This window comes from Hemicordylus capensis, chromosome 4 (assembly GCF_027244095.1).
Source record: "Hemicordylus capensis ecotype Gifberg chromosome 4, rHemCap1.1.pri, whole genome shotgun sequence".
NCBI lineage: Eukaryota > Metazoa > Chordata > Lepidosauria > Squamata > Cordylidae > Hemicordylus > Hemicordylus capensis.
In genome coordinates, this window is record NC_069660.1 from 277,295,254 (window position 1) to 277,438,176 (window position 142,923).

Here is a 142,923-nt window from a genome sequence, read left to right on the forward strand (position 1 = left end):
GTTCATGGTATTTGCTTTCCTTGAGTCAAGCAAACTATACATTGGAGGAATCTTCTCCCAAGAGCCTTCATCTGCAAATTGCTGTGACTGATTGATCCATTGTCTAGTGAGTGCAGGTATGATAGGTGGCTCTTATTAACGGCCTCATGGCCTTTGTGGTAGTAATATCAAGTTGCAACTTTGCCCTCAGCATCAGCGCTTTTTTGTTGTTATTCCAATATGAAATAAGTTTCCCTACAAACAAAACATGTGGCTTAAATCAACTTTCCCACACAATGTAATTTACACACCTGTTATGGCACAAGAATTGAAGGGTGAAGGCATTACAAGGGTTTTACTGTTGATGGTGGAGGTTGTTAGGAACATTGTATTCTTCCTTATCTGGAGTTTGGACATCTGTGTCTTGGGAGCAGAACAATATGGACTGCTGGTAATCTCTGGGGATCTCTGCAGGTAATCTCAGTGCAGAGATATTGAGAGTTTATCAGCAGCAACCAGTGAGGCAAATTGGGTGAAAACATGGACCAGTGATATGTGGTGATCAAGGTAGGAAATTCCTGGCCTATCACAGCCAGCACCATACAAGCACATCGTAGCTGATTGGATAGTCACTCCTGCTGATGTCACCAGCCTGGACGACCCAAGTGGTCATCAATCCAGCCACCAACTGTACACTTACACAGTCCTGGCTGTGGCACCCCCTGCCTCTAGCACTCTGCCATTGCGGGGCTGTGGTAGCCCCATCCTACCTCTTCTCCAAGCACTGGAAGGTAAGGACAGGAATTCTCACCCCCTTCATTGGCTGCCCAATGACTATATAGCGTTTCAACCCAGCAAAATGCCAAAATGGCCACCATTGGAGTGATTGCTACTAATCTGGTTAAGATTGTTTTCCATCAGATTCAAATTTCTCTTGATGAAGCACTGAGTGCAAACTGAATTGCTTTGGGCTTATTGCCTTTGGAATAAATCTACCACTGCATTTATTGCTGCTGTCAATTGCTTATTTAAAAAAATTAATAGGCAATTAAAATTAAAATTAATTAAATTAAATTTAGATTTAATAGGCAATTAATTCTTTATTTTATTTTTTTTAAAGAATGCCTTGCAAACATGTTTATGAAAGATACACTAGCAAATACTATTGTAGAAAGCAATTTTTAAAAACAACAACAAACAAACCAAACCATTTAATGGCTATGATCAACATTACAGAATCTGAATTATCATGATGAATAATAGTGCATCCTAGTAACACCTTCTTGCAGGTATGCCAGTGAAATTCTCATCTTGAAATCTGTTTCTTAAATCATAAAGACTGAACAGCCAATTTTATGGCACAGAAGCATTAACTATTATTGCTTTCCCGTCCTCTTCCTTCCAGTAAGTATGACCACTGCATTACAAGTAATGATCTAGCTAGTCTATAGAGTGCAATTTTACAGCAGAGGATGTAGAGCTATTGATATGCATTCTTTGTCATGGCTGAAACTAAATTAGGAAGAAAAGATGGAATTACCCATGTACCCTGCGCTTAGACTGTCCATGGCTCACAAAGATGGGGAATCGTTTCCTAGAGCAATAGTGTGAAAGATCACATGGTCTCATGCTATCTGTTCCCTAATCTTACAATAAAGATGATTTTCATTTCTTTGAAAAAGACATAGCCCTGAGAACTTTCTTAGTCTTAGACCTCGGCCTATATGAAGGTATATAACGGCAATTTACTTTGGAGAATGGAGACAGGGCCCTTCCCATCCTCAAGGTGGGAAATATGTGTGGGTTAAGGTACCAAGCTTTTGAACTTTGGTGCTAGAGAAGACTTTTGAGGATACCACAGACATCCAGGAAAACAAACAAATAGATCATAGAACAAATCAATCCAGAATTTTTACTCGAGGCACAAATGACCAGGCTCAAACTATCATACTTCGGACACATTATGCGAAAACTCAACTCCCTTGGGAAGTCCGGAATCCTGGAGAAAGCTGAAGGAAAGAGAAGATGACCAGCAGCAAGGTGGATGGACTTGATTACAACAACAATGAATGCACCACTGAGAGACCTTAAAGGCCGTTGAAGACAGATCATCTTGGAGATAATCTATCCATGAGGTCACTAAGAGTTGACACTGACTTGCCGGCACTTAATCAATCAAGGTACCAAGACAGTCATGAAAGAGAAAGTGTGGGTTTTTTAATTACTGTCTTGTATTGTGAGCTCTTTGGGGACACTGAATCATCTTCTTAGCCTACTTTCCAGTAGGTTTATGAGAACATACAGCAGTGTGAGTGAGTGTGTGTGTGTGTGTGTGTGTGTGTGTGTGTGTGTGTGTGTGTCCCTATCAATTTAGCAATGCCTAGACCAATACCAATATGAACTGAATCGGGTAAAGTTTTAAGGACACATAGGGACACCTCAACGGCATAGTTTGTGATGATGACATCCACCTCAATTCAGGATGGCAGATGCATAAATGTTTCAGCCACAAGTGGGCCAACTTTAACAATTTGTACCAAATTTTGTGACATTGCAGGATGCGACACTCCATAACTCCTACTGCACACGCTCACAGACAGAGGAGGCCCTTCTGCAAGCCTGAGGAGGCCCGCATGCACTGACGCTGCCATGGGGTGAGTGGTGGAGTGGAGCAGGTGAGCGGTGGCGGTGAAGGGGAAATAGCAGAAGAGTATCAGGGCTCATTTGGAGGTCCTCCAGGAGGCAGGAGGCCACAGACACCCGCCCTGTGGTCCATGCCTAAATTTGCCACTGTTCCTTGTTCTTCAGTCAATCTGACTTCCCAGCCTTGACAATGGCTTGTTTGGACTTTGATTCTTGCCTGCTGCTGTGGACACCCAACTCTCTGGCTTCTGACTTTTGCTGGCTGACCTGGCCCAGATAATCTCTTGGGCTAAATATGTCTTTACCATGAGAGCATACTCTGCTGTGTGAAGACTTTAGTGTTTCTCTTCACACCCCTCAACAATTTCTAACGTGCAAAGTGTCTCTAAGGGTCATTAGGTGATGAAGAGAGCTCTGGTCTTCAAATAAATATGCCACAATAAATATGCTAATCTTTAATGTGCTGCAAGACTCTTTTTTGTTTTTGTTTCCACAGACTACCACTAGAAGAAGAAGTTCTGTTACCAGCTGAGTTTATTCTGCCCGCTTCCAGAAATCTCCCTGGTTACAACTGTATCTCCAGGCCTGGAGATTTCACTTTTGTTATGCTCAGGAACTGCACCACAAAGTGAGCTCTCAGTCTATGTTATACATGGGCATAAATTGCTTAGTTGGCAGTGGACTGGTCGCCACCAGATTTGGCTACAAGCATCACAAATTGGAAAGGAGATTAGATTCACACTCCCTCTTTCAATGAGTGGGGCCCAGTTAAGCAGACTCCAGAACTAGCTACTGCGGGTATCTGGTATTCAAGGTCATTTCAGCCTTAGAATGAAATCTAAACTCCCCTCATCCTCTCGCAAGAGAGTTAATGCCTGATACTAACAAAGCAATTAGGCCAGGAAGGGAAAACAGATAAGGACAAGTGCAGCATCAGCCTCCCTTACAATAGGGATGAGTCAGTGATGTAATTTTGAAAAGGTGCACATCGAAACTTTTGACAGAATTATTGGGAGAGTCAGTCCCAGAACAGGATACTCTTTTGGCACACCTGCATACCCTAGTTTTCATTACAATCAGCCTTGCATACAATAGGCCATTCAGAACACCTTCCTACTCAGGAACAAGTCACTTAAACCATAACTCTCAATTTCCTGCTTACTGTCTCGCAATAGCTATATTAAAGTTTTCCTTGCTCCCTCATTATCCACATTTGTATTTAATGCTTCCACATCAAAACTCTCCATATATAATTCACTTTCACTATTCCCCATATTTTGTAATGCGTCCAACATCTGTTTTGTATTACATAAATGAGAAGGAACATATTTTAACAAAGTTGACAAAATTGTCACAATTAACCAGCTTGGATGATCAGCTGGACTATCACACCCATATATAATTGGTCTAACTTCGAGTGAAGATGCCTGAACATTTCCCATCTTATTCCCATCCATCTTATGAGTTTTAACCAGCAGATACTGGTGATATGGGTTGCTGCACAGGTTTGGTTGATTGCTTTCAGTTATTTAGCTGAATCATGGGTGCTTTCCAGGCTAGCGGCTCATCAGCAGCAAAATGCTTCCAATCAGGCACGTCGCATTTGAAACATAAACAGCAGGGGGAGCAGTCTCGCAGCAACTAACAACCCAAAAAAACAGCAACTTTTTCACGCTGGATATACGACATCCTAGCTCTATATTGCAGCGATTGAATTTGAAACAAGGCTTTGGAAATGTGAACAGTACCCTGCTGTCCACGTATGGACTGCGGTGTCATGACACAAAAAGTGCGGAAGCACACTTCCGGGATACGTCCTGACCCCGTTGTAGGGTCTAGTCTGGAAAGCGCCATGGTGTGGAGTTGTATTAAGAACAAGACCTCAGCCTTTGTATAGCACTGAGGCTGATGTCTTACATCGAAACATTTGCTATTTTGCTACATCTGTGGTTTAGTTTTAAAGTTTTTAAAGATTTGAATGTTTTTAAATTTTTGAATGTTTTAAACTTTTAACTTTCCATTGCACATTAAAGGTCATTGAAAAAAGCTTTGAAGTGTGGAAATGCATATCTCATCACCCTTATACCGTCTTATTTGTATTGCTTTTACGTTAGGACCAACTAATAACTTAGTTTATTGCTTTTATTATTTTTCTTTCAAGAAACTCTTTTTTGTTAATTAAAACCTCTCTCTCTCAAGCTGATTTTCTTGAGTTCATATGCTGGCTCAAATTAAAACTGCTCGGAACTGCCTCCCCTTTTGAGCTAAATTCCCCACATTCACCCAAACTGGGGGTGTTGACCAATCATCCCCGAGGCAGTTCCATAAACAGTTCTCCATTGTGCAGTTTATAGTATTTAAATATTTTATTTCCATTTTGCTCATTAATTGCTCCTTTGAGTGCTGTAGTCTTGTTTTAATCAAAGTAATCAAAACTTGCCTAGGGCAGCAAAGTTGGATACACTGCTGGATACACAAATGTAAATCACCTGTGCTCCTTGTTAACATTTCCTTGAACACCCAAGTGATGTGAAGTAATGAGTGCCTACTCTAATGGTGTGTGTGTGTGTGTGTTCTATTGTGACTCCAATGACAGTACAATGTTGATGAGTGTCATCAATCCTGTTGTCTAATAGCAGAGAATGACACTGCATGAACAACCCAGTTTATTATAGAAAGGGCAATCAGAAACGTTCCTGCGCTTCTGTCACTTTCCCCCTTTCTCCCATTGAAACTGAAGGCATATTGCATTTTCTCTAATTGAGTCCATGTATTGTGGGACAGAATCAACTACAAATAAGCATAAGGATTTTCCATTTGAGCAGGGAAAGAACTAAAAGGATGTAGAGAGAAAGGAAGAGAGGAGGAAATAGCCCATGTGAGGAAGGGAGTGGAAAAGGTGACTCTGACAATAGAACCCTCCCAACTTTAGAGAGTCCTTTTGTACCCAGATGTAAAGCTATCTGTGGGGTTAGGGCCATAGATCAGCATCTGATTTGTATGCAGAAGCTCCCAGTTGCAATTCCTGGCATCTCCTGGTAGGGCTAGGAAAGACTCCTTCTTGAAACTTCAGAGAACTGCTGCCAGTCAGTATAGGATGATGACAAATATTTATACACCACTTTCCAACAAAAGTTCTCAAAGCAGTTTACATAGAGAAATAAAACATAAATAAAAATGGATCCCTGTCCCCAAAGTGCTCACAATCTAAAAAAAAAAAAAAAGTATAGACCAGTAATCTTTGCTATTTTTTGTAGTGGGGCCACCAAGATGACTCCTTCCACACAGGTGGGTGGAGGGGAGGGGAGGGGAGAAAGAACAAAGGCAGTGGCCATGGCAGAGGCTGCAGGACAGAAAGAGAGGCAACAGGAACAGGAAAGCAACGGAAGAGTGCATGTTTCCGTAAGTGAAATTCTAATTACCATTGAGTACTTTAGTCAGCAGACTAGTCAATGAAGCAAGGGAATTCAAATATCAGTAAATGCCATCCAAGAATTGGATGAGAGGAGGGTGGGTGTGTTTTTTAAAAGCAGACCAGAAAATTGCCAGCAACTCAGGCACACGCACACAAAGTAGAGAGAAAGAGAGATTAGTTTATGTGTGAAAGATTTCAACAATCCTCTCTAATAAAACGCTTGGTGTCCGTCCGTGGACGGACACCAAGCGTGTGTCTGTGCCTCCCTGCCCTGTTCTGCGCCTGCGCGAAGTGCAGGCGCAGAACAGGGCAAGGGAGACACGACCACCGGCACCCGGTGGCCATCTTGGGCGGCCAGAAGCGGCCGCCCCGAAAAAACGAAGCCTGCAGGCGGCGGTGGACGGCGAGTGGAGGAGGCCGCGGGGGAAAGCCAGGCAAGCGGAGGAGGCGGCGGCGGCGGGCCCGGCCGGAGCCGCCGACTCACCCGGAGAAGGCGGCGGGCCCGGCAGGGGAAAGCCAGGGAAGACGGCGGCCCGGCGAGGCGAGTGGCCGCCCCGAAGAAGCGAAGCCTGCAGGAGGCGGTGGACGGCAAGCGGAAGAGGCGGCGGGGGAAGGCCAGGCGAGCGGAGAAGGCGGCGGCGGGCCCAGCCAGAGCCGTGGACTCACCCGGAGAAGGCGGCGGGCCCAGCAGTGGAAGGCCAGGGAAAACGGCGGCGGGGACCCGGCGAGGCGGCGGGGCCGGCTGGGAGAGGGCGAGGGCGGGGGCAGGGGCTACGGGGAAGGCAGAGACGGCAGCGGGAGGCAGCAAAACTCTCCCCTACTAGCGCCCGTTATTACAACGGGCTAGAAAACACTAGTATCTAATAATTAGTGCAACATCTGTTTTACTCAAACATTTTCCAAGAGAAACAACATTTTCAAGCCCTTCAAAATAGAATAAGAATAGCAAGAAGACAATAAGTGCCTGATGAATGTCCAGGGGGTGGATAGATAGATAGATAGATAGATAGATAGATAGATAGATAGATAGATTTCTCTAAGGTGTACCCTTGGCTAATCTCGCGCATGGCAGCTCTCGTGAGAGTTTGCGAGCAGAAACACCATGGTGATTGGGCAGTGGAGATTCCATATGCAGATGGGGAGAGGAGCCTGTGAGAGCAGAAGCACCATGGTGATTGGGCAGTGGGGATTCCATATCCCCACTGTGATGGTTAAGGTCAGTTGGAATGCAACTGTTACTGATTGGAAGTTCTTGATTATAGAGGAGAGGAATCTAATATACAAAAGGATCGTGGGCAGGAGTCTGCGAAGAGAGGGGTCGTGAGGGAGGAAAGAGCCCCTTCAGGAGAAGAAGGCTGCTGTTGTAAATTAGATGAGGAAACAAGATGAACAAGATCTGTTAACTCAGGAAGGGAGAGAGAGAGAGAGAAGGGGGGGAAGAAGGGAGGGGAAGCAAAACAAAAGGGAAGAGTGAGTGGAGGAGAGAGAAAGAGAGAAAAAGAAGGGAGGGGAAGAGAAAAAGAAGGAAGGGCGAGGGACGGGCCTGAGCCCGAGCCTGTCAGCGGCTTGATGGGAACAAGAGGCCATGGTGGTGCATATTGGCAGTAAGGAAGGTCCCAGTCAACCACTGCTGCTGTTTGGGGCTATGGAGGCCATTGGTGGAGGGAGGCAGGCAGGCAAGGGACGGCCCTGGGCCTGGGCCTGTCAGCGGTCTGAGTGGAATGAGAGGCCATGGTGGAGTCGGCAGCAAGGAAGGGCCCAGTCAACCACTGCTGCTGCTGCTGCTCCTGTGGGGAAGAGCAGGAGCGGGGCTCGGGTGTGGGTGGGGAGGTCTCTGGGAATAGGGGGCTGCAGCTTGGCCAATAGGTGCCAGCAATGCTGCAACCGCAACCAAGAGGGATGAGGGGGATGGAAGTAATGGGATGGAGCAGGAGGAGGAGGAGTGCGGCTCAGGTGAGGGTGGAGAGATCTCTGAGGTGAGGGGGGCTGTGGCAGGGGGTGAGGGGAGCAATCAAGTACTAGCATAGGTGCTCTTTGTGGGTTAAGCTAGCTATTATTGACATACCTCAAACAATAATAAAGGTAAAGTTGTGCCATCGAGTTAGTGTCGATTCCTGGTGACCACAGAGCCAATCATACAAGCCTATTATATTTTCGCTCCCAAATTACAGAATAATGCACTTATTTTTATAGTTGAAATTATTGTGCTATCTCTTGCATTTCTTTGCTTTGCTATATCCAGGGTTGTGCATGTCCTGTGATTCTGGGACTGCACTGCACAAATGCAGAATTTGGTCATGGATTCAAGCTTTCACCAACCTGAGAAGTGTGTGTGTGTGTTTAAAACAAGTTTCTATTCCTTGCAGCTGGTGTGGAAATTTCTGGATGATGCTTGCTGAAAACTTAGAATCTATATGGGGTGGTAAATGAGAGTTCTAGTTTTTATTGGGTGGGACTTCAGTTCCATGACTAGCAGAGGGAGAATAAAGAGAAAAAAATGCATATAGGTTGCAAAATCTGAGTTTTCTTTTGCAGAGTTTTTATTTTTAAAAAGTAGACACAGAATGCACACAACCTTGTTTTAGAATGTTGGAAAACAGTTGTTTGGCCCCTAATATTTGTTTGTTTTGAAATAGTTATATCCACCCACCCACCCAGCACAATGCTCAATCACAAGATCATGGGTTCACAAATCAAGCAGCCCCAGTCTATGCCCAACTGCCTAAAAGGGCATCTGCATGGGATGGTGGAAGTTGGTCCTTAAGACTAGTCCTTCCTTGGATGGGGGTATAATGCACAGCTTATATTAGAAAAACGGCTACATTTTAACAACATTTTTTTAAAAATAGGATTATATCGGGATTTGTTTTACTCATCATTTGAGTTCTTATCACAGAAGTGTATTGCTATATGCCTGCTTCACACATCTCCAAGTGGTGAGAAGCTCCAGGTGTGCATCACTACGTGGATTCTGGCTTCCTTTGGAGGAGAGCTGGTCTTGTGGTAGCAAGCATGAGTTGTCTCCATAGCTAAGCAGGGTCTGCCCTGGTTGCATATAAATGGGAGACTAGATGTGTGAGCTCTGTAAGACATTCCCCTCAGGTGATGGAGCCGCTCTGAGAAGAGCAGAAGGTTTCAGGTTCCCTCCCTGGCAGAATCTCCAAGATAGGGCTGAGACAGATTCCTGCCTGCAACCTTGGAGAAGCCGCTGCCTGACTCAGTATATGGCACCTTCCTATGTTCCTATGAGAGCTCTTTGGTGGTTAATAGTGTCTTTGTAATAGTTGGCGTATTTACAAATAAACAAGTAAGTTAAGATAGAGTCAGAATAGCAGGACATTCCTACAAATCAGCAATGGGTTTTATCAGTTCCCAGAGAGCAAACCCTGTACTCTTGTGTCTTTTCCCTCCCCATCTTCTCAATTCCAGCATTTCCAAAGTCCAGTCTGATGTGTCTCATCCTAACTTAAAACTTGCTGCTTCTTTTCACTGACCAAAAAGCAGACCTGGCTGGGAGTGAGAAGGAAGGAAGGAAGGAGAGTCACTTTACACTCTCATCAACCTCTCCTATCAGGTGGAGGTGACCAATTGCCAACTTGCACATCTCTTAATGGCTTTTCCCTAAGGGTACTGCATAGCTATTAATGCCACATTCTGGAGCATCCTCTGGCCTCTTGGCCTATTAGCCAATGATCTGCCCAACATAAAGAGTAAACCAGCTGACATGCATAATCATAACCTCAAATCCATTGCTATCTATTACTGCTGTGCAACAGTCACGTATGACTGTCAGAATGCACTCTGAGTGCATGTTATTGATCCAAAGTTATCCAGACCAACTGTTCAGTTGGTATTTTAATTGGAACATTGGGGGAAATGTAATTAAAGTGATGTTCTTGGTCTGAATTGAGGTCATTTTTTCTGGCTTCTTAAGCAGTGCACATTCAAATTAAAATTGTGTAGCAACAAATCATATTGATTGGATGGGAAATTATCAAAAAGTAGAAAGCAACTTCTGTTTATGCATTTCTTTCTTCGACACAACTAAAAGATAAAAACTGCATAATTTGCATTTTGTCCTGTTTTTAAGAAATCATTTTATATGTTCTCAAACATTGTCCCATCTTTGAGCTGATCTCTTCCTCCAGAAGAGGTTCCTATGCATGGATAAAACGTGCTGTAAATCTTTATCTGCACAGCTATGAAAGTTCAGTGGAACTTTCTCCCACTTGTTTGTTTTAAGTAGGGTGTAAATAATCCTGAACCAACTTAATTAAGAGTGCAGTTCTGTCAGGTTGCATCAGCTAATGAGAATAAGATAACCACTCTGTTTCTTTGTGCTGGTAAAGATGTGAGAGGTGTGGATTTGATAAAAAGAATTTTTATATCTAAAATAAAGGGGATGTGTATTTAATGTTGGCCGTTGACTGTAATGAATTGAATTGAATTATCTAAAATTAGTTCTGAAGGCAGAACATCCAAATGTGAACTTTTCTTAGTGGGGGTCACCATGTGGTTGCAGAGATGGAACTCAAACTCAAATCTCCTGTTCCCCATTGCTTTGCTCTTTCTCAGTGCAATACCTAACCACTCACAACATCACTTTCTGTCCCCTTGATCATTAGTGTCAATTCTACCTTGTCCCTACAGTCTCTCTACAGGAGAGGAAAGCTGGTCTTGGGATAGCAAGCATGACTTGTCCCTTTAGCTAAACAGGGTCTGCCCTGGTTGCATATGAATGGGAGACTAGAACTGTGAGCACTGTAAGATATTCCCCTTAGGGGATGGAGCCGCTCTGGGAAGAGCAGAAGGTTTCAAGTTCCCTCCCTGGCTTCTCCAAGATAGGGCTGAGAGAGATTCCTGCCTGCAACCTTGGAGAAGCTGTTGCCAGTCTGTGAAGACAATACTGAGCTAGATAGACCAATGGTCTGACTCAGCATATGGCAGCTTCCTATGTTCCTGTGTTCCACAATCCCAACCTCAAGCAGGCCAGGAAACCAAGTAACAGTGGCAGAGGTTATGGACAGGCCCCAGAAACATGCCTGAATCTGACCAATAGGAATTCAAAGTCCCCAAACTGGGACCCTTAGAAACAGTGCCCCCTGAACCACGTTGTCCTAAGGGACCAGCCTCACATGCTCCCCTGCTCATCAATACAACCAACACACGAGGTGGGAACTGACAGAGAGGCAATGTAATGCTTAGCTTCAAGCACCAGAGCTGCCTCCCCAGATAGGCGGGGCAGAAGTAGAACCTTGTTCCTAGCGGCCTCAGAGAAGAGGGTGCAGTTATCATGGCATTCTAGTCATTATCTCATGTTCATTATCTCATGTTCAGTGTGCAGCTAACGTGGGGACATTGTCAGGGAGCACAGTCATAATTGGCTGTTGCAGCCGATTTACCAGGGTCTCTAATAGAGGCTGTTTATTAGCCTTTTTTTTCTGCACATACTGAGTTGGGTTTTTTTCATTAGCTGTTGAGACTAAGAGATTATAGGAGCACAGGAAACTGCTTTATACTGAGACATGCCAACATCGCAACTCATCGTATCATTGGCTGATAGCAGCTTTCCAGGATATCAGATAGGGATCTTTCCAAATCTTACCTAGAGCTGCCAGGGATTGTAACTAAAGCATTCAGGTCTTTTCCAGCCCCAACTGAATTGCAACTACAATAGGTCAGTGCAACCCATGTGTAGCAGCCTCCCGACACAGTGGGACCACAGGATCTGCCCGGCAGGCTGACATTATTACAGAATAAGCTGTAGTAATGAACGCAAGGAGGGTAGGAAGGCCAAGGTCAACAGTCATGGGCTGGTGAAAGCCGGTAATGAATGTTACAACGTGAATCTTGCAATAAATAAACAAAATGATAGGCACCGATGTAGCTCTATTTATTGTGTTGATGTTGAGGTTCTTTTTCCTACTAGGAGCAATAAGCATTACTGCTGAATTTTCTTTTTGCAGTGCTTGAGCCTCCAGGCTAAACGGCAACATGGCAGAATCAACAGAACAGTACTGAGCAGCATATCAATGTGCTTAGGTCTTTTAATATCTAACAGCAAATTGCCTTACTGTTTGGTACAGATCACATTTCTCAAATGTTGAAGTCAAAACTGTGTGTATGTGTGCATGCGCACACATACACACTCTGTCACCTTTAGTAACCACATTATCATTACATTGCAGCATTTCATAAATGTTTACATAGTTGTTCTCCAATTGTCCTGGACACAATCCAGCCTTCCCCCCTCCCCGCCCATGGGAAATGGAGAATACAGGCACTGACTCCACATGCCAGCCCTCACACGTAGCCTAACAGAACTTCCCAACTGCACAGGTGCAGTGGGAAAGTGGCAGGTTTTGACACCTTTCTCTTTCCCAGGAAGCCAGCTGTGCACTCTTTCTTAGCCCCTGTGGGACAGTACATGGGATCCAGTAGGGGCTTTGAAATCATGATCCCTCTTGGTCATTACAGCTTGCTCTAGTCAATCCTCTACATGGTCTGGGCTTACAGGGCCAAAGGCTCTCTGCTTCCTGCTCTATGGCAAGATGTTCAACAGCATTGCACACTTTTTGCACAGGTCCTTGTGTCGTGTGTGTGTGTGTGTGTGTGTGTGTGTGTGTGTGAACCCACCTATATCTGAATGAATAATTCAATGGTTGCTATTTTGGGGGTAGTCCTATTCAAGTCCAAGTAATCCCTGCATAACCTTATAATATATTCAAAGTAAGGACACATCAACTAGAAATTAGTTTCATTTTTTAAAAAAATCTGTCTAATTTTGTCTTTTACGTTTCTGACCTAGGGAATAATTTCTTCATATTTTTATCTGATTTAAAGATCCCTTTATTTTTGGCGATTATTTATTTAATACTGTTTCTATCAGTTAACATATAAGCGACCTCATTTTTCAGGGTAGACATATTAGTGTGGTGCCATCTGCTGGACAGCTTGATAGAGACCATCTCACTACAACTAAATCTGGCATCCCAAACCCAAAACATTTGCCCTAACAAATCTGCTTATAATGCTCTTGTAACATCACTGTAATTCTGGTGTGATCTCATATTTGGTGCAGGGCTTTGACAATATTTTCCTGCTTCATTCTGTCTCCATTTCTTTGTCTCATTCAAAAATAACATCCAGAGCAGAGAGGAGGTCTGTAAGTTTGGCTTTTTCCTTCAGGTGCAAAACATCTAATTTTTATGATATAAAAATAAAGTGTACTGTCGAGTGGGTGTCGACTCCTGGCGACCACAGAGCCCTGTGGCTGTCTTTGATAGAATACAGGAGGGGTTTACCATTGCCATCTCCCGTGCAGTATGAGATGTTTTTCAGCATCTTCCTATATCACTGCTGCCTGATACAAGCGTTTCCCATAGTCTGGGAAACATATCAGCGGGGATTCGAACCAGCAACCTCTGGCTTGCTAGTCAGGTCATTTCCCTGCTGTGCCATTAGGTGGCAATTTTGTGATATAGCATAGGGTAAACAATTTTATCTGGCAGCATCCAAGTTTAGCTTTCTCATGTGAGCCAACAAGTCGCCATTTGTGTTTTTATACTCAATGCACTTAAAAAATAATAATAATCCATAATCTGTTCTTGTCCAGAAATGAGGGCAAATAATCCCAAAGAAGGTGGTTTGCCCAAGGTATGAAAACACTGATGTTTTGTACGCCGCACCTTTGATTCTTGCTCCTTTTGTTATTTTGTTTGATACAGCTCTGTTATGTTATTTTTCTTTATAGTTCTGTGGCTCAACCAGGTTAGCCATACTGCGAACTGTTGCCAGGGAGGTCTACAGAGAAAACCCTGATCTCTTGCACGTGTATATCTGGATTGCAGCCATTAAATTCACTGCATGTGGGATATTTGGATTACACACAGTGGCCAACATCCTGACTACCAAAGCTCTGCGGGGATGCACCAAGAGCCCTAGTGCAGCTCCTGCAGTTCTTCAATGGGCATGCTGTTGGACAAGAGCTTAACACTTTGGGGTGCAGCTCACACTCTGTGCTCTGTAAGATCACAAATACACACCCTCACGTTGCTTCAGAGGTCAGGATGTCAGCCAGTATCATCAGTGTACAGTGCATATTTGCTCATTTAAGACGCTTTTAAAACTGCTTCCCTCCTAAAAGCAAAACAATCTTATGTGGATTTAACTAAGACTTTATTCCAGAAACAACTCCATTTTCTCCTTCTCCTCTCTTCTCTTTTTGACTCCACCTCCCCCCGCCCGCCAGTCCCAACACACAGACTTTACAACAGGGCTGCTCAAATTTGGCCCTCCTGCAGATGTTGGACTACAACTCCCATAATCCCTGGCTATTTATTGAAAGTATTTATACCCTGCCTCTCCAGTACACTACTGCTCGGGGCGGCTGTGGGCCACTATGGCTGGGGATTATGGGAGTTGAAGTCCAAAAACAGCTGGGGGTGGGGGCAAAGTTGAACAGGCCTGCTCTAAAGCATTGCTCTTAGTACCACAATGACCTCTTCTGGCCACTAGAGGCATGTGGAGTATTGTTAATAGGTCTCTCTTAGTCAGTTAAGAGTCAGTTAGAACTATTCAGTAGTTGTTGAAGACTTGTGCCTGTTTGGTTATATTGTTCAATGGCTCTCTATTAGTATGTAATGTTTAGTATCTTAATAAATCTTTATTTGTGTGTTTTTTAACTCAACCTATTGTCTCCAGATAAACTCTTGGGCTAAGTTTCTTTACCACCAGAGCATCCTCTGCTGTGTGAGGACTTTAATGTTTCTCCATACACCCCTCAACAGGGTTATGGGCCCAGAGCTCCGAGAGTGGTGAAGAAAGTGATTCACTTGAATAAGAACGTAATTTGCTTGAATAAGAAAGCAAGGTCTCAAACAGGACAGAGGACAGGTCCAGATTTTGAACTGCGATATTTTAAAATGGAGATGCTCCTAAAAAGCCACAGAACCAGCAGGATCTTACACACAGAGCACCCTGTCAGAAAAGCAATCATCATTTTTGCAGGTGCTGGTCTCGCCGGCCACCTAAGTAAGGCCATGTGCATTTGTTGCCCACCCTCCCAGCCAGCCAATCGCATCCTTCAAAGTCTGCAAGCGCAGCCAGCCACCTTCACCAACCATCACCTGGAGCCAAAGTGTCTGTCTGGTCTGCCTCCCATCCTTTGCTGTCACCTCGCCTGTCGCCTTTAGTCCTCTCAAAGTGAAAGTGGGTTTTTAAAAGGTCACTCACCCTCCTAGAAAGGGGAGTGTTGCAGGGGCTCCAAGTACCGCATGCATCCCACCCAGAGGGCTCTTGGGCGGCACTGCACAGGTTTTGAAGACTGACTCTGTGCAGTTCTACCTAAAGGTTCCATTTTGAGCCCCTGCCTCCACCCCCACCCCCACTAATAAGAGCTGGAGGCTCCAGACACACCACTTGCAGAGTCCATATGTACTGCCTTTGGCCTTTGGCATGGGTTCTGAAAACCTTTTGTGTTTTTAACTCTCCCACAAACATCCAGGGAGACCACCCACTGTCAGCCCTTAGTGGTTAGTTCTGTGCTCCCCAGGCTGGCAGGCGCACGCGGGGGATTCCCAGCCGTCGCCGTGACTCCGAGGAGGTGCATGCCCTGAGTTATAATCCACGCATGGCGTTTCCATCCCCTTCGCTATGCTGGCCTTGGGCCGAAATAAACCAATACATACATACATCCCCTTCGAAGTCCCTGAAAATGCTGAATCAGCTTTGCACCCTCCCCTGTTTGCATCCCTGCCCTTTTTGCCCCTCTGTTCGGCACGTCAAACAGGTAGGGAAAGGCGGGGAGAGAGGGGAAAGAAAGGGAGGGAGGGAGGGAGGGAGGGTTTCGGGCCACTACTTCCAGCACACTGCTTTTTATACAGGTAGGCATCCCGAGTTCCCCGCCGCTGAGGGAAGGAAGACCCTTGGTGTGGGAGGAGGAAACTGGGACGGGGGCGCATTGCTCCCTATGGCACAGTGATTATATTTAATGTGATTAATGTCACACTGCATGATTCCCATTAACGTAGGTGCTTTACAATTCCCACTTTTTTTTGTTGAAAAGTGCTATATAAAAATATTCTTAATGATATTATTTAATAATAATTTATTTCATGGGGAGAAATTGAAATATGTATTTTGGAAATCTTTTGGTCACTATGATTAAGAAAACACTTTTTAAAAATGGTTGTCATTGAAAATGTTAACTCTGCACTTAGGTCATCATTATTACAATTGAGTGCATTTATTAGGTACAATAATAATTGATTTGCCCTTAAAAGACAGTCACTGTTAAATGATCTTCTGATTTTTAGGCAGATGTTTTGTGGAAGACATTTCAAGACTTTTAAAATAATAGTAAAATTATTATAAAATAATTAAAATAATTGTTTAAAAATAATTGTTGAGTTCCTGGCTGAAATGAAATTTGAAGTTCTCCGCTCACACCATTATAATATTCTAGTTCTCCATATCCACATTATAAATATATTGTGTGGTTTGTCAGCACTGTGTTTCCCACACAACTCTTGCAATGCATATCTTTGGTGACAATTCTGCTGTGCTTTTAGGGTGGAGAGAAATGTTGAGAGCCCTTCATTTTTGCCCATAGTAAATTGTTGTCCACTGCACCACTGAGAGACCTTAAAGGCCAAGTTGAAGACAGATCAGCCTGGAGAAAATCTATGTGGTCTGACCTTCCTTTCCCTCATAGCCCCTTCTGTTTTTAAGATGGCTGCTAAATTAAAAGAAAAAAAGATTGCTAAAAATCCTGCTAAATTGTAAGGTTACTACCTTTTAATCAGTTTAATCATATTAATCAACTAAAGCTCTAGCTAGTTTTAATCAGAGATGGGCCAGTTTTATTCAGACAAGGCAAATTTTAATAAGCGAGACAGAATTAAGTGCACACTTGTTTATTTTATTATCTTTTATTACAGTCATAGGAAAAGAAAATATTAATCATGTCTCTTCTGTCTAGCCATCCAAGGTGGCTTTGTTTATTAAAGTGTAAACTATCTTCCATGTCCTTCAGTATCAAAGTGCACCTATACTGAACATTTCATAATATGTGTGTAATTAAATAGAATTTATTGAATGGTTAAAAGCAGACAATTAATCAACTAACTTTCTTAAGTAAGTTGACAGCCTTATTGAATATTGATGATATAATTATTTCTAGTGGGCCCAGGGATTCCTATAGATTCAATATCTCTGTGGGAAAATAAAGGGATTATTTCATGATATTTGGCCTGAAGTACACTGTGAATGTCTAATGAACATATGCATCTACAAAAATCATTAACAGAGCACTTTGAATTGCAAAAGTGTCTAACAGTCTTTGTTATGTTTGCCTCATACCAACCCTTGATTATCATGAGTGAGAAGCACTAGTTTGCCAGATCACATCATAGACCAATTTGCATCAGTGAAAGCAAGGAAAGTGCAGTTATAATTTTTATGTAGTGCCATAATTTGTTAATTAAAAGATTAATGAGCTTGACTTGTATTTTTGAGCTGATATTATGGTAAAGTTATCTGAAAGATGGCTATCAGATGTTTGGACAGGGGCGCAATTTCAGTGCTTGCCCTAGGTGTTATTTTCCGTAGATACGCCTCTGGTAGCTGTACATCTCCACTTTGAAAGATCTTTCTGTGCCTTTGTTTCATAATGAAATCTGCTTCAAGTGGCAGCAGTTCTAAGATGAATATTAGTCGTAAAAACAGCCAGAGAGCCTCTTAAGAGGTCAGGAAAAATAAGGTGACTAATTCCAGGTATTCATTAAAAGCACACTCAGGCACTGCAATCAGTGAGCAAAACTATAAACTGACCTGATTATATATTTATTTTTTAGTGTGCCACCAATATACATGGCACTTTACAGAATAACAGAAGCAAAATTTTAAAAAGCAGGGGTGGTGGAAGGGAGAGGAAGGTCCTTGACCTAAGGCACTACAGTCTAAATGTAGATAGTGGGAGAGATAACTGAGGGAAGGAAGAGGCAAAGGTAACTAAGATGTAAAGTAAGCAAATGCAGCTAGTTAATGTACATGTATTTTGAAATCTAGCCGGTCCTATCATGAAAGCTCAGGGAAGATAGCATTTTGGCCAAAGTAATTAAGACTGCAATCCTGTGCATATTTACTTGGGAATAGCCCTCTCTACTATGAGCTCACTTTGAGGCCACTCCATATGGATATGAGGCCACTCCAACTGTGATATGGTGATAATAATATGTATCTTGCAGAACTGCAATGAATACAGCAAGATAGTTCATGCTTTGGATACTCAGAGTATTTTGAACGTGAAAAAGCTCTTTACAAATGCTAAGTATTATTGGTTAGATTAATCAATAATGCACAATGGTCAGGATCCAGAATAAGTTAGTCATAACGGAGTCCTACTAAAATTAATGAGACTTGTTAGTTATTATTTATTTATTTTTATTTGATTTATTTTATTTATATACTGCCTGACTCCAAAGGCTCTAGGCGGTTCACAAAAACAAACACAAGAAAAACAAAATAAATCAAACTGGAATGTAACTTGCTTCTTTTATTATTTCTTGTTTACACAGTCAGAGAGGTGTTATTGACTTTGTTTTATCTAGACATCGAGTCCTTCCCAAGGACCTGGGATGGCTGAATTTTCTCATCAATACTATTGGTTATTATAGATATCGTATCAAAATATAGGCTGTTCCCAGTAAAGTTGCTTTTTGTAATTGGCTGATGGTGATTTCTGTGGCTCCTGTGGTGTTGAGGTACTCTTCAAGTTGTTTTGGAATTGCACCTAGGGTGCCAATTACCACTGGGATTATTTTGGTCTTTTTCTGCCACAGCCTTTCAATTTCAATTTGTAAATCTTGTATTTTGTGATTTTTTTCTATTTCTTTTTCTTCTATTCTGCTATCCCCTGGTATTGCTATGTCGATTATTTTGACTTGTTTTTCTTTCTTCTCGACTACAGTTATATCTGGTGTATTGTGTGGCAGATGTTTGTCTGTTTGTAGTTGGAAGTCCCATAATATTTTTGCATCTTCATTTTCTACAACCTTTTCAATTTTATGGTCCCACCAATGTTTGGCTACAGGTAGCTTGTATTTTTTTCAGATGTTCCAGTGTATCATCCCTGCTACCTTCTTCTTCTTCTTCTTCTTCTTCTTGTTGTTGTTGTTATTATTATTATTATTATTATTATTTGTTTAGTCCTGACTAACTTAGTCTGCATCCCACCCATTGTTATCAATGAAAAAAGATGCCCTTGATTAATTGGGCAGGAGATTTTCAATGGCCACCGACCTATGAAGCAAGGATGCAAAAGTGCAGTGAGAGAGCAGCCTAACAGAACTTTCCTACTAACTTCACCGGTGCAGTGAGGAAGAGGCAATTTTTGATGCCCTCTCTGTGCTTAAATAGATTTTTAGACTGTGAGCCCTATGGGGACAGGGAGCCATTTCTATTTATTTATATATTTGTTTTTATGTCTCTTTGTAAACCACTTTGGGATGGAACTTTTGTTGAAAAGTAGTGTATAAATATTTGTTGTAGTAGTAGTAGTAAATATGTTTCTAATGGTTGTGTAGCCCTTGGGGACATATGTATGGGTGGCACAGAGGATTTCCTGGGTAAAAGGAGGATATCAAAAATTGCTGCTTCTTTGCTGTACTGGTGCAGTTAGTCACGAAGTTCTGTTAGGCAACTCTCTTGCTGCATCAGTGTCCCTTTGCTCTGTATATCAGCCAATGTGTTTAAATGGTTATTAGTACCAGTATGAATATGACAAATATTTATATACCACTTTCACCACTAGTACATATAAGTACTTTAAGTACTATACTGCAGATAGAAAGCACCATCTTTCTATTTCCTTCTAAATGATACCTGCTACGTATGAATCATCTAAAAGGAAAGGAAGTACAGCATGCTTTTTAAAAGAATACGTGTTTAAGCTGATTTAACTGATCCACTACTCAACTAAACTAAAACTCAGGCAATTCATTGACTTGCAGCCCAGCCTTATACCTATTTACCCAGAAATGTCCCACTGAGTCAAGTATGCTTAGGACTGCAGTCTAAGACTTCTTTAGCCTTCCAAATGATCCAGAAGCTGATGAGAACTGTTATCTAGATAACAGTTCAGAGTGTAAACCTTTGCCCTCACTCAGATTTATCATTAGCAGGTGAAACCTGCAGCAACAACTGCAGATAGCAAGTAATTTTGTCAATAAACTGAAAATGGATTTTGAAATGGACCAAAGGCAGGTATAAGGGAAGACCGGCAAGCATGAAAAGGGATGCATATATGTACTGCACCGTTGGAGACCAGATTACAGGAGCGAGTACTAAGAAGAGTGCTATCGCCACCATGCCAAAGGCAACTGGTAGAAACACCTGCAAAACACAAGCAGAGGTTTGAGAAAGCAAAACTCAGATATATGAACAAGCAGTAAATAAATACAGATGAATAAAACCCTTTTTTTCCTCATGCTTTGAACACAGTATCTTATGTTGTCAGGGATCATTGCTAGATCCAGGGTCCAGGCCCACAGCCCTGCTTTTGATAATTAAACTCATTCATGCCTACCCAGAAATAATTACAGGAATGGAACATTGTAGAACTGAATAAGGTGCAGAAGAGGGCAACCAAGAGGATCAGGGGCCTGGTGCACCTTCCTTATGAGGCAAGGCTACAACACTTGGGGCTCTTTAGTTTGGAAAAGAGGTGGCTGTGGGGAGACATGATAGAAGTGTATAAAATTATACATGGAGTAGAGAGTGGATAGTGAGAAAAATTTCTCCCCCTCTCACAACACTAGAAACAAGGGTCATCCCATGAAACTGAAGGCCAGGAAATTTAGGACCGACAAAAGGAAGTACTTTTTCACACAGCACATAATTAATCTGAGGAATTCTCTGCCATCAGATGTGGTGATGGCCACCAGCTTGGGTGGCTTTAAAAGGGGCATAAGGTAAATTGATCATGGAAGACAGGTCTATCAATAGCTACTAGTCTGGTGGCTATTGGTCACCTCTAGTCTTGGGGCAAGATGCCCAGAGGCACTCTTACCCCTGAACTTCTGGGCCAAAGTCCCGGGCCAACACACTCCCCGGGGGGGGGTCCTTTTGAGTCTGTCCCGGGTGGTGCGGTCAAGTTAAAAATGTGTTAAAAATACTGGGGAGTGGGCTCCAAAAGCCTTTAGGTCCAGGCTCCAGAATTACCTAGTGCACCTCTGAAGATGCCTCTAAATACCAGTTGCAGGAGAATAGAAGCAGGAAAGGGGGCATACACTCGCCTTTTGCCTGTGGGCTTGTCAGAGGCATCTGGTGGGCCACTGTATGAAACAGGATGTTGGACTAGATATGCCTTTGGCCTGATCCAGCAGGGCTGTTCTTATGGGAAACTGGAGGAAACAAGTGCTATATTTCGGACTCAAGTGTTTTTGTTTTTTTTGTCCCCCAGCACAGCAATGAGTCAAGAAGCTATCATTGCTTCTGGAGCAGCCCAGAGACAACTGCTGACTCTCCCCCATTCAAGAAGGATGTGGCTAGTCAGTTTCAGGGCTCTGAGCCACTAACTGGGGGCCCAGGCCCTATGACCACCCCCCCAATGATATCCCTGCTGCCGACAATCTAGTGTTGTTTTTTTAATCACATGAAATGAAACAGGTCCAGGCAGAATCTTTCTCCAGAGCTGCAGGTTTACAATGCCATGCAGGCCATTTTCACAAGACATTCTGAGTTCTGAATGATTACTTTGCAGTCACTACGCCCAATAGTGACTGCAAATCCCTATTTAAAAATTGCTCTGGGTGTGTTTGTTTTTGTGAGCCACCTGGAGCCTTTGGAGTCAGGTGGGATATAAATAAAATTAAATAGATAAATCTAAACTACCATTCAGCCATTTTTCACACGGAAGGCTCAAACTGGCTTTGTTTTAAATTGGTGACTAACACGAGTGTAAAACTTGCACTGGGTGGGTTGCGTTTTCCTTCTACATGCTCTGCCACATCAGCCATTTTAATGCATGGCTTATGACTGCCTGCCACTTTAGTTATAGCCAGCACTTGCCTCTGGTTATGCTGCTGCAGCTGATGAACAAAAACCAGGCTGTCAGTCTACACGGCTGATGTGTTTCATGCAGGAATGGCATTGCCCTTCCACTCATGATTCACTCCTGTACTGCATGCACATTTCTTTTTTCACCATTTGAAGATATGTTGGACTGTCTGTCAGGATGCACAGACAGTTCTTCCATACTTGCCACCCTTTAATTAAATCTACTTTTTTAAAAAAACTGGTTGACATTCTGACTCAACTACTCAATGGAAGTCCCATTGAAATTAACAAGTTAGTCATAAATATCCCTTCACACATACATTTATACACATCTAGGCTCACTTCAGATGTTGAAACAAAGGTCTGTAAACTGGAGACCTATATTGTATATCCATCTCCCTCCCTTCTCCTGAAACCCATTGTTTTCCTGAAAGATTAGATCTAGGAAGCCTAAAAATAATGTGAATCGTGTGCTTGTCACTCTCATATGTTATTTAGAGGTTTCAAAGAATCTTTTCACAGATGAAACAATGACATTTCTCCATGGTCAAGACTGTACTGAAATGCTTGCCAGCCTAACTAAATTGCTTAGCTAACTCATTCTCCACACATAGACCTTTGCCTGTGTAAAGTCACTTCAGATTTTGTGTCAATTGCACACAATTAAGGCTGGATGCCACTCTCACACACCTGCCTTTGTTTTACCAAGAACAAATGTTTCAAAGGGACTTAGAAGAGGTGGACAGAAGCAATAGTGAGACGGGCAGCAAAGAACAGAAGGCACTACTTGATCTGCTCACTTGGCATTGTCCGAATGGCCAGGTCATAGGAACATAGGAAGTTGCCATATACTGAGTCAGACCATTGGTCCATCTAGCTCAGTATTGTCTACACAGACTGGCAGCGGCTTCTCCAAGGTTGCGCTATTTCACAGCCCCATCTTGGAGATGCCAGGAGAGGGAACTTGGAACCTTCTGTATGCAAGCATGCAGGTGCTCTTTCCAGAGGGGCCCCATCCCTAAGGGAAATACCTTACAATGCTTACATGCAGTCTCCCATTCAAATGTAAACCAGGGCAGACCCTGCTTTGCAAAGGGGACAATTCATGCTCGCTACCCACAAAACCAGCTGGGGTTCATTGTGAAGTGTCTCTCTCTGCAGATCTTATTCTACCATAAACGGCAGCAAAAAAATAACTTTCTCCTCTCCACTTTAACAGGCATTTTGGTCGTGTGATTCTGCACTATATGAAAGCAGGGTCTTGCAGTAAGGTTAAATCAGCATTTTCTCCCATGATAGTAGCATGCAGTTTCCTAAGGAAGTTCATTTAATACTTAGAGATCCCATGGTTGATGCAAGCCATACCAGTTAAGCCACTTTAAAATCCAATAGGCATGTAAGTTTGGAGATTGTTGTACGAGAGGCCATCACTCAGTAGAAGAGCACATGTTTGGCATGATGCAGAAGACCTCAGGGAGAATCCATATCTTCTCTTGTTTAAAGGACTGTGTAGTAGGTGATGGGAAAGACCCTTAGAGAGTTGAGAAAGCTACAGCCAGACAGTCTAGATCAGAGATTCTCAACGTTGGGTCTCCAGGTGTTATTGGACCAACTCCCATAATCCCCAACCAAAGGCCACTGGGGCTGGGGATTATGGGAGTTGAAGTCCAAAAACATCTGGGGACCCAACGTTGAGAACTCCTGGCCTAGATCACCCTGACCTAGACAGACCAAGGTCTGACTTAGTATAATGCAGTTTCATAAATTGCATTGGCTGGTCATGTGGTAGCAATCACGAATTGTGTTCTTTGTTAAGCAGGGTCCACCCTGTTTTGCATTTGAATGGGAGACTACATGTGTGAGCCCTGTAAAATACTCCCTTTAGGAGATGGGGCTACTCTGGGAAGAGCACCTGCATGCTTGCTTGTAGAAGGTTCCAAGTTCCCTCCATGGTTTCCCAGTTCCCTCATCTCCAGATAGGGCTGTGAGAGACTCCTGCCTGTAATCGTGGAGCAGCTGCTGCCAGTCTGTGTGAGCATACCATACTGAGCTAGATGGAGAAATGGTCTGACTCAGTATAAGGCAGCTTCCTGTGTTCCTATGATGCAAAGAGGAAAATTACTCAGAGGAGTCCCATTGAAATTAAAAGGACATTCAACTTCAATGAGACTACTCTGAGTAATTTTCCTCATCATATCAGCAATTAAAATCAAATAAGTTAAGTTTGCTCAAGTTAAGTTGTCCGTACAACACAATACCTGCAAGACCCACATGTTATTCATGATACAATGCTATTAGACAACTTAATTACACATTTTGATTTTCTTTCCTTTTACCTTGTAGGGCCTGTGCAGATTAGGCTCTCGGTACCGGAGGACAATCAGGCTAGCACATGTTAATCCTATCATGAGCCATATAGAGAATCCAAAAAAATTGGTTAAAGCAATGAGATCTGTTGGAATAATAAAAATGGATGCAATCACAGTTGAGAAAATCATGGCTGGTACTGGAGTCCAATAGTGGACGTTAAGCATGGATATGATGATGGGCAAGTGTCCAGACTGACTTCCAGCGTAGCTCAGTCGTCCAAGTGTGAACATGCTGCTGTTAAGGGCACCAAATATTGAAACAGCCACAGATAAAGGAATAGTCCAAGCAACTGAAGGGATCACTCTGTCGGCCCAAGTGACTGCTACAGCAACTGGAAGGGAACAATTAGATCATCATTAGAAGACTATTGGTAATATCTGGTTATTGGACTATGGGGAGGTTCAGATTTTATTTATGTATTTTCCATTTCTAGCCCTCTCTTCCTCTAAGGAGCCCAGAGTACATGTTTATGTTTATCCTCACAACAATCCTGTGAGGTAGGTTAGGCTGAGAGATACATGAGTCACCCAGTGAGTTTCATGGCTGAATGGGGATTTGAACTCAGGTTTTCCTGGTCCTAGTCCAGCACTCTAACCACTACTCCACACTGGCTCTCCCCATGAAGCTCCTGGGGTGGCCCTTGGGTCAGTCACCATCTCTTACACAGGTTGCTGTGGAGATAATATGGGCAGAAAAACTATGTCTACTACCTTGAGTTTCATGGAGGAACAGTGGATACACCTAAAGTTTTAGGTGTAAAATTAACCTAAAATGTCCCCTGCTGCGAACCTTCAAGAATGAATAGGGCTCAGCTTCAGACTTCTAAAGCTACTCTGCCCAGGTTTCCTAAATGCAATACAGGACAGTATTTAAATGCACTTTAATAGCTGTATAGAAGAGTGTTTTGAATAGTTCAGCTTCAGTCGTCATAAGACTGCTGTGGAAAAATGCTGCACCTGCCAACATTCAGGAAAGAAAGAAAGAAAGAAAGAAAGAAAGAAAGAAAGAAAGAAAGAAAGAAAGAAAGAAAGAGAGAGCTATCCCGTCATAAATGGGTCCTGATTATGGCCATTTTGGAACTTCAGGCAAACCCAGCACAAGGCTTGAGAGACTATCATGATCTTATAGAATCACTGCAATGATTCTAGCCAGTACTGACTACAGTGTAATACAGCTGGCAAGAAAGCAAACTCAAAATGAATACAATGCTATCTCTGTTGCTTACAAAATTCAACTACAAATATGCACCTATGGTCTTACGTCTTACAACACATCTGGATCAAATACTAATAGCATTCTTGTTTTGTTATTTAAACGTTTTTATTTCCAGAAACACACACTCACATCTATAGCAAAACTACTCTACACTGGCTCTCACATGTTCAACAGCTGGCAATTTTAAAAGTACTTGGAAAAGTGGCCCCAAGAGTCTTTAACTTCAAATACAGCTGTCAATGTAATTCTATTCATGCTTATTCAGAAGTAAGTCCCACTGCGTTCAGTGGGATTTACTCTGGAGTATACCTATTTGGAGTTGCAGTATGGCAACAGCCTTTGGAACAGTGGCTCACATACATCACGTGGCCCCTCTCAATAGAAGAGTGGAGTTCCATAGTGATCCAAACATTGTCTTTGCTTCTACCAAGCTCACAGAGCCTTCACAGTTCTTAAAAATTGCGTCACCGCTGCAGTGACACTGCTCCAGTTATTCCCAATGGGAAAAGGGTCACTGAAGCTCTGATGCAATTCTTAGGAGAAACGGCAGTTCTGCAAGCTCAGTAGAAGCAAAGATACAAGGCCCATTCACACTTTATGTTCACACTTGTACAATGAGTGTACAATATACACAGGTACAGATCTGTACACAGGTAAGGTCATTTGCATGTTATCTTGAATGCAGAAACAGCCGTACACTTCCATGCATTTGAAGGGCTCCTATCCAGGTCCAGAGAGAAGAGGAGAGCCGGTCTTGTGGTAGCTAAGCAGGGTCTGCCCTGGTTGCATAAGAATGGGAGACTTGATATGTGAGCACTGTAAGATATTCCCCTTAGGGGATGGAGCCACTCTGGGAAGAGCAGAAGGTTCCAAGTTCCCTCCCTGGTATCTCCAAGATAGGGCTGAGAGAGATTCCTGACTGCAACCTTGGAGAAGCCGCTCTCAGTCTGTGTAGAGTCGACAAGACTGAGCTAGATGGACCTATGGTCTGACTCAGTATATGGCAGCTTCCTATGTTCCACTTTTAAAATGAGCACAGGTACAGTCATTCACACAAACACATGAGTGTACAGACATCTGTACACTCGTACAATATTATGTCTGAATCAGGCTACCGCTTAGACTCACACAGAGCCAGGGGTGTGTGCCCTGTTCTTCCATGAGTAGGGTGTTGCACTTTATATAACCCTCCCATACTGAAGACTGGGATGTAAATCTTCTCACTCAGTCAGTAAGCCCCATTGAACACAGTGGGGCTGACATATGCATAGGGTTATACTGCATCTCTGTCTTCTTCAACTGAATTCTCAACCACGTGCATTATAATGAATGTATTTTCTTACTGTCAAAGTCTCTGCTACAGTTTGCTGAAGACTCAAGTTTGCTCAAGCTTGTCTAGAGAATTCTGTGCTGTACATATTGTATATATGAGCAATCCTTTTGTGAATCAAGAAAACCAATAATTGTACCTGAAGAGACAATTTCCTTAGGTGTGAGAACGGTCAGGTATGAAACATTTACTAACAGGTAAAACACAGTTACTAAAGGAAGTGCTGTCATCACAGTCCAAGGAATATTTCTGCTGGGGTTTTTCATCTCTTCTGAAAAAGACAATTTGGAAGTCACTTCCAGCATTGAATTGTAATGAGTGAAAATATACACATGATTACTATAATTAATGTAATAATTAATTACTAGTAAATACTAATTACTAATTACTAGTAATTACTCATTCATTACTAGTATTTAATTAGCAATTAGGCAGCAATTAGGCTATTTTCCTTCTGTGATTTTCCATGAATTGAATCGGATACCTTGCAGTGAAGCCCAGCTTTTTACTTAGTCACAGCGCATTTCTAACCATCATGACTGCAGATATTTGTGCCAAATGTCCAGTAGTTTCTGCAAAAAGCTGAACTGAAGCTACCAGTAGGCTTTCTACTTATGCCCGTTTATTCATACTTTCTTCACTGGGTTATAATCCTCCTGCAGTCTCATTAATTGTTGTCAATTTTTCCCCATTCTATAAAACTAAATAAGGGGAAATGGTTGATAAGTAGTCATTAGTAAAAATATAAATGTCTTCTGTATACACTCCAAATTAGCTGATCTGGGGTCAGTGTGGAGATCTGATACAAATGTGACGGGCATCCTGGAATGTTCTATATTTTTATGTTTTTCCTGAAATTAGATAGAATAGGTTTAGCCCTTGCTTCAGCAGAGCTCAGTGTGTGTGTTGCAGCTTGGTACAAGCTTAAATCACAACCTCTGCATTTTTACTGACGGAATTTGCAGTGACTACACTATCATTTAGTCAGATTTTTCCTCAGTGTTGTTCTCACTGGTCAAATGAACACTCCTCAAGAAGGTACTCCATGATCCAAATTCAGTCTTGAAGATGTAGAGCAAGTACAATAATCTAACATAATCACTCTGTATATATAGTTTCCTCTATTTTACTAGATTTGATCAACATTCCACAGCAATAGCTCTCACCAAGTGTAAACCAAAAAAAGGTTTCACCACCACTTTGCAATGTTCTAGAGTACATGTTGACCCTTTCCTTATCTTCACTTCTGTTCTTGGCATGAAAACACATTCTTTGCACAGCCCTGAGAGAGGTGCTTAAGAACAAGTAGAGTTCTATAACCAAGTTCTGTAGCTAACAGTGGTTCAAGATTATATGGCCAGTAGGGATGTGCATTTCGATTTGGGTACAAAACGTTTTGTGTCCGAAAATGGTACTTTCAGATGTTTTGTACACCTGCCAAAAATAAAAAAATATCTCAACAAAGATTTTTGTACCCGAATCAAAATGATCCCATTTCAGAAATGAAGATTTGTATTTAAGATAAAATTTTGGACCCCTAGCAGTCTCGCAAGAGTCTCCCTAGTTGTTCTTCTCTGATGCCTGTTTGAAATTCCTGCCCTTCAGGACTACTGATTGGCAGCCGAAAGCAAGGCCGGATGCGGCCGGGAGGAGTTTCTGAAGCGGCAGGGACAGGGACTCAGGGAACTTGCCAGCCCAAGAGCTCCTTGCTTGTGTGGGCAGCCATGGTGGGCATGGCCACAGCTGTTGCGTAGGAGACAGATGGATAGTGGGGTGAGGAGCCATGGGCCCTAGCAGAGGAGGGAAGGAGGGAGCCCAGCGCTGGGGAGAGAAAGCATGGCAGAGGAGGCGGATGGACGTTGGGGTGAAAGCCATGTGCCCGAGCAGAGGCAGCAGGTGGGCGGGCAAAAATGGTGGGGAGGGAAGAAGGGAGCCCAGCACCGGGGAGAGAAAGTGTGGCAGAGGAGGCAGACAGACAGCAGGGTGAGAGCCATGGGCCCTGGCAGAGAAGGCGGGTGGGCAAAAATGGCGGGGAGGGAAGGAGGGAGCCCGGCGCCGGGGAGAGAAAGCGCTGCCAGTGGTGGGAGGAGGACGTCGGGGACGGACTGGGGATGGAGAACAGAAGGCGGGGAACAGACTGTGGAAGGAGAACAGAGGGAACACTGCTGGGGACCTATGCTTATGTCTGCAATTCGGTTTCGGATTCGGAGCAAATCAGCTCCAAAACCAAAAACTGGGGATTTCGGAGGTGTGTGTGTGTGCATTTCAGACCCTGGCCGAATTGGGAGGGGTGGGGGTCGTATTCGGCTGAAAACAAAATGAAAAAAATCCAAAATGCACATCCCTAATGGCCAACCTCTGGGATAGCTGTCTAAAAGAAGTCAACCAGGGATATATGCCACCATCTTGTGTTTACTTCTAATAGTGCCAACAATAAATGCCAAAAGAAAACAAAAAACAAAAACAAAAAAACCCAGCCTAGGAAAGATTTTATCTGAAGTGAAATAAATCATCTCTTTTTCTCTACTGTTTACAGGCATATAATTCAGCCTCCAGGTTTATTAGGAGTAGCTTTGCAGCACAGTGAATAATTAGAACTGTTTCAATGAAAAGGGAAAGTATAAGTTACAAGCCACAAGATATTTTTATGTGGCCCAGCTTTACTCCAAAATGGCCTGACTTTCAACTGCTACAGAGGCCAGGTTCAGATGTAACAAGAAACTGGAGGTCCTTTTACCTCCAGCTTCACTAGCCGAACATCTGAATGAGGAGAACTGCAGTTAAAGAAAAAAATGGACCCACAGTTTCCCTCCCCAAACTCCATTTGTCACCTTCAGTTATCTCTAAGTTTCCTCATCCCAGCCTCCATTTTGGCAGTGCCAGTGTTACATCTGAATGCACGGGTATATTCGTGTATGCATGAATACTAGGGGTGTGCACAGAACTGGCTGGCCAAGTTCTGTTCAAGTTCAAACTGGACCCGAACTGGACCAGGCCAGTTCAGTCCAGCACCCCTCAAACCAGTCCCCCCAGTTTGGTCCAGTCCAGGGAGGTTCAGGGGCTTCTAAGAAGTGGGAGGGTCCCCACAGAGATTCCCTTTTCACCCACCAGCCTTCATTCTCTCAAAAACAGCCCCATTCGGGCATTCTTTGGCCAGTTTGGGCCTTTCCCCTGGTGCAGTGGCCATTTTGGAGGCCCCCGCACCTGCACAATTTTGCCTCTGCATGGCCTGGGACAGGCACACAGAGGCCCATTGTGTAGGTGTGGCAGCCTCCATAATGGCCATCATTCTGGAGGAAAATCCTGAATAGGGTCATTTTGGGGAGAAGGCCGGTGGGGGAGAGGGAAATCCATGAAACTCATCCACCCACCCGCCTCGGAGAAGGCCGGTGGGGGAGGGGGAACTCTGTGAAACCCCCCTACCTCAGAGAAGCCCCCAGAGGGAATAAGTTTTTTAAAAAAACTTAATTAAAAGGTCTGCGAACTCCCCGAACAGGCCAGGAGGGTTCAGTCCAGGATTGAGCTGAAATGGGGGTGGTTCGGCTTGACCCCAAGTCTTCTAACCGAACTAGTTCGACTTCAATCCGGTTCTGTTCCCAACCTGCTCGCACATCCTTAGCTGGCACCACTGTTAGCCTTCTCTGAAACCGGAGTTGAGGGAGGAAGGTCCTCCCTTACTCTGGCTGCTATTGGCTGTGTGGGCTGTCCTTCAGGAAAGAAGGAAGCCCACACAACCAGATCGTCCACCTCTCTGCAGTCTTGCTGACTACAGAGACGCCCCTCTCACCAATGCCCAAATGCAGATGGGAGAACAGGGGGGGGGGAGGTGTGCAGAACCACTGGTCCATTGGACCCGCAGTTCTGTAAGTCTGAATGTGGCCTAACTGTGCAATAAATGCATTCATTAACTGTGTTATAAAGCCAAAAAGAGAAGCTGGTGACTCTGTTTCAGCAGGGTTCTGACAACTGAGGTTGTACTCTGTGTGAATCAGAAATGCTAGAATTGAATGCAGTGGGGGGAGAGAGACAAATGTCCCTGGGCCCCTGAAGTAACCCCTACCTGAGCTGCCACTCAGCTGGTGGGACCCCAATGTCCCTGGGCCCCTGAGCTGTTGCTCAGCTGGCAGGAAACCCCTCTGCCTCAGGGGGGGCTGCCAGCTGAGCAACAGCTGGGGGTCTCAGCTTTCCCCCTCCTGTCTCTCCAAAGAAGACAGCTGGGAGATGAGCAGGAGGGACCCATCTTCATTTTGTTGGAGCTAGGACCCTGGCAGCATCAGCTCTCAACTGAAATGTCTCATAGTGACCACTGGGGATTTTTTAGGGTCATAGATAAAAATGCTGGACTCTCCCCTCTTTGTTCTTCCAGTGTTAGTCTCCATTTTGTCTCTCCAAAGTTGGCTGTTTGTTTTGGTCTCTCTCTTCAGCCATGAGCTACAGCTGAAATAAGCTGCAGGCTCTTTCACATTTGTTTGGAACCCTTTCTTTAAATAAATCCTTGTAGTTCTTCAATACGAAAGAACTGTTTCAAGACCTCTTGCTTGGCTGCTTTCTCCCCCAACTGGTTTTGCTCTGCTATTTGGGGACTGAACTGCCATTCTTCCCCTACACATTTTTTGTCCCAAGGCCCACTCCAACCTTGCTACACCCTTGGTGTGATGTACATGGCTGCTGGATTATATTCCAGCACAGTGAATTAACTCTCCTGTCCCCTTACACAGCTCCAGTCTCTCCCTTCCATTCTTCTCATGGCCTGGGGTGGGTGGGAATCATGTTGCAGGCCTGTATTAAGATCTCTTCCAAAAACTGCATAGAATTCTGTTTAAAAAACCAAAACATTAAGTTACCAAAACATGTGTGGAGCCTGAATTCTGTAGCTGAGGTTCAGCAGACAACAAAACTGCCTACAGACAGAAAATGAGAGGTATACCTGCCATATAATTGAGGTTCCACCAGCCACCATAGGCATACAGCCCTTGGAAAAAGGCTTCTGCAATCTGCACAGCGTCAGGAATCTCTGAACTGAAAGCATGCTCAAATCTTGCTGTATTCTCTTTCCTTCCTCTTATCAGCAGGGCAATCCCTCCAATCGCAATGACAGACAGAGCCAGCATCTTCAGTACGGTAAAAACAGTCTGCAACCAAGCAGCCATCTTGACACTTCGAGCATTGAGGATCCCAAGACACCAGAGAACAGCCAAAGCCAAGCATTTCTTTAACAGTTCTGGAGGCAAGCACTCACCGTAGAATGGCTGAGTAGCATATTCAGCAAAGAGCAAGGCCCGAGCGGCATTTGAGGCCGGTTTATTGAACATTGCTGTCCACATGAAGACGAAAGCAAGTGGGGATCCAAGAGCTCTCTTGATGTGGCTGTATTCTCCTCCTGAAAAGGGTAGTGCTGTGCCTAGCTCTGCGTAACAGAGGGCGCCCATCAGAGATATGATGCCACAAGCCGTCCAGATGATCAATGCAACGCCAACATTGAGTAAAGAATATTTCAGCACTCCTGTAGGGGAGATGAAGATCCCTGCCCCGACAATCGTCCCAATTATAAAGCTAACTCCTTCAAAATATCCTATGGTTCTTTGGAGCTTCATCTGGCCATTTTCACTCTCATTGGGTTCTTTGACCTGGGCACACTTCTCTTTCCGCATGTTTGCTGTTTCAGCTGACAACAATTAGTAGAGTGAAAAACTTAATTTCTTTTCTGGCTTGCCAGAGTAGTTAAGTGTTTATATGAGCTTTTGGCTAGGCCATTAGAAACAGACTATCTTCTAAGTTTAACAAGCAAAATGCTGATGATTAACCAAGCACTTGCAAGGAATTTGGCCAAGTCAAAAACACAGTTCATGTGTTCTCAAATTACAAGCTCACTGAAGCTCTTGCAACCCGAGGCGCTCTCCTTATGCTATACATGCTTACAGCATACATGTGAAGCTGGTTGATATGTAGACAACAACTTTTGAATTCCCAAGGCAAAACTCGGGAATCTTCTTAAAACACAGAAAAAATGTATTTAGAATAAACATATATTTAGACGTGTAAGAAACTTTAAATGCAATTTTGTAGAGTCTCCTAACTTAGGTGAGAATGCCGAGACTAAGGTAAGACATATGAGTGCAGGGCTGTCTCCAGGTTTCATGGGTCCCTCAACAAACTACACTCCATGGATCCCCACACATACCTGGGTGGGCTCCAAGAGAGCCACTCTGCCATCACCACATGAAGACTAGGGGCTGCCCATTGGTGCCAATCCTTGATATTGGCTCTGCATGGCTAATAGCTAATTGGAATCTGTCCTTCCTCCTGGAAATATTTGCATATATTACACATAGGATGTGAGAGCTTAACCAAAGTGCTAATGACTTGGATCTGTGGCAGACTGCTCAACTTTGGCCCTGTTGTTTTTGGACTACAACTCCCATAATCTCATCACAGTGGCCAATAGCCAGGCATTATTATTATTGTTGTTATTTTTTACATTTTATATCCCGCTCTTCCTCCAAGGAGCCCAGAGCGGTGTACTACATACTTGAGTTTCTCTTTCACAACAACCCTGTGAAGTAGGTTAGGCTGAGAGAGAAGTGACTGGCCCAGAGTCACCCAGCAAGTCTCATGGCAGAATGGGGATTTGAACTGATGTTCAAGCTGGTTTCAGAAAAGACCGAGAAACAAGAGACATCATTGCTGATGCATGCTAGATAATTGAGAAAGCCAAAGAATACCAAAAAGAAGTCAATATGTGCTTTATTGTCTACAGAAAAGCCTTCAATTGTGTGAACCATGTCAAGTTATGGAACATCCTTAGGAAAATGGACATTCTAGAACATCTCATTGTTCTCATGAGAAACATATTCACAGGACAGGAAGGAACCTATATACAGTCCAGATGGAACACAGTGAAACAGACTGGTTCTAGATAGGCAAAGGAGTAAGACAAGGCTGCACACTTTCTCTGTATTTATTCAACTTATATGCTAAACATATACTGAGAGAAGCTGGACTGGAAGAAGATGAGCATGGTTTTAAAGTTGGAGGAAGATGTTGGGGGTTGTTAATTTTACCCCCAGTAGGTAAACAGCAGAGCACTAAGGAAGAGAGCAGGTAGTGGAGGATAGTTTAGTTGTTGCAGCTATTTAGAGAAAACACACTAAGTATTTATTGGTTAAGTACACTTGGATAGGAAAGACCTAATCCTAATCGAAAGGAAAGAGAGAGAGAGATGTTTCCATCTGCTCTCTAAGAGGGAAGGAAGGATTGTGAATCAGCAAGTGCTGAAGAGTCAGATCAGGGATCATAGAGTAGGGATAGATAAGGAGACTCTTATTCACAGTCTCTACTCCCAATACTCCTAGTGGTCATTAGGATAGTTAGTGCAAAAGGTCAATGCACTGGAACTCCATATCCAACAGAAGAAACTTCAATAACTTGCGCTACACTGATGATACTACGCTGACAGCTGAGAATGCAGATGATCTGCAAGGTCTAGTAATGAAAGTCAAGGAACACAGTGAAAAAATGGGACTATGACGAAATATAAAGAAGACTAAATTAATGACAACAGGTATAGCAACCAGCCTCAGAACTGATAATTCCACCATTGAAGTGGTGGGTAGCTTCTGCCTTTTACGCTCAACCATCAACAGTAAAGGATCCAGCAGTCAAGAAACACGCCACAGACTAGCACTTGGTAGGGTGGCAATGGAGGCCTTGGAAATATTTAGATGCCGTAACGTGTCTATACCCACAAAGGTGGATGTGAAAGCTAGACTTTGAAGAAGCAAGATAGAAAAAGTATTGATGCTTTGGAACTTTGGTGCTGGAGAAGACTTTTGAGGATACCATGGACAGCCAGGAAAACAAACAAATGGATCAGAGAACAAATCAATCCAGAATTTTCACTCGAGGCACAAATTAACAGGCTCAAAATATCATACTTCGGACACATTATGCGAAGACCCAGCTGCCTCAAGAAGTCCATAATGCTGGGGAAAGTTGAAGGAAAGAGAAGAAGAGGACAACCAGCAAGGTGGATGGACTCGATTACGACAACAATGAATGCATCACTGAGAGACCTTAAAGGCCAAGTTGAAGACAGATCATCCTGGAGAGAATCTATCTATGTGGTCGCTAAGAGTCGACACTGACTTGACAGCACTTAATCAGTCAATCAATCAGGCACACTGGAATAAATAAAGCACAAAACTGCAGATAAAATATATTTTATCCAAACCATGCCAGGAAGTCCTAAATATCTGATGAATAACATTATTTGCTTCCTATTATTCTCCCCCAATTATTCATTACAAGAGCCATATGGTTATAAAACTTTATCATGTCCTTCTCACTGAATCTCAGCACTTCAAATATCCTTTTTGCAAAAACAAACAAAGATGCATACAAATGCCATCTGCTATGTTATGCTGCTCGGTGTATTCACAAGCTGTTTTCTTTAGAATTTGGGGTGTGTGTGTTTTGAATATGTTTGCACCCAGAACATGGCAGTATAATCAAAAGCAAGAGAGAGACTAAAAACCACACGTGCCACCTGGAAAGGGTGCTTTATTTATTTGATAGTGTGTCACACAGACTGTTTAGCTTTTGAACCCGCTGATGACAAATCCTACCTCACAGGATCACTGTCTCATAGTTCCTTAACTCCAATCTACTTGTCTGAATTGTGGAGTAGACAGGCATATGTTTCATTCACCCATAGAAATATTTCACTTCAGATAATTGCCTGAACTGATGCAAATTATGTATTGCATTATTATAATATGATGAAATTAAATGCGATATTGATAGATTTTTAAAATTCAACTTAACATTCAAAAACCCTGTTCAAAAGACGCTTCCGGATGCAGCAAAGATAAATCGAGTTAAGTTGACTCCTCGCAAAACCTCTTCCATCCAAGTTCCAACGCAAAGGAGAAGCTCAGTTCCCAAAGGAATAGAAAATACCAGATCCAAAAGCCACAATCTAGTACTACCTTCTTTAGGACCTACCAAATGACACCAGATCTTGAGCAGCGAACTTTGCGAGTGGCATGTTGGTTGCTCCCAATGAAGGTATCACTAGATGGTGGTTTTTGGATCCCCCCCCCCCGTAGACCACTAACAAAGTTGGAGTTACACAGAGCCCTCACTTCAGGATTCTCTCTGCACTCCACCACACGCGGTGGGCAAGCATATATATATAACAACGAAGGAGCTGCTCTAATTCCTCCTCCCCAATCTCTGTGATCCCTCGTCCAGAGAAACGACCCTCTACGCCTGTGTCATAGGGAGAGCCGGAAGTGTGATATGGTTGTACCGAGTCAGTGACCCTTTGCCCTATCCCAGTCGCTCCCCTCCAACTTCCTCCTTCCCCCGAGCACCTTTTGCGACTATAGCGCTCTCTCTGGGATTCCAGTGGGTAGCAGCAGACGTAAAGCAGCGAGTTCCTCCCGTCATGCCTAGCGGTGCCGTTGGCCCAGGGCAGAATGAGAAGGGATTTAAAGTGGACGGCGGCAGATTCCGCGGCTTTGAGCGGAGTGAGAAGAAGCGCTGCAAGGTGCGGAATGGCGGAGCCTGGTGCAAACTCGGGGGAGCTCAGCCTTATGGACAAAGGCATAAAAAGGTGAGGGGCTGCGGGGAGGAAACTAGAAACGTAGCGGGGGCGCGATGATGAGGTCCTACAAGCTCCTGTCAAGCAAGTGGGACGTCTGCCAGTTTCCGTTTAGACCTGGGATTCTCAAACTTGGGTCCCCAGATATTGTTGCACTACAACTCTCACCATCCCAAGCCTCAATGGCCAGAGGCTGGAGATGGTGGGAGTTGTAGTCCAGCAACATCTGGGGACCCAAGATTGAGAGCCCTGGTTCTATCTAGACAGTAGCAATGCTATTCACATGTCCCGTTCTACACGTGCAATCGATTGCTACTACGAATATTTGCATGCTGCTTTTCAACAAAAGTACCCAAAGTGGTTTGCACAGGGAAATAAATAAACAAAATGGTTTCTGGTCCCCAAAGGGGAAATATAAGATAGACACCAGCAACAGATGCTGGGCTGGTTTTGGATAGGGACACTTGCTCTTCCCACCCACCCCAATCTTTGTTCCATTTTATACCACCTTTCATAAGGCATCCCAAGGTAGTTTACAAAAGTATAAATACAATAAAACTCCAAAAAATCACATTTAAAACCTTAAAATCAGTTAAACAATGAAAACCATATAATATATATAGTGAAAGATTTGCCACTTTGAATGGTGACTCATTGATCAGTTGGTAGGGGAATCTGTGTACAGTGTGTGCCTCTACAGACCTGTATGCATGTAGTGGTGTTAACACTTAAACCCTGTTCAGATATTAAGTGTAATGTGCAAACATGTGTCAGTACACATGTACAGTCATTCACACAGAAACATGTATGTTTGTTTGTTTAAAAAATGAACCTGGGTATAGGCTCCCTCACATGCAGGATATAGATAGGAAATATACTATTGTACATGTTGTACATAATGACGAGTTCATACAAGCACCAGCTAGCACACACAATCAGAACTGGGTCATGCGGAGAGTGTGCCTCTCCTGATGACACTGCAGGATGTCTTAATGTGCTGTTGTGGTGTCCTTTAATTGCCTGCAGAGGAGTGATTCAGATGAACACCTTCCTTGTGTGATTTAAGGACACCTTGACGGTGTGTTAGAACAGTGATTCTCAAACTTGGGTCCTCAGGTGTTATTGGACTTGAACTCCCATAATCCCCAACCAAAGGCCACTGAGGCTGGGGATTATGGGAGTTGAAGTCCAATAACACCTGAGGACACAAGTTTGAGAATCACTGTGTTAGAATGTCCTATGGTAACATCACCGTGTGCATGCTCTTGGCACAACCCAATCCTGATTGTATGTTCTGGTCAGTGCTCATGTGAGTATTATGAAAATGACTAATATGTATATATTGCTTTTCAACAAAGTTCCCAAAGCGGTTTACATAGATATAGATAAATAAATAAAATGGCTCCCTGTCCCTAAAAGGCTTGCAGTCTAAAAAAGAAACATAAGATAGACAACAGCAACAGCCACTGGAGGGATGCTGTGCTGGGGGTGGATAGGGCCAGTTGCTCTTCCCCTGCTAAATAAAGAGCATCACCACTTTTAAAAGGTGCCTCTTTGCTCAGTTAGGGGATATGTGAACCATCTCGATGTATGAATATCTGTATGTGTGTATAATTCTGTACATGTGTATATTGTATACAAATTGTACCATGTGTCGCATGTAATGTGTGAACAGGACTACTATGTTCAATGCAGGTACCCTGCATTTGAACAGACCTGTACTCAAGTTCACTTTTGAAATGAAAGTATGTGTAGTAATTCACATGAAAACTTGTACATCTGTATTCATGTACAACATAATGTATTGCGCTAGTGTCAATAATGACACATAAGTAAACACATGAAAGAGGTCTGTAACATACCTCAAGCACAGGGCTTAATTTTTGACAGAGCTAGAGCTCAGCTCTGAAATCTGAATTCTGAGTAGTGCTTAAATCAAGATTTAGTGTCATTCTTGTTATGTACTAAAGTGCCTAAAGTTTTATAGGAACTGTACATAGATTAAAACAACAAAATTAGTGATTATTATTATTACATTTATATCCCACTCTTCATCCAAGGAGCCCAGAGCGGTGTACTACATACTTGAGTTTCTCTTTCACAACAACCCTGTGAAGAAGCTTAGGCTGAGAGAGAAGTGACTGGCCCAGAGTCACCCAGCTAGTTTCATGGCTGAATTGGGATTTGAACTCAGGTCTCCCCGGTCCTAGTCCAGCACTAACCACTACACCACACTGGCTGTGCTCACAGTAGTCTAATAGACATGGTACAAAAGGAAAAAGGAATGAAGAGGGAATTGCAAAACAGACTTCAAGTACAGTGTGACCAGGTAGAATGCTTTCTGAAGATCCCCACTCAACCATGGACTTTGGACTACACAGCCTAAACTACCTGACATGTTTCTTTGAGGATAAAATGGTAGGGGGCAACCCTGTGCATCTGGGAGGAAGGGCAGGATAAGAATGCAATACATACACCTGAGTGATTCCGTTTTATTCTCCTGATAGGTAGGTTAGGCTGGGAGAGAAAGTTATGCATGGCAATCCAGGACATTTCACAGCTGAACAGGGATTAGAGTCCCCCTGGTCCAAGGTTATTGCTATCCAGTGCGCTACACTGGCTCTCATTATCAAGCAGATGCAGCCTATCCCCTCATGCCTAGTACTAGGAAGTGGGCAGATGTTTTACTATGTAGGCAGACGTGAGCCCTGGAAGCTTCTTTCTCTTCTTTTCTAAATGTGAACTTCCTTAAACTCTGAATAATTATGACCTACCTTTAGCTGGTGTAAGCTATGCGTTCTTTGGGCCAGTGACTTATCCCTTAGTCTCACCTACTTCACATGGTGGTTGTGATGATAAACCATATATCCTCTGAAGAAGAGTGGGATATAAATGTAAAAATAAATGTTTTTGTCTTTGTGATTCTTGAGTTTTTAAAATAATTGCTACCCTAATACGATGTGTTCCTTATTTGTAGTTTGGAGGAAATACCGTTAAGTTCAGAACTTCACACACTCAACTTGCACTGTAACCAGATCTCCAGGATCGAAAGGCTTGACCACGTGTTGAACTTGCAGCATTTAGATCTATCATCCAATCACATACATCGGATTGAGGGCCTAAGTGCTCTGGTTAATCTTCGCACCTTAAACCTGTCTTGTAATTTGATTACAAAAGTTGAAGGTTAGTCCTTAGCAGGTGGCCGTTGGGGTGGGTGGGGTGTTTATTGCTGCAGTTAATGTCTCTTCAACTTCTTTAAGCTTAATTCAGGGAGCTTATTTTAAGGACCAGCTTTCTCCATGTGTGCCTGCCTAGCCTGGCCTTGAAGGCCCTGCTCTCGATACCACTGCTAACAAATAGTTGTTTGACTTCAGGAGACAGGGCCTTTCAGGGTCGGTGCTACCACTGCGTAATGTCCTGAAACGAAGATTTGTTGGGCCCCTTCCTGATTGCCTCTACATGGATAGTCAAACATTCTTATTCCCACAAAGTTTGTAGTAACTTTTTATTTTGAGTAGCTGGGGTGGGGGAGAGAATTGGTTGGTTGTGTGTTTAGTGCTGTTTTATGTACCTTTTACATTGTTTTAAGTGCTGTTTGGTTTTACTGTATTCTAACTTTTTGTTGGCCTTCTTGAACTATTGAATGAAAAGGCAGGATATAAATTCAAAAAATAAATGAACATACAGCTTTATTTTATATTTAATTATATGGCATCATTTGTTGGCAACTTGGACTTAGTTCTGTTGCTGCACTCTACATATTAACAGCATAGAGCACTCTGTGCCTGTTCTGAAGTTCGGTTTGTTGCAGCGTTCCATTACACTTTCTTTATCTGTTGTTCTATGTAATTGGCAAGCCTTTATCTTTGTTTTCTTTTCATTCAGGGCTGGAAAAGCTATTGAACTTAACTAAACTGAATTTGTCTTATAACCGCATACATGATCTTACAGGTAAGAGAAAATGGCAGAAAATTCCAACAGCTTTACTATTGTGCTGAAGTTTTTCCTGGGAGCTACATCTTGATTTCTGTTTGCTATAAAGAAACAATTAAACTTGTAATTTTTAATTAAAATAATGATGGGGCTTAGTGAAATACTTGCATGACTTAATTCACCAAGAGTTATATTGCATATAATCTGGTATAAAGTGTTTTCCTTAATGGTTGACATCCTGACTAACACAGCACTTGTGCTGTATGAGCAGTGCCGATGTTGCTGAAGAGCTCAAAACTAAAGCAGCATGGGTGCTCATGACAGTGAGGGGGATTTTGCTGATTTCCCCTTCCCTGGATGCACTCACTGCTACATGGCTCTCAGGGACACATTTTTGAGGGGTACAGGGTGCTCCCTGGGAAAAGGAAGGTCAGTGAAATGCAGGCACGCACACATGTGCGCACACACACACAAACTCTTCCTGGCTGCATGATAATCACTGCTGAGTTAATTGAACCCATCAGTAGTGTGTGCACATCTTGCATAGTGCTGCATTAGTCAGGATGTCGGCCAGTATGCCTGTTCTATTGTATTAACCTCTGATTTCAGCAGACAAGCTTGGATTTGAATAGAAAGCACTTCCAGAGGTGGGGGGTGGGGTTTTTGCTGCACAGGTGATGCAAGATGTTTTGGTGCTTCAGGCAGAAAATTCCAACAGCATTCTTCTTTCTCTTTCCCCTAGCTATACCTCCCACATATGATGGTAAAAATGTAATAATGAGCCAAATAAAGGACAACTTGCTGTTCTTTAATGATACCCCAGGCTGATGCTTAGCCTCCCCTGCTTAATGTTAAAATTGTTCTTGCTTTACACTAATTGTTGCTGCTGTAGAAGAACAGTTAACACTGCCAATAAAATGAATTTGGGGCGTTGTACAAAGGAAATGGAAAAGCGAATCTATTCTGAATTATTTTACAGGTTGACAAAATCATGTTTCAGAGTGCAACGTTAGATCCATTTTGCAAATGTTGTTGACAACTTCTGCCTGTTTTTCTTCTTCTTCCCCTTCCAGGACTTCTGTATCTTCGTGGAGCCAATTGTAAAATTAGTCACATTGAGCTTCACAGCAATTGTATCAGTAATATTAACCATTTACTCCAGTGCCTGTCTGGATTAGAGTACTTGACCAATCTCACTTTAGAGAAGAATGGAAAAACTAATCCAGTATGTAACAAAACAGGTATGAATTGTGTAGACGAGATAGTTCCCCAAATTTTGGCTGACTTTATAGCTAAGCCAAAATCTGTAGTCACCAGGACCCTGCCCTCTCCTTCAGCACATCCCTAGCCATGTTCCTTTGGAAGTAAGCCCCACTCTGTTCAGTAAGGTTTACCCCAAGGTGAAAGTGCATAGAGTTACAGCCAGCAGGGATTGTCCCCATGCTACAGATGGCCTTGAGAGCCCAGCACAACTGTGTGAAATTCCCACCCCCACCAACCCTAGAGACGGAGGGCAAGGCTGGAGGACATTTTTTAAAATGGTGGGCAGTAGCATTGCCCCAAGTGGTGCTGTAACCCACTGCCAAAAAGCCAGCACCAGCCTTGCTCTTCATGGTCATAGGAAAAAGCTATGGTGCTCCAAGCACTACTCTTGCTCTCCACCAAAACAATCTCTGTCTTAATCACCACTTGGAATTGGTTTTCTGCCTTACCTGTGTGCAGATGATACCCTCCTTCTTCCCAGTTTCCAACTGGAAAAAAAGCTAGGACTCCACTGGTTGCCCACACCAGAGGACAGTGGGGCATTGGCCATGCTGTGTGGGATTGTGAAACCTGACAGACTATATTTGTGGTGTGCTCTACTTACCTTCCAAAGATATGTGCTTCTGATGTTACACAGCACCATAATTTTGTCCAGTGAGTGATGTTTACAGATAATGGAATGTTGAAGATAGGTCACACTGAAATAAATATGTGGCACTTTTAGTGATCTTTCATATATAGCATGGAAATTAAAATATTCTCTGCTGTTTAAGGATACAGAGAGGTCATCCTTCAGGCCTTACCCCAACTAACTATCCTAGATGGAAGGAATATGTTTGGCGAACCAGTAAACACCATGGAAGCAAATGCATCGGATCTGAAGTGCTTAGAAGGTCTCTTGGATTGCTTGGCTTCATCTAGTTCTCCTATAGATGAAGAAGAGGTGCTGTAACTTTTATTTATTGCTTGAAAGCATAAACTTATTGTATGTTTCCCCTATACTGTCTATAATTTGTTTCTTCTAAATAGGCTTGTGTTGATTTGCCAGTGATAACACCCCGTATTGATCAGGTGTTGGCTCAGTTTCGCCAGCGGGCTGTTATACCAATCACTAGCTCTTCCACTGAGATTATCTCCTCTTCAGAGCCAGAAAGAATTAAATTCGAGAGTAACATGAGAATAAAAAAACTAGAGGATCAAATATCACATCTGCTGGAAAAGGTAATACATTTTGATGTGTGTGTTTTTCGGCTCATGAGAAACATGAGAATGTTTCTGTGTTACATCTGACACACTTGCACTGTGCGACCATAAAACCAGGCTTGCAGAACACAGTTAAAAGCAAGCGGAGGTAGAAAGCATTAAAAAAATGTAACTTTTGGACAGGTAGTCCTATGCTGCAGTATAATGTGCTTCTTTTTATTTTCTCCTTTGCCTTATGGCTTCCTGGGCAGAATTTGTAATGTGGGCATAGCATTAAAAGTGCCCTCCACCGCATCCCCCAAATAATGGCAAATGGCACTTTTCTCAGCCGATCCCATACTTTCTTCCTATCTCACTTTTTAAGGATCTGTCTCTGGGAGCCTGTGGCTTAGTCCAGTGGCTTTCCAATTGTGTTCTAGGCACCCTCTGGTCTTCCTTGGGATCTTACGAGAAGTTCCCCAGTCAGAAGATGAATAATGACGGATAAGTTTCTTGACTGACTTCTTCATGTACTGATCCTTCTTGGCAATATGCAACTGCTGCTCTTGCCAAGTTCACACTGTGCAGTGGTGAAGCCCAGCAGTGTGAATTGCATGTGGATTCTACAATTTGTACCCCAAGAATTATCTTCACTGGATAGGGATTTCATGGCAATCATTCAGGAAGTTCTTGCAGACAAATTGTTGTGAAATGTTTGAAAATCACTGATCCTGAAATACAGTATGCTTCTCTGATTCCACTGAGTTCATCCAGGAGAGCATTAATTCTTAAGAATAGATCTGGGAATTCTGTCCAGTTAACTAGCCTACAGTGAAGGAAGATGGTATAAGCTCTTCAGTAATATATTCTTTGTTGCTCATCTTTGTGTCTTTGGTAGTTCTTTCAGATATTGTATGTTCTTTTATCTGTTTCAAACTGAAATTGAGAGAAAGATGGGCTAGATCTTCTCTACTTCTGATGGCAAAGTCGGATTTATTTCTTTTATCTGCCATGTTTATAAGCTGCTTTCTCATGCCTAAAAGTAGTTAACAATGCACATCAAAACTTGAAGATATTTAATAAATTGTTCATCTTTGATGTAAAGACTTACAGTAGGGATGGGGCTGTAGCTCAATGGTATAGAATCTGCTTTGCAAGCCGAAGGTCCCCAGTTCAATCCCTGGTATCTCCAGATAGGGCTAAGAAAGACCCCTGCCTGAAACCTTGGAGAGCCATTGCCAGTCAGAGCAGACAGTACTGAGCTAGATGGACCAGGAGTCTGACTTGGTATAAGGCAGCTTGCTATGCTCCTATAACTGTGCCATAAGAATTCCAGTCCACGTACCTGAAACAACTTGTTCCTTTTGTTCTGACTCTGAATAAGTTGCTGTCAGAACAAACTGTGATCAGGCTGACCACTGATCCACAGTCCACTTGAGCTGGCATAGTTCTGTTTAATAAAAAATCAGCAGTCTTTAGTCTGCAGTCTGAATGATGTACTGAACATATAAGATGGCACTATTCAGAGTCAAAAGGTATTGGAGCTCGCAGCTTGACTCAGTGTGTTATGAACTTAAGGGGAGTATCTCGCTCAGCTGCTGCTTGAGGCACTGATAAACACCTCTTACTTTGGAGTTAATACAGTTTCACAAATTTTCTGTGTTAAGTGGCTTCTAATGTACCGTAATCAACCTCTTTGAACTAGGAACTGTTCAGACTCTGAAGCTGACAGGGTTGAAAATCAAGAAGGATAAGACTGTACCCTGAAACATACTTTTTATTTTTAGGTCACTAATGCTTCATCATTTAGTACTGCTTCAAATGTTCTCAAAGCAAAAAGAGACACAGATCTCACTTCCGAGAGTGATGGCGAGAGTGGAAAAGAAAATAACAGAAAGGTGGCTAAAAGAAGCAAGTTCCCTAACTATCGAAAAGCAACCTTTTCTACTAAATGTCGTTCTCAGAGGGAGAAAATCTTAAACAGGTATCTTCAGTTCAGTACCCCTTTCCCCGTCCAATTCATATTGATTGTTCCTGAGCTTCTTTTTTTATGTCATCTAAACAGTATGGTGCCCACATGGCAGCCAGCCCTAAGCATATTGACTTTCATAAGTAAAGTTATTTGCTTGAAATTTTTGTTAAAATTGGGATCTAAGTGTAGAGTTAAGTGGCCGTCTGTCACTTTTCTGATGACTCTCGAGATAAGCAAGCTAGAATTTAAGTGTTAAAAGTAAAATAGTAGATAATTACGTTAATATGCTTGTTATGATAATTGAACTGAAGTCTGCTGCTCCTAATTAAAGGAGCAACAGACCTCTCAGTACAATTATCTGTATTCTATAATTATAATATAATTAGAATCTGTATTCACTAAGCATTTAAAAGGAATTTCATAAATTAAATCATGCAGCTGGTAAAATATCTTGTTCTCAGTTGCTGAGGCCAGGGACATCTCATGGGTTATCCTCTCTCAGGAGCTCCAGGCAGGACAGAAAGTAAATAGTTAAAAAACTAAGCCACATCCACTAGAGCCTGAGGGGGATCACCCCACTCCAGTTCTTTCTGTCCTCAGCAAGCTCCAAGGCAGTGTTTTTCTAGCTCTCTCTATTTGCTGCTGCTATTACTTCTCTAGTTGACTTCCTAACTACAGTATTCCGTTCTCCAAATCCGTTTTTCTGTCCCTGATTATTATTACTTGCTATTACCAAGAAAATGAAAGAAAGAAAAACACCCTTCTTTCGTCCGTTTCTCTCCCCCACCCAAGTTCTTTCCCCCTCATCTTCTCTTTCCTCTCCGTTGCTTGGAGCCAAGCAGAGAGGTACAGAGCAATTTCTCCAACAAGGGGAAGAGATTGAATGTTTTCAGCCTGGGAGGCTTCAGGGCCATTTCTAGGCCCCATTGTCACAGGCTGCTGCAAGCTCTGCATAGCAAGGCCGCTTTTCCGACCTCCCAAAAACCACCCGAAAAATTTGCGAGTAGTGAGGTGATGGTCCGTAATCGGCCGTCTTTCATCTACTGGCCACGGAGTCCCCCCTGGAAGGGCTTAATTTTCCCACGTCAGTGACAGCCGCTCTCGAGCCGCCCATCCCAATTGTCGAAGGGGCGGCATCGAGTCTCCAGCCCTCGGGCCGTGAGACTCGCACTACCGCAGTCCAGCGCACCACGCTGCTGCAGGCAGCTTCAAGTGGCTGTGAAGAGCGCTTTCAGAGGCTCCCTATTGCCAACGCCCCACCAACCTCTGAAGAGATTAGGTGGATTGGCGAGCTGGCTAGCAACCTGACCGGCAGGGCAGCAAGGTCATCACAGTCATCTTCTGTTCCTAAGATGGCGACGGTTGCGAAGAATTCCTCCATTTTACCTAAAGGAGCAGGTAATGTAAAAGTGAGACCGTCTCTAAAACTGATGTCCAGAATTATTAATACAATTGGACTGAAATCAGAGGCTGGGCAGAGTTCTGACTCTTCCGCCAAAGGGGACTTGGTCTTTCAAGAGCACACTCCAAGGACATGCTGATGCCCATGCCAGAGTTGTTTATGGATGTAGTCAAACAGGAATGGTTGGCACCAGCTTCCAACCGCAAGGCCATGTCCATGGCTAACAAATTTTATTCTTTTCAGCAAACCACTACATATATGTTGAGGACACCAGATGTGGATGCCCAGATTTTGCAATTGGTGTCGGGTTCCCTGGTACCTCGAGAGGGTGAGGTTTCTCTAAAAGACATAGCTGACAAGAAGGCCGAGCTGTCATTTAATCGTGTCATGAGAACGCGTCCCTGGTGATCCGCGCAACAGCAGCAGCATCCATGGCAGCCCGCGCCTCCTTATTATGGGTGGTCAGTCTTCTGAGTGATCCTCCAGGGGACCCAGTTAAGATGAGAGAGCAACTATTAAAGATCCAGAAAGCGCAGGCCTTTATGGCCAATGCCACTTTTGATACGATTAGATTCTCAGCGCAAGTGGCGGCTTCGTCAGTTGTTGGCAGACGCCACTTGTGGCTCAAAACTGAACAGTTGATTCTACCTCTAGGCTTAATCTCGCCACCGTCCCTTACAACGGCAAGAAGCTTTTTTCCCCCCTGCCCTACAAGACATTCTTGTAGAGTCGTCTGATAAGCGAAAGATGCCTTCAACCAATAAAAAGACTGATAAACAGCCTTCCAAAAGGCCCTTCCAATACAATCGGCCCTTTCATAGCTTCCGGCCCTTCCAGGGCCAGGACAGAGATACAAAATTCCAGAGGGGATCTTGGAATCGTCAGAGAGCACCCTTTAGAGGATTCGGTACCTACAAACAGCAAGTTGCTCAGTCAAAGCAGCAAAAGCCACAACTATGACTTGAAGCATGTCAGGCTTGGAGGGTGTTTGTCTCACCTCGCCCCAGCCTGGGAAGATTCAGCCTCAGACAACTGGGTTCTGCAGCTGATCTATCACAGCTACAGGATAGAGTTTCACTCCTCTCCCCCCTGCCGCTTTATCCCCACTCCAAGGTCAAAAGCATTCGCTGATGGTCCAGGTGATCCAACACCTCCTGGACATCGGGGCAGTGGAGCCAGTGCCTCTGGCACAGGAGGGAGAGGGAGTTTACTCTATGCTGTTTACCATCCCAAAAAGAGACGGCCCAAGGAGAGAGCTGTTTTAGACTTAAAATTTTTGAACAGATGGGTCCGCAGAACTCATTTCCAGATGGAAACTCTAAGAGCAGTTTCAGAGGCACTCTCTCATCTGGATGTGCTGGCGTCCATAGATTTGAGAGGCCTACCTGCATCTTCCTATACACTTGGAAAGCAGGCAGTACCTTTGGTTTAAATATGCTGGAAGGCATTTTCAATACAGCAGCCCCTCACATCTTCACACAGTTGTTGGCACCGCTGGTGGCGCAACTCCGTCAGAAAGGGATTCATCTGTTTGCATAAATAGACATTTTGTTGCTGCAAGCGAGAACTCTCCCAGAGGCAGAACGGGACTTTGCCCTTACTATCACAACACTCAAGAACCATGGTTTCATCATAAATGGAGAAAAGAGTCAGTTGACGCCATGCCACAGGCAGCACCATTTGAGGGTAATCATAGTTACCTTAGTGGACTGCCTCTTGCCTCCACCGGACAGGTTACAGACTATCCAGACAGAAGTTCACCTGGTCCTAGTGAGTCCAAGAGTTCCTCTGGCTTCCTTGTCAAGACAGCTGAGCTTGATAGTGGCCGCTCCGGACTTGGTTCCGTGGGCTTGACTTCATCTGCATGACCTCCAATGGCTTCTCCTACCCCACCAGAAGGCAATCGCAAGGAAGCGTAGACTGCTTCTGAAGTTGTCACCAGACCTATGTCGTTCTCTCCACTGGTGGATCGACTCTAACAACTTGAATCGGGGAAAGACCTTCTTGGACCCACGGAAGTTCATCATAACAACAGACGCAAGCGACAGGGGCTGGGGAGCCCCCTGCCTCAACCAGTTGGCGCAGGGGCTATGGAACAAGGATGAGTGTTCTCACAGCATAAATTGGAGGGAACTCCACGCAATTTGCCTAGCGCTACTAGCATTCTAAGAGATCATCCGAGGCACCGACGTATTAGCAAAGACCAACAATACAATGGCAAAGGTGTATGTAAACAAGCAAGGGGGAACCAGGTCCAGGTCACTTCACCAGGAGGCCGTCCTTCTGCTGTCCTGGGCAGAGAGTGACCTTCCTTCCCTGATGGCACACCACATCAAGGGAGAGCTGAACTTGGTTGCAGACTGGTTAAGCTGGGCTGACATCCAACCGGGGGAGTGGGCTCTAAATCCATCAGTTTTCACCCAGATAACAGAGAAGATGAGCATGCTCGGGGTAGACCATTCCTAAGAATGCGCAGTTATCAGCGTTTATGACTAGATTTCCATGCAGGGAGGCGATGGCAGTGGATGCCCTATCCAGTCCATGGCAAGACGCTCTCCTTTATGCATATCCCCCAACACCTCTGTTGGCCAGAGCCCTGCAATGGGTGTGTCTTCTTCGAGCAAGAGTACTCTTAGTGGCACCATTCTGGCCCAAGAGACTCAGGTTTCCAGAGCTCCTCCATCTGGCGGTGAAGCCACCTTGGGAGTTGCCTCAGGACCCGGACCTGCTCCATCAGGGTCCAGTTTTTACACCCGGATCCATATTGGTTTCGGCTCACCATTTGGAAACTGAGCGGCGAGTCTTGAGCCAACATGGCTACTCGGAGGGAGTTCTCAGTACTATGCTGGCATCGCGAAATCCATCCACAGAGAGAATTTATCAATATACATGGCGAGCACTCCTTTGCTGGATGTCACGCAACTCTGTTCTGAATGGCACAGCTAAGTTATGTCATCTCCTGCTCTTCTTACAAGAAGGGTTAGAGAAGGGACTATGTCTGAATACCCTGAAACGGCCGTCGTTGTCGTTGGTGGAGTTGCTCTCAGCAGAAAAGGACAAGATATCTCAGTCACATCCTCACCTGCATAGGTTCTTATGAGGCGCCTCGCTGATGTCACCTCCAACAATGCACAGGTTCCCATCTTGGGAACTACATACTGTCCTCAAGGCATTGCAAGCTCCCCCATTTGAACCTTTGGCAGCTATTCCAATCTTATCGTTTAAATTGGCCTTTTTGGTGGCCATCACTTCTGCAAGGCTCATCTCGGAGCTGCAGGCGCTGTCTGTAAAACAAGTCATATTGTATATTTCAGAAAGAGGCCGTCAGGCTCACTCCGGACCCCTTCATGAGGCCAAAGGTGGCGTCCCCCTTCCACCTATCGCAAGATGTGTTCCTACCTTCATTCTGCCCCAAACCCATCCATCCTATGGAGCGGAAATGGCATAAGTTGGACGTTAGGCGATGTCTTAAGGTCTATATTAGATGCTCAGCCTCATTCAGATTGTCAGACGCTATGTTTGTATCATTCAACCCGCGTTCCATGGGTCCCTGTATCATCAACCACTATTGCAACATGGATTATAGCGTGTATATCGATGGCCTACGAGGTTCAGAAGCTGAGCCTGCCAACGCATCTCTCTGCACATTCTACTAGAGCAGCAGCAACGTCGGTAGTGTTTTCCACTAATAAACCGGTTGAAGAGATCTGCAAGGCGGCCACCTGGGACGCTATGTTTGTATCATTCAACCCGCGTTCCATGGGTCCTTGTATCATCAACCACTATTGCAACGTGGATTATAGCATGTATATCGATGGCCTACGAGGTTCAGAAGCTGAGCCTGCCAACACATCTCTCTGCACATTCTACTAGAGCAGCAGCAACATCGGTAGTGTTTTCCACTAATGAACCGGTTGAAGAGATCTGCAAGGTGGCCATCTGGGCGTCACCCTCCACTTTCACCAAACATTACAAGATCGATGATTTATCGTCTGCCCGGGCGACCTTTGGCAGACGGGTCTTTCAACAAGTTCTTCCTCGCTAGTAGACCAGAGTACTCCCACCTGAGTTGGACACTGTGGTATGTCCCATGAGATGTCCCTGGCCTCAGCAACCGAGAACAGAGCATTGGTTTCACTTACCGTGAAGGCTTCTTCTGGTTGCTGGGGCCAGGGACATCTCGGCCCACCCATTTGCAGTTTTGCGCTCTGGTCTACTTCTGTTGAAACGGTGGAGACTGACATTTAGTTCTACAGCTGGTTGCTACACTCTGTTATTCTGGAATGTTTAAACCTATTTATTCTGACCATGAGATGTCCCTGGCCCCAGCAACCACAAGAAGCCTTCACTGTAAGTGAAACCAATGCTCCGTTCTGCAAGATATTGATCTGATGTGAAGTATTTGACTATGTCAATTTGTGTGTCATTTTAGGGGAGAAGAGTTGAGTTCCATAAAGTCAAAAAATCTAGGAACTCCATTTAAAGAGGAAGAATGTTCAAGTTCAGCTATGGAAGTACCAAGATATGAAAAAATGGGGAAATCACCCAAGACATTAATGGATAAACAGAAAGGTCAAATGAAAAAAACAAGCAGCCTCGATTCTATTACTCAAGAAGAGTCCACCTATAGGGTGTGTGTTTGCTTTATTTATTTATAGTGCTTGCTTTTCAAATAGAAGGTAAACAAGAGGCAAAGCTGTAGACTTTTTCTCCTTGTGGAATGTTCTTGCTGGATTCTTGATTCAGTTGGTGGAAAGCAATTCCAGGCTCTAGCATCTCAGTTCTTAAACTCTTACTCTGGAGTAGCAGCTTGCAATGGTGAAGCAATAGTTATAAACCTGTCACCATATCTTGGGAGTGGGATGGAAGGATACAGAAGGGGTATTTGCCGTGCCCCTCCCCTCCCACCATCACACACATTTCCTCTTAACACCAAATCAAACAAGCAAGCAATACTTGTACCTTCACCTTGAAGTGTCAGAATATGGTATTTCCCTTTCCAGGCACTAATTCAAGAACTGGATCAGGAGAAAGAGAGGAGATGGAAAGCTGAACAAGCTGAAAAGAAACTGAGAGATAATATCAAAGAGCTACAGAGCCAAGCAAAAGAAGAAAAGGATATTCAGAGTATGGCTGTGTATACTACAGACAGGTATGGAACAAACTTGTTAAACTTACTTTTTGAAAAAAGCTCTTGAGTTCAGCAGGAGTTACAGCTACAATATCTGTATAGCAATATTGAGGCTTTAAAAAGTCACATGATGGGGGTCAGGGGGAAAGAGATGGTGTATATAGGGGAGATAGTCTCTAGAATGAATAAACCCTGGAATTAAGTATTTAGAATCCTGTTTCCTGAACTTTGAGTGTTCTCATTGCCTTCTGACAAGGTTTTTATTCTTAAACACTTTGATTCTATTAATTTGTTAATACGGTTTGTTGCTAGGAATGGGAAAATGATAAATGATTTAATAGTTTAATCATGCCATCTTCTAACAATAGATCAATTCAGACATCCTGCCAAATCAAAGTTAAGGAAGCTTGCTTTGACAAACTATAATTAAGGGCTTTCAAAGGTTGCTGTAGCATGGAAATGTGAGTGAACTTAAGAAGCCAAGTGCTGTGGGAGGATTAACGCCAAAAACAAGCCCACAGGTACAAACCATGGTTTGCCTGTGTGTATGTTCTGGAAACCCAAACCATGGTTTAGGTTCTAAACTGGCATGATGGTTAGATCATAGCATGATGTCTAGGTTGAGCAATAGAGCATCCAAAATTACTGTATAAAGTTTTTTGTTTTGAATTTCTTCATACATAGAACTAGGATACCCCAAAGTCTCTCTTTAATTAAGAGCTAAAGATTTTGAATGCTCTGTCTCCATATATTGCTTTTCAGGCTAAAAGAGTTGGTATTGAGAGAGCGAAATGCAAAGACAAAACTTCAGGTTGATATGCAGCAACTGAAAGAGGAAGCTGAAAGACTTGTCAAAGAACTAAATCGGTCAAAACTTAAAGAGGAGGATCAACAAAAGACACTACAGACTTTAGAAGAAACTTTGTCCAAGATGGAGAGACAAAGGGTACAGCAGCAATCTTCTGAGGTACAATTTTTGGTTCTTATTGAAGTTTATTGGTTTTCCAATATGTGTCAAAGAGAAATCCCATTCACATGACCATTTTGGGGTGGCTTGGAGAGCTCCTACCCCATTGGCAGCACACGACTGCAACATCTGTTTGGGTCAGTGAGCCCAGGAAATGCACAATTAAGCGAGGTGCGGCGTCCATTGTTAAAATTGGGAGCTGCAAGCCCTACCTGTTCATGGGAAGTCCTCTGAGGCTTTCCATGCCTTCCCAGCATGCTTTGTGCTGTCATCAGCCTGGAAAGCTTCATGACATCATTGGCCACTGCGCTCTAACTGATCACAAGAAGCACAAGTTGGACCCAACCCTATTGAAGCTGCTCTAGTTTCAAGATCATAGAGGGTGCTACAGGGGCTGCATATCCATGGATGGCAGCCCCTGTAGCCACAGCAATCTATTGTTTCCATGTGAAGGAGGGCCTCCTGGGTCTCGGTGGCTGGGTAGAAGAGGCAAGTGGGTTCACATGACCAGAGAATCAATGTAGGAGAGCTTTCGTTCCCTCCTACCTTGGTGGAACAGAGTAGGAAAGCTGGGTTACCCTGCTTTAAGCATCCTGGCCAAGAGGGGTTTTTGTGAGTTCACAATCAGGCAAGCCAGGATAGCCTGCCTCCTACCCTGATTTTGATTATTGTATTAACCAGGCCAGAATGTTGATAGATTCATTTCATCATGCAGAGGTGATAAAAGCTGCACTTGACAGGTAAAGTAGCCCTGTTCTTTCTTGCATCTGGTTAACCTATTTGCAAATATAATTTTCTGGAGCTGTGAGTGTCTGTGTTGGCACTAGAACTAAGCAACTAAAATAGTTCCTTCTTTGCATCTCCTGCAGAGAGGAACATTAGCATAGACTGCCTGGATATGTATTTATAGTGCGGGTGTTTCTTGTAATCTTGGCAGCTCAACAAAGTGGTGCCATGATCACTGCTATGTTCTTGTGCAATCCAATTCCTACTATGATTCCTTGCAAAACTGTAAAGATGCGCAGTTGTTCCAGTGTAGGCGGGATTTGACTGAATTATTATTTAGGTTGAACATGGCTACATCAAATCAAAACAATGAAATACAGTCATCCCTTGCCAACCACAGGTTTCCCAATCGTGGTTTTAAGTCTTAGTGACTGGGAAATTGTGGCAAGTCTTGCCAGTCGTGACCCGAGTATCCGTGGTTTGGTGAGAGTTTATAGATATATAGCGGGGAGGTTTGCTATTTACAGAGGCTGGGGAGACTTTTTTTCTATTTTAAACTGTATTTTTCTGTCTTTTCACATCCGCAATTACCCTAACCCATTGGTTTTAATGCCTCGCCGACCGCGAGGTTTTCCTGGAACAGAACTCTCACATTTGGCAAGGGATGACTGTGCATGATTTGTGGGCGAAATGTAATATTCTACCACAAGGAATAAAGGGTATTTATATAAGAATTAAATATTACACTGGAACTGTAATTTAGTACAGAAGGGTTGCGGGGGGGTTTCCGTTCCCCACTTTAACTGCTGATATAAAAACCACAAACATTGAGTCATTGGAGCTATGGGATGCGGTGGGGTGGGGGGGAGGTTAGCTTCCTGGTCATTGGGAAAATAACCCAAAATCAGCTAAATGTGGGGGTGGAGGGTAAGAGACCTGCCTACCATGCTTTGCTGGTCCTGTTGAGTTGTGCCCCCGAATGGCCAAAAATCAGCCCCAAATGGTGGTGTTTTTTTAAAAAAAAAAATTTAACAGAGCCATTTTGAGGCTCCCAAACACAAAATGGTGGCTAGAAATGAACTCCGAATCATCCCCAACCCGCTAATACGTGGAATTACCCCCTTATTTTCTGATCCCTGCCTCGCGCATATAACGAGGTCGGGTGTTAATTACCCAGCCACAGACATGCAAATCCACATTTGTAGAGTCCCTGGATATCGAGGTTCTACTGTAATTCACTAAAATCAAAATCATAAATGTCCCTTCAGTTATAATAGCACTTCATACACCAGTATGATTAACATTAAACAGTTTCTATAGTCTGTCTGATAAATCATGACAAACGAGCATCTCAAGCAAGGATTTTTTATTCTTGCAATACCAACTATTATTTTAATGGCTGTGATTGTGTTTCCTATATCTGGATTTCTCACAGATGAAACAACTTCGAGCTGCAGAACTTAAAGCTTCAGCAGCTGAGAGAGAAGTGCAGTTACTTCAGATATCTCTTCGGCAACAAAAAGAGAAGGTGGAACAAGTCCATGAGATGCTTGTGTTGAGGGAGCAGGAGCACAGGTATGTGTTTCCTGGCAATTCAGGAGATGAATATCTAGTTGTGCCTCTTGAAAATGCTACTATGAGTGAGCAAAAATAGGTAACATACCCATTTTACTGAACCACCTTCTTGTTGAAAGATTTGCATGTTTTTAAAGATGCATTTATTTGGCTCAGTATAACAGAGCAGAGTTGGTCTCTCCACCTGCAGCTAGTTGTGTCAGTAGTCTAGGCACAACGTGTTTTATAAACAGGTAGCTGACAACGAAGCACTGGTGCTATGGGAGAAGCACTGTTGTAGCACCAGTGCTTCTGAGGAGTTCCAGACTAATGCTGCACTAGTGTGTGTGGGTGCAAATTTTGATGACCGTCTCTTTGCCCAGAAGCCCTCTGTCCCACCTGAAAATATGTGGGTGGCTGTGTGGCCCTTGGGAATATAGCGAGGCAAGTCTCATGATCAGTGAGACTTGCCAGGTTAGGTGGAGAGAGCGGACTTAGCCCACTCTCCCCGCAGACGAGCAAGCCTGCAGCCCTGGGTGGCCAGATTGGCTGCCCACACGACTGCTGGCTCCGTCGTGGAGTCGGCGGGGGCTGCAGGAATCGGGGACCATGTGGCCCCTGGAAGTTCCAGGATGCCCTGCGCAAGTTCGTGGGGCATCCTGGAGAGACCCCCAAGCCCGGGAGGCTGTTTGCATATATGGTGGCTGCTTGCAGCCTCCCGGTCGGGGATCTACTCGTGTGTTGCTGCACTCCACAGTGACACACGAGCAGAACACCAAGGTTAACGGAGTGCTCGCTCAGTTAACCTCGGCTAAGCAGAGGAGTCGTTTGGGTGGTTTGCTGCCGGGAGCCGCGCAGTTCCCTTGGCAGTGCGCGGTCGGCAAAAAGCGGGCTAGGCTCCCTTAGCCCACTTCTTGGCGATCGTGAGAATCACCTCATTGTTAGGTAGCACAGAACACTTCATGGGGAAAGGGAGGTTATCGAAATTTGCCGCCACCACTGAGCTAGCAGTGGAGCCAAGTTAATTGAACTTTTCAGAAGCACTGGAGCTTTGTTAGTCAAGATGCCAGCCATTGTTCTATATGTATCATAGGAGTGATATTGTCAAATAAAAAGATTGCTGCTTTTCTTCTTCTTCTTCTTTTTTTTAAATAACAAACATGTTTGGGAACATACATACATAGCTTATTTCAACTAGATTAATTGGCAGATATTCCTTAAAGACAGTGTGCAAGCTATTTAAGAGGATGCCTTCTTCATTATGAACCCCATCTCCTATTAAGATTTTCAGAGCAACGTGGTCTCAGGGTGCTGCCAACTCGTCCGGTGATAACTCAGAGGCGAGCCTTCTCTGTAGTTGCCCCAGAGCTGTGGAACGCACTTCTGCTGAGATTAGAGCTGCTCTATCCCTGTTGATTTTTAGAAAACTGAAGACAAGCTCCTTTTTTTTTAGCTATTCAGTGGTTTTTAGCTTTTAAAATTTGAACTTTTATATGTTTTAAATTGTTTTATAATTTCTGGGTTTGTTTTAATGTTGTAAACTGCCTAGAAACTTTGGTAGTAGGTGATATACAAATATGCTAGATACAATAATAAATAAATAATGCAAGTCTTCTTTTGGAAGAAGGTAGAAAAGAAATTGCCCCATTGATGAAGCAATGTCCAATTAGATTTGCATCTAAATTGATTTGCAATCTGGAGCGCTGTTTGTACCTCAACTCCACATGCAGGCAGCTTAGAAGCTCACAAGTGCTCTGCTTACAGTACTCTGCTTACATATGAGCAATTGTCACTTGGTGTGTGTTAATTTCTTACCCATGTGCTCACAATATCAGGAAGGAACTTGAAACTAGAGTTACCTTAAATGGTTTGGAATTCCAAGAAGCTGTGTCAAAAGAAGTGGCAAGAGAGCAACAGAGGCATGAACACCATATTAAAAACTTGCAGGAAAAAATGAATCTGTTAAACCACAATTATAAGGATCTAGAAGACGAATTTCGTATTGCATTAACTATAGAAGCCAAAAGATTTACAGAGGTAAGAGATGGAGAATATGTCGGGAGAGAAAACTTAGAGGGGGGTGAATGTGTGTTTGCATTTGCTGCTACTACAAAATATTTTTTTCTTTTAAGTCTCATTTGTGCTGTGGCAGCTGTTGCTAACTGTTGAGATTAAACATCCTTGCTACTTAACTTTGGAATGGATATTACACAACCATGTTCTTAAAATGCAATACTAATATTGAATGTTCAGTGACATACATTTTCGAATTATCTTCTTGCCATGCACCAGAATTATAAACATTGTAAATGTTCATTATGTAAATGTGTGGCTTGATGTATTTAAGTTTTTTGTGAACCGCTTTGAGAGGTTTGCCTGAAAAGTGGTATATAAATGCTAAATAAATAAAAAAAATAAAAAAATATATTACATTGCAGTTTTTTCCCAAAGATATGACCCAGTGGAGGTAACTTTAAAAAAAAAGAAATCATCTGTCTTTTTTTGTTTTGTTTTCTTGATCCAATAGGTTAAAGAGGCTTTTGACAACATTGCTGCTGAGTTGGCAGAACACAAACATCTTCTTGTTCAGTCTCAACAAAACGAGAAGCACTCAGCGACGCTAATTCAGGAGCTGACGTCCATGGTGAAGGAACAAAAAGCTAAGATCACGGAAGTAGTCAAATCAAAACAAGAAACAACATATAACTTGAAAGTATGCATGTTCGTTGAGGGGCCTTCTTGGCTGTCTTGTATTCATTTGCTTGTATACACTGAGCTCTTAAATGTAAACCTTTGGGCTATCCTAAGGGTGGAGGGGGTGTGAGCGAAGTACATAGGTACTTGCAAGTGCCTCCGGTGGTGGTGGCCGTGGTGGGGCAGTGGCAGCTCCCCCCCCAATCCCATTTGGGTGACCTCCTCACTTGCTTATAAACCTTATATGGTTTATGCCTTAGGGCTTAATACTTAAATTTAAGTATTAGGTTTAAGTACCTTAGGTTTATACTTAAGTAAAATGCTTTTATTCTGAACTCTTTTGTTCTGTATGATAGTCTAGGAACACTTCACGTCACTAGGTATGTGTGCACAGAGGTTCGTGCAAAGGTTCAGCACTCAGAGGCACTGCCAGAGTGGCAAGCAGCACCTGTAAAAGCGAGTACAGGTGCCGCTTCATGCTCCCCCACTCCCCGTGGCACCTTTGCATGAACCTCTTTCCTGTGTTGCCATAGTGTCAGTTAGTTTGCTTCATAAACTTTCAATGCCACTTTTATCAGTCTATATAGAATATAGTCAAAGACAATAAAAACACTACTTCACAAATGACGTGTATTGTGTGTGGCCCCTAGGGATGTGTGAGCCAGCTCTGTTTGAGCTGCGCTCGGCTCGATAGGTTTGGAGTCTACCTAGACTGGCCTTAGCCAGTCCAAGTCCGAACCAAACCATTCCTGGTTTGAACTGAGCCGGCTCAGTACTCTACTGGTAAAGGGGTATCTGGTGAGGATTCCCCATTAGCAGTAATGGGGGCTTTGCTAAGGGTAGAGGGGCTGTGAGGAAAGTACATAGGTACTTGCAAGTGCCTCCGGTGGTGGGGCGGCAGCTCCCCCCCCATTTTGGTGACTTCTGTGCATGCACAGAGGCCATTTGCATGACCATGCAATTTGTGTCATCACACAAATGGTCTCTGCGTATGCACGGAGGTCACCAAAATGGCCTCCACACGTGCAGAGGTCCAAACCGGGCTGAGAAAGCCCGGTCCTGCCTACTCTGGGGGAGGTTGGTGCGGGTGGGGAGTCCCAGCAGTACTTGTAAGTTCGTACCTACTTACTTCCCTCCCACCCCCTCTACCCTTAGGACAGCCCCCTTGCCCCTTTATTGATAAAGAGGAATCCTCACCAGATTCCCCTTTACCAGTAGAGCTCTGAGCTGGTTGAACCAGCTCGGTTTGAACTCAAACCAAGTCTGGTTCAACCGGGAACAAAACCGAAGCAGGCCAGGTCAGCTCGAGCCTTGCCCAGATTCGAGCCAAACTGGCAAAACTGGCTTTGTGCACATCCCTAATGACCACTACCTAAGCTATGCAGCTAACTGGCTGCCCTGAAACTTAATTTTACATTTTAAAAACACCTTTGCGTAAAAGCAACAAAGTTCTGGAAGAGGAAGACAGCTTAGCTCTTTTCAGACATTATGTTGTATCTGTGTTCAGCTGTCTGTATACACTTGTGGACTGTACCTACATTCATTGTAAAAAGTAACTTGGGTACAATCCTCTCAAGTGCGTGATAGAGATAGGAAGTGCACGGGTGTACCTGCATTCAGCATAACGTGTGATGGTTAGCTTCAGGCTGTCAATCATGGGCGTGCCTTACATCATGGTTATGGCACTTTCCTCTGCAGACATATGTTACCATTTCCATGAACAGCATGATGAGGGAGGTGAGTGGTGTGTTGGGGTGGGACTTCTGACCCACATTCAGCAGTGTTCTTTTGAACTCCTGAATGGGATTAGATTTTACATGTGTTGAACATAATGTGTTAATAGGGCTCTTCTGTCACGATACATTGGTTAGTCTTTCAGGTGCTATACCAGTCTCTATGATTACTGCAACAGACTACTGTTTGGGTGTGGCTGGTTGCTTTAAATCTGCAAACTTCTGGGTTTTTTTTCCCCCCTTGGGCAAATGTACCTCTATTCTTCCTGTTTCCTTTCTTGTTCCGGATTTTTCCTGTCATTTGTTTCCTGCACCACTCCTCTTCTTGTTCTTCTTGACTCCTCACCCTGCTTTCTTTGTCCAGTTGATTTTTTGGGTCCCTGTTCCATCCTTTGTTGGGATTCTGACTGCTTTACTCTGAAGGCTAGAGGAGCTCAGCCAACAGCAGTAAGCTCTTTTGCCCGCCACATTTCTCTGTTACACTAGGACAGCTCAGAGACTCATTACTAGCTTCAACAATACACATTTCTGTGCTACAGTACATATTCCGATTGGATTAACTTTTCAGAGTGCCAAGACTTATTAAATTTCTCTCTGTGCTTTGTAGAGTCAAATCCGATCACTTGAAAACATGGTGGAGGAAGATAAACAAAAGACAATACAACTTGAGCTTCTTAAACAGGAAAAGTCAAAATTTATTTCACAGATAACGGCCCAGGAGTCTGTAATTGATGGATTAAAAGCAGAAAGAAAAATATGGGGACAGGAGCTGGCACAACAGGGTAAATGTTTAGACTTTTTCTGTTTCGGGTCTGGTAGGACAACCGGAATGTATGCCTGGCAAAATGTTTTTGTAAGAGCACAAAATATTGTCCTGCTAAGGGGATGGTAGAATGAGCCATATTGGTAGCAAGCTTGCATTTATTTTAGGAGTAGGTCTCAGTGGATTGCCGCTTATATTTGCCATACAGTTAGTCACATCTCCCCTGTCCAGCCTCTCCTTATTGGGAAGAGGAGCTCTCGCAGAGCTGCTTCTCTTTCATTCTCAAGTGTCTAGATGTCTGTTCAGCAATACTCTTAAGAACACTGGCTGACATCCAAACTAATGAAGCACTTGCATAGCAAGCAGAGCTGCACAAGTACAAAAAATTGCACACTCACAAAATGGGGATTTTTGGAATTGCGCTCTTGTGGGGGAAAAATCTCTTTAAAGCACATTGTGCATGCCACCGGTTGCACAACTGTTCTGCAAGCATGCTTGCAGTAGTGCCATACTAGTCTGGAACACAAGCTCCAGACTTGGTGCATCTGGCGAATACAACGGCTTTGCACTAGTGCAACATCCTCCTGCAAGCACTTCATTAGGATGTCCGCCACTGGGCATTGTGCCATTCAACTTTTTTTTTTAATGACTTGGATAAGGGATTATAGGAGATGCTTTATCACAAGACATGGAGCCTTAAAAGCCAACCAAGTTCAAAATTGTCTAGACAGGCTCAAATATTGGGCCAGAACCAACAAGATGAAGTTCAGCAAAGACAAAAGTAAAATCTTGCATCTTAAGTAAGAAAAACTAAATGCACAAACCCGGCTTGGCAGCAGTATACGTGAAAAAGATCTAGATGTCTTAGTGGAGTGCAAGTTTAGCATGAGCCAGCAGTATGACCCAGCTGCTAAAAAAGCTAATGCAGTCTTCATTGCATTAATAGAGTCCTAGAAGTAGTAGTTCCATTCAGTGTTTCCTCCAAGGCATGTGTGTGTGCACACAAGGTTTTCAATGTCTGCTCAGTTAATTTTAGGTCCCGTTCAGGTTGAATCAAGAAGGCCCCACTCTGAATGCACGTGCACACACATAGCTTTGAGACCTCCACCCAGAACAAAACTCATTCTGTACCCGCATGGAAAAAGTTAGAGGGAGCACTGGTCCCACTCTGTTTTGCACTGGTCATACCTTGCTTGGAAAATTGTCTTGTCTGAGCACTATCTGTTATGAAGGACATTGATAAACTGGAATGGATTCAGAGGAGGACAGGAAAGATGGTGAGGGGTCTGGAAGCAAAGTACTTTGAGGAAGGGTTAAATGAGCCTAGAGAATGGGGGATGTGATTACCATCTTCCACTATTGGAAGGGTAGTCACATAGAAGAAACAGCAGACTTGTACTCTGTTTGCTCCTGAAGACAGAACTAGAACCAATGAATTGAAATTGAAAGGAAGCGAGTCTGGCTGTAGGAAGAAGTTCCTAATTTTAAAAGCTGTTGGACAGTGGAGCAATCTGCCTTGTAAAGTGCTGGGCTCTCGCTTGCTAGAGGATTTCCAGGCTAGATGACCAACTGTCAGTGATGCAGTAACAGATTCTTGTACAAGCAGGTGTTAGACTAGAAGACCTCCAAGGTTCCCCTCAATTCTAAATTCTATAATCTTGACTCTTAATTATTGACAGATACAAGACAGTCTTGTTGACAAGATGGGGCATGCTTTCCCCTCTCTTATCTCAGTAGTCTAATAATTCTCAACTATTTTCTATATAGAGATATATTCTAGAACGCATCCACTCCTTTCTCTTCTTCTCTTGCCTGCTGCAAAGTCATCAACTGCTGGTAGCTTGTGTTCTAGGCAGGGCCGAGCCAAGCCAGTCCCAGCGAGGCCAATAGAAGGGGCCCAGCTGTCTGTCCCTCTTCTGCTGTCAGTCTTGCGCTTGCTAGAATGCTTTTGAGAGAAGGAAGGGGAGGGATGAAATGTTGGTAGGCTTGCTTGCTTTACAATCTCTTGATCTGACGCACACCTGCAGTTCTGGAAGAACTCCAGTTAATTTTGGATATTGCTCCCAGGAGCTTCTCTTGCTCAAGATCGAGGAAAATTGGAAGCCAAAATAGAAGTTCTAACTAGTGAGGCTGAGGCTCTGAAAAAACAGAATGAACGGAGCAGTGATGCACTGAAGATCCAGTCAAAAATAGTGGAAGATCAAACTGAAACCATTCGAAAGTTAAAAGAAGTAAGAGCTCTCTGTTTTTATTTATTTATTTTACTAACACATCTTATACTGCCCAGAACTTGTGTCTGGGATAGGCGTGTGTCCGAACCGGTCCGGCGGCCATTCTATAGAATGGCCGAACTGCCGGACCAGTTCTGCCCTGGTTGGTCCGGGTCCGGGTGGGGGGGGTATTGCTTTAAGGGCGGGAGGGCTTGTTTACCCCTCCCGCGCCTCTTTGCCCCCGCCAGTGGCCGTAATCTACTGTAAAATTGGGGCGCTGGAAACCAGCCGCCGCCGCCGCTTCCGCCGCGCCCCCCCCGCGAGCAAATTAGAGATAAAAAAGGCTACTGCCTACAAGGAAAGGCTACTGCCGCCCTGCCGCCCCGCCACCCGCCACCCCCCCACGAGTGCTCACCAAGTTAGAAGAACTTAGAGAGGAGCTCGCGAACAGAGCTCCTCTCTTATCGAAGCCTCCGGCCCAACTGGGGCCTTGGGCGCGTGCGCACGCGCACTAGAGCTCTTTATCCTATAGAGCTTTTGCCGGAGGCCCGGTCTACCCGCCGGGAAGAAGCCGGGTAGACCGGGCCTCCGGCGATCGGAGGCCCGGTCTACCCGCCGGGAGGAAGCCAGGTAGACCGGGCCTCCGGCGATCGGAGGCCCGGTCTACCCGGCTTCCTCCCGGCAGGTAGACCGGGCCTCCGATCGCCGGAGGCCCGGTCTACCCGGCTTCTTCCCGGCGGGTAGACCGGGCCTCCGGCAAAAGTTCTATAGGATAAAGAGCTCTAGTGCGCGTGCGCACGCGCCCAAGGCCCCAGTTGGGCCGGAGGCTTCGATAAGAGAGGAGCTCTGTTCGCGAGCTCCTCTCTAAGTTCTTCTAACTTGGTGAGCACTCGTGGGGGGGTGGCGGGTGGGGGGGCGGCAGGGCGGCAGTAGCCTTTCCTTGTAGGCAGTAGCCTTTTTTATCTCTAATTTGCTCGCGGGGGGGGGGGGCGCGGCGGCAGCTGGGGCAGCTGGTTTCCAGCGCCCCAATTTTACAGTAGATTACGGCCACTGGCGGGGGCAAAGAGGCGCGGGAGGGGTAAACAAGCCCTCCCCACCCTAAAAGATAGGCTCCCCTTTGGTGCTGGTCCGGACTGCTCCGGACCATGCACATCACTAGTCTGGGAGGTTTACAATAAAACAATACAAATGACAACAAAAAAAGTTAAAACATTACAATTTAAAATTTTGAAACAATGTGTAAAACTAAACTAAACAGTATTTAATTAAAAGTTTGGGTGAACAGATGCATCTCTAAGGACTCTTTAAAAGCTGTCAGAAATGGGGAGGCTCTTATTTCAACAGGGAGTGCATTCCAAAGTTTTAGGGCAGCAGCAGAAAAGACCCGTCTCCGAGGAGCCACCAGACAAGCCGGTGTCAACTGCAGACAGACCTCTCCTGATGATCTTAATGGGCAGTGAGGTTCATAATGAAGAAGACATTCTCTTAAATAACCAGGGCCTAAGCCGTTTAGGGCTTTATGGGTTATAACCAGCACCTTGTATTCTGCCTGGAAACTTAGCGGCAGCCAGTGTAACTCTTTGAATATGGGAGTAATATGGTCTCTCCGAGATGACCCAGAGAACAACCTGGCTGCTGCATTCTGGACCAACTGCAGTTTCCGGACTAGGTACAAAGGCAGCGCCACATAGAGTGCATTGCAGTAGTCAAGTCTGGAGGAGACGAGCAGATGTACCATTGTAATGAGGTTGTTAATTTCAAGAAACTGTTGCAGCTGGCATATTAGTCGAAGCTGATAGAAGGCACTTCTCTCTTAAACTGTCCTGAACAATTGTTTGACGGAAGGTCATTGTAGTGATTTATTTTTGTATTATTATTATTGTTAAATTTATACCCCACCTTTCATTAAGAAAATCCCAAGGCAGCTCACAATAAAATTTAAAAACAAGATTATAAAAAGACACATTAAAATATTGAGCTAATATATATATATATATATATAAACAAATCTGATTTTAAAAACATTAAATTAAAACACTAGCATAAAAACAGTACAAAATACAAGAAGCAGCAGTGGAGACAATCATATAAAAGCCTGGGTAAAAAGCCATGACTTAACACGCTTTCTAAAAACTGTGATGGAGACTGAGGAGCAGATACCCACCGGGAGAGCATTCCAGAGTCTGGGGGCAGTAACAGAGAAGGCCCTGTCCCGAGTACACGACAACCTAGCTTCCCTCATTGTTGACACCCGGAGCAGAGCCCCCTCAGATGACCTCGTCAAGTGGGCAGCAACCCTTGGGAGCAGGCAGTCCCTCAGGTATCCCGGGCCCAAACCATTAAGGGCTTTAAAGGTCAAAACCAGCACCTTGAATTGGACCCGGAAATGAACTGGCAGCCAGTGATGTATGTGTGGCCCAGGAAATTATGGCATGATTACTGTGTGTGGGTCTACTTCCCGATGCTGTTTGCCCATGTTGGGAATCCAGTGATCACAAACAAGTGGCTGCAGGGAAAAGGGAGGATTGCTGAAAATTGCAACCATCACCCACGTGATGGGAAATCCTGGCATGATTTCCTGGCATGTCTGCCAGCGTTCCCTCTAACTGGGAATCCCAGATATTGTTGACTACAACTCCCAGAATCCCCAGATGCAATGGCTTTTGCTTGGGGATTATGGGAGCTGTAGTCAACAACATCTGGGAATCCCTGTTAGAGAGAACACTGATATCTGTGCAGGGTTAGTCTAGGAGTCAGCCAGTATCTTGAAGTAACCTGTTAGATCTGGCTCTCCTATTCTTGACATTCTAAAAAATAATGTAAAAATAAATATTGCATACCGTTGCTGCACCTCTTCTCCCACCTACATGCAGGGGCTTTACTGTGGAAGGAAGTTGAGATGTGTTAGGACAAGCGTATATAAAACACATATAAGTGTAAATAAGCATAAATCACAGTAAATTGGATCCATTCACATTGCTGCCTTCACCTTCCCCTCTTCTACCTTCTGCCCCCACTGCCTGCCTCACGCTAGCTCTGCCAGTGAGTGAAAGATGGGTTGTTTTCTCTCATGCACGAGCAAGAGAAGAAGCAACCTGTGCACCCTCCTGCCAGCAACAGCCAACGGAATGGTGATGTGCTAAGTTCTTATTCTGTTTCTGTGTTCTCTCGTGGCACATGCCTTTTTGTTCTGCAGCCATTGAATGAGCCTTATCATGGAGTTACAATGGCTATCTTTGCTTCTTGAACAATATGACCAGCAGAAACCTCATGGGCCAAATAAAGTGCTGCTGCAATTGAATATTTGTCTGTGTTCTCTTGGTACAAGCTATAATTAAGACCCAACTAATTCTAGTCAAAGAATCGTGAGATAAAATAAGTAACCTATTCCTATTTAGTAGCTTTATAGTCTTTGTTGGAATGGAAGCAATAAGAATTCTTAGCGGAAGTCTGTCTTCATTCATTCAAATTATATACTGATACTGATTATGATTGTCTTCAAGTTCTTACAGGAACGAGACGAACAATTAAGAAAGCATCGTGAAGAAAGTACTGAAATCCAGAAGAGGCTTGGGGTACAATTAGAGGAAAGAGATACACAGTTGGATGAACTAATGGAAAAGTTAGGACGGCAAAATGAGAGGAAAGAGGAACTAAAACAACAGTTGCAAGAAAAAGATGCAGAGCTTGAAGATATCAAGAAAACTTATAGGTGCTTAAAACTAGTAACCACTTATACACATGCTGGAAAGTTAAGGACCATCCCGAGATTGGATGTTAAGGCTTTTGAAGGGGCTGTAGTTCAGTGGTGGAGCATCTGCTTTGCATGCAGAAGGTCCCAGGTTCAATTCTTGACATCTCTGGGTAGAGCCAGGAAAGACTCCTGCCTGGGACTTTGGAAAAGCCACTGCCAGTCAGTGTCAACAGTACTGGGCTAGGTGGACCAATGGTCTAACTTGCTATAAGGCAGCTTCTCCTGTGTTCTTAACCTGGTTAATTCAAAGGTCTTTTTTCCCTTCCCCACTTCTAATGCTTGAAAAGTAGAACATGATCATCCCTACTGTATGTAGTAGCCATTTTGAATATGTCCATTTAATTTCAGTGTAATGAATAAGAAGTGGCAAGATAAAGGAGGGCTATTGAGCAAGCTGGAAGCGCAAGTTAAGCAAATGAAAGAAAACTTTGATACAAAGGAGAAGCAGCTGATTGAGGAGAGAGACAGAAGTCTTCAAGCTCAAAAGTGAAGTAAAATATATTGTGTTTTGCCTTTAAGAATGTGTATTCCTTTCAAGATAAAGAATCTGGGGCATACTGTATTCCATAGGGCAAGGTCTTACTGAATCAGGTGTGCTTTTGATGCTTTGGAGACAGGAATCTCTTTTACGGCTGCAGAGTAGCTGCAGTTTTGGAAGGTCTTCCAACTTGCAATATGAGGAGTGTTTTTTAAACTTGCATTTATGTATTGATGAAAATGCCAACCGTCTTTAAAATTGGCTAGCTATAAGCTAAATATATGAAACATAGTCAATGGGGACAATTGCTTCCTCATTTTAATTGGGTTGCAATTCTTTAGCACACTGTAAAGAACTCTAGAGAATGTCATTGGCTGGTATCCGGACTAGTTAGTCAGGACTACACACTGTTGAAATCAATAAGATGTTAGTTATGACTAGCTTGTCCCTTTAATTTCAGTTGGACTTAATCATGACTAATTAATCTGGATGCTGTCCATTGTCTGAATAGATATGCTTTAGTGTTTTTCTATAATGAGATATGATATGAGAATTTGATATACTGTATTTCTGCTGTTGTGTTTGGGAGATGAGGTGGGATTGGGGGTTTTATGGTCCAGCAGCATTTAGATCATATGCCAATCGCATAAACACATTTTAAAGGGAAAACAATCTTATACTATCTTTTCCCTCTACGGTTGTTACTGCTATCCTTTACTGTTGTAACGGATTCATGTTTTCCCTTTCTCACATTTCTCCTAACTTACATTGAGAGACGTATAACTGGCAATCTCTTCAAATGGTTTGTGTTTTTTTTAAAGCAAGGCAGAGAGTGCAGCCATAAGCCTTGCAAACAAAATGCTAGTAGAATATGACATACTAGCTGGGCTGGGTGCAGAGCATATGCGCCTCTAGTTCTCTCCACTCCTTCCCACCCGCCTGCTGCTGCTGCTGCCACTGTTTTCTTACTTGCTCGCCTGCTGCCATTTTCTTGCCCGCCCGCCGTCTTTCCTGCCTCGCCCACAAGCCTGTCTACCAGTGCCACCACTTTTATCTCCCTCTGCTGGCAGCTCAGATGCCAACTCTCGCGAGAGCTGCCACACATGGGATTAGTGATGGGTACACCTTGGATGGATGGATGGATGGATGGATGGAGGCTGTTCACACAGGAAGCCCTACCCAGGCTTGGGCAGCCCTACCAGGTAGGACTGCTTGTGTGAAGCACCAGGATCGAGGCCAATCCCGGCACTGCCTCTCCGGGTAGTCTGGGTTTTTTTTACTCTGGCAAGCTGCATTTTCCTTGCCTTCAGAACTTGAGAGCAGTGCGGATTGTGTGGGTGTACGAGCTGCACCTCCCACACATGGATCGGAATTGTCAGGGGGGAAGGTAAGCTCGATCTTGCCTTCTCTCCCCATCCACCAAAAATGGTTGTGAGAACGACCATATTGGTTATTACTGGGATGTTCTCCGTGAAGAATATTATTCTTGACTTTAGGCAAGGAGTTGTGCACTATATGCTTATCTCAGTTATAGTGATATAACATTGCTGGTGTTTGAGAGATGTAAGTGTTCATCTTGTGTTTAGGGCCTCGATGGAAAAACTTCGTTCTATGGATGATGCTTTCAGAAGACAACTTGAATCGACACTAGCAGCTCATCAAGCAGAATTGCTTCAGCTAGCAAATGAAAAGCAGCGACAAATTGTTGTAGCAAATGAAAAGGTGACAGATAATGCTAATAGCATCCAACTGTGCAGTTTCACTTGTTATATGTTAAGTAAATAATTCTGCTAGAGTTTTAGCTTGCTGCCGACTTTGTTGCTGACTTGAGCTTTGCTCATTACTTTCTTGGGCTGTCTGGGAAGAATGTTCAAAGGTTTTCAAAGTCCGGAATGTGGGCACCCACTTAGAGCACACAAGAGAGAATGAGAACATAAGCCAGTGTTTTGGAAAATGCACTAGCTACCATTCACTTCCACGCCCAATTCAAAGTGATGGCATTTACTTCCAAAGCCTTCTTTGGTCTGGTTTCTGTATTCTGTGGGGAGTGCTCCACATGGCCCTGAAGGTTAGCTGGGCATATCTTAGTGGCACACAGTGTAAAATCTGGAAAGGCTGATGGCGTAGGTTCTCAGTAATAGCCCCAAGATTGTGGGACTCACGTTCAGGAAAGGCCTGCCACTATTTCCTCATTAGGGAAGTGTATGAAGGTTTGAGTAAAACAGTTCTGTGGTGAACATGTTGATATTGGGTGTTTTTTTAATTGTTCCTGCCTTTCTTTGGGGATAATATAATAAGGAGGCTTTCAACAGAGATGGGATATTATTATTATATTATGTTTACATTTATATCCTGCTCTTCCTCCAAGCAGCCCAGAGCAGTGTACATGGATCTGGATAGTGATCCGTTGCATTCATAAAGAATGGGTTCTGCGCCTGCGCAGGGACCTCGCGGACCGATTGACTAGCTCCTCGCGACGCCACCAACCGCCCTGCACGTGATCGTGCCTTCGTCAAAACAGGCAGTTGGGGCGTGTCTTCCTCAGTTTCTTTTAGACCGCCATTGCGTCTAAACCTCGGAACGATTGCTCCTCGGATACTTGATTGATTTTCACGGTACGACTGGAACGGAATTGGATCATTGCTTGGTTTTGGATTTGGACTGTTTTTCGACTACGCGTTTGGATTTTCCCGCAAGTTAATTGATTTGGACATTATTCTTGGCCATAGCGCCCATTATTCTTGGGCGCTATGGCGTCTAAAGCGGCAGTTAAAACAACTTTCAAACGCTGTACTAACTGTAAAGCGAAATTGCCGACTACTGATACGCATGACGCCTGTCTACTTTGTCTGGGTGAGCAGCACAACCCGGGAAATTGCAAAATCTGTTGCTCTTTTTCGAAACAAACTTTGAAAAATCGAGCGCTGCGATTGAGAGCGGCACTTTATGAAGACGCTCTTCGACCCCCGACACCGAGGCCGGTATCGGGGCCTTCGACGTCGAAGTCGGTGTCGAGCGCTGTGGCATCGGATGCAGTTCCTCCTGTTGTGGACTCTGCCTCTTCGCAGTCTAAAGCCACAGTGGATCAGGAGTTTAAGACACCGGGTAGTGTGGAGAAGAAGAAGCGTTGCAAACATAAGAAAGCACGTTATTCCTCCACTGACGAGGATTGCACATCCTCGCCGCCGAGAAAGAGATCCAAGAAAACACGGATCCATAGTAAGACTCCTTCGCCTACAAGTTTGCAAGGTGATTTGGAGGAGTGGGATACTACTCTGAAGGTCACTCCGTCGCCCTGGGTGCTGCAGAGTTCCTCTTCATCAGAGGGCTCTCCTTCGACGTCGAGATCGGCGTCGAGGAGGACACATGCTTCGGTACCGCAGAAGGAGAAGACATTGATGGTGTCGAGAATGACCCAGTCGATGTCGACGGGACCGTCGGTATCGACAACGGTGTTCGACTCGATGCCGGCTGTACCGGACTTGCCGACCTCAGCGGCACAAGAAGCGATGATTGCGGCAACTGGACAGTGTACTTCGACACCGAGTGCATTCCAGACTGCGGTTCGACGTCGAGTTGCGACTGACTTAGCACCGGCCCCGACGCCGATTCATTCCCCGGCAACGCCAAGAGGCGGTTATCGACCGGAGGACTATTTGGACTTTGGTGAAACCGGGATGGAAGAGCAGCCTGCATTACCAAGGGCGAGGACTTCATTGCTGGCTTTATTGGACTCTAGTGAAGGCACACCGTCGGCCTCCACTTTTCATGGTTTTGCTGGGGATCAGCTGACGGCAACTGAGGTTCCTAGGACTCCGTCCGCTTCTCCGTTAAGAGCGCCTGTTCACCCTCAAGAGACTGCACAACTTATATCAGCAGCCACAAGTCCAATTAGGCAACTGATGACTCCTGTGATGGAGCAGCAGAATTTACCTCGGCCGGTGCCGGTTCTGGCACGTTCAACTGATGCATCTACAGCAACGTCATTGGATGTAAACCGCATTACCCATACTTGTGGTTTCCGGCACAACCCTGAAGTGATTTACCCACCAGATTATGCTGAGTATAAGATTTGGAAGGCTCAACAGTCCCTTGCACAGCAACGTACATTGGTTTCCAGGTTACCCCCAAGGGAACCGGCATTGACAAATCGTCCAGAAACTATACATCCTCAGGAGGCGATGTCAGCAGCGCGTTCTGGCGTTGTTCCTAATGCTAGTTGTGTTTCGGCCCATGAGGCTGTAAGCAGCAGAAACAGTGATACAGACACTTCGTACTTATCTGACACTGATGGGGGTAGTTTGCATGAGCCCAGGGAGCCAGACCCACCTGAGGAGGTGGCTCCGGGGACTTCGATCTCTCCCTCGGAAGAACTCAAGGCTTACCATGCGCAGCTACGCGAGATGGCAGAGGCTTTGGGCCTAGAAGTTAAGTTGCCGATATTGGATCTAAAAGATCCTGTATATAATATGATGGCAAAGGCTAAAATTACTCACCCTGTATCTTTGCCTATGATTCCGGCGATTTCAAAGGCCGCACAATCAGCGTGGGGAGTTTTGAGGACTTCGACGGCCACTTCGAGAAAACTGGAAAGTTTATATAGAGTCCAAGAGGACGATAACACATACCTGGTGAAGCATCCAGACCCTAATTCCTTAGTAGTAGAGTGTGCATCATCAAGGGGCGCTCAGCGCCACACTACTCCTGCTGATAAGGAGGGGAGAAAACTTGATGTCCTTGGGCGTAGGGTGTACTCCACTTCAAGTTTAGCAGTGAAGATTGCAAATTATGCTGCGTGTATGACGCGCTATGCCCACCATTTATGGGACACTTTTTTCCAGGACTCGTCCTCTATGTCCACTGGGGACCTGCAGAGGGCATTAGCGCAGACCTATGAGAAGTCTACTGTGGTCACCAGGCAGCTGTTGAGCACATACAAGCATCTGGCGGAGACGGAGTCGAGGGCAATGGCTACTGCTATTACATTGCGGCGCCATGCTTGGCTTCGGTCTACGAACTTGCAGCCGGAAATGAAGGATAAGATAGAATATTTACCCTTTGACGGGAATGGACTGTTTGCAGACTCGACAGATGACACGATGGAATCGTGGAAGAAGATGAAGTTCACAGCTAAAACATTCATGGCATCCACGTCCTCTGCTAGTCAACAGTCTCGAAGTCGTTCCTACGGGAGACAGCAAAATCGGTACTCAGGAAGACAAGATAGAAGGGATTTCAGGAGGCAAAACAGGCCTTATCAGAAGAGTAGACCCTATTATCAAAAGCCCAAGGGTCAGAGGTCTGCGAAGGACCAGACAAAGCAGTCTCTTTGAAGTGCGGGTCCATCCACTGCAACTGCACGTGGCAACACCAAGAACTGTACCCGGGACTCCCAACACCGGTCTCGTGTTAGCCAATGTATCCATCAAATTGGCACACCATGCCAACGCGTGGCACAACATAACAGATCAGTGGGTACTAAAGATTATATCTTATGGCTACGCGATAGAGTTCAAAACTTTGCCACCTTTTCAGGGTGTGAAGTACACCAAGTCATCGCAAGTGCTTCGGGACGAAGTGAAGGTGTTGCTGGAAAAACAGGCGATAGTGCAAGTGCCGTGGATGGACAGACCGAGGGGGTTCTATTCCAGATATTTTCAAATCCCCAAAAAAGATGGGGGAGTAAGAGCGATAATGGATTTGAGGGATCTAAACTGCTATGTCGATACGAGAAAATTCAGAATGATCACTTTACAGGGTATTCTGCCTCTCTTGGTGGAGGAAGAGTGGGCGATCACCCTGGATCTGAAAGACGCCTATTTTCACGTGGGGATCCGCGAGAGACACCGGAGATTCCTTCGATTCACAGTAGGCGATATAGCGTACCAATACACAGTTTTGCCTTTCGGACTCTCTACTGCCCCGCGTGTGTTTACAAAGGTGATGGCTGCGGTGGTGGCATTCTTAAGAACAAGAGGGGTGAGGCTGTATCCTTACCTAGACGACTGGCTTATGGTGAACAGAGACAAAGAAGAGTTACTTTCTCAGACTCGCTTCGTCTTACGCCTACTTCACACGCTGGGGATCAATGTAAATTGGAAAAAATCCAAATTGGAACCGCAGAAACAAGTAGACTTCATAGGCTCCATACTGAATTTTGTGGACAAGAGAGCTTATCTGCCGGAGTCAAGATACCTACAGATCAAGGGTCTGGTTCATCTGTTCGAGAAGTCGACGCAGCAGCCAGCAGAAACCATTCAGAGGCTTCTAGGACTGATGGCATCCTGCAACTCTACTGTAGCTTGTACCCGCCTGAACATGCGCGTGCTTCAGTTGTGGTACCTGCACAATTTTCGACCGAATGTGGACGACCAGAGAAAGACGTTGCTCATCCCGGTCCATGTACGGAAATCTCTGCAATGGTGGGTCCAACGCAGCAATCTAATGTAAGGGGTGCTGTTCCAGCCCCGGACGCCATCCTGTTGGGTGACAACAGATGCTTCCCTATGGGGTTGGGGGGCACACTGTTGCCATTGTCAGGTTCAGGGCCGGTGGACTCCGGGACAAAGAGAGAAGCATATAAATTATCTGGCGCTTCTGGCGGTGTTTTTGGCATTGAAGGCTTTCAGACCACGCTTGCAGGGAAAAACTGTGCAAGTGAACCTGGACAATACAACCGCCGTAGCTTATCTGAACAAGCAGGGGGGGACGGTGTCCCGGTCCCTGTGTCATCTGAGCCAGCGTCTATGGACGTGGTGTATTGCACATTCCATATTCCCCGTGGCATTGCATATCAAGGGGGTGGACAATGTCCAGGCAGACAAACTGAGCAGGTCACCTCAGCTGAACCAGCAGCACGAGTGGGAGCTGGGGGAGTGTTACATTCAGCCGTTATTCAAGAAATGGGGCCTGCCGAGAATAGATTTGTTTGCCACTGCTGTGAACAAAAAATGTCAGAGCTATTGCTCTCGTGCAGGGCATGGAGAGAACTCGCTGGGCGACGCATTCCAGCTTCTCTGGACAAGGGGTCCGTATTATCTATTTCCCCCACAACCACTTATTTTGAGGGTTTTAGCACAGATCATCCGAGACGGGACAAGGGGGATTCTGATAGCACCTTGGTGGCCCAGACAGCCATGGTTCGCACTACTACTGAAACTTTCGCGAGGACAGTACCATCGGTTTCCAGATTACCCGGACTTGCTAAGTCGGGAAGAGGGGATGATATTGCACCCACAACTCCACACGCTGCAGCTGACGGCGTGGCACATAGACTGATGAATAAAATCCTACTTAATTGTAGGAAACTTTCCACCAGACGAAATTACAAGAGTAAATGGATGAGGTTCCGGATCTATGCGAAAGAGAAGGGGTTCTTCCCTAGGAGTGCATCGGTCAAACAAGTACTACTGTATATGACCACCTTGAAAATGACGGGCTTGGCGAACTCGTCTCTCCGTGTACACCTAGCAGCAATATCAGCGGAACATAAAGGTTGGGGGACTACCACGGTGTTTTCGCATCCAGATAGTAAGAAATTTCTGAAAGGAGTGAATAACCTGTACCCTCCGGTTCGACGTCCTGTACGACAGTGGGACTTGACACTAGTTCTGAATGCATTGACTGCAGCGCCATTTGAGCCCTTGGGGACTGCTGCGCTGAAAACACTGACGTTGAAGACAGTGTTTCTGGTGGCTGTGACGTCTGCACGTAGAGTAAGTGAGCTGGCTGCGATGCGGGCTGATCGGCCGTTTACCCAATTTTATCCACAAAAGGTGGTACTACGCCTGGATCCGAAATTCAGACCCAAGGTAGTCACAGATTTTCATATAAACAAAGATATTGTGTTACCAGCATTCTTCAGAGACCCACAAACGCAGTTAGAAAAGAGAATGCATGCACTAGATGTCAGAAGGGCCCTGTTACATTATATGAAAGCTACGGGACCAATTTGGAAGACTAATAAGTTGTTTGTGCTGTTTCGTGGGAAAGCGAAGGGCTCGTCGGTCACGCGCCAACGTCTTTCGCAATGGATTGTAAAGGCAATAAGGCTGGCATATAGTTCTCAAGGGATCACGCCGCCTGGTTCTATTAGGGCGCATTCAACAAGAGCTTATGCAGTGTCGGCTGCAAATTTGGCAGGAGTGCCAATGCAGGAGATTTGTAAGGCAGCCACATGGCTGTCAGGACACCTGTTTGTCAAGCATTACGCATTGGACATTAGGCAGACAAAGGACGCGGAGTTTGGTCGGAGTGTCCTGAAAAGAGTGCTACCTTGATGACCCACCGCCATAAGCGGGAAGCTGGCTAGTCACCCATTCTTTATGAATGCAACGGATCACTATCCAGATAAACAGGTTGCTCACCTGTAACAGATGATCTGGAGGTGATCCGTTGTATTCATAATACCCACCCAGCCTCCCCACGTCATCAAGATAGAACGTTGAGGGATTGAAAGGGATCATCAGTGTGAACAATTGTACTGGCGGTCCAAAGAAACTGAGGAAGACACGCCCCAACTGCCTGTTTTGACGAAGGCACGATCACGTGCAGGGCGGTTGGTGGCGTCGCGAGGAGCTAGTCAATCGGTCCGCGAGGTCCCTGCGCAGGCGCAGAACCCATTCTTTATGAATACAACGGATCACCTCCAGATCATCTGTTACAGGTGAGCAACCTGTTTTTATGTTTCTCATCACAACACCCCTGTGAGGTTGGTTAGGCTGAGAGATATGTGACTGGCCCAGAGGCACTCAGTGAGTTTCATGGATTTGAACTCAAGTCTCCCTGGTCCTTGTCCAACACTCTAACCACTACTGTCTCTTGCCTGCTGTTGAAGAAAACTGCCATATTTTTGTACCTTTGCAAGTGTAGCTACTTCAGCTGATCTTGGACCTCTGCCTACTTTTCCATAGCATTTCAGAAGACATTGTTTTTGTAAATTCACAGAATGAACAAAAACGCAGCAAAATGTTACTACTGAACACAGATTGTTATAAATCGCTTTCCTTTTAGTTATAAACTCATCAGATTATTTTATTTCAGGTTTACCAGGTTGAAGAAGAAATGCGTCAGTTGCTGCAGGAGACTGCAAACAATAAAAAGGCCATGGAAGAGAAAATAAAACGACTTACATTTGCTTTGAGTGACATTCAGCAAGAGCTCTGAACTGTCAGATTTCTAAATATTTCAGTCAGCTGACAATATACTTGACTGTAGCAATGTGTTTGGCAAAATTCTTCATATTGGCTTGACATGTTTGCACTTCATGTACAATATTTTCAAAATAAATTGTTGTTAAACTGTCTGTGGTAGTGATTTTTATTTACCAGAATAAAATTAATTCATTTTAAAAGAGAAGAGCAATGATTGGGGTGACAATGACTGAGGAATTTTTGTTCTTGAATCTTGTACAAGTGTTTAGATTTATGAAATTATCGTGACCTTCTGTCCTCCAGAATGAGTATTACGTCCTCCAGAAGAGTATTTCTGTCCTCCAGAATGAGTATTAAACACAATAGCTCTTGAATATCTGCAGCTCAAAAAGTTTGTATTAGAAGCAGTTCAATTTTGTGTTTTCTCTCTCTCCCCCATTTATCTGGCTGCTACATCATATGCATACTATTTAATAAGGATCTTTAGCTTTGTGAAATAACTTGTAGTACTTTTTTTCTATATTTTAATCCTTAGGACATTCATAAGCCTGGGTTAGGATCCTACACGTGGAACGCCTTTTGTTTAGTTCCTTTCTGACCGCCAAAGAGTTCAGCCCGTCAGCTAGAGCTCCTCAGTTGGACTTGATTCTACCTACACACACACACACACACACACACACACGTGTTTTTGACTTAGTGCTAGACTACTCATTGCTAAATGGACTTGGTTTTGTTAACTGATTTGGTCTGTTTTCCCAGTTTGACATGGCTTGGTTTTAGTTTCTGATTTCTGAATGGACACTGGTGGGGGGTTGAATTTAAGGAGTGCAAGGATTGTGGAGGAAAGTTGCCCTCGACAGATCAGCATGACTCTTGTTTGTTCTGTTAAGCTGAGGATCATAATACAAGGACCTACAGAACTTACACATCCTTCTCTCATCGAATTTTTAAAAACCGGGGACTTGGGTTCAGGGCAGCTCTGTATGAGCAAGCACTTCATCCCCTGACACAGCCGCATTCCCTGCTGCCACCTTTGTCAGTACCAACCTCTATGTCAACACTGATTAAACTATCAACGTCTACTTCAGCTTCGAGATAAACATTGGGGGAGCATATATTGAAACGCCCAGTGGAGATCTCAAAAGATTCTGCCTCTGGGAAACCATAGGAAACAAGGAAAAGATTCTCAGATTGAGGAACGGCTTTGAGTCGCCATCAGAAGTGAAGACTCCACAAGTTGATGGATGCCTTGGCATTGAAGTCCATTGAACACTGTCCCTGTTGGGTTCCAACAACGGTGGTGCAGGCATCTCCACTGGCGATGCTGAAGACTTGATTCAGATTTTCTGGGAGAAGCCAGTTCAGCGGGTACATCAGATTCAAAGGTTACTGGGGCTTATGGCCTCATGAAATGTCAATGTTCAATATGCCCATCTAAGGATGCATTCTCTTCCATTATGGTTTCTCTCCATTTTCAGACCCAATATAGATAGTCAACAGATGAACTTGGATATCCCTATGGGAGTTTTGGAGAAAGGTTAAAATTTTGTTTAAAATCACCTGATTGCCCATTTCTCTTGCGGGTAGGGTGGTAGGTACCACACAACCCACTTTGGTGGCCCTAGGAGCTAATAATGGGGTGTTTTAAGTTCCCCCGTTGCTCACTATGGCTGAAACAAGTGAAGCAAGCACTGCCATAAGCTCGACCAGAGCAAGTTCAGCCCCATTTTGACTGGGTGCACCTTGAAATGCAGAGCAGAGATTGAAGAGCAGAGCAGTGAGTGAAGCACAAGTCTGTCTCAAGGCCAGACCTGGAACTCATTACAGCAATCACCAAGAAATATTAAAAATATACACACTGTCCATTTCTTGCCACAGTACTATCAAACCAAAAAAACTACACCTCAAGGAAGCAGTCACCCAAGTTCTGCCTTTGCCAATCTGAGATCCAGTAAAACCAGATAGTTATAGCAGTAAAAGCACAGCATATTATACTTAGTGCTGAGAAAAGAAAACCACAAAATCAAACCTACCTTCCTCCTCCCCTGATGTATCCTCTTCAAGAGAGGCATACAGATTTTCTCTGCCTCCCAGTCCCTTTTGAATACATTTTGAAATTCCCTGTTTAGGCTCCCCCCACCACCACCCATGGGGGCACAGTTGCCCATGACAACACTTGATTTGTATGATGATAAGCCAACCGAGAAGCAAGGACATTAAAATTCAATCGGGAGCCAGTGCCAGAAAACTAATTGGCAAGGGAGAAACAGCCCTCAAAAACGGCACTCGAAACGTCAAAACATTTTGATTGAAATGGGGTGGTTTTGTTCCAAGCTCGAAACAGGCCCTTTAGTTGGAGGGTGTCATGTTCCAAGTTCAAAACACTTGAAACAGCTTGTTTCAAGCTGAAACATTTCAATAGCAATTTGTTTTGCACACCCCTACTCCAGAGCAAGTCCAGGAAAACATTCAATGGGGGATGCATTCCAGTGGAGTTGGAGGAACAGACTACTGTATATGTTTCCTCCCTAACCTCTGCAAGGTAGAGTAGTGGCTAAAGCTCTCCAAGAGAATGTGTCCTGCATTTTTCTGACCCCCTGGTGGCCGTGCCAGGCATGGTTTCCATTTGTGTTCAGATGGTCAGCATACAGGTACTGGCATCTACCTCAATGTCCAGACCTGCTGTCCTAGGATGCGGGTCAAATTCTACATCCCAGTCTAAGGACACTAAAGCTGACAGCTTGGAAGTCAGTTTCTAGATAGAATACTTTTAAAGGAAGAAAAGGTCTCCACTAGGAGGTATAATTATGCTTACAAACTGAAGAGATTTAAGTTGTATGCAGGTGTACAGAGTTTTACTCCTGAAGATATGACTATTACACAAATACTTTTATATTAGTTTAAAAAGCAGTGGTTTGGCTAATGTTTCTCTGAAGGTCCACTTGGCACCAATATCTTCTAAACATAAGGGGAGTCTTGAAGAGAATTTTGCAACAGCTTACTGCTTCCTCCTCCTGGTATTACTACATACGGTATAAATACAATATCTGCCAGCTCTTTGTGGCCCCACTACTGGTACTTCTGGTGTGAAAAGTTATTGTTTGTTTCTTATAAAACACTGAACTAGAGAAGAGTGGATTTTTGTTGTTGTTGTTGACTGTTCTGAACTTGGTGTAACGCAATCGCTGTTGTTGACTCAGAAACGCCTCCCTGAATTCAAGAGTGCGTACTTTCAGGTGTGTATGCACCCCGGATCAAAGCCGTGATCCGAGGTGCAGATCCATCAAAGTGTGGTGCGTGGTTACTCGGAAGTAAGTAAAGAAAACTGACTTCCTAGGAAATGGACGGAGTGCGGTTTGCAGACCTTAAAGATCTTGCTGCTGCTGCTGCTGCTATTAGAGGGGACCCCCGGACAGAGAAATCTTCCAGAAAGTAAATTTCCCTCCACCTTGTCCTCTCTCGCATTGTCTGGAGTACTGAGGGAGAAGGAAGAACTACCCTGCTGCTGCTCCTCCTCCCTGAATATAACTATTTGTGTTCTTTTCACCCCCCTCTTCTTCCCTCTATAAAACTTTGTCTCCCAGCAACTGCGTGGGCAGCGTCACTTCCTCTCCTTCTCTGGCCAGCCGCCGGGAAAGAGGGCTGGAGGCTGCTCCGCCGAGGGCCCAGCTGCTTCCCTGCGGAGGAAGGCAAGGCAGTCCGGGAGGGCCACGTGGGGCCGCTGCCGGGGAAACCCCACTGCCGAGCGTGGGGGGTAGGGGGCGGGGATGCAGCATGGCCGCGGCGCTGGCAGCAGAGTCGGTTTCCAGCGGCTGCGGCAGCGTGCAAGGCGCTATGGGCGCCGGGGGCGCAAACTGTAGCAGCAGCCGGCACGAGAAGAGCTTGGGGCTGCTCGCCACCAAGTTCGTGTCCCTCCTGCAAGAGGCCAAGGACGGCGTGCTCGATCTGAAAGCGGTGCGTGCGTGGGGGGGAGATGGTGGGCTTGTCCTGGAGGGCTCCGGGAGGGCAGGGAAGATCCCCGTGCGGTGGGAGCGGGGAGGAAGACCGCTTCAGAGGGGCTTTATGAGCGGAGAGCTCAACCTTTGAAATGGGGTCTGGTAGCGGGAAAGAGGGGGACCTTGAATTCTGCTTATGCTTTTATTCTGCCCGTTCTCCTAAGACAGGACATCCTGCGGTGGCTTTTTTGTTCTATTCCTCTTCTCCGTTTTCTTCATAACAGCCTTGTAAGGTAGGCCAAGCTTGGGGGTAGGGCTTGCCAGATCCTCCAGAACTGGCCCGGAGACTCTGGCTGAGTGTTGAAAACAGCCCTGGAAACTTTAATGGCTTGATATTGTGAAAAATATTGGAGGGGTGGGAGTCTTCCTCTATATATTCAGTCAAGACTTGACAACCCTACTTAGTGGTCATCCACATGGAGCTTCATCATTGAAGGGATTTGAACCAGGAGCTGCCTGATGCTATACCTCACTGGTATTCCTGTGAACACTCATCCCATCTCATGTATGCCTTTTATGAACATCCTTCATTTATGTAACTCTTTAAAAGTGTATAAAGGCACTTCTTTGCTTCATTTCTGAGCTCCTGCAGCCTCTTTGTATTAGTTGAGGTGTCTTTAGGGTGTGTGTGTGTGATTGTGTGTGTGTGTGTGTGTGTGTGTGTGTGTTAAAAAGGGATGAGAGAAAAGAGGTGTTGCTCTGTAGGAATAAAGTGTGCTAAGAAGCAAGCAAGCATTGTGGGTCGAGAAAGAAGCAGCATCTGAAAGGAACATAGCTGAATTTGTGAGCTGCTGGGTGGCATCATGCTGCCTTCTCATCTCTTATAGTACTTCTTATTTTGTATAATGGTTTGGAATCTGAAGTAGCTTGTTGCTATTCCCCTTTGACTGAATGGAAGACTGAGAGTGGTTTGTGCATGGCCTTGAGCCCTGCCACATGTTATGTTCAACACTTGCAGGAGTGCTCAGTGTACCAACTGTACACAGGTGCAGTTATTCACATGTTATGCTGAATGCAGGTACAGAAGTACACTTCCTAGCGGTACCTTGCATTTTAAGGGCCTGTACACAGTTTCACTTTTAAAATGGATTCTGATACAGTCATCCAAACAGACATATTATGGACATCTGTACACTCATACAGCATAATGTCTGAATAGGGCTATAGTGTGAATCCATTGCTGAGGTCTTCCCAAGTTTCACTGCCTTTCTGTTTATTTATTAATTCAATTTCTACACCACCCTTCCAAAAATGGCTCAGGGTGGTTTACACAGAGAAACAACAAATAAATAAGATGGATCCCTGTCCCCAAAGGGCTCACGATCTAAAAAGAAACAAGATAGACACCAGCAACAGGTGCTGGGGGTGGATAGGGCAACTTACTCTCCCCCTGCTAAATAAAGAGAATCACCAAGTTAAATAGGTGCCTCTTTGCCAGTTAGCAGGGGTTTATTGAATAATTGAATTATTAACTATTGAATAATTCTTGCTTTCAAATGCATGGGGTGGGGCACATGCTACTGTGTCATAAGGGCATGATAAGCTGTTTGCCCAGAAGGAATTGTTACCTGTCCTGAATAAGTTCAAATAATGTTTCTGCAATGGATTCAGACTATAATGTTGGTATATGGGAAAGGGTGAAGCTCTAGATCACAAGATCCTGTATAAAGGACATCCTTATGTTGGGTTTGTAGGGGGAAGTTTCTAGCAGTATGGAACTGAAACAGTTAAGGGAGCAGAGGTGAGATGAATTGTGATCAAGTGTCTACAGTGCTGGAATTAGACACAGATTCAGACCTCTGCTTTGTTCTGCATTCATTTGGTGACCCAGGGCAAGCTGCCATCTGTCACCAACTGTTTCTCACCTGTAAAATTAGATTGTAAACAACCTACTTCCCAAAGCTGTTGTGTGTACATACAGTGTAAAGGCTGCAAAACTATCAATTATCTCCCCTAGTGACCTGAGTTTCCGTAAGCTGTGTCTTGGTTTCAGGGAAAGCCTGTGATAGGCAGCCAGAGTTCCTAATCGCAGAGAGAAACTCTCCCGCTCTTCAGTGCTTTTCTTTGCAGATAAATGCTGAAGACAGCTAATCTGGGATGGTGGTTAGCAGCATGCTCCAGTTTTCCCTCTCCCAGTGTTCAGTGAATGTGAGAGGAACATTTGTGAAGAGGGCCAGGGTTGCAGTTCCCTCCCCAAGCATTTGAGAAGTCTCCCCCCCCCCCATTCTACTGAACTCTTCCCAAAAGCATATTTTCTCTTTCCTTCCTTCCTTCCTCAAAATTTGAGTTGCTCCTCAAGTTTTCCCTCTGTCTGCACCCTTTAAAAATAAGTTTTATCTTCTCACCAAATAAAGATATTTCTTGTTAGCTTAGCATGCAGTAGCTATGTGTGTTGATGTTACTGTATCCTTATCCTTTGATTGGAGTTCCCAGAGCTTTTGTCTCCAAATCATCCTGAGTGAACTATGTAGGGCTGTGTACTTAATGAGAAGCACTGTCCCTGTTACTGGTTTTAAGCTCAGTCGGATTTACTTCTGTATTTTAAGACCCTGGACTAACATTATGATTAAGATGCATTAAAATAATGTATGTGTGTTTTAAAGTTAGGAAGAGTGAGAGAAGAGTTTTGTTTTTCCTTTCTAAATTTTATATACTGCTTTTTGTCTTAAGACCTTAAGATGGTTAAACTGTATTGTACATAGGAATCTTCCATATACTGAGTCAGACCATAGGTCCATCTAGCTCAGCATTGTCTGCACAGACTGGCAGCGGCTTCTCCAAAGTTTCAGGCAAGAATCTCTCTCAGCCCTATCTGGGAGATGCCAGGGAGGGAACTTGGAACCTTTGCTCTTCCCAGAGCAGCTTCATCCCCTGGGGGGAATATTTTACAGTGCTCACACATCAAGTCTCCCATTCATATGCAACCAGGGCAAACCCTACTTAGCTAAGCGGCAAAGTCATGCTTGCTACCACGAGACCAGCTCTCCTCTGTATAAAAATACAATTAAAATAAGCAATGCTAAAGACAGCATGCAGATGCCAGCAGCAATAAAAGAAACTCTACAGTGAAATAAGCACTTTGTTCCCCTGCCCAGTTTGTCCCAAAGGCAAAAGGAGGAAAAAGCAGATCTTTGACAGCTATCTAAGGGCTGGAAGAGGGAGGGTGTTGCAACACCCGGGGTCTGCCATGGAGGAGAATCTGGCCTACATACTCAGCTGCTGAGCTCGGCAGACGTTTGGTGCGCAGAGCAGAGTCCCTCAAGAACAACTAGTTTGGAGCATAGAATCACATGAGAACAGTCAGTCCATGAGATACCCACGGGCCAAACTATGAATTTTCAGGTTGGAATGGGAGGAATAATGTGTTATGTCAGTGGTTCTTGAACTTGAATCCCCAGATATTGTTGGACTACAACTTTGTGGCTGGGCATGATAGGAGTTTTAGTCCAACAACATCTCGGGACCCAAGTTCAAGAACCCGTGATGTGTTGATTTGTATACTTTCTAGGGGTGTGTGTGTGTCCCCATTACAGTCTTAATTCAAGGATGTACATTCTAGGTATGTATTATAACAAACTATTTTTTTTAATGCAGCATCTATAGCCTTGAGAACAAATCTCAGGGGTGAAGAAACAAAGGTTGAAAATTGTTTTATGTTGTCCACAACTGCCTCTTTTTTTTTTTTTTTTGGTGGGGCTTGAATAAGCAAAAAGAAGTCTTCCATACTGCATCATAAACAATATTAACAAGAAATGTGTTTTGTCTCTAGTGAACAAAAACAACAAACACAATGCAGTCTGATCCTCCAAAGGTTTACATTGGCGTGGACCCAGGCCTCTTGCCAACCTAAAAAATTAAGGCTCAGAGCTTAGACTGCTGATCACGTTGGCTGTTACTTGCAGGTTGAACTTTACTCTTCCTTCTGCAGTAGCTTCCAGCATCACAGGGTGCTCTTCCCCCTGCCCGCCCCCCTTCAGCTGACTCATGCATGGCTAACTCTGAAAGAAATCATTCTCCCATATACCATCTTCTAAGCATATTTTGAGAAGGTTGTCTTCCAGGCATTTTGTATGAAGTTAATTGTCCTGCTCTCACATCAGGGAGAGGGACAGTGGTCCAAGACATCTAATTGCATATCTCTGTCTAAAAAATGTGCCCTTTTAGACTTGATTAATATTCCCCAGAAGGCTTGTCCACTTCTACAAGAGCAGTCTAAAGGGCTCTCCCATTTGCACTTCATCTCCCTTTATTGTCCTTTATCTCCTCTCTCCCACCAGGCTGCTGATACACTTGCTGTAAGACAAAAAAGGCGGATCTATGACATCACCAATGTTTTGGAAGGGATAGATCTCATTGAAAAAAAGTCAAAAAACAGCATCCAGTGGAAGTAAGAGAACAGTTTTCCACCCCGTCCTCCTCTCAAAGAATGAATGTTATAACTGTTCCGTGTTTTTGAATTGATGATATATGTCAGAGGTGGCCAACTTTTGAACTCCTTGCAACCAATCTAATCTTCAGACAGTGGTCTAGTCAGGAACAGAAATATATTTTGCCCCAGTAGAATAAAGGCTTCACAGTTATAACCAGAGCACCGCGTATGAAACTTGGGTTGGAATACTTGCTGAACCAGAACTTCAGCACTAAGCACAAAAGTGGTCATGGTATGTGGTGAGCCATTAAGCAATATTGGGACTTTATGCATGTGTACAACTTGTGCTTGCACAAGGACCAGTGTTTCCTCTAACAGGGATTCCCATATGCTAACTTGGCAAAGAGGCACCTTTTAACGTGGTGATTCTCTTTATTTGGCAGGGGGAGAGTAACTGGCCCTATCCACCCCCAGCACAGTACCTCCAGTGACTGTTGCTGGTGTCTGTCTTGTGTTTCTTTTTGGATTGTGAGCCCTTTGGGGACAGGGATCCATCTTATTTATTTGTTGTTTCTCTGTGTAAACCACCCTGAGCCATTTTTGGAAGGGCGGTATAGAAATCGAATAAATAAATACATTAAATATGTTGTTGACTACAACTCCCATAATCCCCAAGCAAAAGCCATTGCAGCTGAGGATTTTGGGAGTTGTAGTCAACAACACTGTTAGAGGGAACACTGATAAGGGCCCTTTCATCTCACAGACTCCTTGCATAAGTAAGGAGGAGAGCTGGTCTTATGGTAATGACATGGATTGTCTCTTTGCTAAGCAGGGACCTTATGCATATACCTTGGTTTGCAGTTGGTTGGGTGACTACATGTGAGTGCTCTAAGATACTCCCCTTAAGGGGGATGGGTCCATAGCTGTGGTAGAGCATCTGCATGCATATATGCATAAGGTCTCAGGTTCACTCCTTTGCCTCTGCAGGTACAGTTGGGAGAGACTGCCACCTGTAATCTTGGAGAGCCACTGCCAGTCAGTGTAGACAGTACTGAACTGGATGGACCAACTGATTTTTCAAAAAAGGGATCTGGGGGGATCTGGGAAATTACAAGCCGGTTAGCTTAATATCTATGCAGGCTAAATTGATGGAATGCATTCTCAAAGATAAAAGTGTTAAGCATATAGAAGAGTAGGCCCTGCTGAAGGAGAATCAGCATGGCTTCTGTAAAGGTAAATCTTGCCTCACCAACCTTTTGGAGTTATTTGAGAGTGTCAGCAGGAGTGTAGATCAAGGCCTGATCCTGCAGGGCTCTTCTTAAGTCCTAACAATCTGACTTGATGTAAGGGAGCTTCCAATGTAAGTCTCCATGAGCAGAGGAGCTTCTGAAAAATGGAGTAGCACTCTGAAAAATGATAGGATACAAGCCATAGTCAGAAACCCTGTTGCTATGATTTTTTAAACTGCTTTTGCCTGCATGTTGTCTACTTTTCTTCATTTTTAAGAGGTGTAGGTGCTGGCTGCAATACAAAGGAAGTTGTAGATAGACTGAAATATCTTGAAGCTGAAATTGAAGATCTGGAACTCAAAGAAAAGGAGCTGGATCAGCAGAAATTGTGGCTACAGCAAAGCATCAAAAATGTTAAGGAAGACTCCTCAAACAAAAGATATCCTTTAAATGTATGCTATATAATTATTCCAAGTAGGATTTTTTCAAGGATCAATAGGGAGATTGGAGTGCACATTTTAAAGTGATGAGTGATTTATATCTCGGTGGCTGCAGATTTCACTAATGGCTCATAGGAGTGGATTGCTAGGCTGTTTTACAAAAAAATAAATAAATCTCAAAGCAGTTCACATAAGAGGCCCACAGTATTTAAAAAAAAAACACAAAAAACACCTTGGGGAGACACCAGCAATCACCATAGTTGAATTTGTTCTCTGCCTGCTTAAGTATAAGAGAGGGACTTCAAAAGCTGCCTCTTCTGCCAGTTGAATTTATTGGAAATGAGTGTTGGGGACAGAGTTGCCTAGTAGGATCTGAGGAAGTTGAAGGTCTGGAGGCAAGATGACATGCCGGGTCCAAAATAGGACAATCTTCTATATAATTAATTCTCGTAGACAGGATGCGTGGGGATGTGGCAGAAAGGAGGCGATTGGCTGACAGAGGGGGAGACACACACAAGAGTTCCATCCACACATCCCGAGAGCACCGGCAACTGTTGCCGGCCTGAGAAGGAGAACTGGCGGCGAGCGAAGTCCTGCTGGCCTGAGAAGGACGACAGGTGTGGGTGAAGCCCCGCTGCCCTGAGGAGGACTACGAGCGGCAGGAGGAGGAGGGCTGTGCAGGAAGGAGCCGGCTGAATGGGGGAGACATGGGAGCCTTCAGGCAGAGGAGAGAATGAGAGAAAGAAAGAAACAGGAGAGAGGGAGCTGGGCTGGGGGCGGGGGAGACATGGGGCTAGGGGGTGGGCACAGGAGCCTTCAGCAAAGTGTCCCACTCAGAGCCTTCATGGTAAGCTAGTATTACATTAATAGCTATCCACTGACTTAGTCTCAATCAAAATCAGCTATAAGATGGGAGGGAACTCCACTTCAAATCATGGAAAGACATTTTCAAGGTTAACTGTAAGATATAGTAAGCTGTAGCCATTGCACTGTAGAAATTCTTTAAACCCTTCAGTTTCATTCACTGCTCTAGCATATGCCAGACAAAATATTAGCCCAAACACTCACAAACTTCTTAAACCTTCTTTGAAAAAGTTGCCAGTCTCAAGTTTTCATCTTATCCTTGTATTTGGAATTTTTCCTTGACGCAGACCACTTTTTCATATATTACCCATGAAGATATTTGTGACTGCTTCAATGGTAAGTTTGTGGGAAACTTGGTCCACTTATAAATGGGATGGGGGCAAAGGGAATATGGTGGTGTTCCTTATGTGGTCCATAGGCAGTACAGGAGGCCCTCTTTATTATCAGGGGTTCAATTTCCCACCTATTTCCAGGGTAACAACACTGCGAATAAAGAGACCTTAACCCTGTGAGGTTGGGGGTGTGTGTGTACGCGCTAGGTTCCTCAGCATACTTCAGTGTTCTTAAAATCACAAGAAAAAGGGGGGAGGAGAAATAAGCACAGCACCTCCAGCAACCTATAATCAGCTCTCCAGTAATGCCCACAAAACATCCAAATCCTCCAATGTCCTCTTTAAAAACAGCATTTGGGGGCGGATGGGTTGTAGAGAAGAGCCACAGAATGGCTTAGCACGACAAAATGGTTGCAGGAAATGACATCAGACGTCATTTCCAGGCACTCAAGAACCATAGATAGGCGGAAGTAGCCCTATTTTAACCCCGTGAATAAAGAAACTGGGTCCCTATGACCCAACCCCAGATATGCGAAACCACAGGTGTTGGGATCATGGATAGTGAGGGCCACCTGTACAGTCAATGGCTGGCATCCTGAGCAATGAATTGATCAGGTAATGAGGAACTGCAGGGATATAACTGAGGTTTATGTTCAGTTCCCCCAGTCCCTCTGCACATGCACTGCTGAACAAGCGGGTAGAATGTCCCTCTTCTGCCTGCACAGAGCACTTCTAGAATATAGGCAGATCCCAGACATTTCTCCCACTTGTCCCACAGCACACATGTAGAGGGACTGGGGGAATTGTGTCCAAGCTCCAGACACATTCCCACAGCCACTCATCACCCATGTGCTTTGACAGGATATCAGCCAGAGCCATTAGTTTAAACAGAATCTTTGAGCTAATGTTCCCTCTCCCTCCCCCCCTCTCCCTCCCCTTTCCCCCCCCTCTCTATTGATTTTGATTTTCAAAGATAAGAGGAGACCTGTCTTGCCTTAAGAAATCCTCAGGACCTTAGCAGAGGATGAGTTTCTCCCACTCAGAATATAGCATGCTGACACTTATTTTATAAGGCTGACTTGTATAAGGAGAGCTGTTCTTGTGGTAACAAGCATGACTTGTCCCCTTAGCTAAGCAGGGTCTGCCCTGGTTACATGTGAATGGGAGACTGGAAGTGTGAGCACTATAAGATATTCCCCTCAGGGGATGAAGCCACTGCTCTGGGAAGAGCAGAAGGTTGCAAGTTCCCTCCCTGGCATCTCCAAGACAGGGCTGAGAGAGATTCCTACCTACAACCTTGGAGAAGCCGCTGCCAGTCTGTGTAGACAATATTGAGCTAGATGGACCAATGGTCTGACTCAATATATGGCAGCTTCCTATGTTCCTGTGTAAATAGAAGAGCTAGACTCAGTAGCTGTGCTGCTGCACTGTGCTATAGAAGCATTGAGTTGGGAGAAGAATGTCTAGCTGGCAGAATACAGGGAAGTGAAATTGCCGTTTTAGGATAATATAGGGCTAAATATTAAAGGTACGTCTTTGGGGTAGTGAAATCCAAAACTGATTGTGAGGAGCTCCAAAAGGGTCTCTCCAAACTGGGTGAGTGGGCAACAAAGTGGCAAATGCAGTTCAATGTTGGCAAGTGTAAAGTGATGCACATTGGGACAAAAAACCCCAACTTCAGGTATACTGATGGGACCTGAGCTGTCGGTGACTGACCACGAGAGGGATCTTGGGGTCGTGGTGGATAACTCGTTTAAATTGTCAACTCAATGTGCAGCAGTTGTGAAAAGGGCCAATTCCATGCTAGGGATCATTAGGCAGGGGATTGAAAATAAAACAGCTAATATTATAATGCCCTTACACAGAACTATGATGTGGCCACACCTGGAGTACTGCGTACAATTCTGGTCACCACATCTTTAAAAAGGACATTGTAGAACTGGAAAAGGTGCAGAAGAGGGCAACCAAGATGATCAGGGGCCTAGAGCACCTTTCTTATGAGGCAAGGCTACAACACCTGGGGCTTTTTAGTTTAGAAAAAAGACGACTGCGGGGAGACATGATAGAAATCTATAAAATCATGCATGGTGTGGAGGAAGTAGATAGAGAGAAATTCTTCTCCCTCTCACATAACACTAGAACCAGGGGTAATCCCATGAAATTGATTGCCAGGAGGTCTAGGACCAACAAATGGAAGTACTTTTTCACACAATGCATAATCAACTTGTGGAATTCCCTGCCACGAGATGTGGTGACAGCCAACAACTCTGATGGCTTTAAGAGGAGTTTGGATAACTTCATGGAAGAGAGGTCTATTGACGGCTACTAGTCAGAGGGCTACAGGCCACCTCCAGCCTCAAAAGCAGGATGCCTCTGAGTTCTAGTTGCAGGGGAGTAACAGCAAGAGAGAGGGCATGCCCTCAACTCCTGCCTGTGGCTTCCAGCGGCATCTGGCAGGCCACTGTGCAAAACAGGATGCTGGACTAGATGGGCCTTGGGCCTGATCCAGCAGAGCTGTTCTTATGTCCTTATTGTACTTACGGACACATGCTTTTCTGTTTGTAGTAGATTTTTTAAAAATGTTTGGGCTTTTAAGCTGATTATACAGTGCTGTACAAATATGTTGAATTGAGTATATACTATGCAGGAAATCATGTTGAATTGAGTGTATAACATGCAGGAATGCACATTAATGTATTCAGTTAATATAATACTTGACAATTATTTCATGACAGGGGACACACTACTAGCAATTCAGGCACCCTCTGGTACACAATTAGAAGTTCCTGTACCCCACGTGGTACGTATAAACAGCTTTTTAATCTGTTTAACGGTTATAAAAAATGATGATGTTGGCTCCAAGCAGTGCCTGTGTTCTAATTTGGAGACTCTGCTTGGAAATTGGAATTTGCTTAATTATCATGGGAGAATATAGTGGTTTGTTTGTGTTTTACCATCTTTAGGGAGGCATCCAGACTATAGTGCAGAATTATTGCATAAAGAAATTCACCTCCATTCCAGATTATCCAATATATCTCTTCACTCCAGCCCCACCCCACACAGATTCAGGGACATGGAAAGAGCTTGTTTCCAACAAGAGGGACAATTCTGTCAGTCATGCATTGTCGCTTCCCTCTAAGCAGTTTCTCATATGTAGGGAGTGAATCTGATGGTGTGAAAGAAAATTTTCTCTTTCCAAAATCATCTGCCTCTCTCTTAATTGCCCCCCACTGCTCCCTGAGCTATTTCCCAGCAAACATTTAACTTTATTTCTCAGGCATTTCTTTAACTTTATCCTTCACTTTTTAAAATCCATGGAGAGGATTAAAACAGGATACAAAGTGGCAAAAATGGTGGTAGTGGATGGGAATTCAGTCTGATGGTTTTCAAAAGTATACAGGCAATATACTTTATTTTTAGCCTTTCTGAAGGCTAAACCTTTCTGAAGAGAAGGCAGCTTATGAGGGGTGTGTGTGTATTTCTGGCTCTCTAATAATTTTGGCACCTGACAGTTGGATACAAGGCAAGTTCACAGCTTGTATGGGAGGATGGCATAGGAGACCCTGACAGCAGGGGTATGTCCCCCCCCACCTTCCCAAACCAGCATGTTCTTTCATGATGGCGGCCACTCAGCGTATAGGCAACACCCCATTGTAACCCATGTGCAAACAATCAGATACAGACCAAATTCACACCACATGTGAGGGGGTCCTAGATAATGGTCACCACATCAAAGGACACAAAGTAGGCTCCATTTATTCTACTTAGAACTACTTGTTAGCTGCTGTTTCTGTGTACTATGTCAACCCAGCAATGGAAGTTTTGATTGGTTTGTCTTTCTCATTAATTCCATAAAATGATTGTGGTATGATGCTCATTAGAATAGGATATACTTGCTTGTGTTGCAAGCTAGTATAAGCTTTGTGTTTGCAGTGCTAAAGAATTGCCTCCATTGAGGTTCATTGTTTGAAACTGGATTCAGCTGTGATATCATAACTACTGCACGCAGTCAAGACCATTATGGGGGTATGCCTTAAAGACACTAGTGATGTTCATGGGAATTCTGCAGTTCCTAAGCAGGCATGAGTTTGGTGTACACAGCTACGTCCAGAGAACTCATTCTTCAATATCTTACAATGGCCATGTGTAATATGATGGGTTTGTTCCTGGTTACATAGGAGAAGCAGTAGTGAAGGTATATACTTCTGCACCTGTATTGTCTGTTTTCTTCTATAAACATGAAGATCTCGGCTTAGAAAGAGATCAGGGTACACTTTTCACCAAACAAGATTCTCTGCTGGTACAGAACAGCTTTTACCTACATGTTTTACCTGCAGTCCTGTTTAGCTTTACTGCTGATTCTACATCCATAAGGGATTTTAACTTTACCTCTTAAATGTGCTGTCTTTTTAAAGGGACAAAAGAAATACCAGATCAATCTCAAGAGTCATTCAGGGCCTATCCATGTGCTGCTCATTAATAAAGAATCCAGTTCATCCAAGCCAGTGGTTTTTCCAGTTCCTCCACCTGATGACCTCCTGCAACCTCCATCTCAAGCTGCAGCTTCATTGCCTTCCTCTAAACATGCAGGTCCTCAGAACTTTCAAGAGTCCAAAGACCTGAGTCAGGGGGAGCCCCTTCCACAGACACCAGTCACAGATATGCCAACAGGTAGGTGCAAAGAACCCTTTTCCCTCACAGGGAGTGGCTGGGAAACTAGAGTACGCAGCAGTGAGCATCATTGTTCCCAGTATCTAAACCCTATAACCTTTTGTGCCCACTAGGTATGGGGGAATTCTGAGCCTGTTCAGCAATATGTCAAAGTCTGCTTCTAGTGCATAAGAGTGTCCATGCTAGCATGTCTGTTGGAGACAGGACACAGCAAAAAAGCCTGCTGCTATTATGCTGCACTCTTATCATACATCCAGATTAACCTCCTGCGGACATGCCAGGTTTTTCTATGCATTGACAGGGAAGGGCTCTGGGTTGGTGCCAGGATCAAGGTAGCCCTTGGCTAAGGGCTTTGGTGGACCTCCCAGACTCACGGGGGAGGCTTACCACAAGTGCAAAGGCAGCCACTTGGCAGCTGTCTTTTAAAACTAAGAGTTCAGTCCCCTCATCCCATTGCTGCATCACTGGCAATGAGCAGAGGTGGTTTAAAAAAGATGGCCACTAAGGTTGACTGGGCCACTGCCCTGCCCTGGCAAAGGGGACAACTTCCCAAAGGGAGTGATTCCAGATATCCTCCCCATTAATGAACAAGCTTCCTCCATCTCAGGAGCTGTTGCGGGGGGGAGTCCTTGGAAGAGATTATAACAGGGTAACTCACTCCTCCATCTTCCTGCTCTCTCCATCTACAAATGGGAGCTTTCTTTCTCAGAGAATGCTCTCATCTGCAGAGGGGAGAATCGGAGAGAGCTGTGATGGAGCGACTCTCCCATCCACAAGAGTCATGCTTTTGCTGCATGGGCAGGGCTCAGCCAGGGGCCTTTCAGTGTACCATACCAGTGCCCAAGTTGGTTGACACCAGGCCTAAAGAGAGCACACCCTACAGCCAGAAGGTGTGTGCTTGAAGAATATCTGTCTGATTGCAATAATATAGCCGTTCTGTTTCTAACACACACTTTCCCTCTGCTAATAGACACCAGCTTGCAAGAGAGCCCAGCTCCTGAAACCCTCTATACCAGCATTCCAGATTCGGAGCTGTATGACAGTCTTGTAACAGAAACCACGCCTAGCTCAAATACCTGTCAGTCGTTCCTTTCACTGGATGTTAACAGTATTCTCAAGCCCAACACATTCGACATAGCAAAGATGGACGAGTCTGGAGGTAAAGAAAATCTTTCTTTTGAGGTTTGTTTTTTTAGGAGCTGGGGGAGAGGTGAAGGTTGCTAGGGACTGGAAACAGAAAGCTGCTTTAATTTATCATTTTAATTATTAAAACATAATGTATATGCAATCCAAAGAATAATGCTAACTAAAGTAATCCCCCATTCTTAAGGCAGCTGTTCATGGTGGATCACGTGATGCACAAGGGTAACAGAGCCAGAAGACATTGCTGCTGTGTACATGGGAGCAGCAGTGCTACTGTCCTGATGGACATCCCCCCAGTCTCTCCCACTGTGGCAAATGAGAGCTTGTGCTGCTGCTTCCGTATAGACAGCAGCGACTGTGCCAGTGTCTTCTGACTCCGTTGCCCTTGCACATCATGTCAGCCATTATCCGGAGGCCAAAAATGATGCTGTTCTTTCAGTGCCATCCACCCATGAAAATAATATTACATATGCTTAACATTAGCATAACACATCTGATTCAACAGAGCTTACATTCAAGACCTCCTGCCTTAGGGTTTCATAAAAGATCTTGCTTCTTCTAGTGTTGAATAATTGATGCCAGATGTTGTCAAGACACTCAGGCTTCCTTACCTGCTTTGCACCAGTTCACTAGCCCTGCCAGCAACTGCTTTGGTTCTGTTACAAAACAGAAACAGCACCACATACCCATCATATTTGACTACGTGGCGTTGTCCCTGAAGATAGACAAAGCTCCCCCACATTGCTCTTATTCTTAGACAGGAAATGCCCTTTGGCTGACTTGTGCTCTCGTGGTGGCTTCATTGTGCACTAGGGCAATGTAGCAAGAAATTGGTCCAGTTGCTTTAGCAACAGATTGATGTCATCTTCTCTTCACCAAGAAATCGTCCTATGGGGGCTCTTTCTGGTGAGGGCACACAAATGTTTTCAAAAATCAGATCCCCTCCTCATTTCAGGTGGGCTCTAACTTATCACATACAGAACATTGCAAGTGAGCATAGCAATCTCAAGACAGCCAGATTGCACTTAGCATTCCACTGTAATTAATGAAACAGGCATATAAAGTTGAGGGTCCTTGGCTATTTGAAGCTTTTTGCAAGAATAGGCACATTAATTAAATTAAATTAAATGCTTCAAAACAGGGTTTAAACTATGGTTCATTTGAGGCACTTATGCTTTGAAACCTTGTTTTGTGGAACAAGAACAGAGAAAGTGGATGCTGCAAAATAATATCTCCTTCTGAAAGTTGTTCCACTTCTGGAATGCAGACTAATTTGTGCAATTTTTGTGTGTGAGAAAGCAATGAAAGTGCTACTGTAAATCTGGAGCCATTTGACACTTTGTATTCAGCTGCAGATATGGCACTGTGTCAGCTGTGAAGAGCCCCATTTGTGCATGATTTCACTGCCTACTCCAGTTCAAACCTTGCCTCCAGTTCAAATTTGCTAGGTGTCTGTAGACAAGCCACTATCTTCATCTGTTCCACTTTTGGAATGCAGACTAATTTTTAGTCAACCCCACCAGATAATCATCTTCAGTGTGGGAATAATGGCCTATTCTGGTTACATTACTAATAACGGGAAGCATTTTGCACGTTCAAAAGCACTATAGAAATGTGATATAGAGGTTAGGAGACAACTTAATAACTGTCTCCTTACTGCCCCTTCATGGTGCCTTAAAGGACTGATGGGGCTAATTGCACACAAAACATTTTTTATAACTGAACTGGTGCACATGCACACACCTTAGAGCAGTGGTTCTTAATATGGGGTGTGCCTGATGTTTCTGAACTGCAACTCTCAGCACCCCCAGTCATTGTGGCTGGGGATGCTGGGAGTTGTAGTTCAGCAACATCTGGCACACCTCACGTTTAGAACCACTGCCTTAGAGGGAACGATGAACTGAACCTCCTTTCTTGTATGTGGATACCTGTAATATGAGACCAAAATGTCAAGCACAAAGTAGATTTTTGTTTCACTGTGGTATTTATTCACTTTCATGACATGTTGGAAGCCCAGGATACCATTACAAATAATGTAAATAACTTTAACTAGGTTACCTGTTTACTTGACAAACTGCCAGTGCTAGTTAGAAGAATGAGAGCCTTGTAACGCTGTTCCAGTTGGTAGCTGACAATGTAATTACTTAGGCAAATAGTCACAAGTGTTTTTGTGTTCTTAGGCATAATTAACAGTGATATCATTGATGAATTGATGTCCTCTGATGGTAAGCTTCTCATATTTCTGTTGTTTTGAAGATGTGTACTATCTTGGGTTCACATGTTACAATTACAGACAAGTAGCAGTCTAATAGCAACCCCAGAATCCTTTCCAGCCATCCATTCCTTCGTTACTGCTTTGGATGGTAATTCAATTGGCAAGATTTCATGCTTTTCCTGGTTGATTAGGAGGTGGGCGTTTCTTGCCATTTCTATTCTATGCTTTCCTAATCTCAGAGAAAAAGTAACATCCTCCCCACCCCCCCACCGACATTCATTGAAAACAATACTGGGGGGTGGGGGACCAGTGTTCCTTCCAAGAGAGATTCCCAGATGTGGTTGACTACAACTCCCACAATCTCCAATCAAAAGCCATTTCAGCTGGGGATTCTGGGAGTTGTGGTCAACATCTGAGAATCTCTCTTAGAGGGAACAGTGGGGGGATGCCAGCTAGAAAGGACTGAAGGTGAAGGAATTGTGTGAGGGTCATATGTTGGAAATAGCTATTTTATTTACTTTTGTGTAAGACTCTTGGGAAACAACAAACAAGGGAGTGGTAGACACGGAAATCTCGTGCAAGCTTTTCACACATCACCACAGTTTTAACCAAGACCCAGTAGAGTCCAAACTGCTTTTGTATATACTGTGGCCCCATCTCCCTTAAGATCTGCCAAACTGTGTGTGTGTGTGTCCCGTCTTACAATGGTGGTTGCTGTAGTATTACTATGACTTGATGCTGGAACTACCTGCTGTACAAATAACAGCATGTAATACTATTCAGAAGCAATAAGATATACATTTATTTACATAGGTGCAGGATTGTATTCTAATTTAGTAAAGAATGGAAGCAGAAAACAGATTAGCCAACTAAAAGTACCCCTAATGCAATACAAGCAACCACCTATAGCATCCAAATTTAAGTATTGGTTTCACACTCTCTGGGCATAGACTCTTCTTCTCCGCCACCCCTTCAGATATTGAATCAGTAGTGGGGAAGGGGGTGAATTTTGACACCCTTGCCCCAGAAGTGCAGTCTCAATGGAAAATATGTCCCTGAGGATTGCACAATCCTCAGGGACATATTTTCTGGTGACAAGACAACTTCCAGGAGGTGTGCATGTGCGCACACACACCCCTGTGCTGCAGAAGTCTAGAACTTCATCTCACCCAGCACCAGCGCTTTGTTAGGATGTTTGGCCACTGAAGTTGGTTTCGGGTTTCCATTTTCTTATTCACTCCAGCTGCATTAAGCAACCTGAATAAGGAACTGAAGCTTGCACACCTACGCATCCTGAAACAAGCTTTGAGCTACCTCAGCCAGTCTCCTAATGGCAGGAGTGTATGTCCACAATGAGATGCCGTAGTACAGTGTCTGATCCAGAGCTTTGTTTTTGTGCAATATGGTGCTCCTAAATCAACACACAATCTCTGCCAAACTCTGCCAAATCATATACTGCTGCCACTAAAAGACTCTCCCTTAAGATATGTGCTATCATCAAGTCTGGCTCAAAGCTATCTCTTTAGTGGAAGCTGCTATCGGAAATGACTCTCCCCAACCAGTATGTACATTCACATGGATCTGGAAGATCTGCACCCTAAAATAAGCCACCCTAGATTATATTTATTTATTTAAAATATTTCTATACCACCCAAAACTTGCATCTCTGGGCGGTTTACAATTAAAATCATTCAAAACATTAAATCAATTAACAATTAAAATCATTTAAAAGATTAAAAACATTTAAAACCCAGTATATAGTGCCACCACCAAGAAACGATGCTGTAGTATGATTTCCAGCCCAAAGCTTCACTTTCATATTCACAAGCATGATGCTCCCATCTGAATAAGGCTCTTGTAATTATTTGGTCTTATAATAATTCAGTTATGATTAAGAAGCAGAAGGTAATCAATGGAGTGTCCTGCCAAAAGCAGATTGCCTGGCCCTTCACTGCTTGCCTTTTGATAAACATCCGAAATATTTCCCAGCAGACTTCTTTAGGCATCGTTATGTTAACTTGATCTCTGACTGCTGCTGATTTGTAATCTCTTAATGTATTGTGTTAAATATTTGTTTGCTGTGTGTGTGTGTTAGAAAGGTAGGATATAAATGCTGAAGATAAAGGTTCTATTTATGTTCCTTCTCATGCCTATTGAGTGGAATCCTGATCAAGGGAATCAAAGTTGATCTTACAGAACAGCACTCTCAAACTATTTTATTTGCTAAATGCGTATCTCCTTGCATTTGTTTTAACAAAGCAACCAAGAATATAACTGTTTTTACATTGTGGATTACCCGATATAAAATTCATTCACTGTGGCTTCATTCAGTATACCTGCTTCTACCTTTCTAGTACACACAATACAACATGCTGCAGCCCAATCCTGTGCATGTTTACTCAGAAGTCAGTTTCACTATGTTCAGTGGGCTTTCTTCCTAGTAAGTGTGCATAGGATTGCAGTCCAGATATTATTTTTCAGGATGGAGAACAGGTTTGGTCCTTTAATGGGCACAGCTACAATACAGATGGAGTCAGACTAGTGCCCTGTCAGAGGAAACTTCTTAAGTGAACAGAAGGTGCTTTGGGCTCACCAAAGACCTCTTCACAGTGCTTGTGGAAGGGGTTCCTGGTTCTGCAGATGGAGCACTGCTTTGCAAAAGGTGTGGATACTGCCCAGTCTTGGTCATCATTTCTTAGAACACTTCCTCTGTTGCATTAAGCTTGCCTCATCTTGTGGTGTTCCCCAATTCCATCATAGAATCTGGATTTCATTTTTATGAGATTGTGGAAACAAACTGGCTTCCAGTGCTGTAAGCTTTCTTTCTCCCACTTTGTACCTGGAAAAAGAAATTACAAGTAACATTTTTTTATGCCTGGAGCAGAAGTATGGACATTGTGTTAAAAACCCATTCCTCTTGTAAACGTAAAACAAAAACCTACCAGGATTAGATAACCTATTGAATGAATTTAACTGCGAGGATTGAACTGTATTGCCACAGTGCCTTAGTAATACCATCAGTTTTTCTGAGCTAAAGAAGAAGAAGATATAACTAACAGTCCCAAACAAAACCTACTTCAATAAATAACTTGGGTTCACCAACCAAACAATTACACCAGCTGCTGTAATTTGTTCTTTTCAAGGTAGCAAAACTAGCTATGGGGTCTAGTATCTATCCCTTTCACCAGTCCTTTCATGTGTCAGACCAGCCTTCCAGAAAGGATGATGGAATGTGGCAGCAATGGCTCTGGTGTAGCTAGTACCAGAAGGAATGAGGCAGACTATTCCAAGTGCATTCAAATCTACTGCCCAACAGCCTGTGTACCTTATTTTCCTGGATCAAAGACTAGGCCCCCCCCCCAAGTTCTTGGATGTTGGTATTCAGTGGGGGGATAGTCTTAATTTCAGAGTCCTTTTTCTTTGGGGTAAATAAAGGTATAACCCTGTATTTTTAAAGGGGTAGTCTTAAAAACTCATAATTTAAGACTACTCCCTTAACAATGATTAAAACAATTTTTAACTAAAATTCTATTTTGGTAAATACAGTACTTATGTTAATTGCAAGGCCATGCCCTCTACTAATAGGATGTCAGTTCCGCATAAACTAAGATGCTCTTTGCTCTACAGTTTTTCCTCTCTTACGGCTTTCCCCTACTCCTGGTGATGACTACAGCTTCAACCTGGACGACAATGAAGGAGTCTGTGATCTCTTTGATGTGCAGATACTGAACTACTAGATTTGATGCAGCCAGATTGCCTCATCTACCTCTAACTATATATTTGTAGACTTAATTTCATAATGCAAGTATATTTAAATAATGAATGTAAAATGTGTGTAGTTCACAATGCTGGGTGTGCATTTGTTTGTTACTTTGAACAGTTTCTAAAGTCAAACTGAAGTGCATTTTTAATGCTGTGCAGGGGGCTGGTACTCTCAAACATACAATAGCTTAGTACAGTTAACTGAAAGCCCCGGTTCATTATTTGTTCCATAGGAACCAAAGTTTAATAGTGCCCCTACTTGCTTCCAGTAAAGTTATCTAGACTTGCCACTTGAAACAGATTACACATTCTATTTAGATCTGGCCACCTGTAAGTCCAACATTCATTGTAAAAATGTGTCCCAAGTCTTAACAGCATCACTGCCAATTGTAATATGATGGGCATTGCCTAAGGGATGCCATGTTGTTTCAGTGAGCACATTTTTTGCGGAGTGCCTTCTTTATTAGCACTTTAAGTTTCTCTCCCCGCCCCCCCCCCCTTTTTAAAAACTTCTGACATTCCATATTCCTAGATCTAGGAAAGTACTATTTGTAGTTCGTATTAAAGAGTGCCAATGCTTGTACATTAACAAGATTTTTTAAAAATAAACTATATAAAGAGTTGCTGTTTATTGATATACCAGGAGCTACGACGCTGGCACGTAGGCATATGTGTTGCACTACAACTGTGATAGCAGGTTGGCAGCAGCATCCACGTTAGCTGGTTCACCTTCCAGGGGCTTTGGAATCTGAACAAAAAACACATACATGTATATTGTGAAGGAGTATTCTAGATGCTAAAGATTTCTCCTGCTAGAAATATCAGCTCTATGCAGAGTCTTGTTCCTCAAAACTCTTAATACAGTTATTTCATTGCACATTGAAGCCTAGAAGTAGCAGACACTGAGCAATCTTTCTTTGCTAGAATTCAGCAGCTGAAAATGGAACACCTTAAGCCTTATTCACTAGTGATGTGCCCGGACCAGTCCGGAGGCCATTCTAAAGGCCTCAAGATCGGTCCGGACCTGGGCGGTTCAGGGTTCGGGTGGGGGGTTGCTTTAAGAGCGGGGGGAGGGTTTACTTACCCCTCCCGCTGCTTTCCCCCTCTGGCGCCCATAGTCCCATCCTGCAGCCCCTTCCCCCGTTACACTGCTCAAGGCTCCCAGAACCCAGAAGTCTTCTGCGCATGCACACATCGCGCGCACGCAACTATCTCCTAAGGCGGGGGGGGGATGTTGCGGCATAATACCTAAGGAGGTATTGCGGTGGCGGCAGTAATTGGGGTGGCAGGATACCTCCCTGCCGCCCCTTTCCCCCATTCCACTTCTAAAGGCTCAGAGCCTTAGGCTCCCAGGACCCAGAAGTCTTCTGTGCGCGCTTCATGTCTCAGTGACTTGCGCACATGCAGAAGACTTCTGGGTCCTGGGAGCCTAAGGCTCTGAGCCTTTACAAGTGAAATGGGGGAAAGGGGCAGCAGGGAAGTATCCTGCCACCCCAATTACTGCCGCCGCCATCGCAATACCTCCTTAGGTATTATGCCGCAACACCACCACCACCCCGCCTTAGGAGAGAGTTTTAAAAACGTGAAGCGTGCACGTGTAGAAGACTTCTGGGTCCTGGGAGCCTTGAGCAGTGGAACGGGGGAAGGGGTGGCAGGGAGGTATCCTGCCGCCCCAATTCTAAAGGAACTATGGGTGCCGGAGGGGGAAACCCTCCCCCCGCTCTTAAAACAACCCCCCACCCCAGTGCCGGACCGCAGTTCAGCGGTTCCATGCACACCCCTATTATTCACACTTTGTTCACCTTGTAATCTGTTTACAGTGAACCTGTACACAGTTACTCAAATTATGCTGAATGGCGGTACAGTAGTACATTCTCTAGTGATACTCTGCATTTGAAAGAGGCAGGGCCCAAATTTGTTTTTAAAATGAATGCAGGTACATAGGAGCCCTCTTCAGATGTTATTGAAGGGGGGGGGACACCTGCGGGCAGCATCCCTAGAACATGCCGGCTAATGCCAACCCAGTCATAAGCCTCACCGCCACAATGCAGGAACAAGAGCTGTAAGTGTGAAGAGATTCTCCCTGTGATCAGAAGGCTGGTGTGCCCAATAGGAGGTATGTATGTGCAGACATCTGTACACATGTACAGTGTCTGAATAAGGCTTTATCACTGCAAAAGAGATGCATTGCTAGTGGCACTATATATGTGGGCCCTACTAGAAAACCTCTAATGGAAAAGTTACTTCAAATACAATCACAAAGCTTGAAGTTTCAGGATGCAAGAGTCAACTAGCCATTCTTCCTGTGCCAATTTTGTTCTGGAATGCAATTCGCAGTTAGGAAGTCTTCTAGCCAAAGGCCCCTGTGTGTTAGGAAAACCACGAGGACCCTTTTTCTTCCTCCACAGGAGAACAGTAGATGCAATAGTATTATAACATAGTATTACTGATTAATACTTAGCATTATTACTGACTAAGAAAAGGGTTTCAGACCGCTACATAGCTAAAGGATGTATCAGAGACAGAAGCAATATTGCATTTTGCTTGGGTCAAGAATTCAAAAGGCAGATGTGAATCTGTTTTTAATACAAATTAATGATAATTACCGGGCAGTTCTTTGGAGAATCTAATGAAGGGGCTTTGGACAATTGCTGGACTTCTTTCTGTACTTCTGTAAATACCTTATTCACCAGATTAACTTTTTCAGCATTCACAATGTTGATCTATCAAAAAGAAAAAACACACATGTACCAATCAACCTCTTTATTTCAGTCAGTGACCAGCATGAGATTAAAACAAACGTAAAAGAGAGGACAATCAAACTTCAATTGCAAACAATAACACCAGATAAATTTTTAAAAGTCATCCTCAGCATAGATCAGGATACTAAAAATACTACTAAAATAATTGGAGATAAAAGAGGCAGCAGTATTTCCTACTTATGAGGCTATTACACAAAATCAAAACTCAACCAGTTGCCTTCTCGACTCCTAAATTTGAGGGGGGGACACATGTACAAGACTTCTGTATTTCAACATGAACCACAAGTCTTCAGCATCTAACAGCTCAAAATACACAATATGTAATACTCTCAAATTATTTTGAAGGGAGAACATGCTTAATTTGAGTTTCACTAAAACATATCAAAAGTTTCGTAAATAATTTGATAGACAAAGCTATAAGTTACCAGGAGTAGCAGTTGTACATAATGGCTCTGCTTGTTGCTTATGGTAAGGAAGGAGGTCTCTTCCAGAAACGTGGGAGATAGAACATTCAATTTTGGGGAGCAATTTATAGCATGATGATTTTGTTTCTGAAGAGAAAGGTTTCTCCTATTAATCTCCCTCATCTACAATAGGGGGTGAGAGATGAAAATCCTGCATGTACAATGTACTACGTAACTTAATCTGACACAAGCAGTCACCTTTTCAGGTAGGTAGGTGGTGGAGTAAGTAAGAAAAGCCTCATATGTTCTAAGAAAATACCCTACATTTATGTTTAAGAAAAAGCTATTGATAACCACAAGTCTGAAATAGAAGCAAACTTGGTGAAAAAGGAAGGAACTGGGTTTCCATTGTCTTGCTATTTCCATTGTCTTGCTATTTCTAGGCCAGTGTATTTTTTTAAAAAAAGTTTACTTTTATATCCTCCTCTTCCTCCAAGGAGACCAGATGGTTATGTTTCTCCTCACAACAACCCTGTGAGGTAGGCTAGGCTGAGAGCTACATGACTGGGCCAGAACATATGCCCTAGCTAGGTTTGGTTGCTATGAAGCACAGTGCAAGCTACATATTAAGATGTTCCCAATCAGTGTTCCCTAAGGCATGTGCACACTCACAAGTTTTTTGATGTCAGCTCAGTTAATTTTAGATCCTGCTCAGGTTGAATTAGGCTCAGGTTGAATCAGGAAGCCCCCCTTTTGAACACACATGCTCACATACTGTCTTAATACTGCCGCTCAGAACAAAATGAAGAATTTGAAGCAATATCAAGACAACTGTTTCCATACCAACCTTTTTAAGACTGGTTGTCACTGGCTTTGCTTTATGTTTAATCTTCATGATTTTTTTGTTGGCCACCTGAAAGACATTCTTCTGCTTTTGACCTTTTGCCTTGTTCTTGCCCATTGCCTAAATTATATACAAAAACATTTGTTTTGCCAGTCTGTTACTGCTCCCTTTCAGCAATTCAGTAACATGGTTGTCCTGCTACAATAAGGTCCAGGCAGATGCTTGACTCTCTGGGGCAAATAAGGCTGCAGTCCTAAGCATGCTTATTTGGGAGCAAGTCCAATTCGGGTATCATATCGGGTATGTACACAAGATCGTACAGCCGCAGCATCTGTCTGGACCTTCGGATAAAAGGTGCGCAGACGGGGGCAGAGGTAACACTCCAGCGCTGCCCACGTTCACTTCTACATGTATGAAAGCGTGAACAGGGTGTCTACCATTCAAGCAAAGTTCTAGGACCACGAAGGAATCCGGTATACTACCCACGAGATTCTAGAGCAGCGCGTCTTACCCTTGGTTGCCCAGATATTGGACTACATCTCCCATCATCCCCAGCCACAAAGGCCATGGCTGGGGATAATGGGAGTAGCTGCAGTCCAACAACATCTGGGGGCCCAAGGCGAAGAAACCCTGCTCTAGAGAAACGTATCACCCCAACAGGCTTGCAGATAGGCTTGCCAACCCTCACGGGGCCTCCAGGAATCGGCAGCCGTCTGCAGGTAACGACTGAAAGCAATCCTGGATATTCTATATTGCGGGGAGAAGATCTCCAGGAACAGCTTCAGTCGGAGTGGGTAACTGCTTGCAGAGATTGGGCACCAGCCCACCCCCAGCCACGAACTGGAGCAAAACACTGTCCGTCGAGGCCATGTCTTCGCCTTAAAATCCCCGTGCCCATGGCTAGTTTTACCTTTCTCTCCCCCTCTCCGTACGCGGAGTTTGGCCAACCTCCCACGCACAGCCACGCTCCCAAACTCACAACCTGGCGCTCGAAGCAGCTGCTTCCTGCTCGGCTCCACGTGCGTCTGTCTGCGCCTCTGCGCGAGCGCTCCTTCGTCATTGCAGCGCGCCAGGGATTCTAGGTCAAAGCGCGCGGGAGGGCACGCCTCCTGAGCGACGCCCCGCCCCTGCTCCTCTAAACTTTGCCCCGCTGGAAAGCTTTGCTTGCAAGGTGGTGGCTTCTGCCTTTTGCTGTTTAGAGGCTGTGCAAACTCGGCGCGGGATTAGCGGAAGTGGTGCGGAGTTGCTGCTGCTAGAAATCCTCGACTCGGTCTTCTAATAAAGTTGCAGTTTCAAACTACACACTTACTAGGGAGCAAGTCCCATTGAGCAGCACCGGGGAACTGACTTCCGAATAAGCCATGCTTAGGCTAGCAGCCCTCCGCACTGAACAGCCAGACAATGGGCCGTCATGGAAACAGGCAGAGGATTTCGGCCTTTTAAAAGGGCTTCCAGCAACGTCGACTGGCTCGCAGCTTACTGGAAACGTATCTCCTCCGAGTCCCGCTTTCCAGTTAAGGAGTGGTGCTAATAGAGCATTAGATGTGCCCTTACTTCTGAAGGAAGGTGTGATTCGTTCCTTAAAGCAGGGTTTCTTAACCTTTGGGTTCCCAGACTACAACCCCCATCATCCCCAGTCACAAAGGCCATGGCTAGGGATGATGGGAGTTGTAGCCCAACAACATCTGGGGACCCAAGGTTAAGAAACCCTGGCCTAAAACAAGTCTCTGGAGGGATGAACCGAACATAAGAAAGGTCCTGCTGGATCAGGTCCAAGGCCTGTCTAGTCCAGCATCCTGTTTCACACAGTGTCCCACCCGATGCCTCTAGGAAGCCCACAGGCAAGAGCTGAGGGCATGCCCTCTCTTCTACTGCAACTCGCCTGCAACTGGTATTTAGAGGGTAGAGTACCTAGTTCAGAGTAGAGTACTAAATGGCTCAGAGTACAACAGGGCTTTAATTTATTTTGCATTAGGGCTCAGCTCAGCCCAGCTACCCCACCCCTGTGGAAAAGGTAGACACTGAACGTGTGTGAAGACGTAAATCAGGAACAGAGTTCACAGGAAGGGACAGGAGATGAGAGCTCAAGGTCCATGGCTTATAAGGGGACTGAAGACAAATTCATGGAAGACGGGTCTACCAGTGGCTACTAGTCTGGTGGCTATAGGCCACCTCCAGCCTCAGAGGCAAGATGCCGCTAAATATCCATTGCAGGGAGCACCAGCAGGAGAGAGGGCATGCCCTCACCTCTTGCCTGTGGGCTTCCCAGAGGCATCTGGTGGGCCACTGTGGGAAACAGGATGTTGAAATGGATGGGCCTTGGGTCTGATCCAGCAGGGCTGTTCTTATTGGTGTTTTCTGTCAACAATGCTGAACTAGGTAGACCTTGACTTCAGGCTGGTCTTTCAACAAGGCCTCAACTAGTGAGAAGCTTCAGTAGAGCTTCCACTGCATCACCTGCCTCTCTCTAACATGCACCTACCCACTCACCATTAGAGCAGCAACTGTTGTGGAGTTCCACAGAATTCAACTGTCTGCATGTGTGTAAGTATTGGTCAGGTTGTCAATACTGTTTAAGAAGTGTGCTTGACAAATAAGATTAGAGAGTTGAATAAGGGTTATCTTTGCATAATAGTCCTGGCAGGCCTGATTTTAAAGCATCTGTGTGTTGAGCACTCTGCCCGTGGAACATTGGGATCAAAATCCAGCCTAGGTGTCAGCACCAAACTGCAGGTGGCAGTGTCCCCATACATATAAGAACATGAGGAGGCCTCCTGGATCAAGCCAAAAGTCCACCCAGTTCAACATCCTGCTTCCACAGAGAGTGGCCAAATGTGCCCAGGGCCCATAGCTCCCCAGCAAATTGAATTCAATGGGGCCCTGCTGCTGAATATGGAGGCAGCTATTATAGCTATCATGGTTAGTTGGAACTGGAGTCCAATGTTTGCTCTCAGGTTAGAATGAGACTTGGGCCACATATTCATTTTGTAAGTTGAAGTCCATGGCTCTTTGTATGTGTAGTGTCATATTTATTGCCTTTCTGTACCCTACCTCATACTTTCTAAAGGATGGAGAAAGAGACCCCAGTTTTTTGTTTTTTGTTTTAAAAAGGGGAGAAAATGGTTTTAGGGTGGGCTATGGGGTTGAGACAGCTTTAGTCAGCCTGGTAGATGACCTTCACCAGGGAGCTGACAGAGTGTGGCTCTGCTGGTTCTTTTGGATCTCTCAGTAACTTTAGATGCCATCAACCATGGCATCCTTCTGGATTGCCTGAAGGATTTGGGGATAGGAGACACTGTTATACAGTGGTCCCACTCCTATGTCTTGAATAGTTTTCAGATGGTAGCGCCTGGTGACAGTTGCTCTTCTAAACGGAAGCTACTATATGGAGTCCCTCAGGGCTCCATTCTGTCACCAATGTTTTTTAACATCTACTTGAAATCACTGGGTGAAGTACTGGAGGATTTGGTGCTAGATCTGATGACACCCAGATCTATTTCTCCTTGTCATCAATATCAATAAATGCCATTAGCCCCTTAAATGCCTGCCTACAGGCAGTAATGGACTGGATGGGGGATAATAAACTGGAGCTGAATCCAAGCAAGATGGAGGTACTCATTGTTGGGGATCATAATCTGTGAGACGGGATAAAACTTCCTGTTCTAGATGAGTTTGCACTCCCTCAGAAAGAACAGGTTCGTAGCTTGGGAGCATTCTTGGGCCTGGGTCTCGCTCTGGTGCCTTAGGCTGAGGCTGTGGCCAGGAGCTTTTCCCCCCAGCTGTGATTGATTCAACAACTCTGCCCATTCCTTGAGGAGAATGACTTGAAAACAGTGGTGTGCCAGCTGGTAACCTCCAGGTTGGACTACTGCAATGTGCTCTATGTAAGGCTGCCTCTGTACATAGTTAGGAAACTTCAGTTAATTCAAAATGTGGCATTCAGATTGATCTCTGGGGTATCCCAGAGAGATCACATTATGCCTGTTCTTGCACTGGCTGCTGATATGTTTCTGGGCAAAGGGCAAAGTGCTGGTTATTACCTTTAAAGCCCTGATGGCTTAGGTTACCTGAGAAAGCGACTTTCTCTACAAGATCCCCACTGCTTATTAAGATCATTAGGAGGGGTCCGTCTTTGGGTGCCACCAGTTCATCTGGTGGCAACCTGGAATTGAGCCTTCTTAGTTGTCGCCCTTAGGTTCTGGAATGTGCTCCCTGTGAATGTTAAAAAAATATAAGAGGATTATCTTCCTGGGAGGCCTTCAGGAGAACCTTAAAGACCCATCTTTTTAGCCTGGCTTTTCGTGATATCTAGTTTTAATGTTAATTTTAACCAGGTTAAAATCCAGCCCATCATGACTTCTAAACCATGGCTCAGAACCTCCTCTGCCTCCCTGGGATCAGATGACATAGTGAGACAGAGCTGGGTATTATCTGCATATTGTTGACACCGAAGCCCAGATCTCTTGATGACCTCCCCCAGTGGTTTCACGTAGATGTTAATCAACAGGGGGAGACAAAATTGAGCCTTGTGGGACCCCACAGACCAATGGCCATGGGGCTGAGCAACAGTCCCCCATAACAGTCCCCCATCCGGACCTTACCCTCCAGGTAAGGAAGCAGTCCAAGACTGACCAACTCAGAGCGGTGGACCAGAAGGATACCATGGTTGATGGTATCAAAAGCCACTGAGAGGTCCAGCAGAACAAACATGGACACACTCCCCTTGTCCATTTCCCAGGGTAGATCATCCACCAGGACAACCAATGAATTCCATGTAATGCCAACATCTTTAGCCCCATTGGCATGGCATGTTATGTTCAATGCATGTACAATATAGCCCTATCCAGACATCATGTTGTATGTGTGTACAGATATCTGTACGCATGTACATGTTTACCTAGGTACATACCCTTCAAATGCAGTGTACTACTGTACCTGCATTGAACATAATGCGTGGATAACTACATATGCATGCATTTCTCAGCGTGCGTACACTGCACAAATAGTGGTTGCACTGAACATAATGTGTGAATAGGGCTTCGGTGTATGGCGTATACATGCACAGATCTGTACACATGTGCAGTTATTCACACATTACATTCAGTGCACACACACTACATTTTTTCTATCTGTTTCCTGCATGAGAGTGGCCAGTAAGCCAGGTCCACTTTTTAAATGAACATATGCACAGTCATTCACACAAAAACACGTACGTGTACACAGACACCTGTATGCACATACAGTGTAATAATTAAATACCACCACCACCCCAAAGAAGAAGCTTGGGGGGGGAAGGTAATTTGGTTTAGAGCTGAGGAAATGGAGAAAATCAATCCCTCACACACAACCACCCTGCCAAACTGCTGTTAACTGCAGAGGGGGAAACTTGCAGGTACAATTATGTGTCCATAGGTCCCGTCCCCCCCCCCCCCCCGGTGGCTAATAGCATTTAGACCCCCTTCCTCCCACAACTTACCCTGATCCATATCATGCTCCCCAAATCTGCCTTTTGAAAAAGAAAATGTAAACAGGGTTTTTGTTTCTGTGCATTAGAGTGTAATCCGATCAACTTCGAGTTCGCAGTAAAGCCTCCCCTTAAACTCACGGTAAAACCTGCTGAGCGTAAAGGCTCCAGGAGAGCTGAGAAATCTGGCAGCTCCTAAGGGGTCAAAGCCTGAACAAGTAAAGACGTCTTTAGTTGCCTTTTAAAAGCAGCCACAGACGTTAAAAAGCGGGCATTCAATGGGAGAACATTCCAGAGCCTGGGCCAACAACAGAGAAGTCCCTGTCCTGCGTGCATGACAAATTAGCCACTCTCAATGTCTGTATGCGGAGCAAAGCCCCTCTAATGAGCTTGTTGGGCAGGCAGAAACTTTGTTTACAAAATGGTTAAAGAACCACAGACAGGATAGAAGTACAGAAGAGGACAAGTGGTTTGAAACACCAGAGAGGAGTTTCAATTTGCCTGAGGCTCTACACGATCACATACGATTTAACCATAAGAGTTAACTCAGCCCAGGATTCTCTCCAGATGTTTGGCCCCAGACTGTGACAGGCACAAGAGCTTTGCAGTTCACTTTCCGTTATGTAAAGGCTTCGTGCTATTCTGTTAGAACTTACACCTGCATTCAGCAATCATTGGTTATATATTTATTTGGCCAAAGTATTTCATTCCTGCTAATCATCATTGCCACTACAGTGCCAAAAGCCAGTTACAGCTGGGCCTGGGTGGACCTCTCTGCTGCCCCACTTCATGTGGGGCAGCAGGAGAGCTGGTCTTGTGCTAGCAAGTATGAATGGTCCCCTTTGCTAAGCAGGGTCAACCCTGGTTTGCATTTGAATGGCAGACTACATGTATGGGCACTGTAAGATATTCCCCTATGGGGATGGGGGGCACTCTGGAAAGGGCCTCTAGGTTCCAGGTTCTCTCCCTGGCATCTCTAAGACAGGGCTGAGAGAGAGTCCTGCCTGCAACCTTGGAGAAGCCGCTGCCAGTTTGTGTAGAGTACTGAGCTAGATGGACCAATGGTCTGACTCGGTATAAGGCCGTTTCCTAGGTTCTCAACAAAGTGCCCCAAACACACCCAATACTTCTGTAAATTGCAGGTTAAGATTGGTAGTGAGGAACAAGCTGCCTTTCAGGGAAGCTTGTCCTTTATTGCTGATATTTGCGGCAGAAAACCTGATGGTTCTTAGGAAGAACAGATTAGCCACTTGAATAGACTAGAATTGCCACTAACCAGAACATAGGAAGCTCCCTTATACTGACTCAGACCCTTTCTCCATCTAGCTCAGTATTGTCTACACAGACTGTCAGTGGCTTCTCCAAGGGTCCTCACAGGACTCTCTCTCAGCCCTATCTTTGGAGAAGCCAGGGAGGGAGTGCTCACATGTGTGGTCTCCCATTCAAATGCAAACCACGGTGGAACCTGCTTAGCAAAGGGGGCAATTCATGCTTGCTACCACAAGACCATCCCTCTCCCCAAAACCTTAGCAGTCCTTGTGCACTCAAGTTGTGTGTGTGTGTGGTGGGGGGTCCTCCTGTGGGATGCCAAAACTGTTGATTACAGCTCAGTGACTTCTGTAAAGCGAACGGTCTCTTCGCATCTTGAGCAATGTGAACCTGCTTGTCGCTTCTGGCGTCTTGCGGTTTGGATTGACCGATCTGTTTGGGTTAGAGAGGCGGGAAGTTTTGTCATCTCTTTGGTCTCTTACGACTTTTATCCTTAAAAGTTTAGCGGGGGGGGGGGGGTGGCGCCAAAAAGTAGGGGGGAACTTCTTTGGCCCCCATCCGTCTTAAGTGGGGAAAAAACGTTTGTAAAAGCGGGGGAGGGGGCAGAGAACAGGAATGGCATCCCCCGCCCTGGCTAAGAGTCCACGTACCACACCACTCGTTTGCACACTTCTAGAAACAGAATGCACGACTTTTGATACAATCTGCCAGGGCTATTTGGGGGGGGGGGGCGGCGGGGCGGCTTCATTCCTATCCTTCTCTGTAGGAAACAAATCCCATTGAATCCAGTGGGATTTACTTCTGAGTCAAACTCCTGGGGATCGAGCCTCAAGCGGGCTCTTTGCGAGTTGAGGGGGGAAAGGAGCCCAAGACGCGACGTGAACGGCGAGGAGGAACAGAGCCGCCTGCTTGCCGAACTTATGACTCTTCTTAAATTGCGCTCCCCAGAAGGGGCGCTGCGGGGCCACTGGTGGAGCGACCCCTGGAGGCCAAGTGCGGTGACTGCAGAGTGCGGCGTGCATAAGAAGGCGCTGCAGGGGCAGTCCCGGGCGCGATCGGTCCCTGCCTCGTGGAGCGCCTGGTCGTCTCTCCTGTACAGAGCCGTGCACACGCCTCTCTGTCCGACACCGCAGCATCAACATCGCAACCACCACCGGTGCTTCTCATCCAGTTAGGGGAGTAGTCATGCTGCACTGGGGATACGATGAGCACAACGGTGAGCGGGGAGAGCCCCTGTTGGCTCTCTGGTGAAATAGGAAGGGGGCTGGGGCAGTAGAAGAAGGCTGGGCTGGGCGGGAGGTGATCTTTGCTGGACTTTCCCACTCACTTCTTTGGGCCGGGATCGAGGCTGAGTGGGAGGCGATCTCCAAAGTTCTGGCTTCAGACTAGGAGGAAGACAGACACCACATTTTCACTTGTGTGGTGGGAGTGTTTTTGGAGCCACGCTTGCGTTCATTTTCGGAGCAGCAAAATTGTATGCTCCAGTCACTTCCACCACACCTGCAGCGCCATCCTCTACTGTTTGTCCCAAAGCAAGGCTCAGTGAGATCAGTGGCGGGTTGTTGTTGTTTTTTACTCGCAGCCGGTAAAGGTGCAGAGATCGGATTGCAGCTTAATGTATATATTGATTGTTAAGAGTTTTATACCGCCTTTCATTAAAACAACCTCAAGACGGTTTGGAACGTTGCATCTTTTTTTTCGAAACTTGCGCAACTTTTACACACACGCCCTTTACTAACTTTATTGGATCCGTCTTACTTAGAAAGTAGACTCGAATATGATTAAAACTCACCCTATGGAACATGATTATTATACCAAACATTACTGATCCAGCTAGAGCAAATCTTATATTTTCTGTCGTTTTTTAATGTTTTGTTTTTGAAGAGGAGGGATTGATCCCTAGTGGTAGTGAATCAGAAGATATGTGCTGAGTGTGCTTCTAAATGGAATTTAAAGCAGGCTGATTTTAGCACTAGAGCTAAAATTTCCACTTCTAGGAGATAAAAAGGAACTTTTTACTGTGCTAACTAAAGTTCCCAAGCTAGGAACACCAGTTGCTCTTCATATGCTAGTGAATTGACAAATTTTTTTGCGGTCAAGTTAGTGAATTTTATTTTAATTTATGGGGGAGATTAATACAGACAGACAACACACACTGGTTACTACATTGGGCACAATGTTAGAGCAATTCAACATACCTTGTTTCATTTTTCTTTGTTTTGTATTATGCATTAATATTTTCATAATATTATATTCTGCAGTGTGTTCTCGTTCTCCCCCCCCCCCACTTTTCTCCTTGACTCCATAGCTTTCTAAAGCCTTCTAAATTGTTTCCATGGGAAGGCAAACATCTTTTGCAACACTTAGACCATTTTCACAGGTACCAGTCAAAAGCCTATGTTACTCTCATGTTCTTTGTGTCCAATGTAAATTTGTCAGTGCATGGAATATGGAAGAGAAATAAAATGTGTACTCTAGTCAAGATTGGATTTACAGCCACATTACAAACTGACTTAAGCACACACCTGCATGAAGCAGTCGCTGGGAATGGAACGTCAAAGTAATTTTTGGCAATGATATATATACTGTAGGATAGCATGCAGGATTTTAAAGATGTGATTCTATCTTAAAGATACTGCATGCTTTTTAAATAAGCAAGATTTGGCTAAAGTTTCTGAGATTAGTGATTTAAAACAAAGTTGCACATACTCTTGCTAAGCGACAGCTGTTAAGTGACAGTCAGCCTCATGGTTTTAATGGCACCTCCACATAGTCACCCCAGTCTTTTACTGTATTCCATGTGTAGAAACAAGGGATAGGGAAAGATGCTCAAGGATCAGGAGAACTCTGCACACTGCAGTACACAGCCTAACGGATGTTTTGTGCAGTCAAGTGTTGGATGGAGCTGGGGGAACAGAGGCAACGGGATTCAGTCTTAGCAATCCATTGTCCTAGCAGAACTTCCTTTTGGAGCCCTGACTGCATATTGCAGAGGTCATGGAAGCTCTCTGGAACCTTCTGCTGCACTGATGAATATTTGGATCAGGGCTCATGTATTTAAATCTCTATGCTAAATAACTTTTACATCTTTCCCCCTTTCCCTCTCCCATATATGTGTGTGTGTGTGTGTGTGTGTGTGTGATGTTTATATATTGATATGAATATGACATTTATATACTGCTTTTCAATAAAAGTCCCCAAAGAGGTTTACATAGATATACGTATGTACATACATACATTCATACAATGGCTCCATGTTCCCCAAAGCCTCACAATCTAAAAGAGAAACACATTAGACACCAGCAACAGCCACTGGAGGGATGCTGTGCTGGGGATGGATAGGGCCAGTTGCTCTCCCCCCTGCTCATGAAAGAGAATCACCACTTTAAAAAGGTGTCTCTTTGCTCAGTTAGCAATTATTGATGTGATTTATATAACTCAACCCAGGCCCAAACGCCCCTGCAGTGTGATGTGTCCTGTGATAGCCCCAGCTCTTTGGGATCAGGGATCTCAAACAGTTGCCCTCCAGCGCTTTTTAGATTACAACTCCCATCATCCCAATCGCCAGGGATGATGGGAGTTGTAGACCAATACCTGCAAGAGGGTTGCAGTTTGAGGCCCCTGCTTTGGATTCTCCTTTATCTATAAGCTTCTGAGGGTTAGGCTGATGAGCTTGGAGATGGGGACCACTCTCAGACAGACAGGACAATAACATTGCTAAGAATGTATTTGAAACCACCAGTCCACACTTAGTGCTTTTAGTCCACTTTTACGTAGCAAAACAGGGTATAGCTTAGCAATTGAGACACTTCAGCATTAGCCTCAAGTTGTACATGACGTTGCAGTAGCCTAATCTTGATGCTGCAGCAGTCGGAGTGACGTCTGTTTAGTAAACCATGGATCAAAAATAAAATTACAGAGCTCTAGAGAGGAGCACCACACGTATTACTGAATTTCTAATTAATTGAATCTAAGAGCTTAATAAGACCATTCTGGTGACACACAGAGCTCTCCTGTACATATAGATGTTGCATTAGCAGCAGAGTAATTGCTTCCCTGTCAGGAGAAACTTTACACACAGAATGGGTTCTAATGTCACTGGAGTCCCTGGTTATGAGAAACTTTGTAAAGCTTGGGGTTGTGGATATCCACTGGCTTGACACGATTTCAGTTGTGTATATCAGAAATTCCACATAACTGGAATGGTCTTTATTAGTTCAAACAGTGCCTTCCTATTTTAAGATAACAATTGGCCCTTACAGATCATTTTAGGACATATTCTTGTGTAATTCTAAAACAACAAAGAGTCTTGTGGCACCTTCAAGACTTGGAAATTTATTATAGTATCAGCTTTTGTGGACTACAATCACTTTAAGTATTATCCTTATCTGGCAGGTCTGTGTGAATCTATCTATCTATCTATCTATCTATCTATCTATCTATCTATCTATCTATCATATAGCCAGGCTTAAAAGGAGGAAACACACACACACACACACACATCTGTACTTGTGTGAAAAAATCCTCCTTACCACTTAGCAGGATAATACAGGGATAAGATAAGAGGTTTTAATTCAAGGAAATAGTTGAATTCAGTGAAGAGTTTAATTTAAGGAATGAGTTGAAGGAAAGATATATGAGTTTTTAATTCAAGAAAAGATTAAATTTTCCTTGAATTAAAAAAATCTGGGAAATGTAGACCACACACTACTTCAGCAGGCTTCAATATACAACTTTCTTAGCTGTCGTGAAAAAATTATTTTGTATATATCTGTGCAGGTTGAAGGCTGCACTCTCAACAGCACTTAATTGAGAGCAAATTTTATTTAATTAAGTGGGAATTACTTTCAAGTTGACATGCATAGGATTGCACTATACATAGGATATGAACTACACAGTTTGATTACTTTTTTCAGTTATAAGAACATTATTTGGATAGTGAGTATCATAGTCCAAAAATAATTCGGTAAATAGGACAGACCTTTCGTGCATATGCCATTATAGCAGTCACATTTTAGGACTATAATTTATGTGTAGTATGAAATATAGTTTGAAAGATAATCTTGGTGGAACAGAGGCTAGATTGACGTAAAACAAACTGTGCATCCCAGATAACACAACGAGAGACTGTGCTGTATTTTCACAGCATTAGAGACAGGGAGGGGGTCAAGGCATTAACTTGTCACAAGCTATTTGACTACTGGTCTGGCGTCCTTACTGTGAGATGGGAAGATTCTGGTTCAAATCTCATCTCATCTACTAGTTTACTAGGTTTGCAATCCTGTGCACAGTTACTTGGGAATAAAGCCCACTGAATGCAATTGGACTGACTTCTGAGTAAATATACAAAAGATTGCAGTGCATGTGCCCTTCAGCAAATCATTATTCTTATTGTCCTGTGTCTGCAATCGGGATCATAATAACGACATCCAGACTTCAGTTACTCAATAATACTCCTCTAAAAGATTAATTTCAATAGGGCTACTCAGGAGTAATTTGGTCCAGAGAAGGTCAGTCACAGTTATAAAGATTGTGTATATGAAACTCTTTGAACTATTAAAATGTGCTTGATATATATTAATTATGATGTTTCATCTTTTTATTAGATCAGATTGTTAATAAAAGTCCTGCTGGCAAAGAGAGTTTTAAAATGCGAATGCCAGTGCAGATGTGACCTTAATTGTATGGTTCTTTGTATGTGTTCATATGCAGGTGGCTGAATGGTTCAGTTTCCCGAACAAATGTAAGAAACAGTGTGGTCTGTGAAGGGTTTCATAATTTGAACTAATTTCATAAGCTGAACTAAAATTTAGTTGATTCTACTGCAGAAGGGGATTTTTCTTGATGTATCAAAGGGTACATAATTTTGGTTATAGTCACATAAACATAGACTGGAAAGAACCTGATGAGTTTTCTGCTGTACAATCCTTCTCCCTCCCAGAAATAAATCCAGAATATGCTGTGATCTTTATTCTTGAAGCCTATTTAATCTTTCGCCAAAAACCTAAAAAAAAAAAAAGTCCACATTCTCCCTAGACAATTTATCACATTGCTGAATTGCATTTTAATAGGGTGCAATCCTGCTTCTAAAAACAACTCCCATTGATTTTAATACAGCAGGATTGCAGCTAGTTAAAAAACGTAGCCTATTTCCCCATTTCTTCTGTTTGAGAAGATTCTTCTACATATTTGAGAATAAACTGTTCAGTGTGTTGCTCTGATCTTTGTTGCCTCTGAAGTTGCTGTTTGTGTTTGCTAGTTCCATCCAGATTAAACGTATTTGTAGTACTGCTAAAGAGAAATGAAAAAAAAAACAGCTTCCTTTCTGTTGTTCTTGCTTGACCTTTTAATTATTATTATTTTGTATAACATTTGAAGAATGGAATTATTTGGTGGGCATTGGAATGGTAAGGGAACACTTTGCTGAGAGAATCTATAAAACTTCAGCATAGATCTGCAGAGAATCAATTATAGCCCCAGTTATATTGATCTTGAGACTGTAGGAACAGAAAAGAATGGGTACCTAATTAATGGAATAATAGCAGAAGAGTTGTAAGCCCACAGCAATGAGACGGGGAGCCACATAATGAAGAGTTCTTACATAGAAGGAACAAGATATCCATTTTCCTTATAAAGCTAGAATTCCCAGTTATCCCAAGTAGCCATCCCAGCTGGTATTTCTGTCTATTCGCTTTTTATTTTATGAGTTTGTGTGTGTGAGGCCAGAAGAATTCCAAATGCTGGTCATCAAAACCATTAAAAAGTAGCCCTAGTGCCTAAGGGTATATCCACAAACTTATTTTCTCTCTCCAGGGATAGGAGCTATGGGAAGGATAGTTCTATAAGGTTGGGTAGCGATCTCTAACAGATTTCTGACACTTGTACCAATCTCAATCTCAAGATTCTCTGAAGACAACTAGTACAGTTGTAAAACTTGTATAGGATAGTAGTGGAGATATGCCAACATTTTTTTTCTTTTTCCTTTTGATCCTGATCAGGGGTTGACATCTGTAACTTTGATGCTGGCTCCTAAAAAATTAGGTTCTAGATCCTAGTACCTAGGAAATGTTTTATCAGCCCTGTCAATGAGACCATATAAATGTGCCTGTGTTACAAGACCAACAAATGACTAACAGATCAAGACTGAGGCTTAGTCACAGGCTTGCTCAACTTAGGCCCCCAGCTGTTTTTGGACTACAACTCCCACAATCCCCAGCCACAGTGGTCAATCATCAGGGATGATGGGAGTTGTAGGCCAACATCTGCAGGAAGGCTGAAGTTGAGCAGCAAAATGAGGTGATAAGAGTTCTGAGGTGATAACATGTAATCTACATGTTGGGGGGATCACTTTTTTATTGCTATCCTCTATGGACATACTCCTTGGATGTAAAACTCTAGCATAGCAGGAGAGAGCTGGACTAGAAAACCTTTCTCCATGGAGAAAAGTGCTAGTTTTTTTACTTGCAGAAAATGTTTGCTATGGGGATCTTCAAAACTAGCATGGCCCCCCTATAGATTGAAGTAATACAGTCTGCTCTGCCACCTCAGTATTCACTACCCCATTCTGAAGCATGGGTGTACCAGGGCTTAGGGCTATTCTATGAGGCCACAGCTTTCTCTTTATATCATGATAGTGCTGTTAAGACTTTAGCTGCTATGAAGTCTCCACAGGAGGCAAGCCTTAATTCTCAACAAGGGCCCACACCCAATAGCTCTTCTTGAGCTGTATCTTTGGGGTACCTCTGAATCAACACAAGATTTGACAAAGTGTTGGATGAACATACTTCAACCCAGTAAGATGCTGAACCAGAATGAAGCATTTTAGATGTGTGGATTACCACATTAATCAGCTGATGGGTAAATGTTCTCTGAATCTGTTGCATGTGTGTTAATTTCAGGTGCCTGCTGCATTCCTTATGACCAGAATGCCTGGAAATAGGCAGAAAATGACCAAGCCTAGTGTTTTAACCCGCATCCTTGGGTATTTAATTTATTAGAATTAAGACTTATTTGTAGAGAGAGCTGACTAATAGCTCACCAATTGGATGGTATACAGTCCATCCCTTTAAATCCAACTTAAAAAAATAATTTCTGAATAAAATATGTTTTTAAAGAAAAATAAGAAAATCCAGGTAGGTTTTTGTGATTATTTTCTCCTATGACAATTCCTTGGTTTCTCTGTCCATGCAGAATGTATATTAATGAACAATGTTTCTACTGTAATACCTTTTAGGACCTTCTCACTGGAAGGAAGTTTTTCCCCTCGCTAATGGAGACCGTCAATCTCCCATTGATATCCAAACTAAGGAGACCAAATATGACCCCACTCTGCCTCCTCTCAACCCCAACTATGACCCTACCTCTGCTAAAGTCATACTCAATAACGGACACTCCACCAGTGTGGAATTTGATGACACTGAAAATAAATCAGGTTTGTACTGAAACAGATTTCATTCTGTTTTCACTGTACTCTTTTCTTTGGGCCAGTGTTCAATCCTACCTGAGCTGACATTACATTCTATGAATTGAAACACTACCATTCTCCAGAGAAGAATCTTTTGTCTTCCCTTTTGTGTGTCACCATTTGAAATTACTTTACTCATAACTTTATAAACAACTCCTATTAAAAGATATTGGAGTTCAGATGTACTGCCTGCATTCTGCTTGAAGGTGACCAGTCTCATCCACTAAAGACAGCTGACAAGATGCCCAAAAGCCTCTTGAACTGGCTTTTCAAACACAGTGTTCTCTCTCTGCCACATAGTTAGAGCCTTTGTTTCTTACTCTAGGTCTGATTTCATATGAACAGTTCAGATTTCTTGTTTCCTTTTTGTTTCTAGTCACGGAGTGATTTATGTCCCATCCCTAAGTTTATTTTTTTCAGAATCAGATGATTAAGGAAAAAATGAAACAGTAAGTCCAGTGATTACTCTGTACCTGTTAATACCTGCCCCCCTCTAGGTTTTATACAATTTTGCAAATTCAGAGATTGTTGTTGGAGGTCTCAGTGGCTGACATCCAGACTAAGTTGCTCCTGAGCAGTCCTATTTAAATTCCTTTAGACTACTCCCTGAATAGTACTATTCAGTAAGTTAGTCTGGATGTCAGCCACAGTGTTTCAAAATATTTCATAACAGCATTTGCTTGTAAATAAAGTTCTTTTGGAATTATGAGAGAGAGAAAAGATTCAGTACACATAAGAATTGTTGTAAACTACCCAGAGACGTAAGTTTTGGGTGGTATAAAAATATGTAAAATAAAATAAAATAAATTGCCTTGCTAGATTAGACCAAAAATCCATCTAATCCAGTACTCTTCAACAGAGGTTAGACCAGTGCCTTAGAGAAACACTGGCCCACATATGTAGGAGGGTGGAAGAAGGGCTGCACCCTTGGAAGGCAGCTGTAGAGAAGGCTTCTTTCACAGCTGAGTACGCTCAGAGTGGGGAGTGACTTTCACTGCTCTCTTCTCCCTCCAGAAGTCCTTTTGCCTTCCAGAAACAGGTCCCTGAAGGTCACACAGCAGGCACTGGAGCTCTGATTTCTTTTGGAGCAGCAGGACTAGGGGACAGGAGCAGGGGAATTAACCTTCTCGTCATGCCATTTTCCTAGTCTAAATACTGCTTCCTGGAGCTGGTCTTGTGGTAGCAAGCATGACTTGTCCCCTTAACTAAGCAGGGTCTGCCCTGGTTGCATTGGAGTGGGAGACTATATGTGAGCACTGTAAGATATTCTCCTCAGGGGATGGAGCTGCTCTGGGAAGAGCATCTAGGTTCCAAGTTCCCTCTCTCACATCTCCAAGATAGGGCTGAGAGAGATTCCTGCCTGCAACCTTGGAGAAGTTGCTGCCAGTCTGTGTAGACAATACTGAGCTAGATAATGGTCTGACTCGGTATATGGCAGCTTCCTATGTTCCTATGAGCTATTATCCCTACTACTTGGGGGCGTATACAGATACCTTATGGATACTAGGAGGAGGTGTTCAATTCTGAGAACATGTGAGGAAAGAGATAGAACCTGTCCCTCTACTATGTTGCTTCTCTGATAAAAATTGAAGCCCCTAGGGACTTCTTTAAAGTTGAAACCAAAAAGCTGGAGGATCTGACATGCAGACTAAGTTATTCCTGAGTAGTTCTATTGACATTAAGTAGTCCATTAGACTCCCTGAGAAGTACTATTTAGGAAGTTAGTCTGGATGTCAGCCACTCTCAAAATATTTCATAGCAGCAGTTGCTAGTAAAGACAGTTCTCTTAGAATTATTATGAGAGAGAAAAAGAGATACACATAAGAAATGCTTTGCTGGAGCAGACTTATGAATCATATCTTCTTAGGTCTTCAAATAGTACAAAGAAATGTGGGGTTAAAAAAAAGCGCTAGCTTTTCCAAGAGTTCCTAACACACTAACAGTGCTACTTTATGTTTTATATTTTTAGTGCTGAGTGGAGGTCCACTCCTTGGAAATTACAGGCTGAGGCAAATTCACTTCCATTGGGGGCCTAGTGATGACCTTGGTTCTGAACATGCAGTGGATGGAACAAAATTCGCAGCAGAGGTAAAGCACTCCACTGAACTATATAGAAGTCGTCGTGATTTGCTTTAGCTACATTTCTAAAGCCACCTTTTGACAAGCAGTCCTGTTTAAAAATGGTTGCTTTCAGTAACAGAAGTATTGATCATTTACAGTGGTGGATTTCATTATGATTAACTGAGTGCTGCAGAAAGCGTGCTACTTAAGACGAATTTGATGAAATATGTTTGTGTGCCAGTGGGTAGTTAGGTTCTGTGGTGTGTTCCGCTGTGTTGTCATTTTGTCTTGAGATCACTGCACTGCACATTTAAGTCTCTAATAAGTATGCTCACCAATGAAGCGGAGTATAAATAGTAGTAATAGTAAGGGCCACTTCACACTGCCAGTATGTTTTCTCTGTTTGCCACAACACTGCAGTGTTTGAAAGAAGTTTAAGTAAACACGTGCAGACAACATTTGGCTGCAGTTTCTCATCGTGTGTTTACCTCCTTTCTATAGATGGCCATCTCTCCTTAAAATGTCCCAGTGTCCATTTTATAGACATGAAGCAAAATGACAAAATATCTGCTGTATAAAGTACAGTGGCCCTGAGATGGTCAATCATTTTGTATGTTCAGAATTGAGTGCTACAGAGAGAAAAGAACAAATTTATTAGTTCTCCGGGAATTAATTCATTGTTAAAACAATAGGCACTTGAATTCCTCTGCATATTAGAGAAAGATATAACATTCTACTAAGGAGGAAAGGCTATGGGAACATAGGAAGCTGCCTTATATCGAGTCAGACCATTGGTCCATCTAGCTCAGTATTCTATACACAGTCTGGCAGCAGCTTCTCCAGGAGTCTCTCTCAGCCCTTTCTTGGAGATGCTTTAAGACAATATGAGCAGAATCCAGTCCAACCCAGGCAAAGCACCTGTGTGCAAAACACTCCTGTAGGCTCAGTGGATCCCTGTTTAAATCCCTCTATTGTCTATGCACCACAGGCAGTACAAGAGGATGGCAGGGCACATTTCGTATCTCCAATTGGGAATATGGAAGAGCAGTCCTTAACAATGCCTGTGTGCATAGGCAGGTGGGAGGGTGGAAAACAGGAACCTATTCAGCCTATGGGAGTCCTCCACATTTGAGTGCTGTGCCTGCAGTATTTGCCCTCCATGTATTGTACAATACATACGGTAGAGATAGAGAGAGGTTTTCCTGGGTAAAAAGATACTAGAAAATGTTCACTAGCAAATTCTGTTCCTAAATTTCAGAAAAACAAGTTATATTATATGCTGTATTGGTATATAAAATAACTTGGTATTGATTTATTGGTATAGATTTATACCATGATTCACATATAAAAGTATATGCTGATATACAAAGTGATCTCCTCCATGCATTGGGTACCCAGTTCAAAGGAATGTGCACTTGGACCTGCTTCCTTCATTGAGATGAGTGAGGGAGTGCTTACAGGGTCTCACCGGAACTTCCATGCTGTAAGAATTCTCTGGATCAGGACTTTCCCCATATTTTTGCATTCTTTGACAATTTGTTTCAATATTTTTGCAGTATTGAAATAGAATGTCAACATTCCATTTGCAAAAACTATTGTCCATACATTAACAATTCAAAACATTGTTTGTTTTCCTCCTCTTTAAAAGTATATATGGCTCCCAGTTAGCTAAATTAAGGTGGAAAGTTTTCAATATAATGAGAAAGTAAGTTATTCTGAAATGGCAGTACATGCTAAACAGCACTTTAATGCAAGTGCTGAAGACTGACAGAGAAGAAGTGTCCTTAGTATAATAGAGGAAAATGAAAAAAATGTTGAATGACTAAAATCAGTGGGGGGAATCAGTTGGGGGGGAAATGCCATTTGCAGTGTTTAAAGACTTATGTTTTCCACAGGAACCAGGTGAGATGGAATATAACGAATTAATAAGAGGTGCTTAGAAAACAATATGTTCCAAAACAAATGTATAGCTGAAACAAATAAGCTCCATCTAAGAAACCAAATGGAAGGAGAAAATATCTAGGAATTTCTAGTTAGTCTAAAAAGGTTTCCACTCTGGTTATAAACATCTACACGGACCCACTAGGAACCTTTCTGATTTTGGAAAAAGCACCCTAGAACTGAGAGAGTCAGGCTGGCCATATAGATATAGATGAAAAAACTTCCAATGGATCTGTAGCTAGGTTTTTAGTACTTAGCTGCACAAAGAAAAAGGCTCTTTGACTCAAGAATGCACCTCTGCCAAACTGGCACATGCAAGAAGAAAGAGCTACTCTGCAGCCAAAGAAGACAACATGCTTCCCCTGGCAGATGTTCTCAACAGGCCAATGGATTCAAGGTCCCACTAAGCTGGGACACCCTATCCACTGGACCCAGGTTTCTCCGACAGGCTGCCGTACAGGAATCTGATGATGATGATGCACAAAAGAAACAGGCCTTAAAAGATTTCTCCTACAAGCTGTGGTGCAGAAGCGGTGGTAAGACAAGATACATACATCCTTTAAAAGAGAAGTCACAAGCCATTGGGAATGGGTCTACTCCATTGTGGTTCAGAGCTCCTTTTTGTGTGGCCTACTTAGCAGGATGACTGGGGAGGAGGAGTGTGGCTAATTTAGCTCTGGTGATTTTACTTGTGTCCTTTCTTCTTTTGTTGTTTTTTCCTTTAATCTACAATAAAAGTCATTCCTACTGAAAGCATTTGTTTCCTTTTTTGTAACATTCGTAATATTTTAACAGTTATACAGTCCAGCTTTTAAGTGAAACTAAAATTGCAAGTGTGGACACCTTATGTTCCAGAATACAGAATGATTTAGTGAACTCACCAGTCAGAACTGACTCATAATAATAATATTTTACACATACAGAGCAGCTTTCCTGCAAGGACCTTTTAAGCCCTCAATCCAGTGTACCTGAGGAAACCTGACAAGGGAAAAATGGGTGTGGAGGCATGTCCTAGCGGGAGGGATGGGCCTGCAAATGGGCCAGAGACGATGTCATTATCTTTATAAACATGGTCAATACTAGGACTGGCTAAAATGGATCTCCGGAGTTTTGGACCAACGTGCATGGAGCTTCAAAAGGACTTCATTCATCAAGATGGCTTTGGGCTACTTGCCGACAATTAAACTAGCCCCAAAGATTCCTCAGTAGATGTAGCACAGAGTTGTCTGACTTCAGTAAGGTGATGATTAACTGTACTTGTGATCTTGCTTTTCAGCTTCATGTGGTGCATTGGAATGCAGACAAATATGCCAATTTTGTTGAGGCTGCTCACCAGCCAGATGGATTAGCAGTAATGGCTGTTTTCTTAAAGGTAACAAAAAAACCTCTCTTTCCTTTCACAGCAATATTCAATGAGCAAGAAAACAATAATTAATCGATTGCTGTTTGTATTTCTGTTTTCATATAATTATTTATGTTTTTAAGCATTCTATACTGCTTTGAGCATTTTGATGAGAAAGCAGTAAATAAATTTCAAGAATAAATACAATGAAATTTAAGAAGCAAACATGGAACAAAATTCTCCTCTTCCACAAGCAGCTCAGTGCCTCTGCTAATTTTTTGAGAATCCCTCTTCCCTTGCATGAACATCCCACTATGTTCAGGAGGAGGCAGGGAGCTAGTTGAATGGAGAGGAAAGGGAAGTTTCCTTGTAGTGACTTGCTTCTTCTGTAAGCTTCCCTGAGCAAAGCAAACCCTCTGTCATTTTTATTTACAGGTGGGTGACTGTAATTCACAACTGAAGAAAATCACAGACTATTTGGATATAATTAAAATCAAGGTACAGTATCTTCTTTAATATTTCCATAGCCTTGTTGTGGATTGTCCCAATCTTGAACATTCTTCTAGGTATAGGGCTCCAAAGTGCACATGGAAGTTTCTTTCTATTAACAACCTAGAGCTGCTTTCTTGCCCTTTCCAACAGAGGACACAGACTTGGGTGTGCATTCCTTGGTTCACAAAGTTCTGCTTTCTCCATTTGAATAAATAGGGCAGCCCATATTATGGAATGTGCAACAGAATGACCATGGCCTTTTGGATCAGGATGCTACATATGCATGTTTCTTTATTTTTTCCCTTCAAGCAGCTTTAACATGCTGTGTGGCAATCTGTCCATAAATATTCAAGTTAGTGTGATTCAAGATAACAATCTTGCACCTCTTGACTCATCTGAAAAAAATGTGTAGAAAAGGAAGGACAACTTGACAAACACAGAATTAGGAAATAATAATAAGTAGCACCATCATTCAGCAGGCCCTGGGAAAGCATACATAAATATTGCCTTTGTTTTTGTTCTCCAGAATTTTGCTCTCCAGTTCTTACAGAATTGTCTGTAGTGATAGCTCTGGAAACAATCAGTGTTCTCTCGCAGTAGCAGCTGGTGGGCATTGGAACAGGGAGGGCAGGCGAGAACGTGGTCAGAGGCAGATGCCTACCTGCCCCCCCCCCGGCGATGGACACGCGTGCCACAATGGGCGCATGCACGGAAGTAACTTCTGCTTTTTCCGGGCAATGGCAGGGGCGGCAGGGAGGAACGCTGCCACCCCAAAAACTTTGCTCTAAAGTGGAGCGCCGGAGGGGGAAAAGCGGCTGGAGGGGTATTACCCCTCCGCCCTTAAAGCGAGACACACACACCCCGCTGGACCACCCCAATTCCAAATTGGTTCAGAGGCCTCCAACATGGCCTCCAGACCAGTTCCGTGCACATCCCTAGACTGCATTTGCTGGTCAATGACTGAATAAACTTATAACTAACTAAATCCCTAGACTGCATCACCCCTCCCACCAAACAGACAAGCTAGTAAAAGGTCAGACTTACCAGCAGCCATGGAATCCTCCAGAGCAGGGAGCTTCCTCCCTCCTCACCTCTGCCTACAACTTCCTCTTTTGGTCTTACTGGCTGGAACAGCTGCTACTCAAACAGCTCCAACCAATCTGATTCCTAGGGGGCTCCTCCTGGCACTGCCCTCAGGAAGAAGGAAAACATGTATTAAAAATATACTCCCTGAAGCATCCTGGACCTGGAAGAGCATATTAACTTCACTCTGATGGAAGGTCTGCAGAAGTATAAATTACATGCATATTAGCAATAAGATAGTTAGGAAGTGCAAGGTGTGGCCATTTTTGCTAATTTCCTTCCTTCCTTCCTTCAGGGTAAACAGCATAGATTCACCAACTTTGACCCTTCCTGCCTGCTCCCCCATTCTCTGGACTACTGGACTTACCTTGGCTCTCTTACTGTTCCTCCTCTTCTTGAAAGTGTCATTTGGATCATTCTGAGAGAGCCTATAAACATTTGTTCTGAGCAGGTACATCTTTATACCTCTGCCTTCTCAAATAATAATACTTTCAGGTTTTAGAGGGACATTTGGAAGAACATTTGCAATCTATTTAGGGATTAAGAGAATATACCTGCTGCTAACTTTAAAAGTTCAGGAGCATTAAGGTTGCAGTATGAATCATTATTAGTTCCACTGCAGGTCTTATTTATGTGTAAATGTGTTTAGAATTGGGCTGCTAGGAGTTTCAGCTACAATCCATCTTGGTATGGCAGTTGGCCAAAATAGTGAGGTGTGTACAAATATGCAATCCGGGCCTACTCATAAGGGTTTGAAAGGAACTCATGTCAGTGAAGCCCAGGCCACAGTATTGGGAGGACAGATTTTTGCCCTTAGCGCACTTTTGGGAATCTTAGCATTCTTAATTTTTTCCCAAAGGAGTAAATGACAGCCACTCGCAAATATGATGAAAAGTAAAGGGGTACACTTGGGATACAATCATTGTTCAGGTTAAACCAGATCCCTGTCCTGGTGACCACAGTCACTGGAAATCAAACCTGTGTAGCTCTATCCATGACTTGACTTACTGCTCATTATCCACCTTTCCTCCAAGAACTCAGGAAGGCGTATAAGTGCCTCTCCTGCATTTCCTGCCTGACAGGACATTGGGAATGCACTGTATTATTTATTTATTTAATATATTTGTATGCTGCTCACTACCCAAGTGGTCTCTCTAGGTGGTTTACAGCATAAACCAAACCAAGAATTTAACAGTTAAAACATATAAAAATCAGATTAAAAGATCCATAAAAACACACCAACTAACTAAAAGGTTTGGCTGAAGAGATGTGTATTTAGCTGTTCCCTAAAAGCCAACAGGGATGGAGCAGCTCTAATCTCAGCAGGAAGTGCATTCCACAACTCTGGGGCAACTGGGTTAACCCCTGCTAACTTGGCAAAGAGGCACCTTTTTAACATGGTGATTCTCTTTATTTAGCAGGGGGAGAGTAACTGGCCCTATCCACCCCCAGCACAGTACCTCCCATGATGGTTGTTGGTGTCTAAATTATGTTTCTTTTTCGATTTTAAGCCCTTTGGGGACAGGGATCCATCTTATTTATTTGTTATTTCTCTGTGTAAACCGCCCTGAGCCATTTTTGGAAGGGCGGTATAGAAATCGAATAAATAATAACAACAACTACGACTACTACAGAGAAGGCACACCTTTGAGTCGCAACCAGACGAGCTGGTGATACTCTCAGACAAACTATGGCTGTTATATAGAGATACTACTACTCTGAATATTTATATACCACTCTTCAACCAAAATTCTCAAAATAGTTTATATAGAAAAATACATAAATAAGATAGTCTCCTGTCCCCAAAGGGCTCACAATCTAAAAAGAAACATAAGGCAGATACTACCAGCAGCCACTAGAGAGATGCTGTGCTGGAGCTGGATAGGTGAACACTTTTTATAATATATACTTTATTCACTTGTGATAAAACAAAACAAAACAATGGAGCTGTCGGTATTATCTGGACATGGTTGTGACTTGTGTGTATTGATAAGGAAAGCAAATACGTAGCACACACTGTCTGCTTTGCAACAACGTTTATGAAGTGTTATGGGGAAAGATTATTTTTTACTGGTCTGTGGTCTAAAACAACAGAATTGCCATTATTTATGCACAGTGAATATATGGAGTTTTCACACCTGCAATAGCTTCTCTATTTTATGTGAAAGGCTTTTTCGGCTATAGATTGTGGGGAAGGTACCTACTATCTTCATGTTTCTGGACAGATAACTCACAGAGGATTGGTTTTATTATTACTTTATTATTTTATTTAACATATTTTTAAACCTTAGTTTGTCATTTCCCTGTTAATTTGTGTACCATTTTCATCCACAGTTAGCCAAATTCCGCAGCCTTCTCTGTACTAGTGAGGGAGAAGCTGCCTTCCGTATGCTGAAGAACTACAGACCACCACAGCCTTTAAGGGGCCGAGAAGTGAGAAGAAATTAAAGAGAAATTAGGGCAAAGATTATCCTCAGCAGTAGCTGACGCTATTTTCAAAGACCTCATTTTAATAGGCAGCCTTATGTTGCTTTCATGAATTATCTTAAGGAATAGGATACATTTTAAATGGGGCAAGAGGCAGCCACTGTTAAGCACTTTCAAGTCCTATGAATTTTAACAGAGAGGGTTAAGCACATGTTTAACTCCCTTATTGAAGCCAATAGTCCTTAAAATGCTTAAGATTAGCTGGGTTGTGCCCCTAATTCTTTTAATAGACAGGTAATATTTCTGCTCAGTTATTTTAAATAATAAGTACCGTATTATTGCTGTTTGATTATGGTAAAAAGGGACATATTATTAAGAATAGAATTTATTTTGTACCGAATAAGGTTAGGTACTGTTGCTTTGTGATTGAGTAAAATGCAGTCATTTATAGCAAAATAGAGTTGTTCAGAGTTGTAGTAATTGAGCCACTGACTATGTTGTGTGGCTTGGATGAGCTGCATACCTGTTTAAATGTAGTGTCATGTTTTAGGTATGGTAGTGATGCTAATTTATTGAGATTGGATGGATATCAGGTGGGGATGCTTTGGGTCTAGGATAACCCACCCCAGAGCTAAGGATTGGACTAGATAACAAATTTTGGTACCTGTCAACTTGTCTAGTTGACTTCTCCCAAAGAATGAAAATCAAGGACTTCAGGTTTAAAAGAAGTCTATCTAGCCATTCTCCAAAGGTCCTTTGATCCTTTCCCTCACTCAGAACAAATTTGAAAGATGGCTAATAAGCTATTCATGTGTTTTAGTGTGATTTAGATGGTTATAAAATGCCATCTTACTTAAAGTCTGCTCTCTCCAGATGCTGTGGACAGAAAGCAAGACCTCTTAGATTTTAAAGAGAGGGACCTGAGGCCCAGGCTACTAGGTATTATGGGATAGCATACCTGCCAACATGTCCCTATTTCCCCATTCGGGTGAATGGGAAAATAGGGACATGTGGTGGGTATGGGGTGTGTGTGGATGATGCAGACCTGGGTATCTCAGTAGCATATATTTGAAGATTTGCCCAACAATCATTTCAGCCCATCCCCATCCTCCGACCCCAACTTCTTCTGATGGGGAGAGACATGGATTGGCAGCAACTACATGTCTGTCCCCTTTAAATGTATTTTGAGATTGAGAATAGGCTTGATTGGGACTTGACAAAATACAAATATGTATGTTTTATTAAAGAGATAGGATGGCTGTGAATGAACTAGGGAAGTGTGAGTGATGGATATGGCACATTTTCATATCTTTTAAAACCAGAGTCTTTGTGCCTAATACTTTAATGTTGTCAGAATAGCTGTTCAGTGTCACAGACAAGATGTTTCCCCATAGACACTGTAAACTATTCTAAAGAACTTGTTTGTCTCAGTACAGGAAGCAGTAGACTGAGCTAACTGGTGTATGTACTTGCAGTAGAATTGGGGCTGGGCGGGGGGCAAAAGATATTCTAACTTAATAATCAGTTAAGTTTATTCTGTGACTTTGTATTTATGAATTATAGCAAATAAAAGAAAATGATGCAAATGTTTTAATTTTCTATGTACAAGTACTTTTGGTTCCATTTTGTTTTTATTTTGCACATGGGGATAAGACAGGCTTGTCCTGATCTGAAAACCTGCTTTTCAATTGACTTTTTGAAAAAATGCACATTGGGATTGGTCTAGATATCAGAAACTAACACTGTTGTTCCTTGGAAATACATTCCATTGAAGTTAATAGGATTTGCTACAAAATAAATATTTTAGGACTGAAGTTTATGTTGTAACTAGAGACTCATTCTGCTGGCAAACTGGGTTACATGAGAGTAATCGCTGCGTTAATAGAATAAGTTGCCTCCGCATTTCAGTAGTGTTGAGCTGATACTACAGGCAGATCACCTGGTGCAAATATTTAATGTTGCTTATATCTCTTATCTGCTTAGTTACTGAGACATTTCAATGCATGAGTTTGAAGATGTATTATTGCATTATTTGTATTTGTAGATAATGAGCCCGTTCTCACGATTGAGTGAGAGGGCTACCGGGTGGGAGGTGGAGAAGGCTGCTTAGACTTAACTTCCCCACAGATGATCCTCAGTCCGTGCTGGATGTGCAGATTGCACACCCACATGGACATTGGTTGCCCCTGGCAGCGTGGAGGTTTGGGGGCTGGGACACGTCCCAGTGCCCGGAACTCCCATAATGCACTGCGCAAGAGTGCAGTGCATTGTGGGGATCCCCTGGTGCTGTCTGAGAGCCTGTTCCTGTGCTGGCGCTGTGTGGTGCTGACACACAAGCACTTAGACCAGATTAAAGGCGCCCTTGCACCCTTAACCCTAAGTGGCGAGCTCCCTAAGCGGGTTTGCGGATGTCATAGGAACATAGAAAGCTGCGATATACTGAGTCAGACCATTGGTCTATCTAGCTCAGTATTGTCTTCACAGACTGGCAGTGGCTTCTCCAAGGCTGCAGGCAGGAATCTCTCTCAGCCCTATCTTGGAGAAACAAGGGAGGGAACTTGGAACCTTCTGCTCTTCCCAGAGCAGCTCCATCCCCTGAGGGGAATATGTCTGGCAATGCTAGTCTCCCATTCATATGCAACCAGGGTGGACCCTGCTTAGCTAATGGGACAAGTCATACTTGCTACCACAAGACCTCCTCTCCTCTCCTCTCCTCTCCTCTTGGCAGTACACACAGCCAGCCAAGAGCGGCCTTGGCTGCCTTAGCCTGCTCTTGGCTGCATGTGTTAACAGCCTCAGTGTATTATTACTTCATTTTATTAGAGACATTTCCTGTATGTAACACCATCTCAAACTATTACACACTGAGCAGCACTATTCCACCCACCCTTTTTGGCTTTCGTTTACTTTCCATTGAGTCTGACGAAGAGTTTTGAGGAACTGTTTTGTGACTTTATAGTTGGTTCTAATACAGGTGTTATGCTAACATCACTTCAGGGTTATTTCTACCAGGGTGGTGTCCTTAGATAACAGGAGAGAGCAACTGTGATAACTGCATTCCTCCCACCACTCCTGCACAGCTCACAGCACCAGCCAAATGGCAGATCCAGTTATGGAAGCCTCGGAGTGGGAACAAGGAGGAGAGGGCCATGCAAAAGTCCAGGGGAGGAAAGGTTCATTCACACAATTTAAACCATGGTTTAAGTGATCACCTGAGCCTGACCAAGGACAGCTAGAACCAAAAGCCAAAAATCTGGCCATAATGCTGAACTCAGTGGCTGACACCCTGACTTAAGTAGTGAAAACCTGTCCTAATAATTTTAACAGGACTTCAGTTCTGTTGAGTAATTTAGTTAGCCCCTAAATTTAAGCATTCCTAACTCTGCTGGATTGCAGACTTCATTTTTTCAATCAGATAATGAAAGTAACACAGCCATGGCTTCTCCCAACTCACCTGATGAGTCCCTCCATTTCCTAATCATAGTTTGCCATGGGTCTTAATAGGCAAATTATGGTGAGCACCAGACTCCATACCATGGTTTGAAACTACCTGAAGAGCTATTGTGTGCTCTCTGATAAATATAAATAGATGCCAGCACGGTCCATATGATAAGGTCCATATTTTGTTCCCAGCCCATTCATGTTTTAAAAGAAATTAATTAATATTCTTCACCTTGAAAATGCAAGTTCTATCAGCAGCATATATTATGCATATAAAATACAGAGACTCTCCCCACTGCCACACACACGCTCATTTCCCAAGCTATATACTGCACTGGCTGTAAATAAGTCATTTGGAATTAATAGGACACAAGAAACTTTGATGGATTCTGAAAAGATAAAAATAGAATTATATTCTATTGCTAGAGCAGTCTGTTCCTTTAAGCTGCTTCCAACCAGTAGATGTCACTACAAGCATAGTAATGTTCAACATGTTGGTTTTACTTTTAACAATAGTTAGGGAAATTACATGACAAGCAATTATAATGGATGAAGCTATTAACACTCATTCAAAGATTATCATAGGGTTAGAGATGTATCACTGGTAATGTTCTGAAGACTAAAATGAAATGAATGAAAAAGTATTTCATATAGCAATAGCACTTACATTTATATACCGCTCTATAGCCGGAGCTCTCTAAGCGGTTTACAATGATTTTAGCATATTGCCCCCAACATTCTGGGTACTCATTTTACCGACCTCGGAAGGATGGAAGGCTGAGTCAACCTTGAGCCCTTTGTCAGGATCGAACTTGTAACCTTCTGGTTACAGAGCGGCAGTTTTACCACTGCGCCACCAGGGGCTCTGGTAATTACAAAATACACACAATAGAGGACTTTGCAAGTTTGAAAGCAGCACACTGTTTTTTCTAAAAGATATAAAATTTTCTTAAGAAAAAGAGAACTCCAAAGAGATGGCAAGATGTATTACAGCTCTCTTTGAAACAACACCATTATCAGTATGAATAAGTTTCAGGCCTGTGAGACAGCACATATTAGCCACCCGCTTTACTGAACAAAGAACTGGAAAGTTGTTACAGCAATGCATGGAGGGAACTATAGAATACTTCAAAGTCAGTCACTGTATTCTATTGCACATGTTAAAGAACAAGAAAACTTACACACTTTCACCATTTTGTAAGTAGGTTGTCTGTATTCACCCTGAGTCTACAGCAGAATGAAACCATGGTTCTGATATTATGTCTTAATATACTTTCAAGCCAAATTTGTTTTTCAAAGGCTGTTCAGTCATTTATGCTGGAGCAGCATCAGAAGGAGAGTCAAACAGGTGTATGAAATGTGCTGACAGCCTAAAGCCAAGAGACAACCATGTCCTTTCACCACATTTTAATTGCTTCACCACCAACTATTCTAGTAGGGACACCCAGCTATAATGGTCCCAATGCAATGTCATCACTTCCCCTCACAGGGCGTCAGCTGATTCTTGTTTAACAAACTTCCCAACAGAAGTCCAGGATTTGAATAGTGTTATGCACTCCTCACTATTCTACTGGGTTCAGTTTCCTTTGGATGTAAGCAAGCACTGGAGATTCCTGGTGTCTTTGTAGTATTTGCTTTCTTTAAGTGGAGGCAAACAAGAGTTCCTGAAAAGCAGAAGTTGCCAAGAGAGAAATATGGGCAGCCCTTCAAGCTTGTAATCTCCCAGCTAACTCCAGTTAGACAGTCTGCCTCAGAGTCTGGGCACATTCAGACATAACATAGAACTGGGAGCCCGATTTCCACCATGCCCCTCACCTCCGGTTCCTGGGAAGGCTGCTTCCAGTTCTGCCTTCAGACATAATGAAGGCAGCCACAAACCAGAGGCCCAAGCAGCGAACCAAACTGAGGGTTCAGATTAGTGTTTGGTGACTGAAATCTTTGAGTTAGTAGGGTCCGAACTGCAGTTTCACACATCCAGACATGCAGTTACACAAACCCTGGGCACTTGTAACTCCAGTTTCACGTGATGTCAGAACTTTCCCCTCCCCACCTCCCCGTTGCCCCATGGCAAACTGCTGCTTTTAGGGTCATACCACAACAGATATTTACAATGGATATTTATATACTGCTTTAAACAAAAGTTCCCAAAGCGGTTTATATAGGAAGGAAGGAAGGAAATGGCTCCCTTTCCCCAAAGGGCTCACAATCTAAAAAAGGAAAAATAAAACAGACATCAGTGACAGCCACTGGAGGGATGCTGTGTTGGGGATGGATACGGCCAATTGCTCTCCCCCTGCTAAATAAAGAGAGCCACCACTTTTAAAAGTTGCCTCTTTGCTCAGTTAGCAGGGGAAGAAACTAGAAACTTTCTGCCCCTAGTTATTATTTTCTCCCTTGCCTTAATCCAAAATGTGCTAACTGCTACACTGTACTGTCTCTCTAATTTAAAGCAGAACAACAGAAAGCAGTGCATTTCTTTCTTTTTAAAAAACACTATTTGGGGACAGGAAGTATTATCAGAACTGGCCTGTCCACTAAGCAGACCTAGGCAGTCACCTGGGGATCCAATTCTTGGGGGATGCCGCAGCTGCCTGGGTGGAAGTTGAGTAAGCAGGGCGCACCTCCTAGGTGGTGTCTGATATGCTTTCCTCCTCCTTCTCCGCCTCTAAGTGTGCTCTGTCCTGTACCTGCCCCCTCCCTGCTTTGCTCCACTCTGTTACTGCTGCAGCTTCTCAGATGGGAGCCTCCATCTTCATTTCTCACATGTCTGGACCCCAAACAGGAAGTAAGACAGAGAGTTGAAGTAAGAATGAGGATCATGAACAGGGCCTGCACTGCTGAGGGGAGAAAGGGGGTAGCAATAGAGGAAAGGCAGGCTCTAAGCTCCTCAACTCTTTCCCCTCTCCCACTGAATCCTGAAACCAGTGCAGGGTAGTCATTCGCTGGTCATCTGCGTGGGCTGGTCATTTGACCCAGGGAATGAGCCACCTGTGCGGCTCAGGTTAAAGCTAGGGCACCACCAGAGGCGTATCTAGGGAAAATAGCGCCTAGGGCAAGCACCGAAATTGCGCCCCCTGTCCAAACATCTGACACCCATCTTTCAGATAACTTTACCATTATATCAGCTGAAAAATACAAGTCTGAAGGTCACATACAAGTCACATATCTGAATATGTGTACAGTGACTTAGATTATATTACATAAAAAAAAAAAAAACTGTAGTCCCTTCGGGTGGGGGCCTTCCTAAAGGCCATTGGGCAGGGGGTCTGCAAAGGTTCCCCTCCCCCCACTGGCCTCTAGGGCCTCACACATGGACCATTTGAGCATGTGCGGTGGCCATTTTAAAAAATATTTTTTAAGCAAAATGGCCACTGAAAACAAAATGGCCACCGCTCATGCTCAAACGGCCTCTGTGAGGCCTGGCATGGCCTAGAGCCTCACAGAGGCCACTTGAGCATGTGTGGTGGTCATTTTGTTTTTGGCAGCCATTTCTTTAATTTTTAAAAATGGCGCCCCCTTCAAGTGGCACCCGGGGCGTGTGCCCTGCCTGCCCCACCCTAGATACACCCCTGGGCACCACACTTCTTGGCTGGGGTGGTTTGAGGGTGGGGGTGGGGACACCAAAGTCAAACTTTGCCAAGGGTGCCAAAAACCCTAGAGAGAATTCTATTATAGTACAGTCACAATGCAAAGAACTCCTTTAGGCATGTCCAGTTTTTCTGTCTTCTTGGAACAGCTGATTCCATGTCCTGTAACCAGAGGTGCACCTAAGTACTTTTGGATCCTGGACCTAAAGGCCTTTGGAGCCCCCCAGCCCCACCCTGGTGCAAGTTAAGCATCATCTCCTATGCACACACACACACTGTGACACACACAGTGTTTTGGAACACATGGGTTCTTGAGGGCACAAACAGCAACTGAACTCACAAGGCTGTAAGAGTATTAAATAGCTATATTTATGCAAATATGCATTAGCAGAAACATTTAAACACACAACATATTCCAACCCGCATATTTCATTCTCCACTCCCCGCCTCTAAAGCAGAGGTCATGCTCAGCCGTCCGGCACAGGTCACAGTCACGCTTGGCCACCTGGCGCGGCAACCACACCACCTGGAACAGACTAAAGAGGATTTGGGGGGCCCCAGAAGGTGTGGAGGCCCTGGACTTCAGCCTAGAAGTCCAGGGGTAAGAGCCCCTCTGCCTGTAACAAACTTGTTTGGTAAAACTATTCTGACTTTAAAAAGTGATCTGACATCTGACACAAGCTTTATTCAGACATTACATTGTATGTGCATACAGATTGTCTATACATGTCCCCTTAGCTAAGCAGGGTCCACCCTGCTCGCATATGAATGGGATATTAGAAGTGTGAGCACTGTAAGATATTCCCCTCAGGGGGTGGAGCCGCTCTGGGAAGAGCAGAAGGTTTCAAGTTCTCTCTCTGGTTTCTCCAAGATAGGGCTGAGAGAGATTTCTGCCTGCAACCTTGGAGAAGCCACTGCCAGTCTGTGAAGACAATACTGAGCTAGATAGACCAATAGTCTGACTCAGTATATGGCAGCTTCCTATCTTTCTATGTTTTTATATTCCACATACATATTTTTGTGTTAATGATTGTACATGTATTCACTTTAAAAGTAACCCAGGGTACATGCTCTCTCTAGTGTAGGGTACAGGTAGGAAGTGTACGACTGTATGTGTATTGACCATAATGTGTAAATAAATGTCTGTACTTTCATACAGCCGCCAAAACTGGGGACCACACAGGGCAAGAAACCAGAAACAAAGAAATCCCCTGTGTCAGGCTAATGGTGAAAAGCCTGAATAATACAACTAACTATGTTGTGAATCTATAGGACTCTCTGAAAAGAGCATGTTAAAACCATGAATGAGAAAACTGTCTCCCCTGAAGATGCCCCCAAAATATATGTAAACTGAACATTTTAATGCATAAATCAGAACCTAAATTGTGAAAAGATCACAACACTATGAAAGATAACAATAATAATCAGTGAAAAAAACAATGAACAATAAGCATACATCAGGAGATGGCAAATAAAGTTACTGCAAAGAATAATGTTCACCAATGTCCATGCTTGCTGGTGTGAACCACTACAGAGGGACTCTGAAGATTCAACACATGCTAGAACGATGAATATCTTCAAATACAGATCACAATACGTTGTGTCAAAATGTCCACTCCACCAGTAAAAATGTCCTCAAATAACAAAACAGATGGCAATCAATGGAAGTGCCAAAGCCAACAGGCACCCGGGTTCTGAGCCAGTTTCGAGGTAACCCCTCTTCCTCATGGGCAAATATTTGCTGATATGTCTCTTATATCACAGACAATGCCTTTTCCACAGAAAAAGTCTTTACTCAGGCGGCTGCTATCTCTCTCCTGCCTGCCTGCTCACCAGCTCTTTGTCAGCACTGTGATGAGGTGAGTGACATCCTGACTAAATGTCTTAATAATACTGCTCAGGGACTACTAAATTTTAGTAAGATTTTCTCTAGTAAATGTAGTCACAATGTCAGCCAGTGGGCTTAACTTATTTATTTTTATGATAAAAACAAGTCCGTTAGCTTAATCATGTTCTTAAATAACATCTTGTTCATATGAAAAGATGAAGACACTGAGCAGAATTCACCAGTGCAAGTTCCTCTGCAATGAGCTAAAGCTGCACAAGAACATATCTTTCTTTCATTTGTGGTGCAAATACAGGAAATATTTCCTATGGATTCCTCTGGTGTCCAGTACAGAAGTTTCTGGTGTACCAGACAGGCCCAAATGGGGAGAGCACCTTCACTGGATATGGAAAATGAGCAGTAATTCTAAACCATCTTTACTCCTGAAGACAGAGGCTGACATGATGAGGAACACTACTCAAAGTGGTCCCTTTGAAATTAGAAAAAAAGATGTTTTAATCCTTTTAATTTCAATGGGACCACTCTGAGTCATTTTCCTCATCATGTCATCCAGACTATATTTTTTTGCTTCTAGTTTTTCCTTGTGTGGAATTCTCTGCACACCTTCTGGCGTTGGCCTGGAGTGTCCAGGAACTGGCAGAGAAAACAGTCCTGGAGATCTGCATGACTAGAACATTGTGAAACATATCCCAAAGAATATTGGGGGTGGGGGGAATCTCCAAGAATAGCTTGAAACAGAATTGGTAACCTTAACTTCCAGACATAAAGGAAAGGATACAGCACCGCATTAGTGAAAGACAGCAGACATAACACAGAGCAGGTTCTGTATTTGCCCTGAAGCCAGGGTTGTAGCTACAACTGAACAGGGAGTTGGGGAGACAAATGTCCCAGGGCCTCTGAATGAGGAGGGGCACCAGCTGGGTGACAACTTGCTGTTTGCTCTCCCCGTCATGCCTTTCTGAAGAAGAAGGCAGTAGAGACAGGGGTCCATCTTCACTTTTTGTCCTAGCGCCGTCTCCAACTTTGGTACAGCCCTGCCTGAGGCCTAGAGTAGTGGTTCCTAATGTGGGATCCTCCAGATGTTTCTGGACTACAACACCCATCATCCCCAGCCACAATGATGGGAGTTGTAGTCCGGCAACATCTGGAGGACCTCAGGTTGGAAACCACTAGACCCTGTGTCCCTTAAGGTTCCATTGCAGTGTAAAAAGGTATCACAAAATGGTTCTAGCTCCTAGTATTTTTCCTATGTGTGTGCTCAGAGAAAGCAAAGTCCCTTTATGGCCATGGATAAAATACTTTAAAACATCAGTACCACATTAAGAGGAGTTTACTAAAGCTATAAAGGTCGTTCACACAATCCTGTAAGCAGGGCAGAGAGGGCTAGGGGAGGAAGGCAGGATTGCACCTACCTTCCCCACAGACAATACTGTTCTTTCCTTTGGCTGTGTGGCTTGCACACCCACATGAGTGGCACTGCCGGGAGCTGTACGGCCATCTGGAGGCTGGGGAAATGTATCCTGGCCTCCAGAAATCCCACAATGCACTGTGCAAGGAGCACAGTGCATTGGGGGATTTCCCTGCTGCTGGGCACTCTAGCCACCTAGTTTCTTGGCTGCTTGGAATGCAGGCAGCCCAAGCAGCCACACAACTGGGTACTGGGGGTAGAAGGCTATGCTCATGCCCTTCTACCTCAGGAAAATCTCAGGTTAAAAACTCAGGTTACCCAGCGGGGCAGTGCCAGGATCGGGACTGATTCCATTGCTCAACACGAGCAGGCTTACCCAGATAGGGCTCCTCATGTGAATGCCCTCATAGTCTAACCAAAGGAAGGTGGTCATAAATATGCACGATTAAGGCACTCTGAAATAAGGAATAAATAATTTGGTTTGAATTTTACTCATAAAGCAAAAGTTTCAGAGCTAGGGATCCTTCAGCCATAAAAACAGCTTATCACACATTGCTGGTATCCCAGCAACAAGAGTCACGATGGTGCTTGTAACTTCACGATACAACAGACTTTGAGAGGTTAGGCAAGAACACAGAGACACAGTTCTTTCTTTCCAGAGAATCCAGGGCGTTCAGTAAACATTTCGCAGTACTGCTGAGCATGATACTGTGGGGGCCTCCACCCTTCTCTATGTATCAAAGTTGAACAGTTTTGTGATTACTGTGATGTACTGGCCTTCAGGGTTTGTGCTAGCAAAGGAGATGCATTGAGGCCCCAGGACCAATATGCAACTATAACAGTAGGGCAGTTTTTCAGTTTGGGCTTCAGAAAGGAAAAGGAAAAGTGCAGAATTATTTTAGGGCATATTTATTTAAATGAACAATCCTTAACAGGACACATGGTTAACTCAAAGCAGTAGTCTACTTTCAGTCAACTATGTAACCTGTTAAGGTTGTTTATTAAAACAAAAATTATTATTTTATCATATTTAGCTTTAGTAATAATCATTTATATAGCACTTATTGTGCAAATTATTTGCAATTTTTAAAAACCTTGTTTGCTGATAACCCTATGCTATCAAAGCTGGTAGCATTCCATGTGCCAAACTTGCTAAGCCTCCATTAGGGATGTGCACGAAATGGATTTTGCATTTTGTTTTGAGCTCGAAACAAAACACAGATGGCCAAAATGTTTCATCAAAACAGCAGTCGACCCAGTTGTTTTGATGGAACAAACCTCAAAATGTTTTGAGTGTTTCGGCCATAGGGAACAATGGGGAAACTCAAAACACCCCATTGTTCCCCATGGATAGCTCCTAGGGACACCAAAGTGGGTTGGGTGGTTGAGTATGATGGGTGCTACCTACCACTCAACCCACAAAAGAAATGGGCAAACAGGTAATTTTAAACAAAATTTTAATCTTTTCCCCAAACTTCGATAGGATATAGGGGTGAGAGTGAGACTTCTGCCTGTAACCTGAAAGAAGTCTGACTCTGTGTACTGTAGATACTGAGCTAGATGGACCAATGGTCTGATAAGAAACACTTGATTGGAATGATAACAAGCCAACTAAGAAGCAAGGAAATTGCAAGCCAATTGGAAGCCAGTGAGAGAAAACCAATCAGCAAGGGAAAAACAGGCTTTCAAAGTGGTGCTCGAAATGCCAAAACATTTTGAATTGAAATGGGGTTGTTTTGGTCTGATCACCCAGAGGATCCAAATACAGTGGTCCCTCGACTTACGAAGTTAATCCGTTCCGAATGCACGTTCGTAGGTCGAAAATTTCATAAGTCGAAAAGCGCACCCACGGAGGTATGAAAAAATTCGTAAGTCGAGTAAGCTGCATCTAAAAATTCGTAAGTCGAGGAAACCGCATCTAAACCGCCAACGGTTTCCGTTCGTAGCTCGAAAAATTTGTAAGCGTGCAGCCATTTTTGTCGTTCGTAAGTCGAAAACATCGGATGTCGAGTAGTTCGTAAGTCGAGGGTCCACTGTATCCAAATATGGATATGGATCAAGATATGGATATGGATCCAAATATGTTTCTCTGTGGATGGAATCCAGTCCTCTTCTTTGGATCTACCAATATCTAATTCAGACAGTGTAACCCTGGACCCTGCTATTTTAACCCCCATTAAAATTAACTGGAAGGGGCCCCACACTGGCTGATTTGCCTCATGCCCTGCATCCTGCTAGGGCTCTTATTAAGAACAACCTTGATTTGGTAACAGGAAAATTTATCACTCGTTAGAAGGGAAATGATTTCAACCCAAGCCCTATTCATACATGATGTTCAACACTTGTACAATCTGTGTATAGTGTACACAGGTACAGACCTGTAGACGGGTACAGTTATTCAACATAACGCAAGTACAGTAACACACTTCCTAACTGTATCCTGCATTTCCAGGGGCCTGTACCTTGGGCTGACCCTTCTAATTAAAACGAATGCAGCTACAGTCATTCACACAAAAACATGTATGGGTGTACAGACATCTGAATGCAGATACACCACCATGCCTGAATAGTGCTCTATTCTCTTATTTTCTCTGCAGTCTGTTTATATAGGCTTGTGAAATAGGGAGGTAATTGGATTATCTGCCCAGCTGTAAATACACGGATAGAATTGCTGGACAGCATTCTGATTATCTGAGTTTATTTAAAAAATAATGCCTGAAAATGCAGGGCTTTACACCGATGTAATAGGAAATAAATCTAATAAGTCTAAAAAGGAGATCAGGTGCAGATAGTTTAGCAATGACACTTGGGTGCTGGTTTCAAGTTACAGTCATGGAAAGTGTTGCCTCTTGCTGTCACTGATCTCCAAATGTCATTAGCGTTCTGTGTTTTTTCAAGGTGCTGCATTGTCTGAACATGCCTGTAGTGTGTGACCCATTCATTTGTTGAGCTTGAGATGAGTTTTTCTGGCCCAGTTCTGAAAGGCACTGAGCACCCTTGACTTTCACTGAAACCTGGAGATACTGAGAGCACTCAGAGCCCTGTAAGATCAATGATTCTGCTGTCAGTGGTTGTGACCTCTTTTATACTACGCTGAAACAGAGGGTATGAGTGGAGGTTATTTTGCTTTGGCAGCTTTATTGTAGTAACTGATAGCCCCTTAAGATTTCCGTCACACTATATCATGCTGACATTTAGTGAAGCATGTAGGTTCATTTGTTCAATGGATCTTTTCTTTTAATAGGTTTGACAGCACATGCTTTGAAGTCCACCTTGCAGTGTGATGTTCTTTGTGTTCACTTACACTTCATGCATCTAATTCTCCTTTAAAAGCTTTGCAGAATATGTAACAACCAAGGGTGTCAAAAATTGATTGCAAGAAGTGTGAAATGATGAGTTCTCCTGGCTTGCTTTGGATTGTGTTTGAACTTGGAACTGCCCTATTAGAACTCACATCATTTCCTAACAACAGCATGCCAGAAATGTAACCACTGGGGTGGGCTGTTGGCCCTGGGCCCCTGGGAGAGATTCCTAGCCCTCCTCAAATGTTTAATTTTCATGGAGGGTTTATGTTTAGCCCCTTTACTTGAGGAGGCTTAGGGGAAATTGATTGATTGTTTGATTAAATGCCGTCAAGTTGGTGTCAACTCTTAGTGATCAATAGAATCTCTCCAGGATGATCTGTCTTCAACTTGGCCTTTAAGGTCTCTCAGTGGTGCATTCATTGTTGTTGTAATCAAGTCCATCCACCTTGCTGCTGGTCATCCTCATCTTCTCTTTTCTTCAACTTTCTCCAGGATTGTGGATTTCTCAAGGGAGCTGGGTCCACTCTTCACATAATGTGTCCAAAGTATGATAGTTTGAGCTTGGTCATTTGTGCCTCGAGTGAAAATTCTGGATTTTCAGAATTTACTCGGGAAATTACTCAGGTTGTATTCAACCCAATTGTTCACTATGGGCCAAAGTAGACAGGATGCAGGGGTACAGGCAGAGGGAAAGCTCAAGGAGCAACTCCTCATTTACAGATTGTTTTTCTTTGGGGAGCGGGAGAAAGACTCCTTTTTTTTCCTTTTAGGGGGAAAGAAAAATATGTTTTGGGGTACATTCAGTAAAATGAGGGGAGAATGCCTCAAACGCCTGGGAGTAGAATCTGCATTCCACCCTGCAGGACGGCAATCATGCCATTGCTCCTGGCGTGCTTGTTTTTATTTGTTTGTTGTATATATCATTTATATATCACCCTTGCTAACTTGGCAAAGAGGCACCTTTTAACGTGGTGATTCTCTTTATTTAGCAGGGGGAGAGTAACTGGCCCTATCCATCCCCAGCACAGTGCCTCCAGTGACTGTTGCTGGTGTCTGTCTTATGATTCTTTTTAGGCTTTGAGCCCTTTGGGGACAGGGAGCCATCTTATTTATTTGTTGTTTCTCTGTGTAAACCATCCTGAGCCATTTTTGGAAGGGCGGTATAGAAATCAAATGAATAAATAAATAAAATATTGTGAGGAGCAAACTGAATTAGGACAATGACAGCAGAGTAGGAGGCTTTAACCCAAGCCCCTTCACGTAGCCTTATCATGTTATGGCCACCCGGCACCCTGTGATAATTGTCCTGGGTGGGGTGGGGAGGAAAGCAAATGCAGGTCTTTTTTCCTAGGACATATGTGGTTGTACCTGGGCTTTGGTGGAACCCTGCCTCAGCCACTGTGTTGCCTCAGAACTACCACAGAATGCACTACAGATTTGCAAAGACACATGGTCCCTTGCTGACTGAGCAAAGAGGCACTTTTAAAATTGGCGATTCTCTTTATTGAGCAGGGGGAGCACAACTGGCCCTGTCCATCCCCAGCACAGCATCCCTCCAGTGGCTGTTGCTGGTTTCTATCTTATGTTTCTTAGATTGTGAGCCCTTTGGGGGCAGGGCGCCACTGTATTCATTTATTTAGATCTATGTAAACCACTTTGGGAACTTGTGTTGGAAAAAAATATTCAATAAGTATTTGTTTGTGTGTATAGATAGATAGATAGATAGATAGATAGATAGATAGATAGATAGATAGATATTGTATTTGTCATATTTGTCATATGGGAATGACCTTTCAGAGCCAGAGTTCTCAATACAGCTGCGCCCCAACACTACCTGCTTCAAGAGGGAAAGGGAGATGTGAAAGCGCCTCTGCATGTGGGGCAGATGGATGGATGTGCATGTCTTCCCTTCACTCATTGCACTGTGCAAAGGGGTGATCTCTCTGAATGTATTTATTTAAAATATTTATACCCTGTCCCTCCAGTACGCTACTGCTTGGGGCAGCTCACAACATTAATAAAACAGATACAATGTAAAAATAAATATTAATACAGTTAAAAGACCAGGCTAAAGCCATATTTTAAATTAAAAAAATTTAAAGTTTCAAATTAAAAATTATTAATAGAATGTTAAAAACTGAGGAAAGCTGAGGTGGCCAAGGTACAGTGCTGTGATCCATCACCCCCCCAATTCCCATAGACTCAAAAAGGCTATTCTCACGACCTCCCTAAAC

General features: G+C 43.8%; 5 protein-coding genes and 2 long non-coding RNA genes across 12 annotated transcripts; 3 read left to right on the forward strand and 4 right to left on the reverse strand.

The window, feature by feature from the left end:
- Positions 1–18,573: 18,573 nt before the first annotated feature.
- Positions 18,574–65,022, reverse strand: SLC7A13 (solute carrier family 7 member 13). 2 transcript variants are annotated; one of them, XM_053244474.1, is made up of 5 exons: positions 64,986–65,022; positions 31,939–32,676; positions 27,151–27,282; positions 24,433–24,548; positions 18,574–20,431 (listed from the first exon to the last, which is right to left on the reverse strand). In XM_053244474.1, the coding sequence occupies exons 2-5, from the start codon at positions 32,660–32,662 to the stop codon at positions 20,198–20,200; spliced, it is 1,206 nt and encodes a 401-aa protein (XP_053100449.1). In that variant the 5' UTR covers positions 32,663–32,676; positions 64,986–65,022; the 3' UTR covers positions 18,574–20,197. The 2 variants fall into 2 exon arrangements, with proteins under 2 accessions (XP_053100449.1, XP_053100448.1); XM_053244473.1 differs by having other exon boundaries at positions 24,433–24,797.
- Positions 36,430–75,681, forward strand: LRRCC1 (leucine rich repeat and coiled-coil centrosomal protein 1). Of its 2 annotated transcripts, XM_053244470.1 has the most exons (19): positions 36,431–36,627; positions 39,593–39,798; positions 40,501–40,566; positions 41,622–41,789; positions 42,585–42,754; positions 42,841–43,032; positions 44,781–44,977; positions 50,800–50,998; positions 51,371–51,519; positions 52,261–52,465; positions 54,627–54,766; positions 56,581–56,782; positions 57,273–57,458; positions 59,780–59,954; positions 62,003–62,166; positions 65,649–65,857; positions 66,248–66,385; positions 67,964–68,099; positions 75,420–75,681. In XM_053244470.1, the coding sequence occupies exons 1-19, from the start codon at positions 36,491–36,493 to the stop codon at positions 75,540–75,542; spliced, it is 3,162 nt and encodes a 1,053-aa protein (XP_053100445.1). In that variant the 5' UTR covers positions 36,431–36,490; the 3' UTR covers positions 75,543–75,681. The 2 variants fall into 2 exon arrangements, with proteins under 2 accessions (XP_053100446.1, XP_053100445.1); XM_053244471.1 differs by lacking the exon at positions 75,420–75,681 and having other exon boundaries at positions 36,430–36,627; positions 66,248–66,390; positions 67,964–68,096.
- Positions 75,678–79,281, reverse strand: LOC128322704 (uncharacterized). The gene is made up of 2 exons (XR_008305893.1): positions 78,894–79,281; positions 75,678–77,045 (listed from the first exon to the last, which is right to left on the reverse strand). It is a non-coding gene; the product is annotated as an uncharacterized LOC128322704 (long non-coding RNA).
- On the forward strand, positions 79,244–99,172 carry E2F5 (E2F transcription factor 5). Of its 2 annotated transcripts, none has more exons than XM_053244475.1 (9): positions 79,244–79,483; positions 83,802–83,911; positions 85,400–85,574; positions 86,714–86,762; positions 89,494–89,558; positions 91,174–91,429; positions 92,400–92,588; positions 94,753–94,797; positions 98,415–99,172. In XM_053244475.1, exons 1-9 carry the CDS (start codon positions 79,304–79,306, stop codon positions 98,522–98,524), a joined length of 1,179 nt encoding a protein of 392 aa, XP_053100450.1. In that variant the 5' UTR covers positions 79,244–79,303; the 3' UTR covers positions 98,525–99,172. The 2 variants fall into 2 exon arrangements, with proteins under 2 accessions (XP_053100450.1, XP_053100451.1); XM_053244476.1 differs by having other exon boundaries at positions 85,400–85,561; positions 86,719–86,762.
- On the reverse strand, positions 94,538–103,630 carry RBIS (ribosomal biogenesis factor). 3 transcript variants are annotated; one of them, XM_053244478.1, is made up of 5 exons: positions 103,539–103,630; positions 102,563–102,679; positions 101,156–101,272; positions 99,190–99,297; positions 94,538–97,626 (listed from the first exon to the last, which is right to left on the reverse strand). In XM_053244478.1, the coding sequence occupies exons 1-4, from the start codon at positions 103,617–103,619 to the stop codon at positions 99,229–99,231; spliced, it is 384 nt and encodes a 127-aa protein (XP_053100453.1). In that variant the 5' UTR covers positions 103,620–103,630; the 3' UTR covers positions 94,538–97,626; positions 99,190–99,228. The 3 variants fall into 3 exon arrangements, with proteins under 3 accessions (XP_053100453.1, XP_053100452.1, XP_053100454.1); XM_053244477.1 differs by having other exon boundaries at positions 103,470–103,619; XM_053244479.1 differs by having other exon boundaries at positions 103,542–103,611.
- A 6,677-nt stretch (positions 103,631–110,307) lies between these two features.
- On the forward strand, positions 110,308–128,692 carry LOC128324531 (carbonic anhydrase 13-like). Its single transcript, XM_053249219.1, has 7 exons — positions 110,308–110,508; positions 117,526–117,723; positions 119,726–119,844; positions 123,035–123,130; positions 123,536–123,598; positions 124,971–125,126; positions 127,010–128,692. Exons 1-7 carry the CDS (start codon positions 110,478–110,480, stop codon positions 127,121–127,123), a joined length of 777 nt encoding a protein of 258 aa, XP_053105194.1. The 5' UTR covers positions 110,308–110,477; the 3' UTR covers positions 127,124–128,692.
- LOC128324532 (uncharacterized) lies at positions 123,633–137,491 on the reverse strand. Its single transcript, XR_008306914.1, has 3 exons — positions 137,389–137,491; positions 124,637–124,779; positions 123,633–123,987 (listed from the first exon to the last, which is right to left on the reverse strand). It is a non-coding gene; the product is annotated as an uncharacterized LOC128324532 (long non-coding RNA).
- Positions 137,492–142,923: the final 5,432 nt, after the last annotated feature.

Coding starts and splice junctions, on each gene's coding strand:
- LRRCC1 (XM_053244470.1), top strand. CDS start 36,491: ATGAGAAGGGATTTAAAGTGGACGGCGGCAGATTCCGCGGCTTTGAGC. Junction 51,520..52,260: donor GCTGTGTATACTACAGACAG/GTATGGAACAAA, acceptor ATTGCTTTTCAG/GCTAAAAGAGTTGGTATTGA. Junction 57,459..59,779: donor AAACAACATATAACTTGAAA/GTATGCATGTTC, acceptor TGTGCTTTGTAG/AGTCAAATCCGATCACTTGA.
- RBIS (XM_053244477.1), bottom strand. CDS start 103,619: ATGACGAAGGAGCGCTCGCGCAGAGGCGCAGACAGACGCACGTGGAGC. Junction 102,680..103,469: donor ACGGAGAGGGGGAGAGAAAG/GTAAAACTAGCC, acceptor TATATAATTTAG/GCAATGGGCAAGAACAAGGC. Junction 99,298..101,155: donor ATTCTCCAAAGAACTGCCCG/GTAATTATCATT, acceptor TTTTTTGTTCAG/ATTCCAAAGCCCCTGGAAGG.
- E2F5 (XM_053244475.1), top strand. CDS start 79,304: ATGGCCGCGGCGCTGGCAGCAGAGTCGGTTTCCAGCGGCTGCGGCAGC. Junction 79,484..83,801: donor GCGTGCTCGATCTGAAAGCG/GTGCGTGCGTGG, acceptor CTCTCCCACCAG/GCTGCTGATACACTTGCTGT. Junction 92,589..94,752: donor AAAGATGGACGAGTCTGGAG/GTAAAGAAAATC, acceptor TTGTGTTCTTAG/GCATAATTAACAGTGATATC.
- LOC128324531 (XM_053249219.1), top strand. CDS start 110,478: ATGCTGCACTGGGGATACGATGAGCACAACG. Junction 110,509..117,525: donor GGGATACGATGAGCACAACG/GTGAGCGGGGAG, acceptor AATACCTTTTAG/GACCTTCTCACTGGAAGGAA. Junction 119,845..123,034: donor GAACAAAATTCGCAGCAGAG/GTAAAGCACTCC, acceptor CTTGCTTTTCAG/CTTCATGTGGTGCATTGGAA.
- SLC7A13 (XM_053244473.1), bottom strand. CDS start 32,662: ATGCGGAAAGAGAAGTGTGCCCAGGTCAAAGAACCCAATGAGAGTGAA. Junction 27,283..31,938: donor GAACCTCAATTATATGGCAG/GTATACCTCTCA, acceptor TGTCTTTTTCAG/AAGAGATGAAAAACCCCAGC. Junction 24,798..27,150: donor TAAGGAAATTGTCTCTTCAG/GTACAATTATTG, acceptor GTTCCCTTCCAG/TTGCTGTAGCAGTCACTTGG.